The 144,179-nt window shown below is 38.7% G+C and overlaps 1 protein-coding gene across 1 annotated transcript; it reads right to left on the bottom strand.

Moving 5' to 3' along the window:
* Positions 1–24,988: 24,988 nt before the first annotated feature.
* LOC149221620 (prohibitin-1, mitochondrial-like) lies at positions 24,989–142,590 on the bottom strand. Its single transcript, XM_089385158.1, has 6 exons — positions 142,374–142,590; positions 142,087–142,272; positions 80,267–80,383; positions 25,978–26,148; positions 25,646–25,858; positions 24,989–25,536 (listed from the first exon to the last, which is right to left on the bottom strand). The coding sequence occupies exons 2-6, from the start codon at positions 142,255–142,257 to the stop codon at positions 25,324–25,326; spliced, it is 885 nt and encodes a 294-aa protein (XP_089241284.1). The 5' UTR covers positions 142,258–142,272; positions 142,374–142,590; the 3' UTR covers positions 24,989–25,323.
* Positions 142,591–144,179: the final 1,589 nt, after the last annotated feature.

Below are 144,179 nucleotides of genomic sequence, written 5' to 3'. Positions count from 1 at the left end.
TGAAAAATCAATAGATGCTAGGCTTGAATTAGATAAAGCAGATGAGAAATTAACCAATTTTCTATCATGGAAAGATTCAAAAGAAGGAATAGTTGCAAATATGCCAAAGATACAAGAATCACACAAGGAAACCTTGTTTTCTAAATGGGAGTCACAATTAATGAAAGCTGAAAGAGCCACGTCCATATGCAGAGCCGCAACAAATAATCTGATCGAATTAATAAACAATAGTTTGCATATGACTAATCTGATCACAGATTGCTCTCCAGGTAAACTCCTATAGGCAAAGTTGTTGGAACAACATTGGAAACAAGAGCTGACACATAGGGAAAAATTGATCGGAGGAATACAAAGCTTGACATGGGAAACATTCTGGTTTTTCCTTGTCAAGCCTCATAGTCAGCAGATGGCCATGAAGTGTCTCTCGGATGAAATCAACTGCATGGTCTCCACACTCTCTAATGCCACCTATACATCCCAGCTACACTCTAGGATGAGTCAGCCACCATAAATCTAGCCCATGCTTGCAATCTGTCAACTGCAATTACAAGAAATAAAACTGATACAATGAATCCATTTGACTGCCACAGCACTGCTATTTTCAAGATAAATCCCAGATTTATATGTCTTTTGGTTATACCAGTGCATAGCGATTTTCATTCATAGTTTGTTGTCAGTATTAGTATTTAAAGACCCTTTCATGTATTTGGAAAGGGTCCTCAATTTGTATTAAAACTTGACTTGGAAGTTGCACTATTGTACTTCTGATATATTTTTTTATAAAAGACTGGACCAGAGTTCTATATTTTGACAAAGAAGCTCTTATGAGATTTGCACTATTGCGTCTTTTGAAGACATTCCCAAATTAGAAAGCAAAATTTGAATGTTGTTTACATTGGGGGGATCCAAATGCATACAGTACTATTATCTTTGTTTTTGTTTCGTTTCTCTATGTGAATGAACGTTTTTCAACATTGTTGTTATTGATATATGTATATGTTTTTCAAGCAATTCTCTAACTTTTCATTTATGAATGTTTTTGAATTGTCATCATTTGAATATGTATGTTAGTGATATATATTATTATCAATGCAATAATGTTTTTATTATTACTTTGTTTAACTACTGAAACAAAGTAATTATTATATGAATGCACATTTATATTTTATGAATAATTCATCTTTATGGTTATTTGTTAATAGAAACAATTAAAAGTCGTGTTTTTTAAAGAATACCAAGGAATAAATTAGTTATCTTTGTATATTTTGGCATTGTAAAATAGAACATTTATCACTCTCGTTATACATTACAAACCAATCACCTATCAACTCATATATCATTGGGAAACTAGTCCCATTACATCCAGTTGGAGACGACATCAATCCGAAAAACCCCCTAGTATAAGATGGTGCATTCTGATCCATTGATTGAGCCGGAACCAGGTGACAGGACAGGAGAGAGGGCTAAGTGACTGCGCAGTTGGGTATTTCAAGTAGAGAGGGGTGAGGCTTGAGCCTTGAGACTGCGTAGTGTGTAGTTTAGGCTGGACTAAGGAAGAAAACTGCGCAGTTTTGGGAGCCAGTGAGACAGGCTAACGGGGTAGACACTGAGAGGACATACTACGCAGTTTTGGGAGACAAGGGAGGATGGGAAATTGTGCAACTATGAATTTTAAAGGCTCAAGGTACGAGCTTGAGGCTTGTGATTACACAATGCACAGTTAGGGCTAGGCTGAGAGAAAGGATTGCGCAATTATGGAGGCCAAGGTCGAAGCTTGAGCCTAGAAACTGTGCAATGCAGCAGTCCTGGGAGGTAGGAACTATGCATTGCGTACTTCCAAGGGTCAAGGTCATAGCTAGAGGACTGAAACTGCGTAATGCGTAGTTCAGGGAGGTTGGGTGAAGCCAGGTTGCTTGTCAGGAATCCTTCTCAGAAATAGCTAAGTGTGAGACTGGTGAGATTGATGTAAACAATGATAAGACTTCGACTGTGATCTCACACTTAGAATACTTGACGATACAACAACATAGATAACCCATGACACATCAATAATGCATTTCCATCTATGTGACAACTTTATGACTAGTTACGACAAGTGCGACACTTAAGATAGACTTTGGGACGATTGTGACAACACTTGTGCAACAGTGCTTAAAACTTTGTGAATGAGTGCGAATGATGTTTACATAGTTAGAACAAATCATGTACACAAAGATAGACCCTTGAAACCATCAAAACATGCTTCTACACATTTTTTGACAGCCAACTATGTGAAAATACGACAATTTACCCAACTTGCAAAAGGGAAGCCAAATACTTCAAGAAAGTACATGAAATGAGTTTCGGTGTTTGCGACAACAATGTGCAAGACCAAGGCTCTAAAATTGGGTGTAAGCAAAGATTTTGGAGTGTTGTAGCAGCTACAACACCCTGGTTGTGTGTCTATATCTTTTGTTCCCTTTTTGTTTTTGATCTTCATGGATTGGCATTTGTCTTAATGATAAGAACATAACAAATTAAAAGAATATATAATAAGTAAAACATCATAAGATAATGTCATAATGGAAGAGAAATCAAGTTAAATACATGATGCCCTAGATTTCTCAATAGAGGATTGCTCAATTGAGTTTCTTATCTTATTCTGGATTATTAAATCTACTTCATTCACACGCAATCACCTAAAATACTAAAATCTCAAATGAAAGAATCGCAAAATCCTTCAATAACCAAATTTACTAGATGTTAAGCAATAATAATAAAATTTAATTCCAATATTTTTTGTTTCATTTTGGAACTTCTAAAATAATCTTAAAATTTCAATTTGTAACTAGGCACTTCTATTTAGATCTCCTACAAACTTCCAATGAACTTGTTGTGCCCTTGTGAATACCTTTGTAGATGTATAAGATACCAACACACATCTACCTAACATTTCCATTCTCTAACATGGTTGACAAATTTGAATTTTTTTTGCCTTAAATAAGGTTTTTGTAGATTTTACACAATTGCGTTTATGTATATCCAATTAAAAATAGTGAAGATAATGTGAAGGAATTATGGATTTCCCGTTACTTCTATTTATAGCTATATACTTGATTGAAATTACTAGGGGAAGCCCTAAAAATTGAAAAACATATTTTCTTTCAATCAATAAGATCATGTCATAAACATAGCCATTCCTGGAAACCCACCATCCATCAGCTTTATCATTAATCCATTTTTTTATTATTTCAGTCATTCCTTCAGTGTTCTAATCATTTTAAACTTGTTTCTTCCTCCATTAGCTTATTTGACACAATATATTTAGTTTAATCCATTAATTTCATCCCAAAATGTTTTTTAATATTTTTTATTAAGTAGTCAATATCTTTTGCATGTTCTCTTCTTTTTGAATAATAAATTTTTAGCTAATATGGATTTTTGGAGTGTTTCTTTTTAATTTACTATATATTCATTTTTTACTTTATCTGGGTCTCTCCCTTTCAAGCTAACCATTCCATTAGCCTTATCAAATATCTTGCAAAATTTTCACCTCTTGTATATCCATCAATATTCATAACCATTTTACCTTATCTAATTCTTCTTATGTTAAAATGTTATGCAATAATTAACTTTTTTTTTCTATGTAAAACTAATCTATTAATAAAAAACATAATGTATAGTGAGGCACTAGCCTCTGCGGGTCTAGGTCATCCATATGACCATTTTAAACATCAAGTCTTGACATCGAGACTGCCCCTGTTGGGGAAACCAGTCTGAGAACGAGATAAAGAAAGGTTCATTCTACCCACGCAGGGGCTGCAGTTCCAGAACTCAAAATTTTCTACCAAATTTAACATTGTGAAAAGACTGTAAAATTCAGAAAAGACTGCCAATATTGCCCACTGTAAAGTTCAAAATTAACCACTATAAAACGAAAAAAAAAAACCAAAACTCAGAACCCGAGCTGGACACGTGACCCAAAATTGACCATTGTAAAACGAAAAAACAAAAAAAAAAACTGAACTCAAAACCCGAGCTGGACACGTGACCTGTGGCATGCAGCTGCAAGGTGTCTTAGGATGGTGGCTTCTCTTCCACGATCGAAAACTAGCCATATTCTTTTGAACCAGTTTCCGCTGACTGCCTACCACCTGCCATGTCCTGTGGCTCACGGTCTTCCACCTGTATGCCTTTGTCTTTGCAGGTGGCATTGCCTCTCGGAGTCTTCTATCTGTTGTTGGACAGAAGGTCCATGTCCCTCGGCGGATGGCTAGAGCTCGGCTCCCCCTGAATGTTGACGAGCGACATAGGGACCTGGTTCATCTCAGGGCTGAGCTCTGGATCTATGCACGAGCCAGTTACCTCTCTGAAGTCCACCGAGACGGTAGCAATGATTACTGGTCTGTCCATGGAGCAGAGAAACCGGAATTGAGCCTGCTGGGAAGAAGCTGTGGAATTGTTGTGCTGGGCGGCTCCACTAGAACGCCAAACCTCACGGGTGCCAGCTCGACCTCGGCCGCTGCGAGTATTCGGATATCTGCCAAGGAAGCGTGAAGAGGAAGGGCTGGGGGGCGGGGAGGCAGAAGGGGAAGTCGAGACAGATGGAGGCAAAGACGGGGGGTGAGTGGCACCACCACGACTACCACCACGCTTGCATCGCATTCGATGGCATCGACACATGTTTCTCTGAGTAGGAAGCTACAGCGAGCTTTGAGTCTTAGGGGTAGAAAGCGAGGCAAGAGCTACGGAGGGGAAATTGAGAGGAACAGGGGAAGTCAAATCCAGGCCAGAGAGAGGGGCCGAGACCTCAATTTGCAAGGTGCAATGAATGGACTGAGAGAAGTGATGACCATTGCCCAGGTCGACGTAGCAGAGGAGTCTACAACGTCTACCCGTAGCGGTGCGAAGGCTTGGCTCTGCTGCAGTGGGGTGGCAAGAGCAACTCAGAGGCCGAATGGAGAATTGCAGGGGGTTATGCTCCATATTTCTGTATTTGCAGGGAATGTCTCGATCCTCACAACGAGTTGATGGCGCCGGCCGAGGAGCAGTGACCTGCCTTAAATTCCCACAAGGGAGAGCGCAGGTTACCATGTGGTTTAGCCACCTGCTTGTCCGGCGGCAAATTTGCATTAATTGCTCATCTAACACCCGCATCCGGGGATGCAATATTTAATGTTAAAAACATACATGTAGTTAAAATATATTTTTTCTCCACTCTCCTGAACTAGTTATAAAAAAAATATTCGATGTATGAGATTATTTTAAAACTTTTTATGGTAATTTTCTTCCATTAATTATCTTAGTGAATTAGGGGTGATAAGTGAAAGTGTCGGGGAGGTTATTCTTTGCACAAATGAAAAGGTACAAATATCATATGCATGGGGTTTGGAAACTGGCTCATAAAAAAAAGCAAAGACTTATGCACTTCTCCAAGGCTTATCTCTAGCCTTTGCCCACAATTTAACTAATCTAATGATTATTAGATACTCTAGGATCATAATTTGTCATCTTGTTGTAGGCACTTTCCGAGGAGATATCAAACTTAAGGATATTCTTAAGAGAATTAAAGATCTCCTATCTAAATTTCAATCCCATACTTTGTATCATGTATTATGTTAGAACAACCAAGAAGCTGACAAAATGGCCAATAATGGAACTATCTTGGCTTCGAGAACCTTATGGATCATGGGCAAGAGGATCTATGTCCTATGCCATAATGAAGTGGATTTCGTATTTGAGTTTTAAAGGGCCTCATAAGGGAAAGCTCTAAGTGGTGCCACCATATGATAGAAACCATAGGAGTATAGTATTATATCCTTAGGATAGTTCAACAAGAGGGTCGAAGATCCTCTATAGTCACTATTTCAAAACTTTGCATGAGAATGTGGTACAGGTCTATGATGTTTATAGTCTGTAATTTATAGGAAAATGTCAATGCTTGGCTTTCTCTGTTATCCAACTCAGTTCACTGATATTATTATAATGCTACGAGGTCCTCTGAAAATATGGCCATGATAGAACTCATGGCCCCACTGATGTTTCAATCTATTAAGAGTTAGGAATCTAGAAAAATATGGAAAAAAATTGTGCGGAATGACAGTTATCCCCTATATCACACCAACCCAGGAAGAATGGTGGAGGTTTAGATATGATTATGGCATAATAATTAGTTGTGGCAAGTGTCAGGCCAGGGTAACTCCACATTGAACAAGAGAGAAAACTGATTGATTTTATTCATTAGGTAACTCATGTTTATATACAAAAATAAAAACGGATCAGTTCATCTTCTAGATGACTGTCCAGTTCACCCATCCGTTTCGGATTAGGTGTCAACATTCCCCCCCTTAATCTGAAGGGATGTTGGTGAGTCCAAGCATCGTTCTGAATCTTTCAAGCTTTTCTCTTCCAAGCGCTTTGGTGAAGATGTCTGCAATTTGCTCGTTTGTGGAACAATGACGAAGATGGATTGTTTTGGCCTCAACATGATGTCGGATCAGATGATATTTAGTATTGATGTGCTTAGTACGATCATGGAACTTTGGATTCTTGGCCAAATTTATTGCAGATGTGTTATCAATCATGAGTGGAGTTGATTGTATTTGTTTTACCTGCAAATCTTCAAGAATTTTCCTGAGCCACACAATTTCTTTCGTTGCTTTAGCTGCTGCCACATATTCTACTTCTGTTGTGGAATCTGCTGGTACTGATTGTTTGCATGATCTCCAGGAGACAGCTCCTGATCCAAGACTCATAGCATATCCTGAAGTAGATACCCCAGTTTCTTTGTCTCCATTGAAGTCTGAATCAGAGTATCCAATCAAGTTGAAGTCGTCCACCTGTGTATACTTGATTCCAAGGTCTTGAGTTCCCTTCAAGTACCTTAGAACTCTTTTTGCAGCAGACCAATGTCCCTCACAAGGCTTTTGCATAAACCTGGAGAGGATTCCAACAGCAAATGAAATGTCTGGTCTGGTAGTAGTGAGGTAGATGAGACTTCCTACAAGCTGTCTATACTTTGTTGCATCCTCAAATTCCTTTCCTTCAATAGATGTGAGCTTCAAGTTTTGTTCCATTGGAGTAGAAAGGGGATTGCACTCTGTCATGCCAAATCTGTTTAACAAATCTCCAATGTATTTCTTTTGAGAAAGAAATATGGACTTTGGATGTTGGGTTACTTCAATGCCAAGATAGTAATGAACATAGCCCAAATCAATCATTTCAAAAAAATTTCCTAATTCTTTCTTTAGGGATGCAATATAGCTTTCATTGTTCTCTGTCATTAAAAGATCATCTACATATACCACAAGATATACAACTGTTTTGCCAACTTTCTTGACAAATAAAGTTACATCATCAAGATCAAAATGTTTGAAGTTGAGTTTCAGAATATGCTCAGTTAGTTTTTCATACCAGGCTCGTGGTGCTTGTTTGAGGCCATACAAGGACTTCACAAGTTTGCATACTTTGTGTTCATGTCCTTTCACAGCAAATCCTTCAGGCTGGGACATAAAAACATTCTCTTTTAGATCTCCATTCAAGAATGCAGTTTTTACATCCATTTGATGGACTTTCCAACCGTTCTGAGCAGCTAGTGCAAAGAGTGTCCGGATGGTGGCCCATTTTGCTGTGGGAGAAAAAGTTTCCTCATAATCGACCCCTTCCTTCTGTGCAAAACCTTTTGCCACAAGTCTAGCTTTGTGCTTGTCAAGTGAGCCATCAGCTTTGTACTTGTTCTTGTAGACCCACCTGCAGCCAATTGGTTTGGTTCCAAATGGAGGATCAACCAGCTTCCAAGTGCCATTCTTTATGAGGGCATCCTACTCCTTTTTCATCGCTTCTTTCCATTCATCATGAGAAGCAGCTTCTTTGAAGGAAGTTGGTTCAAAATCTGTAGACAAATTCAATTCACAATCATAAGTAACATCCATATCAACAGGTGAATTAGAGTTATCTACATCACCTCCATCTTGTCGGTTTGTATTTCTGGTTCCTGTTTTTCCAATTTCATCAGGATGAACACTTTCAAGTGTCTTTGTCAGCCACTTTGGGGGACCTTTCTGAGATGGTCCAGGCTGCTCTGTTGATTGAGTTGGGTCTGAATCAAGATTGAGTCTCCCAATTCTATCAATTACATCACTTAAAGCATCATCCGTTGTTGGAGTGTCATGCAGGGGAGATTGTTCTTCAGAAGAAGATTCCACATGTTGATCTAGTATAGGAATCTCCCCTTCAAGATGTGGAATCTGATTATCAAACTCTTGAAATGATTTCGGTTTTGTGAATTTATCCAAGCAATCAAGTTGCCGCTCAACAACACTGTCAGATTTGGATGATTCAAGAAAAATGACATCTCTAGATAAAACAAACTTTTTATTTACTTCATCATAGAGGCGGTATGCTTTAGATGTGTTTGAATACCCCAGGAAGATACACTTACGACTTCTAGCACCAAGTTTGTTTCTATGTACCTTTGGTATTAAAGCATAACAGGTGGAACCAAAAATCCTGAGATGTTTTACCGAAGGAACATGTCCATACCACAATTCATAAGGAGTCTTGTTTCTTATAGCATTAGATGGACATCTATTCTTTATATATGCAGCACATAGAACAGCATCAGCCCAAAACATTGTCTTTACATTTTTGAAGAAAAGCATGGATCGTACCATATTCAAAATTGTTCTGTTCATTCTTTCAGCTACACCATTCTGTTGAGGATTATAAGGCACAGTTGTTTGATGTTTAATCCCATGTTGGCGAAGATAGTGTTCAAATTCATTTGATGTATATTCTTTTCCATTATCAGTGCGAATAGACCCAATATGAGATTGTGCATCATTTTCAATCCACTTATGAAAATTCTTGAATGTTTGAAAAGCATCAGATTTGTTCTTCAATAAGTAAACCCAACACATTCTGGTGTAATCATCAATAAATGTCATGATATATTTATTTCCATTTGCAGAAGGAACAGGCATTGGACCACATAAATCTGAATGAATAAGTTCAAGCTTCCTATGTGCTCTTGAATGTGAATCATGAAAAGACTGTTTGCTATGCTTTCCTAGAATGCAAGCATCACATTGTTTATGTTTTCTAGGAATTGTAGGCAAACCAGCAACACCATTTTTCTTCAACAAGCGGAGACTATCATAGTTTAAATGTCCAAATCTAGCATGCCATAATAAACTTGATGGAAGTGTACCTTCTTCATGATGAGAAATATATGAAAAATGTTGTGCATGAGCAGAGGTTCCTTGCAGTTTAAGAAGTCTTTCTTCTTCTATACCCCTCATGACAAGTGAATGGTCAGATGCCTTTCTTACCTCAAGCTTTCCATCAAACATATGAATGGAGTGACCTTGCTGGCGGATGTGGACCAGGGACAGCAAGTTTCTCTTGAGCTGTGGGAGATATAGAACATGATCCAGAAGAAAGTCTGGAAGACCAGGCAGTTTAAGCCTGATTGTGCCAAGCCCTGATGGCTTGATTTTTGACTGATCTGCAAAGTACACTGCTCCATCAACATTATCAGTGAAATCTTCAAAAAAATCTTTCCTATGAGTCATATGACAGGTTGCTCCTGAATCAAGCAACCAGTCATTTTTCGAAGAAGCAAGTGAAGCATTAAACAAGTCTTCATTTACTCCAATGTTACATTGTGCCTCAATATAGTGAGCGGATTCAGGTGCTTTACCTTTGTCTGTGTCATCAGTTTTACCTTTCTGTTGGTTTCTTCTCTGCTCAACCTTGTCCCATGGTAGCTTGCATGTAGAAGCATCATGTGATCCATTTCGTTTGTAGCGAATGCAATGCAGATCTGCCTTTTCTGCTTGAGAATGTCTGCCCCCCCTGCCTCTGAAGTATCTTCCTCTTCCTCTTCGTCCACCTCTTCCTCTTGTAGAGTCTTGAGCAGGATGCTTTTCTTTATGAGCAAGGCAAACAGTCTCTTCAGAAGATTCAGGGACTGTTTTCTTTCCAAAGGCTTTCTCTCTTTCAACAAACTTTTTCACAAGAGACTCAAAGGTTATGTCTTTAAGATTTCCATTTGCTTGTAAAGACTCAAGATAATTGGAGTAGGTAGGATAGAGTGCTTTGAGAAAGGCAATAAGAGAGATATCCAGCTCAACCTTAGTGGATTTAATATCATGCATTATAGACTTTATTTCAGATGCAAGAGCAAGGGGGTCATTATTTTTCAGTTCAAGAGTGAAGAGTTTAATCATGAGCTGAACAACTTCAAGTGCAGAATGTGAATCATAAAGTTCTTTCAGCTTTTGTAAAGCTTCAAAGGCAGTGGAATAGGATGAAATATGACGACTTACTTCTTCATTTACAGATGTTGCGATCAATGCATAGGCTTTGATGTTCTTTTTTTCCCAAATGGCGAGTTCTTTGTCTGATGTGGGCTGCACAGGGTCTTTGTCTTCTTCTCCGACACACACTCCTTTCCACAGCTCATTGTAGATGAGGGTGTGTTTTACCATCCGAGACCATTCAGAATAGTTCTCCTTGCCAGTGAGAACTATTCCGACCATAGAGATGATTGAATGCATTCTGTAAAAACTTCTGCTTGATAAAAAAAATTCTACAAATCCCTCTAATGTGTGACAGAAGGCATCAGAATTTCATTGAAATATTATAACACTTTGTGCTTCAATACAGCATAAAACAAACGGTACAAATGTTCTGACTGATATGACTTTGAATGCTTTCGAAAACTGCTTATATAACCCCTTTGAAAACACAATTAATGTAGCATTGACAATAACTAACATGATCTCATTTTTTAATGCAGAAATACTCCACGCTCATCGAACCACCATACACAGTCTTTGATGTCAGTAATGGAAAATGGCTCGAATAGGAGCAGTTCCAAAAAAAACGCAGTCATTAATAGAACGCAGTCTTCAATACCATAAAAACGCAGTCTTCATTAATAGAACGCAGTCTTCATTAATAGAACACAGTCTTCAATACCATAAAACGCAGTCTTCATTACAAGAACGCAGTCTTCAATACCATAAAAACGCAGTCTTCATTACAATAAAAACGCAGTCGCATTTTTACAATAAAACGCAGTCTTCAGTCTTCAATACCAAAAACGCAGTCACCATTACAAAAAACGCAGTCGCATTTTCACCAAAAACGCAGTCACCATTACAATAAAACGCAGTCTTCAACAGTATAGACTACTTGATATCAGTTTTGTTAACAGAAAATGTCAGACGACGAAGCCAAAGAGGAGAAGGAGTATACGAGTTGGATCTCACATCGCATGATGTTGTTACCAAGTATAAGCTTTCTGCTGAAATTGCGAATAAAGCTTTACAAATAGTTTTGTCTGAGTGCAAGCCAAAGGCAAAGGCGGTTGATCTGTGTGAAAAAGGGAACAAGCGCGGCCGCACGCAGCGGAGGCACTTCAAGCAAGGGCGAGAGAACGTATGGAAGAAGCCGAGAGCACCCCCGTCAGCCTCAGAAGCAGCCCAGACTCAATGGGAACCCTTGGTCACACAAAATCTGGTTTTCGAGCAGTATTACAAGGAACAAGAGATTATACCAGAAGAGGAATGGGATAGGCTTTTACCATGGTTACGACAGCAGAAACGCATCAACGCATCAAGGTAATGGAGCTTCAACGCAGCGTTCCAGGGTAACTGAGTTTCAACGCATTGATAATTCAAACATTCATGCGCAGGGAGGGACAGTAGAAACGTAGTAGGTATTCCTGGGCGGAGGCACCAGAAACGCACATCAATTACTTATGATCTGAGGGCGCAGTCTCCAGAGGCGCTCAGGACAGAGGGCGCAGTCTACAGCAGTGGCAGCGCTATATGCTCAGAGAATCGCTCAGGGAATCGCTCAGGATGATGCAGCGCTCAGCAGGAGTTACACTATTTTGGGACCTGTGCTCTGATACCATGTCAGGCCAGGGTAACTCCACATTGAACAAGAGAGAAAACTGATTGATTTTATTCATTAGGTAACTCATGTTTATATACAAAAATAAAAACGGATCAGTTCATCTTCTAGATGACTGTCCAGTTCACCCATCCGTTTCGGATTAGGTGTCAACAGCAAGTATTTTCCTTAGTGTGTGTGTGTTATCATTCTCATCAGGATGAACAAGAGAATGTGGTTCAAGATTACCATGTTTGTGTCTTCCATGAAGTCACACAAGGTATGCCTTTCATGGGAAGAAGTTAGTTATGTGCAGTTGCAACAAATCAACTCCTTGTGTTTTGGTTTCTCCCGTGCAATGAAATATGTTTCATCTATTGATTGTGTACGATTCATGACATGTTTATTGCATCAATTCATTATGTGGATGGAAACTATTCATAATTGGAAAGTTTGACCAGGGTTGGTAGTTATCCCATGTGGCATTAATATAAATAGTGAAGATTAGTCGAGCTTCAGTATAGCAGTTGGCATTATTTGGTTTAGTGAACAATTACGTCTCACCTATATCGTGCAAGATCTGGTGCTACGAAAGGCCATGTTCCATAAAAAAATTGGTGTAGATAGTAGGTCCCTCCTTTATCAATCATTGGTTTTCTTTGTAATTAGTTAGAGGTTGGGTGATGTGTTGATAGAGTTGAATTTTACTCCATGCCCTTTTTCTCTCCCTCATGTATTTTGAATTGGGATAGGTTGTAAGAATCGAGACTTGGGAACAAAAATTTAGTTTCATTTTCATATTCCATCGGATTAGACACTCAAGTAGCTTCTAAAATGTGGGTTCAAAGCTTTAAAATGCCTAGTAATGTTGGGGAAATTTAGAGGCAATTGATGGAGTAATTGCATCAACTACAGGAAGATATTATTGAACTTTACTTAAAATATGATCAATTGGTTCCTGTGTAACTTCCACAATAGAGGTGCTCATTGAACACAAGACTCTCATCCAAAGGATTGAGGATGAGTTAGCAAGCTTGCAACAACAATTGGAGGAAATCAAATTGATCGTTTTTCATAAGAAATTAGGTTCTTCCTCCTCTAATAATTATGTCATCATTTCCATGACAAAACTGGATCTTAATTTTCCAACCCCTACCTTGGAGAAGTATAGAGCTCAACATGGTTCTAACCCCCCTGCATCTATGAGTTAGTTTGCTCACAAAATCTTGTAAACTTTTTAGTGTTTTTTGGAAAAAAATTATTGCTAGACAATATATGTACATCGTCGTGTGGAATGGCTTTTTGAGAATTATGGAAACTCGAAAGAATTGTTTGTAACAGTCAACCCTTTGGATTTTTTTCCCAATTTTGATGTAAGGTTGCAACCCAAATGCAAAATTTATAAGAATACAAATTATAATTGTGGTTTGTGTGTGTGTGTGTATGTGTGTGTGTGTGTGTGAGAGAGAGAGAGAGAGAATTAACCTCCACCATGAACCTAAAATTAATTTTTATTTTATTTTATTTTATTTATTTAAATTTTTTAACCTAGTCTTCCCTATTTCTTGCCCCATATTTTAATATTAATTATCTAACAACTAAATGCTTTAACAGCCAATACATTTCATCCATAGGTCCACTCTTCTCTATCTTATAAAGTTTATATTGGTTCCCCTAATGATGGACGGAGTGTCCACTCGAAAATGTTCAGATGGTTAGAAGACAATTAAATTCTAGAAAATTCACATAAATTTAATGTCTATCGCAAAATGACATTATAGTAAATTCTCAAAACCCGTAATATAAAACATTATTTATAAATATATTAATCAATAATATTAATCTTAAACCCTATCTCATGAAAAATATTCTCCACTCTTTTAAATATTTTTCATTTTTTTTAGTTTCATTTTTTTTATTTAATGGAATTTTTGGTAGTGTTAGAAAATCTATGCATATAATTGCACACATTTTACAAATTAATATTAATAATAATAAGTATTAAAAAATAAATACCATAATCAATAATAACTATTAAAAATGAATATCATATCAAATTATTTGCATGTTCATTTTAATGTGATTAATGTAATCTACATGTTGACAAATGCAAAATCACTCTCATAGATGCACATCTATGCCCATCATATGTGTGTTTGCACATGCTCAAGTGGAAGTGATTATGCGACACAAATATAGAAGGTATGTATGTCTTCACACATATCCAAATGTCATTCTATATATATATATATATATGCACATATATGAAAACAATTTCAAATGTATGCTACACACATAAGTGCTTCTATATATACACTCCACTTTTATATATGCACATATGTAAATGTAATTCAAGTGCACATACAAGAGTGATAACCTATATGTCCTATGCACAGGTAGGGAAGCACAGCGCTTTCATATAATTGCATTTACGAAAGCAACACCAATACAAAGTGCTTCTATATATGCATGTATCATACATATGCATAATCACTTCCATATATGCACATCCATATATCCATATACATGAAAAGTATCCATGAACACATTCATGAATCACATTAGAATGGATAATCCTTGTTTTGGCTCCTTCAAATGAGTCATCTTATTTATTGCATTGGATAGCATCTAATAAGAGGTTATGCCCTCGAAGAGGCTTTTTAATCATTTTTTCATTTGATCTTTGAGTGGTTTATTGAATTTGATCATTTTTATGTTTATTTGGATATTTTATTCATAACAATATTCCTAGTCTATGCTTATTGAGAGGACATATAATATTGTTTAAATATTAATTACTAAAAATGTAATAGTCTTGGATAAGAATTTCACATAAATCTTAACCACTAAAAATGTAATATTCATATAAGAATTTCACTTTGTTTCATCTAACTACTTGAATTTGGAAGTTTGAAAGGGCACCTTGGGCATTGTGCAAGGGATAGGGTAGAGAGTTTACGGGACCTCCAAAAAGATTTCAAGATGTGATAAGGTTAGAATATAAAGTTTTTTTTTCACATAAAAAGGTTCGAATTAGAATTATGTAGCTTTAAATGCAAGGTTTACTTCCGCATTTAGGAGGACAATTTGGAATGTTTGGAGTTCTTAGAGACATTATTCAAAGATCACCTCAAATCATCAATGTTCATATTTCAACGTTTGGTATTCCATCATTGTCTATGAGTTTGAATTTATTTCTTGGTTGATTAATCTATCCATGTTTCTTTATTATTTGTAACTGTGTATGTAGTTTATTAAAATGACTTGTGGGTTTTCTAACTCTTAGGTGGATAATCTGTTATGAAACCAGCTCAAGAAAAGATAGAAAAGATAGATCAACGCCTTAGAATTCAGCCTATTCGAAGGGGCAACCTCCTTTACATTACATAAATGAACAATTCTTCGATGATTCAAATGACAAAACCTCCTTTCTATATATAAGAGTCTAAGGAGTCACAATATAATCCAGCCGACCTAACAATAATAATATAAAGCCACAAAAATAACAATAGAGGGATTCTATGGGGCACAGAAATAACAATATGGGGGTAATAGGGGCACAACAATATAAATAAGGGGTATAACTACAATAGTAATGGGATAATCACTAGTATTATAGGGACCCAACATGCCCCTCTCCTTCAAAAAAGTGTTGTCCTCAACGCTTGAGTAGTTCTGGATACTTCTGCATAAAATTCTCATCCTCCCATGTGGAATCTTCAGCGGATAAGTTCTTCCACTTGATAAGATACTCTGAAATTGATCGATTTCGTAGCTGTCGAGTTCTTGTTTCTGTGACTGCTTCCGGTTCCAATATATTTTTTCCTTCCTCTTCAAGTTCTGGCAATATTGTTTGAATTGGGAGCTTGTCACCTATAACCTTCTTTAAACATGAAACATGGAAAACTGGGTGCAATCGAGAAGCTGCAGGAAGCTCCAATTTGTATGCCATAGTACCAATCTTTTGCAACACCTTGTACGGACCATAATACTTTGGTGATAATTTATTATCCTTCTTAGCTTGCTTTAGGGACATTTGCTTATATGGTTGTAGCCGTAGGAATACCCAATCACCTACATCAAAACTTCTTTCACTGCGATGTTGATCTGCCTGTTGTTTCATTCTATTTTGTGCCAACACGAGGTTATCCTTTAAGAGTTGGAGGACTTGTTGTTGATGTTCGATGTGATGTTCCACTGCCTGAACCTTAGAATTTTCTCTTAAATATGATGTGATGGATGGTGGTTGATACCCATAAAGTGCCATAAATGGGGTCATTTTTGTTGTTGTATGGAAGGAAGTGTTATACCACCATTCAGCCAGAGGCAACCATTTGACCCATTGTGTCTGTTTATCAGATACAAAGCAACGAAGATATCCTTCCAAACATTTGTTTACTATCTCAGTTTGCCCATCAGATTGAGGATGATAAGATGAGCTATGAGCTAACTGAGTACCAAGACAAGAAAATAATTCTGTCCAAAAATTTCCAGTGAAAATGGGATCTCTGTCACTTACAATAATCTTTGGGTTTCCATGTAGCTTTTGAACTGTTTCCATAAATGCAGTAGAAACTGTACTGGCTTTAAATGGATGTGATAATGCACAAAAGTGTGCATACTTGGTAAGTCTGTCAACTACCACCATGATGACACTCTTTCCCTCAGACTTGGGTAAACCTGTGATAAAATCCATTGAAACCTCCTCCCAACGTTGGCTTGGAATGGATAAAGGTTGTAATAGACCCGGTGTCTTAATTGTTTCAACTTTATTTTGTTGGCAAACCAAACATTCCGCCACAAACTTTTGAATATCTGATTTAAGGCCATCCCAAAAAAATTCCTTCTTAACCCTGTGGTAAGTTTTTAAAAATCCTGAGTGCCCTCCTAAGGAGAAGTGTGCAATTCCATAAGAATCTTTTGTTTTAGCTGGGAATTCTTACAGAGGTATAAGCGATCTTTGTACCATAACGAATCATTTTGCCAGCTAAATGTATCAGAAGTACTGGAATCTTGTTGTAGCTTTCGAATAAGTGCCCACACTTCTTCGTCTTTCTTCCATTCCTCCCTTGCTTCGTTTATCCAATCTGGTTGGATAATAGAAATGGCACACAACAATGCTTCCACATCCTCATCCTTTCTTGAGAGTGCATCTGCCACCACATTTTGCTTCCCTTTTTTGTAGATGATTTCAAAGTCATAACCCAACATCTTTGTGACCCACTTTTGTTGCTCTTCAGAGGATAATCTTTGTTCTAAAAAGTATTTAAGGCTATCATGATCCGTTTTTACCTTGAAGTGTCTTCCCATTAGGTAGGGTCGCCATTTCTTAAGTGCATGGAGTATTGCCAACATTTCCTTCTCATAAATAGCTTTGCTTAAAAACTTTCCCTTGATTGGACGACTTTCAAAAGCAATGGGTCTTTCATCTTGCATTAGAACAGCACCAATTCCATTTCCTGAAGCATCACATTCCACAATAAAGGTTTTTGTGAAGTCCGGTGTAGCTAAGACCGGTGCTTGGCACATTGCCTCTTTAAGATGTTCAAAGGCCTTTGTTGCTTCCGGAGTCCATGAAAATGAATCTTTCTTCAATAATGTTGTTAGAGGTGCTGCTATTCTCCCATAATTCTTAACAAACTTGCGATAATACCCTGTCAACCCAAGAAATCCTCGCAGATGCTTTATGGATGTGGGGATTTTCCATTCCTTAATGGCTTTAATTTTGCTAGGGTCTACCTTAACTCCTTCATGAGATACAATATGACCCAAATATTCCACCTCTTGGACTCCAAAGAAACATTTGGATCTTTTTGCATATAATTGTTTCTCCTCCAATAGTTGTAGCACCCTGTCAACATGTTCAACATGATCCTTCCAAGACTTGTTGTAGATTAGTATATCATCAAAAAATACTAACACAAATTTTCTAAGGAATGGTTTGAAAATTGAATTCATCAAACCTTGAAATGTTGAAGGTGCATTGGTAAGGCCAAAAGGCATGACCAAAAATTCATAATGACCCTCATGAGTTCTAAATGTTGTTTTCGGAATGTCTTCAATTTTCATTCTGATTTGATGATATCCCGAACGAAGATCCAACTTGGTGAAGTAAATTGATCCATGCAATTCATCCAGTAATTCATCAATGACAGGAATGGGGAACTTATCTTTAATAGTGAGCTTGTTGAGCTCCCTATAATCCGGACACATGCGCCATGATCCATCCTTCTTGTGCACCAATACTACTGGAGCTGAGAAAGAACTTTGACTCGGTTGAATTATACCAGCCTCTAGCATTTCTGCAACCATACGTTCAATTTCACTTTTTTGGACATAGGGATATCTGTACGGCCTGATGTTTGGAGGAACACTTCCTGGAATCAGATGAATAGCATGATCATGATCACGCATTTGTGGGAGACCTTTGGGAGTCTCAAATACCTTGGAATGATTGTCCAGGACTTTTTGGAGATCTGGAGAAATAGATGATTCCAATGTGGAAACATCTAGCGAACATAATTGTGCAATTACACCTCTTTGCTCCTTTTTTAGAAGCTTAGTCATGCCATTAGAGCTGATTATCTTTCCTGATTTTCCTGCAATACCCCTTAATTCAACTTCCTTTCCTTCCGTAGAAAATTTGATGAAAAGTTCTTGAAAATTAAAAGCTATTGTACCCAAGGATTGTAGCCATTGGACTCCTAATACAACATCAGCACCTCCCATTGGAATGGAAAGCATTGGGCTAGTCAATACATATTCTCCCATGGATAGCTTGATATTATGGCACTTTCTAGAGCAATTTATTGTTCCTCCATTTGCAATCATCACTTGACAGTCTGGTGCTGGATATAGGAAGCAATTCAATTATTTTGCTACCCTACAATGAATAAAATTGTGGGTGCTTCCTGAATCAATCAACACTATTACCTTTTTCTTCTTGATTTGTCCTTCTATCTTGATGGTTTGAGGAGTGGTAATTCCCGCCAATGCATTACAAGATATGGTCGGATTTATTTGTTCTTCATCTAGGCTTTGTTCCTGGAGTATATCCTCTTTTGACTTTTCTTGCTCCTTTTCTTCTTCCTCTTCACAATCTATGTAGAATAATTTCTTCTCATGACACTTGTGACCTTTTGTGTATTTGCTATCACAACTGTAACAAAGCCCTTTTGCTATTTTTTCTTCCAATTGTTGTGGTGTCAACCTTGTAGGTTGTGGAAGACTAGGGGCAACAACACTTCCTTCTTTATAGTTGTGAGTGGTATGCTTCCTAGTTGCCATAATTTTGCTTTCCATTTTTCTTGCTAACCTGAATGTCTTCTCTAATGAATCAGGTTCCCAAAGGCGAACATCATGTTGGATATTATCCTTTAAAGACCCTATGAACACATCAATCATATGTTCCTCTGGAATTTCTTTTACCCTTATGTTCAATTTTTGGAACTTCTCAATGTGCTCCATTATTGAACCCTTTTGTTTGAGACTTATCAATTGGCTAAAAAAAAGTGTTGCTTTTTTTATCCTCATAATGTGCTATCAATTCTTTCGTAAAAATTGCCCAAGTGATAAATTGTTTACGAGAACAAAGCGATTGATACCATACAAACTGATTTGGTTCCAAATATATAGTTGCCATACGTACCTTTTGTGCGTTTTGCACATTATTGAGATCGAATAATTGCTCCATCTGTAATATCCATGTGGCGGGATCCTTGTCATCAAACTTCCTCATATCGATTTTTGGAATATGGTGATTCTTCGATCCAACATTAGCGTCTATGGAATCATGATTAACATTTCTTTTGTTCTCATCATGAGTTTCCTTTACTACCTTTTCACCATTAGTAAGTATTTCTTGTAGAAAATTTGTCAAATCTGTCTTCAAATCTGCCATGCCTGTCTTCAAATTTGTGTTCAAATCTATCTTCAAATTGTCCATCTTAGCTTCCATGCCATTCATCTTAGCTTCCACGCCATTTATCTTAGCTTCTGTTAACTTTTGTGAGCGTGACATTTGTTGCACATGTTCTTGTAATTTTGATATATCATGTAGCATTTCTTCCTCTTCTTCATGAGTCATGCTAGAGCTTTCAGGTTCCTTACTAGGTGTTTGCATTTTCTTTCATCGGGGCATCAGTTACCGATAATAATGTTCTACTATGCCCTTTGAATTCCTTCAAAATAAATTTTCAAACCAAGTTTAAGCAAAAATTTAAAAAAATCTACACACCTTTTTTCACTTTGTAGGAGCTCGATATTTCCTCTGATGTATCTCTGTACTTTCCAATCATCTAGTTCTGAATTTGTAACCTGTAGTAGCTCTCTGTGTCCTCTTTCCAATGCCACCAATCTGATCCAAATTGGATTTTCCAAGGAAGAGTTATGCACAATCGCTCAAGATGACCTGATTATAGACCTTTCCAGAAGAGCGAAGTTGTATGAAGTGCCACGTGTACAATTTTCGATATTTTGTTCTGAAAAAGATATACAAGAAACTACAGTCCGTCCTCTTTCTGTACCTTCTTACGAAATTTCAATCTGATTCGCAGAGAGAAAGTTATGACGATTTTCCCAGGTCACCTGTTTTGAATGTAATTCAGGAGTCTGCAAAAAGACCAACTTCCTCAGATCATATCTCCGCAAATATCGCGCGAAAAGCTCTGAAATTCGGACCCAAGGTTCAGCGCGATTTCTTCTCAAATGGGTTTTTTTGCGACTTCTGAAACGTCACAGAAAAAAGTTATAGCAAAAATGTCACGATGACCTGTTTGGAGCAGCAAAACTCTATAATCCAAAGCTCTGATACCAAATGTTATGAAACCAGCTCAAGAAAAGATAGATCAATGCCTTAGAATTCAACCTCTTCAAGGGGGAAACCTCATTTACATTACATAAATGAACAATTCTTCGATGATTCAAATGACAAAACCTCCTTTCTATATATAAGAGTCTAAGGAGTCACAATATAATCCAGCCGACCTAACAATAATAATATAAAGCCACAAAAATAACAATAAAGGGATTCTATGGAGCACAGAAATAACAATATTGGGGTAATAGGGGCACAACAATATAAATAAAGGGTATAACTACAATTGTAATGGGGTAATCACTAGTATTATAGGGACCCAACATAATCCAATTAATGAAATTTTATTTAAATTTTACCTATATGCTTATTTTAGTTTCTAATCCAATATTTATTTCAGTTTTCGCTGATTTCTATTTTCGTTTTGTTTTAAACTTAAGATACAAAAATCACTCAATGACAACATGTGAATCACCGTAACTGAATTATCACTTTTGTGATTTTGCTAATACTAAGTGGCTAAAATCAATTTTCATTTTCTTTCATTTTTCTTGTTAGGTTCAAATTCATTTCATTTCAATGAAAGTCTAAAGTCTTTCAAAGCAACATGATGGCCATACTTGAGGATTGTTCCACTAGGCTTCTTATCATATTTTGGATTGCCAAATCTACTTCATTCGCCAACAATCACATTAAATGCTAAAATTTCAAAACAATGAACCACAATATCTGAATGATTACCTTTAGCAATTTCAATCCCAAAATCACTAGAAGTTAGACAACAATAAAGAATTTTAATTTCAATGCTCTTCATTTCATTTTGAAACTTGAAAAATAATCTAAAAATCGCATTGTCTAGCTCCACACTTTTACTTACATATCTTACAAGCTTCAGTTAATTTGTCCTGCCCTTACAAAAGTATGTTTAGACATATAAGCTACCAACACATCTACCTAAACATTTACAAACTCTCAACATTGTCCACAATTTTGAATTTTTTGTTTTAAATAAGGTGGTTGTAAATTTATTGCTTTTTGCAACATCAAAGTAAAATAACAAAAAATCATAGAACCCCCTTCTCACACCCAAAGTTTCTTTAATTAATCACTATGCGCACATTCTCACTAAGAGTTTGATTTTAGTTTGCAACTGTTGCGTCACTTTGAAAGTTCACTGCCACTTTCATTACCAAACCTTTTCCTATTAATATTCAAGCATTCAATGTGTTTTCAAATTGAATCTTTTTCCTTTTAACATTCAAAAACATACTTCAATGAGTTTTCAAATGGAAGTCCTTACATTTAAGTTTGTTCCTCATCTTTTTCTCAAGGAAAATCATCCTCTCAACCCGAGGACAAAAGTGAGGGTCATTATTCATAGGCACAACAATATTCATAGGCACGTAGTTATTACAACAAAATTTCTCATCATCATGTCACTCACAGGGAATTGAACCTGGGTGGAAGAGATGATAGTCATTCTACCAAACCACCCAAGATAACCCCAATTGACATCCCTTGTCTCATCTTTATATACAAAGCTTACAACATTTATCTTTATATACAAAGCTTACGACATCCCTTGTCTCGTCTTTATATACAAAGCTTACAATATTTTGATGGTCCCTTGAGTCAAATCTATACAATCAATTTTTACAATCAAATTTTTTTTTCAGAATAAAGAAGTTTCGAATTAATGTCATTGTGTATCACTATATATGAAGTCCTAACAGTCAACAGCTCCATGTAGTATTCAAGTGAGACATGTTTTTGGAAAAACATCGAGAAGGTCACGGTGGACATGATAACCTACACAAGTGGCCGAGTACCAAGTAAAGAAGCTAAACTTTATGAGGGGAGCGTGCTCTCTTCTCTAAACTTCATGTGATTCCATGCTCAATCACAGCAGTTACAGTAACTTTATGACTTCGATAAGTTCATGGTATTTTGCTAACATAAATGTGATTTAACTTTAAGTGATAACTTATTGTCATTAGAATAAACACGTACCTCCTGCAGAAGTAGACCATTACAATGTGTAGTCATCCATGCTAAAAATGATAAAATCTGCATTAAGACAAATATCCTGAAAATCCAAAATGAAACCCCTATTTTTTATAATATATATTCAACTTCGCTCTTCGCCCCATTCTCTGAAAATCCAAAATGAAACCCCTATTTTTTATATTATATATTCAACTTCGCTCTTCGCCCCTTTCTCTCAGGCCCACTTCTTTTTTTGTTTTTCCTTGCTTGTTTTTATTTATGCTTTTACTTCTTTCTTTTTACCCTTACCCACATGTCAGCTGAAACCTACTTTGAGCTAACTGTTGCCCTCCTCCAACCCAGTGTGATGTCCTTTAAACAATTTTGTTGATGATCAATTGGAAGTCACATAGAAGAATACATAGATCACAGAATCCAAAAAAAAAATTGTCCAAACTTGATACGCTACTACAGATGACCAAATATAGGACGTTAACCTGCTGAATATTCATCAGCGCAATCCAACTACTGATATCGAAATTATTCTTGTAACTCTTCAAAATCAACATTTGGATAACTAATTTGAATATTTTTCTCACGAAATCATTCTAAACTACTTATTATTCTAAACAACAATAAGTACTTTGGCTTTTACAAAGCTATATCAGCAAAGATCTATATATATCCAATTATGATATCAAACGAAAATTTAAACCACGATTCCTTAACAAAACATCTCGATGATCAATGTCATGCTAATGACCTTATCATAAAGTTTAACAACAGTAATCTTGAACAATTAACATTACTTTAATTTAATATGGATTTAACAGGATCAACCCTAATTATGAACCAAGGACCAAGAACCAATCTCCTTAGACAATTATGAACCATTCTTGTTCAACTTTTAAATTACCAAAATGTGCATGACCATAACATCGTTACTATTAACAACAGTCCTCAACCAAATTACACTCAACCACCCACTCTTCAACTCTAGAGCTTAGATCTTTCCGTACCACTTACTATAGTATAAGTACCAAAGGATGCCTTGTTAGTTCACTAGATATATGACCCAAAGGAAATATCAAGACCCATATTGACAGGTTCAAGGGTAGTAGTATTTTGTTTATGTGCGTGTGACAACAGGATTAAGATGATCTTTCAATTTACATATACTTAGAACAATATTGGAAATACTTCTTATGCTAAGTCTACTAAAGATAAATAGTCTAAGAGAAGCTATTTTGCACGCTTTCTCTGTGATCACCAACAGCCGTAATCGATTTCCCAATTGTAAAATATATTTGGCCGCATATGTAGATATATGCATGTATTTTACATGCACGTGCATAAGTGCGAGGGGCATGTCAACGATAAAAGAATGATCACAAGCATTACTTAGCTTATGTACTCTATTTTAAAGAATCTGGTGACCAATAGCTTCTCTCTTTACGTAGGCCACATCCCCTGTTAACCACAACCAACCCTGCTATAAGCTGAAAACAACAACCAATCAGCCACCGATTTGAAAGATAGTATGACAGGAGTGTAAGCATCATAACAAGTTACTTACTAGCTTGCTATTTGAGAAATCATTCCACTTTTCTAGATTGTACTAGGCACCACCTACAATACTGCTTTCCTGCCAAGTTTTCTCTTGGCGTTAATCATTTGGCACCAATGGATGCAGTTACAACAGACCAAGTAAAAAACTAAGTTATGTAAATATGGATCTAAACATGAAACTCCAACTGTAATCTCTCTATTTTCAAATACTGCCCCCAACATGTTTGGAGGGTGTGGGAATGGAAATTGCAAAATATATACACCACTTTAACCACTTTGTTGCTTGATTACATACTCATGCCGCATGAGCACTACTATGTTCTTTTGGACTGCAATATGAAAATTGAGACAAATATTAAAAGTAATAATAACTTAAAGGTAATTAAAAATAAAAATAAATAAATAACACTACGCTCAAATAAAAATATAATGCATCATGCGGTTGCTTTTGCAACCCTGTCATGGAGCTATAGAAGCATTAGTTGAATCTCAAAAGAAGAAGAGCCTCTTTAAAAATAAAGGAAGAAAGAAGAAACCATCTATTTGAAGACCAAAGGCCTTAAGGCTTATCAAGTTCCTCAGCTATCATTTGAGAACCACCGAAATTACTAATTGAGAAGTTTTTACTCTCCCATCATGGCATCTATTGAGACTTTCCAAAGGCTAAATTCAAATATTGTGCCTATCTATCCTGCAAAGGACATGGTACTGCATCAATTAGCCACCCTCATTAAGTTGGTCAAAAATTAAATACATTCGAATTGAAAAACTTTGAAGCTGATCTGTCAAAAATTCAGTGTCCACATTAGCATTGAGAAAATGTAACGCTGATCCTCAACATCTCTTTAACAGAAAATTCAGAGATATATTTAACTTTGTAAGGGTAAAAATAGCTCAATCAGACAATCGCAAAATAAGAAGAGTATTTATCAGTGGCAGTTCAGCCTTACATCAGTTGGATGCAAAAAGGTCACCAAATCCGTGGATGCAGATAAGATGCACTCCAGGAGACGGACATAGCAACTGAACCTAAAAAATTGCCAAGAGTTACTTTATTCATATTGTATTCATCATTTTTTGGGACTAGGTGATGGCATGTTTACATCCTCCAGACTCATATCCTGAAGATTTAGCAGCAATGAATCAGAATTCAAAAACACCCTATTAGTTGAGTTAGAGATAGTATGCGCTATTTCCCGGCTGGCCTCAATCTTTCTCAATGTGATAAAAGCTGGATTATTTGAAATAGCTTCACCAATAAGCTGAGCACTTGTGGCTTCTCCCTGTGATCAAACCAGGATATCAAGATATCAACAAAGATAAGAAAACATTTTGACAGCTGACTGGAACCAATATGTACTGTTTTATCATATAGACATTTATATGATATACCTGAGCTCTAATGATAGCACTCCTCTTATCTTGTTCTGCCTTCTCCACAACAAACTTGGCACGTTCTGCTTCTTGAGCAGCAACTTGCTTTGCTTCAATGGCTGCTGTGAACTCTCTTCCAAAAGTAAGGCTTGTTATTGAGACATCATCCAATGCAATGTTGAAATTAGCAGCTCTCTCAGTCAAAATTCTCCTTATTTCTCTGCTTACTGCCTGGAACATAATTGTATCACATTCACAGTCGCAAAGGGAAAGCTACATAGAATCCCAAAAAAAAGAAAAACAGCAGCACAGTGCTAACCACAGACTCAAAAGGTATACCTAACACATACCTCTCTCTGAGTGATAAGTTGACTTGCATTGTACTGTGCTACCACAGCTTTCAATGTCTCGTGGATGATTGAAGGCAACACTCTTTCATTGTAATTTTCTCCAAGGGTCCTGTAAATTGTTGGTAACTGATCTGGCATTGGCCTTGTAAGAACTCGGAGACCAATCTTAACCTGTAATCAAATAAACAGATTATCAGCTGCATGATATTAATATGCTTTACAGTCCAACCAAACCAATTTCATTATGTAACAAGCAATTTGTTTATAGATCCGTAAATCATGTGCATTTGATCCCAGCAATTGTAACATGTCCAAGAAGGCCACCAGTAATATATTATACAGAATACAAACTCCAGATCCAAAATATGCTCCATATGACTTGTCTCAAACAGTCACCCCACGCATACAACATTGTTTGGACATGCTTTTGACATGTTCGAAGGCTATAATAGTCCCAAGCTATAATCAAGAAATGTCTATTTGAGAATAATGATAATAAAAATAATAAAGTGGAAAGATTAACACTGCAACCTCTTATGGCTATAAAATCACGTCAAAAACCAAACATAGACGGTCTGCTCAAAATATTCATGATCTACAACAGGGATAGATTGCAAAAGAACCAGGCACTTCCAACAGGCTTGTATTGATATACATAAAGCACATGCTTGCAAGGAACAGGGAACAGGATAAACTAATGGATTTGTATCTTTGTATCTGGATGGAGCACCAACAAGTTCCGAGCTAATTCACAAAGATGTTCCAAGAGCAATTTTTTTTCCAAGAAACAACAGTTTTTGAGTGGGGCAGCTTAATATTCAAGCCTATGGCCCTAGTATTGATATGCAATTCATGGCAATATTAAATTCTTAAAGCAAATTTGAGAGTGATTCCGACATCATTGCATTTCACATGGAAAAAGTAGAATTTTAGATTTCACTCTGTTAAATTTGGCAACTAGGGCCAAACTCCACCTTGGACAGTTCATATGATGGAGATGATATTTTTGTTGGATTCCTCTTTCTGAGAGGTGTAGGATTGATCTAAAAATCATCTCATTCTTGTTGAAGAAAAGTGTAACTAGGTTCGGTATTTGTCAATGTAATTTTGATCTTTGTACTTGTCAAGAAAAAAAAAATATTATTTTTTGTAAATTATATGAATGAGTTTCTTGCTCATTCCATAGGTCTAGGAAAGTCAAAGAGTCAAAATCATGTTAAAGAGCTCTTCTTGAGCATTTATGTAATGTACATGGATCAACCTAGTGTCAAGTAGCCCTCCAAGACAAGCACCATCCTCCAAAGAAGAATTCTGCCTGCAAAAACGATGAGAAAGACAAGTTGGCTTCAAAGTATATAAAGATGGCACATCGGCTCAACAAAAGGACGCAATGGTTTACTGGCTCATGTCGGCTTGCATATATGGTCAAGTAACTATATATATGCAGCTAGAATAATCAACGAATAGACACAACTTCGGATCACTCTGAAACTTCATAAGATACAGGAAGGATAGTATCTCAGTAATACAAACAGTAACATACTCAATACATAATCTCGGTGATACGAAACAGTGACACTGACAGAACCTCGATATATGATCTCGGTGAAAAGTTCTGTTTCAGTGCTTGGTGGATGCTCTCATCATACAAATCGAAGTAACTGACTCGGCGTTACCGTCTCCATGCCAACACTGTCTTGGCATTCCTGTCTTAACGCATATATATTCTCGGATACAAACGCAGTCATATATTCTCAGCATACAAACGCAGTCATACAAACGCAGATATATTCTAGAATACAAAGGCAGTCATATATTATCGGCATACAAATGCAGATATATTCTCGGGATACGAACACAGTCATTGTGAGATGTATTCTCAACATACTTGCAGATACAGTCAGTGACAATGATGATAATCATGATTCTGAAGAAGACAAGGTGAATATCTCAGTAATGAAGCAGCAGCCATGATCTAGATGAAGATTTCATTGAAGGAACAGCAGTGTGACAGCAGTTATGAAGATCTCAGTGCCATAGTAAAGATAGCTTCAGTATTACAGCAATGATGATGACCTCAGCAGTGTCAAAGAAGAGGATTGGTGTCTTGGCCTTGGAGTAGCTGAATAGGTCAAGGGTCATGGTCTTGGTGTTCGTCAATAGGAATCTCTATAAGAAGAATTTTGTGCAGGTTTTCCTCTCCAAGAGGGAGAGGTTTTGGCCCTGGCAGAATGCCATATCTTGTGCTCTTGTCTCTTTGCTTTGATAGCTATTAGTTGAAGTAAGAAATATACACACTAATGATAATAAGCAAAAGATTGTGCTAATAATCTAAAGACAAAATGCCTCACAAATAGTTATCATGTAAGAAGAATCTCATTAACTACATATGCCCTAGATTCTTCAACATGGTATCAGAGCTATGGTTACAGTCAAAGAAAGGGCAGAAAAGAGACATTTCAAGGATCAAGTTTCTAGCAGGGCATCAAAGCAAGCTGAAGGACATCAAGATCTGCATTAAAGAAACACAATGCTAGTCCAGTCTCAAGGCAGTCATGAGGATGTGGTGTCAATAAAAGGAATGCCACTGCAAAATTCAGAAATGAGAAAGATGCCACTTCAAAGACATCACCTTGACTTAAGTCATAACACAACAACAATCTTAGAACTCTCCTTCTCTAATATACCACAGTTTTGATAAAGTCTCAGCCCATGATGATGCTCCAGTCTCAGCCTATGGTGATGCTACAGTCTCTGCCTAACCTACCATAGTAAGAAAGGTCTCACTGATTCAATGTCATCACAGTTAGATGAAATGATCCTCTAAAGATCTGAAGTAACCAAGTAAGTATTAAAGTAAACAAGTCAAAGGTACGTATGAATCTCTAAGATTAGCTAGTTTAATTTATAACCTTCAGATAGTCCATGTGATTCTTAAAAAGTTTAGATATGAAATAAATTAAATTGATCCTATATATTCGAAATCTAACTTGAAAAATGAAGGCATATTCTTGGTACCACAGTTTTGCTTGAAAGCATATATTGCAGGCCACTATTAAGGACTTGCTAAAAGATCAAGGAATATGAAGGAAGGCATCACAAAGGTTTGTCAAAAGTCACAGGTATGTCTATTATAAAGTTTTTGTTATTCTCTTTGTCAAATCCTATCTACACTACTAATGTTCATCTTGTTTAGATCTCTTGAATCATAAAAGATTCTTGTTTGAGGTAATTCATCATCTGATGAATCTACCACCCTCTTCATCTCTAAATTGTTTGAATGAAAAGAACCTTGAAAGGTTCTCTGGAAACCCTAACCTAAGGGCATATTGATAGGATGTCAATCCCTAAACCTTCTTAAGAATATTAATGATAAAAATTGCTACATTGATTGACATAAATTGATGATGTGTGAAACCCTAAACCTAATTAGGGCTATCAATGAAGAAATTCCTATATTGGTTGATTTATTGATAATGTCATGATCATGGAAGCTCTAACCTATTAAGGTTGAAATCTTGAACCATTGAAGTTCTGATGGAATAAGGATTTGCTTTGACAATGAATCAAAACCCTAAGTTTTGGTTAGGTATACAAGCAAGATCTGTGCCATGAAAAGTCCTAGGAATGAAACCCTAGGTACATGTTTCTTTTCCTAGCTTAGTCTTGGTCAATGTATTGTCTAACTATATAATGTGTCTATACATGACAGCTATCTCCTAGAAATATGTGCTGATCAAATTTTCTAAAGATTATGGGATCTAGGGTTTGATAGTCAAGCCCTAGTCAAAGTTTGAAAGTTCTAGGATGATGAGTGAAATCTAGGGTTTGTAACTAAATCCTAGTAATGATTAAATTCTCAAGTATGTGTATTCATCTGAACCTATAAATTGTGTGCTATAGATAGAAAATCTAGGGTTTACCTCAAACCCTAGTAAGAAACACCGTTGTGTGCTATAGATAGAAATCTAGGGTTTACCTCAAACCCTAGTAAGAAACACCTTATATGTTGATAATTGATTGAAAATCTATGGTTTACATCAAACCCTAGTAGAAGCAATTCATGCTGATAAAATTTAGGGTTTACCGAAAAACTCTAGTAGATAGTCTATCATATGGTTTCTCAAGTTATCTAATCATGATTGAATTGTTGATATGACTTAGGGTTTGTATCAAACCTAGTCTAGATGAGTGAAGTAATTAAGAGTGTAATCTCTTATTGATTATGAAAAATATAAATGCTTCCACTACTATAAAGTTTTTGTTATGACCAATTCGTGCTTCTACAGAATTGGTTTGTACTTGCTATCTAAGTGGTGCACGTACATCATATTGGTAAAGAAGCTAGTAAAAGAAGTTGACATGAGATCAAGGAAGATGATGGAAGAAGACAATATGACCTAAAATGAGGTATGTATGCTTGTATTTAATTTTATAATGTCATGTCGTATGGTTGCAGGTAACTTGGATCACTACTTCTATCTTAAGAAGCATGATCAAGAGAAAAAGGATCTCCTCCTCTGAAAAGATGCAGAAAAGCATAAGTCACACTAGATGAAATCAACATAATATGTCCTCATATAAAGTATGAGGTGGTTGACTACGATTACAATAACTCTGACTAAAAATCCCTGAGAATGGAATGAGTGACAAAGGAAGAGATCGTGAGCTATGCAACCAAGACGAAGGCAATCAACATCCAAAATACCAAGAAGATTTGAATAAGAAATCTCTCGGAAAGATATGAAGACTCTGATGTAACTCTGGAAAAGATGAAGACCCTTGACAATGGATATATTTGGGAGATATGTCAATATGTGTGCAAGATGTTGATACCTACAGAAAGATGTCGTGATGAAGAGCCACCTAGTAAGGTACGATTTGATTTAATGATATACTTGATTTCTTGAATAATATCTGGATAAGTTCATGCAGGGCTACTTACAAGTACAACTAGCATTCATGTGATGAATGGAAGAAGCATGATGAGAAGAAGTAGTCATATGATGACGGTTCTAGATATGAAGAAGGCCACTTTCCATGATGAAATCAATAACGTGACGAACTAAGGAGGAAAGTGATCAATGATTGTTGCCCTACAAGAAAGAAGCTCAACTAACTTTCATGACATCAAGAAGAGAAGTTGATCAAGCAGCTAAAGGACCCACGAAGAAGAAGTTGCTGATGTATTGAAGAGTCCCTAGCTAAAAGGAAGCTCTGACAGGTCCCTGATCAAGAGGGAGCTTGAATTAGATCACCCCTGATTACAAAGGAGTGACAATTGTGTTTTTCTATTTCATGTGTCATGCACTAGACCAAGACTAACAATCGTAAGTCTAGATGAAGGCCATGAATGGAAATGAAGACACATGATAGACACAACATTCTTGTCTTCACCTGGGAAGAAAGAATGGAGGGTTGGGTAATCATCTGGCATCCGATACTCTTTGAGGATGTGTAGGGCATCCAAGATAAGAGTAGGCAAGAGGATCAATATTCTTTGAGGGTTGGGAACCCAACATAAGAATTGTCCTAGAAGGTCATACTCAATGAACACCCAGATGGGTATGTACCTTGAGAGACAATGATGAAGGTGTGTTAAGTTTAGGTATTTTCTATGCTTAGAGCAATTTATTTCAATTTTCACAGTTAGCTCAATATCTTTTCCAGATTAGCAATCACATCAGCATTAAAGTAAACTACAGATAGAACATAAACATAAATCACAGAAGACAAGCCAAGACAAGAGGACACAAGATGTGGTGCTAGCCAGGGACAAACCCCAATGTGGGGAAACCCTTGATCAATTTTTCTTCTATGTTCTTCAATAGTTCAGCAAAGAGAGAGAGAGAGAGAGAGAGAGAGAGTACATTTACAACAAAAGTCAACACTTTAACTTTCTAGATAAGAGAATAGATCATCTCTACATGAGATCAGTTGAAGACATGATGCATCCACTGATTCTCCAAGGTGACTCCTTCACCTATCATTGTGTTACATGTCGTCCATGTGCTGCACCTCACCGTGCTGCACCATGCTACACTCATCATCACAGTGCTAGACCTAATGACCATGCTATGCACTTCATGTTGCTGCTCCTGTCACTGTGCTTCTCCAATCACTAGGTTGCTCTCATCACGGATCTGCACTCTATGTTGCACTCATCATCACTGCATTCAATCATGTAGCTGCATCATACATAGTGTTGTGTTATGCATCACGTCATGCTGCACCCTTTTTACATTATGTTGCATTGCTACCCATCACTATATGCTGATAGCACTATGCTATACTAGTTGTTGTCCCATAATATGTCCAGCTACACCAACATGCCCAAATAGTCCAATTAGGTCATGTTGTCATTTGTTTGCACAGCGATTTGTTGCACACCTCGTTAGGGCACTTGCAGCAACCCTAGTTGCATCACACAGTCAACAAACTAACCCTTTAAGGGCTACGGCATACCCTCATAGGTCTCCTCCTCACCCACGCAGCGTGCTTAGGGTGTTGTCCACTCTTGAAGCCCTCACACAGCCTCTAATTGTGTGCTATGGCCTGCGACCTAGCACAACAGATTGTTGTAGCAACAGACCTCCGAAAATGTGCCAAAATAACTTCCAAACAGCAACGTGTTTGACCCTTAGGAACTTGACCTAACAGTCAGCCTTCTTGGCCCTCTTCACAGCAAACTCGGATCTTGATTATATCACTATTCCTCAAGCACTCAACCTCCTGTAGCAGAATTCGGATCCCTGATTTCCGACGCTATCCAGACTCTAGGTTGTTGCAGCTAGGGTATATCCACATCACCCTTAGATAGGGCAGCATAGGGCCTCCTCTAGTTGTTGGTTAGGGCCTTTCCCTTTGCTGCGGATTAGGGCTCCCTTTAGCTGCGGATTAGGGCCTCTTAGATCTGCGGCCAAATCTCCTACAAGTTTGCGGCTAGGGCTCTCCTAGATGACCTTTCTTTAGGGCTGCATAGAAGGCATCTCCTCTAGACCTCCTCTTCCACTAAAAACCCAAACAAGTGGATAGTGAGATCACAAGAGATGATATCAAATGACTTGAAGTCCTCTTTTATTTATACTAAAACATTGAGCACAAGTGGGGTATATTTGGTTGTTGGCCGACCTTGACGAATTGCCGATAACACAAATAAATTCATATCTCCATGAATACTTATCGGAATCGGATGATCCTTAGATCAATCCTACACCTCTCAATGAGGGATCCAAGAAAAATATCAACTGCCATTAATAAGATGACCCACATGGAGTTTGGCCCTAGTTGCCAATTTTAACACTCCCTTTCAACTAGGGAGAACTCCATCTGTTGATCCATATGTCCGACTATACTATCTCTGCCATCAGTGCCCTACACTGCTCTGCTTTGCTCTACTTTGTTGTGTTGAGCTCTGCTTAGTTCTACTCTGCTGAGCTCTGCTCATTTCTGCTTTGTTGAACCATGAAGAAGAAGAATTGATCGAGAATGTCTCATACTATTCTCTACTGACCCGAAGTCAATTTCATTGATCCCAGATCAATATCACAAGAGAGTGTCTCAAACCACTCATATTGATCCCAGATCAGTTTCATTGATCCCAGATCAATGGAGGTCATCCTTGCATAGGGAGTACAATAGATACAACGATGCGTCCATCGATAGTACTACTATGGTCCCTAACCCCATTTCCTTGCTCATTGATCAGATGAGAGGTATTTCCCATGAGCCCCAGACTGCATCGGTAGGATGCCTCGACAAGAGAACTAATCATCCTGCCCACAGGAGAACGAATCATCCTGTCCCACAGTCGTCACAGGAGAACTAATCATTCCAGCCCACAGGAGAACTAATCATCTTGTTCCATAGTTGCCACGAGGTATCACAGGGAAAGGTTGAACCTGTCACCCTGTATATAGCACACCATGAGGGGAAGGTGAGTCGCCCTGTGATCGTATCTCGCTCCAGTAAGTACCCCAAGCCCCCCAGAGCTCAATGCATGCAACATGCAAGACCCTTATACGAAGGTCTCTCAACAACTCCAAGTCGTTCAAGAAAATCACAGATTTGACCTTTCCCCGAGGCTTTGACAAAGTGTCTGCAACCTGTACATCAGTCTCAATGCGATGGAGCCTCCTCGTTCATTGACTTACCATATCCCAGATAAGGTAGTATCTGATGTCTGTCTGCTAGAGCAATCATCGAACACGGAATTCCTCAATAATCGAATCCCCCCTGATTGTCACAAAGAATCATAGTGGTATTCATCATGTGTACAAACAAATCACTGAAGAGCTTCCACTACCAGGCAGCTTCACACGAGATCATACTCGTAGCTATGTATTCAGTCTCGGCAGTGCTTATTGCAACAGACTTCTGCTTCTTGCTCATCCATGATATCGAAGCAGAATCCAGAGAGAACCAACACTGCCTGCCAAGTCAGCATTCGAATAATCATGCAGCTTCATACTTCCGGCAGTGTATCTCAATCCATGAGAGATTGTGCCCTGAAGATATCTAAGCAGATTCTCGGCACCAATCTAGTGAGGCTCAACCAAATATGAGCTCACTATGCTAACTGCAAAGCATATATAAAAACTTCACCAAGAACATCAATGCAGATGAGTTTATGAAACCAATGTTGTTAAAAGCGCGAGCAGGATTAAATCGGCGCCGGGAATGAAGCGGAAAAAATCAGAAAAAGCGGGAAAAAAGCGGAAAAAAGCGGGAAAAAGCGTTTGGTACAAAAATATTCATTTTTTTTTCATTTTTTTTCAATTTTTTTAATATCTAAACCATCTACAACATAAAATAAATACATTGACACATAAATATGATAAGAAAACTAATATATAAGATGTTTAATATCATTTCTAGCGCTAAAATCACACATAACATTGAATCATGTCCTGAATAGTAAGTCCTGACTCCTGAGTCCCAGCTCAGCCTCAAAATATCAACAAAAAATATGATAATGTATATCATCATGTCATAATGTCATAGACTCATATACAATAAAATGAAAGTCTAATCCTATTGATTTCCTATGCCCCTCTTGCGAGAAAATGTCACAGCTTTCTCTTTCCCTCTAGATGTAGATGTTGGTGCCTGTGCTGGTGGAAATGGCAATGGAGTTTGATGTGCTCTAGAAGCTGAAGAACTAGAAGTATGAGCTACAGGAGGTAGACCACGTCCTCTAATGGTCCTAGTGGTAGCCCGGGTAGGCGGTGTCACCTCCTCCTCCTCCTCCTCCTCCTGCACTAACCAATCATCAGTAGAATCCATGAGAGGCCTCTCGGCCTCAACCCTCCATGCAGCAGTGGTGTCAATCCCATCCAATGAGATGGCATCCACATCAGGTGTCCTCTCAAGTTGCCTCACCCACAATCGAAGATTGTAGTAGACGTAGACCATGTCATTAAGTCGTTGGGACTCCAACCTGTACAAAGATCATGAAATAATAATTAAACAAGGAAATTGGTGGTCTCCTCTTGAATTTGTCCTACAAGCACTTAGATTTGCTCACAAACCCTCCAGCTCCTTTCTCCAACACCTTCTCCTCCTTCCGCGCGCGCCCACTGTCCAAATGACCAAAAAAAAATCCAAATTTTCATTATAAATCGCGCTGCCAGGGACCCCCGAGCTTTTTTACGAAAAAAGCGCGCTTTTTTCGAAAAAAGCGGAAAAAAAAATTAGGCACTTTTTTCCCATAAAAAGCGCGCTTTTTTGATTTAATCGCGCTGTTAACAACACTGTATGAAACTCAAAGGCATTTCCCAAATCTAGTCCAGCATCACCACCATATAATTTTTGAAAGTTAAAATCCTCGAGGTAGTCACAAGCTTGTAATTTACCATTCCATGTCTGGAATCCAACTCCCTCTTACTTTTGCAAGTGAGAGGGTCTGCACCTATCAGAAATAGGTCGTTTCTCAAAAGGTGTTGGTATGAGAGTTCTATCATCCACAACCTTTAAATAATGGTTTGGATCGGCTTCATTTTTAGCGAATCTCAGCTTCATCAGACAGCTATCAATCCTCTCATATTAGGCCCGGGGTGTCTTACTTCAAGCCATAGAGGGCTTTCTTCCACTTGTATACATGAGATTCCCAACCATGAATCTTAAACCCCTCAGGTTGTTCCAAACCTGTGGACCTGCTACATGAGGGAAATGGTCCCCTTGTAAGATTTTCCTCAGTACATCTCAGGCATGTACCTTTATGCTTTTCTTGAATTCAAGTATCCGAGTCACCATCTGACTCACATCGGTTAGGGCCTCATAAAATAGATCTCAGGTGTTATAGATGAGATATGTCATGATACCCAATGGACCATCCTACAACTTGACACAAATTGCCAACCCTGAACCCATGAGTAAAAGCATCTTTGAAAATTTCATTTTCAAACATGTACCTTTCCATCGATGAATGCCACCCTGTAACCTTTGACTTCCATTGCCGAAATGGACACCGGGTTCTTCTTGTGATCAGGTACATAAGAGATTCTGTAAATGAATCAAGTTACCCTCATTCAATTACGGGGTAACATTCCCTACACCCTTTCCAGGATAGGTGGCATTGGCTCCAAGTATAATCCCACGATTGTTTCCATCTCTAACAAATTAGAGAGCGCACCCTTCTATCTGATGAAGTGCCTTGAAGCACTATAATCGATAAGCCAGATTTCCAAAGAATTTGAAGGAGAGGGCCAATACAAGATAACACTTCTTTATCTTATCAAAAACAACATTTGATTCTTCATACCTGGGGTTCCTTGCTTTCTCTGAAGAGTCAGTTGTTTCCTTGATGACATGCATTACTTGTCATTCCTTTGAACATTGAAGATGTCCCTGGAATGATTGTTATCAACATCAAGTGATGTGTCCCTGCCATTCGGACACTTCTTCGCATAATGGCCAAACTAGTTATCTGCCTTTCCTTCCACCCTGAGATCTGGTCTTCCCAATGAAGTGATCTTTAGGTGGGCCATATTTCGCTGCGCTATTCTAATAATATTCTCTACTTCGATTTCACCCTTGATGAATTTGAAGAGGGATGAGGAACCCATTGATCCTTTTGTCCTTTCCTAACTGTCTTCGATGATTGCTCTTTCACTCTTGCTTGGGCATTGTCTTCACCTCACCTCTGATACCATGTTAAGTTTAGGTATGTTCTATGCTTAGAGCAATTTATTTCAATTTTCACAGTTAGCTCAATATCTTTTCCAAATTAGCAATCACATCAGCATTAAAGTAAACTACAGATAGAACATAAACATAAATTGCAGAAGACAAGCCAAGACAAGAGGACACAAGATGTGGCGCTAGCCAGGGACAAACCCCAATGTGGGGAAACCCTTGATCAATTTTTCTTCTATGTTCTTCAATAGTTCAGCAGAGAGAGAGAGAGAGAGAGAGAGTACATTTACAACAGAAGTCAACACTTTGACTTTCTAGATAAGAGAATAGATCATCTCTACATGAGATCAGTTGAAGACATGCTGCTTCAACTGATTCTCCAAGGTGACTCCTTCACCTATCATAGTGCTGCATCTCGTCCATGTGCTACACCTCACCGTGCTGCACCATGCTACACTCATCATCACAGTGCTAGACCTAATGACCATGCTATGCACTTCATGTTGCTGCTCTTGTCACTGTGCTTCTCCAATCACTGGGTTGCTCTCATCACGAATCTGCACCCTATGTTGCACTCATCATCACTGCATCCAATCATGTAGCTGCATCATACATAGTGTTCTGCTATGCATCACGTCATGCTGCACCCTTTTTACAGTATGTTGCATTGCTACCCATCACTGTATGCTGATAGCACTATGTTGTACTAGCTGTTGTCCCATAATATGTCTAGCTACACCAACATGCCCAAATAGTCCAATTAGGTCATGATGTCATTTGTTTGCACAGCTATTTGCTGCACACCTAGTTAGGGCACTTGCAGCAGCCCTAGTTTCATCCCACAGTCAACAAACTAACCCTTTAAGGGTTGCGGCATACCCTCATAGGTCTCCTCCTCACCCACGCTGCTTGCTTAGGGTGTTGTCCACCCTTGACAGCCCTCACACAGCCTCTAGTTGTGTGCTATGGCCTGCGGCCTAGCACAACAGATTGTTGTAGCAACAGACCTCCGAAAATGTGCCAAAATAACTTCCAAACAACAACGTGTTTGACCCTTAGGAACTCGGCCTAACAGTCAGCCTTCTCGGCCCTCTTCACAGCAAACTCGGATCCTGATTATATCACTGTTCCAGCCCTAAGACTATCTGCACTTACCTCAGCCACTCGGCCTCCTGTAGCAGACTTCGAATCCCTGTTTTCCCACGTTGTCCAGACTCTAGGTTGTTGCGGCTAGGGTATATCCATATCACCCTTAGGTAGGGCAGCGTAGGGCCTCCTCTAGTTGTTGGTTAGGGCCTTCCCTTTGCTGCAGATTAGGGCTCCCTTTAGCTGCGGATTAGGACTCCCTTTTGGCTGCGGATTAGGGCTCTTCTAGCTGCGGATTAGGGCCTCTTAGATCTGCGGCTAGATCTCCTACAAGTCTATGGCTAGGGCTCTCCTGGATGACCCTTCTTTAGGGCTGTGTAGAAGGCATCTCCTCTAGACCTCTTCTTCCACTAAAAACCCAAACAAGTGGAGAGTGAGATCACAAGAGATGATATCAAATGACTTGAAGTCCTCCTTTATTTATACTAAAACGTTGAACACAAGTGAGGTATATTTGGTTGTTGGCCGACCTTGACGAATTGCCCATAACACAAATAAATTCATATCTCCATGAATACTTATCGGAATCAAATGATCTTTAGATCAATCCTACACCTCTAAATGAAAGGGATCCAAGAAAAATGCCAATTGCCATTAATAAGATGACCCACATGGAGTTTGGCCCTAGTTTCCAATTTTAACAAGGTGTCTATAAATCATTGACCTCGACAGCATTGTAGCTCATGGTCTCATGGAGAGATGGAGCTATTAGTCAAGGCCTTACACTGTGACAATGTTGGTTGATATGATGTTATGCAGATGGGATTACCAATCTGATTCTTCTTATGAGAAATTCTGCAGATTGAGAATAACAAAGTATCATTGTAAATACCTCCCTAGTTAAGAGGGAGTGTTGAAGAAAAGTGTAACTAGGTTCGGTATTTGTCAATGTAATTTTAATCTTTGTACTTGTCAAAAAAAAGAAATATTACCTTTTGTAAATTATATGAATGAGCTTCTTGCTCATTCCATAGGTCTAGGAAAGTCAAAGAGTCAAAATCATGTTAAAGATCTCTTCTTAAGCATTTATGTAATGTACATGGATCAACCTAGTGTCAAGTAGCCCTCCAAGACAAGCACCATCCTCCAAAGAAGAAGTTTGCCTGCAAAAACGATGAGAAAGACAAGTCGGCTTCAAAGTATATAAAGATGGCACGTTGGCTCAACAAAAGGACGTAACAGTTTACTGGCTCATGTCGGCTTGCATATATGGTCAAGTAACTATATATATTTATATATATATATATATATATATATATATATATATATATATATATATGCAGCTAGAATAATCAACGAATAGATACAACTTTGGATCACTCTGAAACTTCATAAGATACAGGAAGGATAGTATCTCGGTAATACAAACAGTAACATACTCAATACATGATCTTCATGATACGAAACAGTGACAAAGTGACAGAACCACGATATATGATCTCGGTGAAAAGCTTTGTTTCGGTGCTCGGTAGATGCTCTCATCATACAAATCGAAATAACTGACTCGGCATTACCGTCTCCATGCCAACAATGTCTTGGCATTCCTGTCTTAACGCAGATATATTCTCAACATACAAACGCAGTCATGTATTCTCGGCATACAAACGCAGTCATACAAACGTAGATATATTCTCAACATACAAACACAGATATATTCTTGGGATACGAACGCAATCGTTGTAAGATGTATTCTCAACATATTTGCAGATACAATCAGTGACAATGATGATAATCATGACTCTGAAGAAGATAAGGTGAATATCTCAGTGATGAAGCAGAAGCCATGATCTAGATGAAGATTTCATTGAAGTAATAGCAGTGTGACAGCAGTTATGAAGATCTCAATGGCATAGTAAAGATAGCTTCAGTATTACAGCAATGATGATGACCTCAGCAATGTCAAAGAAGAGGATTGGTGTCTTGGTCTTGGAGTAGTTGAATAGGTCAAGAGCCATGGTCTTGGTGTTTGTCAATAGGAATCTCTATAAGAAGAATTTCGTACGGGTTTTCCTCTCCAAGAGGGACAGGGTTTGCCCCTGGCAGAATGCCATATCTTGTGCTTTTGTCTCTTTGCTTTGATAGCTATTTGTTGAAGTAAGAAATACACACACTAATGATAATAAGCAAAAGATTGTGCTAATAATCTAAAAACAAAATGCCTCACAAATAGTTATCATGTAAGAAGAATCTCATTAACTACATATGCCCTAGATTCTTCAACAATACTGACATGTATAAATGGAATTATGAATTTATTTCTTCTATGGACAAATTGTCAAGGTCGGCATTTCCTTACATATTTCTTCTATTGACAATTTTGGCATTTCCTTACATATTCATGAGCATCTCTAAATAGAGTGGGCCAATAATAGCCAGCATGAATGATCTTATGGGCTGTTGTATCAGCTCCAAAATGTCCTCCTGCTGGTCCATCATGTAATTCCTGCAAAACCTTTTGTGCTTCAGGTTTTTCTAGGCATCTTAATAAGATTGAATCATAATTTTGCCTAAAAAGCACATCATCAATAATTGTAAAATTTTTTGCTTTCAATCTAATGGCCCTTTTGTTTTTGTAAGACAGGTTAGGAGGTGCATATCCGTTTTTCAAATAAAAGATTAAGTCAGCATATTGTGACTCAGAATCAGTAATACTTATCTGGTTAATTTCTTCGGTTTGATCTGTATCACTTGATTCTGGAATGTTGGATGCTCCTGCCAATAACCTGCAAAAACCTTGACCTCTAACAATCTTTGCTGGTTTAATTTCTAAGTCATATTCTTGAAGTGTTGTAACCCAATTTGCCCTTTTTTCACCTAGCTCCTTTTGGATCAATAGTTGCCTTACCGCAGGAAAGGGAACTATTACTTTTGTGTGGGTTTTTAAAAGGAAGGGTCTGTAATGTTTGACAGCTTTATATACAGCAAAGGCTTGTTTTTCTACTTCGGAGTAATTCAATTCAGCACCCTGAAGATTTGAACTATAGAATGAAATGGGTGCTTCCAAATTGTGATCATTGAGCTGCGTGAGTACTGCTGCATAAGACAAGGTGGATGCGATAGTATACAATGTAAAATGATTAGAAAAATTAGGAGTATTTAAGGCTGGGGCATTGATTATTGATTGCTTGATTAAATCAAATGCTTCCTTTTCTGCTGATCCCCACTTAAAGACTGAATTTTTCTTAATCATAGTTTGAAGTGGCAAAATAATTTGAGAAAAATCTGGAACAAATCTTTTGACAAAATTGATTTGGCCTAAAAATGACTGCATGGATTTTTTATTATGAGGGAAAGGGATTTCAGAGATTTCTTTGATCCGGTCAGGATCAATATAAATGCCATCTTTAGACACAATGAAGCCTAAGAGCTTTCCTTGGTCAAGAGCAAAGAAAGATTTTTTAGGGTTAAGAGAAATACCATATCTTTTGCAGCGTTGAAAGATTTGATTTAGATCATGCAAATGATTTGACCTCTCTTTGGAAAATACAGTAATATCATCTAGATAGACGACTATTGTTCTATTAATCAACCCTTTAAAAGCTATATCCATCGCTCTTTGGAACGTCGCTCCTGCATTAATAAGTCCGAAAGGCATTTTCTGATATGCATATGTTCCCCATTTTGTTCTGAATGTGGTTTTAAGCTGGTCATCAGGATGGACCAGAACTTGGTTATATCCTGAGAAACCGTCTAGAAAGGACATTAACTCAGAGCCTGCTACTGATTGGAGTATTTGCTCCATGGTAGGTAATGAGAAATTGTCTTTTAAGCTCGCCTTGTTCAAATTTCTGAAATCAATACAAATCCTAATGTTGCCATTTTTCTTTCTGACTGGCACCATATTGGAGACCCAGTTTGAGTGCCGAACGGGAAAAATAATCTTAGCTTTCAAGAGTTTGTTAAGTTCAGATTTTATTTGACTCTCTAAGTTCGGATGTGTTTTTCTCAACTTCTGCTGAATTGGTTTATGATCGGGAAGCATTGGAATGGTATGTTGGATGATGGATGTATCATATGTCTTTAAATCATCATATTTCCAAGCAAAAACCTGTTTATTTTTCCTTAACAGTCTAATGAATGCCTCCTTCTCTTCCAAGGAAAGTCCTAATCCTAAATTAATGTTTTGAGGAGTTTGCTCAGTGCCAAGGTTTATCAACTCAAACCTTAGGGTAGAACTATGGAGCTTTGCATTAGTCACAGGTTTAAACCTGTCTTTAATATCATAAAGATCCTCTAGCTTTACCACAGGCTTAGGGATTGAATTTTCCTCAGTTTTACCTCTCATTTGAAGGTCATGCTCATTTTCCTCGATGATTTGATCATCATAGGACTTTTCGGAAGTTAAGAACTGCAAAATGTCTTCATCATGGTTGAATACTCTCCAATTTGTGACATTGTCAGGAATTGATGGCCTAAAAAGCAATTCTACTGAAAATCTATCTGGGCTGTAGTCTTCGGAAGGTAGGAGCTTGGAGGCAACATTGGCTAGCAAGTCAGCTGCCGAATTTTGAGATCTGGGAATAGGAGAAATATTGAATGCCAAAAAGTGGGAGGTAAGTTCTTGTGTCAGCGATTGATAATGCTTGAGATGGGTGGAAAGACAATGAATTGTATTCCTTACCTGTTTGATAATAATTTCAGAATCTCCGAACACTTTCAAATATTGGACCTTGAGGCCGATGGCTTTATATAGCCCTTGGACTAAGGCTTCATACTCTGCTGTGTTATTTGTGCATTCAAATTCTAACCTACAGGACAACATTGTTTTTTCCCCTTGTGGGCTAATCAAAATACATCCTGCTCCTGAGCCCTCACTAGATTTGGACCCATCGAAATATAACGACCAAAATAAAGAAGTATTAACAATTTTATTTACAGTTTTCTCAGTATCATTGAAACATCTAGACCTATCTGTTTGTGAAAAATTCTCAATCTGAGATGCAAAATGGTTTACTGAGAAAGGGGATGGCTGGGCAGCGAAGTTGCCAAAGAATGACTCTGATGAATAATTCCCCAAAATGTTGTTATTAAATGCTATTGGTTGGTTTTCTTGCTCAAACTCAGTAACTGTATGGGTCATATGTTTTTCCCGGTCGATCCTTATTTGATTTGGCTTACCCTTATAGGGAAGCCACATATGTGACCAATCAGTAGAAATATACCCATGCAGTTTTTCAGACCAATCCCTGCTCAAGATCAAACCGTAAAATTCAGGTATATCGGCTATTAGGATATCAATCCTTTGTACTATTCTGGGATAAGCAGATAACCTGATAGTTACGGAATTAATCTCTCCCAAAACCTGTACTTTAGTCCTGTCCAACTGTACAATATGAATAGCAGACTTCTGGGGTTCAATGTTCAGTTTGGAACAAACTGAAGCTGGCATTATGTTAGAAGATGCCCCCGAGTCAATCAAACAGTTGTGCAGGTTTCTATTGTAGATCTCATAGGTTAGAAGGAAAGGTGGAGTATGAGAGTTTGATCTATCTCCAATTAGGACTGCATCAGTAGCTTCAACCATACCAGAAGGTGGTTGACCTGTATCGTTAGCAGCTTTAGCACTGGGAAGAGGTGAAGTGGGAACAGCATTTAATTCTTTGAGAAGCAATTTCTGTTGATGTTTTAATTTGCTAAGTTCAAACATGGTAATGTTTGCCTTAGTTTTCTTCATATCATCAACAATATTGTAATCCATTGAATCGGATACTAACAAAGTTTTAGATGTTGAAGGAGTGTTTGAGGTTGAAGGTTGGTTTTGGGGAATTGCCGCAGGTGGCTTCTTTGTAGATACTTTTTCCTTTGTTGTAGCAGCACCTGCACTCCTTTTCTTTGAAGTTGCCTGAATAGGTTCGGAGGTACTTTTACTCCTAGTAGTGACAGGGAACGCTTCTTCTTCATTATCGGTATCGGAGTTAGGCAGTATGAAATCCCACATTCCGTGACATTCAACAATCTCCTCTTCTTCATCAGTAGGTGTAGCTGTTTCTTCTTCTCCTTCTTCAAGATCTGAATCTGCATTCGATATAACATTTGGTGGTTTTGATTCAGTTTTCTTATAATTTCTAAAGGGTCTTTTGGTTGAGGTTTCGGCTACCTGTTTCTTTATTTCAACCATTTCGTTTGACAAAGTCTTGAGGACCTTTTGCAAACCCTCCATGTCATATGGATCTTTTGGGGTTTTCTTCCTTGAATCATCTTTAAAAGAAACTTTTTTGGCTTTTCTGTCTTCCAGAGCAGCTTTCTTTTCTAGAGCATTAATGCGTTTCTCCACAGCAAGTGCTTCTTTCATGTTTTCAGCTAAAGTAGGTTTGCCAGCCCTGTCTACAAAAATAGCTATATTGGCAGGTAGGGCGGTTATGTACCATTCGCTTCGGATTTGCTCACTTGGTTTGGAGGCCGTTGGGATTTTATTCAAGAGTTTATTGAATCGGGCATTAAATTCCTTAATTGGTTCCCTATGCTCTATCCTAAGATTGGAGAGATCGTTTATTAGTGTAGCCAAAGACCTATCATCTCCATACTTGGTAAGAAACTGTTCTTGGCAAGTGTTCCAACTGGTAATGGAACCAGAGGGTAAAGAAAAATACCAGGATCCTGCTGATCCTTGCAAAGTATAAGGGAAAAGTCTAACAACAACATCTTGTTCTGTCACTCCTTTCAAGTTGACTGCCAACATAAAGTTATTAATATGTTCCTCAGCTTGGGTCCCATCATCTGGGTTAAACTTGGGTAGCCATTTTTCAGGAGCATCAGGTAATGCATGCAATGGTGCAGGCATGTTGACTGCACCAGGCCTGGTCCATGGATCTGCCATTATAACAGCAGTAGCAGATGATGCTACTGTTGAAATTCCAAATGTCTGGGAAGGAAATAATGTTGCGGAGTGAGCAGATGGGGATGTTAAAGCTCCTAATCCCTGATGGACAACAATATGTAATGGGGGAGTGGATGGTTGACTTCGCACAGGGGAAGGTGAGATGGAGGATGTGGATGAAAGCTCTTCACTGTCAGATCCTTCAGTATATTTCTTCGCCTTTTTCCTTTTGGGTAAAGGGAACTCAGTAGGTTCAATACCGAGCTTTTCGCTCTGAAGTCTGGTGAGAGGATGAGGTAGATTAAACTGCGAAGTCACACTGCTTTGTGATACCTCAGATTTCTGTGGTGAAATCGAGAAGCTCTGAAGTTTGTGGATAAGAGACTGAACTTCAGGGGATTCAAGACTTAATTGTTTCGGAGTATGATGGATTTGAGCAGTGGTAATTGATTCCTCTTCTTCTTGTTTGGATACTGGAGAACCAGCATGCAATTGGGAAGTACGAGGAGATACGGAGGGAGAATTACTCTTAGAATGGCCTACAGATTTAGGTTTGCTTGCCATTCACAGTTGAGCCCCTCCTTCTAGCGCCAAAAATGTTGATGCCCCGAAAATCGTTGTATCAACATTGGGGGATAACCACCCGGTCCGAACTTTAGTACAGCTCCTTTTCCGTTTGGAATGGTGGCTCCGACTGGGGATAATGGGACCAGTTTCCCAGAAATGGATAAACGGAATGAATGAATGATTGGTTGACTAATCTAATGATAGGCGAATAACTTGATCTATTGGCGAAATAAAAGAACTACTACTAATCCCGGGAACTATTGTACTTTTAAAGTGTAGCGCTTGATGATCTATATTTATAAACAGGCATGTAGATGACTCTATTCAATAAACATGGACTTTTATTCATTCAAGAATTACTTTGCTTAAATCGTTAAACAAAGGGATCAGCGCAATATTGCTACACTTTATATATCATCGATACATATATGATCAAAGGAAAGGCATCCCATAAACATCCAATAGTGGAAAGAATAAAGAAATGCTGTTAAAACACATACATATATGCGATAATAGCAAAGGTAATCAAATAACAATTCATATGAAAAGAATGAATTCAGACATAGATAATAGTACCATATGAGCTGCTAGACACTCCCAATATCAATCGCTATCTGAGATTCTTCCTTCAACGCAGAAATACTTTCAAACAAAGACAGTAGTGCACATTTGCATAAAAGCTTCCTTGTCAAAATTAGAATAACTGGTCCAGTTTCATAAAAGAATATGGCTGAAGCACAATAGTGCAACTTCAGTCTTTAAGTCAAGTACAAAACTTTACGACCCTTTCCAAAACAATGAAAGGGTCTATAAATACTTAATTAATCTAACTATCTACGAAACTGAAATCCTACTTAATTGGTATCAATTGATTTTGATCATATTTTTCTCAGCAATCTGGCAGTCGGCAGCATGAATCATCAAGTAGGCTGTTTGCCTTTAAATCTGAGCTGACTTATCACAAGCATTGGCTCCACTTCGGGTGGTCTGTTGAGGCGAGAGCTGAGCTGGGCGGCATAGGTGGCATCCTGAATATCGGGGATAATATACCCGATTGCATCTGTAAGGCACTTGAGGGCGGCTCTCTGAGTGTGTGGTTTTACCAAGAAGAACCAATAGGTGTCCCACGTTAAACTGTTAATTCCAGCAATTAATCTCCCCTTTTCCTCTAGATCTGGATAACATGACTGCTCCAATGTTTTCATCGCTGTCAATTTTCCTGGTGTGCATTGGGAAATCATGTTTGATAAGTAGAGAGTGTTATTAACTAATTCAACCAAATTGCTTGAAGTTGATTTGCATCTTGAAACTGCCCTCTCTGCTTTCATTAACTGGGACTGCCATTCTGTAAAGAGTATATCTTTATGTGACTCTAAAATTCTTGGTAAATTCGCCGCTTGTCCTTGATCAGTATCTTGCCAGTCAAGAAATGCAGCTATCATTTCTTCAGCTTGATCCAATTCCGTCCTAGCCTTTTCTACTTTATCACTTATGGATGCCGTTAATTCACATAGTGGCTCTGCCTGGGCGATTTGTTGACATAGAAGCTTAATTTGGGCTATCAATGCAGTATTTATCTGTAGTGCTTCTACTCTGAATTCAGTTACTTGTGGAACGCCCTTTGTCTTCTCAAGCTGTGCTGATAGTTGAGCAATTTGCTCATCTTTTGTTTTCAGCATTTTCTCATTTGCTGCCTTCAATTGCGCCAAGGCCTCTGACAATTCTTTCTGCTTTTGGATTGCACTGTGGTCAATCCTTTGTTTTTCCGCCTGCAATTGTTGAGTTAGTTGATTGTTTACTTGTTGTTGTGTCAACAATTGCTGTTCTGCCTGCTCCGCTTTCTGCTTTGCTTCAGTTAGCTGTGCCTGTAATAAGAAGATTTCCTGGTCTTTTGTTTTCAGTAAAAGACTCACCTCTGATGCCTTATCTATTGTTGCTGCCGAATAGGCTCCAGCATATTGCGACAGTTTTGTCAGGTCATCAGAGGGGTCAAATTCCTCCTTCCAAACCACATTGCCCGTGACCGTCTGTTCTGGGAAAAGGGAAGGTTGATCAGTCCTTCTTCTCTTCCTCTGTCGTTTTACTACAGCTTTATGCCTTGGGCTGTAGAAGACATCCAAGGGAGGAATCTCTTCTACCTGCAAAATGATTTTATCGGAGGGGTCCTTTGGTATTATTTCTACTTCTTTTGAAATGGGTGGGCCGCTAGTTCCACTTTGAACCTGTTGTGAAGTGGTTTCCTGTGTGTCTGCTGCTTTTGAAGTTTCGGTGTCCTTTGAACATTCCAGACCACTGATAATAGAATCAAATTGTTGCCATTCCTGGAGCAATTTTGGGTCAATATGAGTATCCACATTTACTTCAATGTTGGTATGTTTCTGCTCTTTAATCTAGGTCTCCTCCCGCACTTTCTCCTGCTCTTTAGTCTGAGTTTCCTCCTGTGGCTTTTTTGGTTCTATTGTTGTAACCGGAGGTTCCTTTGACTGTTGTCGTTCAGGCTCGCTTGACGATGTTGTTGGGGTTGTTGCTAATAGATCTAGAGGCAGAGTTTGCAACCTATGTTCTCTAAGTTTGTTAAATTCAACCAACCCTTCATCTTGATATTTCATTCTGGCAAATGCCTTAACCTGCATTATTGACTCAGCTGAGGAGAACAGGTCATCAAACATATCTTCTTTATGATCAAATTTTGACAATTTGGCCTGTTCGAGTGCATTATAGGCGACTTTGTTGGGATCAAATTGCCTATTAGGGAGAGTTGCTAGAGTTAATGATTTCATCTTAGTAGCTTCTTTCTCTGCATGTTTGAGATCATGCAAGGTATAGACACCGCATCTCAAAGGAAAAGAGGGCTAGCCCTACTTCTTATTTTTCTTGAGAGTTTGTGTAACACTCTCAGCAATGATCTGGTAATCTATTTCCCTCACCAGCAGTTTATCAGGTATGTACAAAGGAAGGACGTGAGGTTCGGCTTGGCTACCGAAAACTCTTATATAAGTGAACTTTTCCTCCCCGAACCATCTTCCTACTGATGTTAAATCAATCCCAGCTTGGTAGGAAATCTTGGGAGCAGGTTTATCAAAAATAGAATAATGAATAGGTAACATAAAGCCATTGCAGACTTGGTATAAATGGTGCTTATAAGAGGATTTCCATAATTTCTGATGGTATATGTGAATAGGCATGGGGTCTTGTGGCGTCCACCTCCAGCCGAGCACAGGAAATTCAGAATTAAAACACAAGGTATCTAAAATATAGGCACTGTAATAGAATGGGGGAATTAGCCTTTCAGTAACGCGGGTCTTATTTCTAAACTCAAGAACAGTTGTTGCTAGTTTATCTGTTTGACTGTTGCCGTTCAGGCTCGCTTGACGATGTTGTTGGGGTTATTGCTAATAGATCTAGAGGCAGAGTTTGCAACCTCTGTTCTCTAAGTCTGTTAAATTCAACCAACCCTTCATCTTGATATTTCATTCTGGCAAATGCCTTAACCTGCATTAATGACTCAGCTGAGGAGAACATGTCATCAAACATATCTTCTTTATGATCAAATTTTGACAATTTGGCCTGTTCGAGTGCATTATAGGCAACTTTGTTGGGATCAAATTGCCTATTAGGGAGAGTTGCTAGAGTTAATGATTTCATCTTAGTAGCTTCTTTCTCTGCATGTTTGAGATCATGCAAGGTATAGACACCGCATCTCAAAGGAAAAGAGGGCCAGCCCTGCTTCTTATTTTTCTTGAGAGTCTGTGTAACACTCTCAGCAATGATCTGGTAAGCTATTTCCCTCGCCAGCAGTTTATCAGGTATGTACAAAGGAAGGACGTGAGGTTTAGCTTGGCTACCGAAAACTCTTATATAAGTGAACTTTTCCTCCCCGAACCATCTTCCTACTGATGTTAAATCAATCCCAGCTTGGTAGGAAATCTTGGGAGCAGGTTTATCAAAAATAGAATAATGAATAGGTAACATAAAGCCATTGCAGACTTGGTATAAATGGTGCTTATAAGAGGATTTCCATAATTTCTGATGGTATATGTGAATAGGCATGGGGTCTTGTGGCGTCCACCTCCAGCCGAGCACAGGAAATTCAGAATTAAAACACAAGGTATCTAAAATATAGGCACTATAATAGAATGGGGGAATTAGCCTTTCAGTAACGCGGGTCTTATTTCTAAACTCAAGAACAGCTGTTGCTAGTTTATCTGAGAGAATAGTGGCCCAATCCATTATTTCACTGTTACACGCCGCTTCCATCAAGGGAACCATTTCTATAGTGAAATTAGAAGAGTCGTGCAACCCCCACAATCTACACATCATTATTCCAGCATAACAATAAGGAGAACATAGGGAATCAACCGAGTACTTACCGGAAGATTCATGTTTGTGTTTTGCTGGATTTTGTCTCCAATCCCGGATGGGTTCGGATTCCACTTCATTCTCTTTTCAGAATTTCTCCAAAAATGCCTTGTACTTCTTCTCTGGCTCAGGCAAATGATACATTTGCCTTAAATCATCAGCCTTGAATGACCCGAAAATTCTCCCGTCTCTGGTGCAGAAGGTTCTGTCCATGATCGGGATTTCCTCAATTGCCCATCGCACTACATCTGTATATGGGAGAATTTGCTCCCGAGCTGCTATCCGATGAAGGAAGGAGTCAGCCAGGTCTTTTAAAGTACCATCAGATTTCCGAGTTGAATCTGCAGAAGCTTGTACTGTTGTCACTTTAGGTTCTTCGACTTCAATCAGATTGTAGGTACTTTGCCAAGTAGTTCTGCCGAGACCAGAACATGTAGTATCAGATATCAATCCTTTCTTTTTGTTTGTTGGATCAGCGACGGCTTGTCCTGTGGCTGGCGCAGCGGAAGCGACTGTGGTTTTCTTAGATTTCTTCCCCATTCTGCTTGAGTTTTCTTCTTTGGATGAATTCTGCACAGAAGTGAAAATGAACGTAACACAGAGAATTGGCAATGAAAACCCAATATGAGAAAGATAAATTGATCAATGCGTGATGAGGGATTAGCTTTTAAAATGGTCGTGAATACAATCTATGGGAAAATTTCAGGACTTATTATTACATTAAATGGCCGTTTAAACCTGCCAATCCTTTAAATGCCCATCATATCATTAATCGGCCGAATGATTCGTTTAAGCGTGCCTTGGATGTTTTGGCGGTTGAACGCAGGTAAATCATTGTTCGATAGATCAAGCTTTTAATATGAATTGATCGTAATATCCCTCTGTCTTAACAGCTTTTTTTGAAATCTGCGCTTTTGGCTTTATCGCAATCGGGCGTCGGGGAAAACTTAACTCCTTATGTTGACACTTTTTGAAATCCCTGATCGCTGATAGCGATATCGCATCGCATCGGGAGTATGGGCGCTCTATGAAAATATGGATAGCATACCGCCGATCGTCGATAGCGAAATCGCATCGCATCAGGGTGAATGGCCTGGGGCGCTTTAAGAACATGCATAGAATATTGCCGATAGCGATATCGCATCGACGAAAACCAATGGGCTATTAACTTATGCTCCCTATGTCATTGCGATATGCGATCTTGTGATCGCTTTATCGCAATGATAAAAGATTGATTATTTGTATTATTATGATCAAAATGGGTTTATCGAAAAGGTTTTCATAATGTTTTTCATTTTGTTTTCGGACCTTTTTGAACAATACAATATTGATACCAATCAAAACTAAAAGGGACCCATTTCATATGATAGTTTTTCTAAAGAAATAATGATAAGAAATGGGGGGTTGTTGTAAAGCACAACAGAGTGATATGTATGACTCACTCTCTTAGAACTGATCTGGGATCAATAAGAGTGGTATGACACAATCTCTTAATATGGAACTGACTTCGGGTCAGTAAAGAATGGTATGAGACATTCTCAATCAATTCTTCTTCTTCATGGTTCAACAGAGTAGAGCAAAGCAAAGTAGAGCAGAGCAATGAAGGGCATTGATGGCAGAGATAGTACAGTATAGCAGATGGATCAGCGGATGGAGTTCTCCCTAGTTGAGTTAAAATGGGCAACTAGGGCCAAACTCCATTGTGGGTCGTATTATTTATGGCAACTGATATTTTTCCTGGACTCCTCTCATTGAGAGGTGTAGGATTGATCTAAAGATCATCCGATTTTGATAAGTATTCATGGAGTTATGAATTTATTTGTGTTATAAGACGATTTGTCAAGGTCGGCCAGCAACCAAACAACCCACACATGTGCTCAATGTTTTAGCATAAAAAGAGGTGACTTGATAGTCATTTATACACACACTTCCCTCTTGATTTCTCCCCACTTGTTCTGGGTTTTAGTAGAAGAGAAATCTAAGAGAGGAAGCCCTAAACGTAGAAGGTAAGGAGCCCTAGTATGAGACCTAGACGCAGTCAAGAAGGAAGGCTACACGCTGCCCCATACGCTGGTCTCTACAAGCCCTAACGCAGTCCTAAGGAGGATGATCTAGCAACAATTCAAGGGAGGAGACCCCTACTTCTATATGCTGCCTAAAGGAGCCTAGTTGCAGTCCAAGGATGGAGAAATAACACGATGGAGGAGGCCCTACTCACCGCCCTTATACGCAGGTCTAATCTACCCTAACTGCAAGTCTGCCCAGCCCTAACCGCAGGTCTGTCCAAGCCCTCTCCGTGGGTCACTTCAAGTGACCGAATTGATGGATGAAGGGCCAAGGATCTAGGGCCAAGAGGGAAGGCTACTAGGCCGAGTAGAGGGAAGCTAAACGCTGGAATTTGAGTTGATGTTTGGGCATGTTGAGGAGGCTGAAAGCTACAGCAAGCTAGGCCACAGGCCATAGCAAGTTGTTGGAGTTATTCCATGGCTGTGTTGAAAGGATAATGTGGCATGGGAGGAGCCTCTTCAAGGCTGGCTGCTAGAGGGCTAGTATTGTTGTGTGTTGGGTGCAGTCACAGCAGCAACAATGGGACAGCAGCACGATGGGACAGCAGCAACAATGGGACAGCAGCATGATGGGATAACAACAATCATAGGACAGCAGCAATGTGCACTAACAAACAGGGTTGGAGCAGCATGCCAAAGTGTGAAGACTATTGATGATAAAGGTTGCCCAGAATACATGGAATAGTATGACAGCAGTATGGCAAACATGGAATAGCAATGTCACTAACATTGGGACAGCAGTGCTAGTAGTATAATGGCATAGTGCAATGATGGCACAACGGGACAGCAGCAACAGCAAGGACAGCAAGCAATCATGGTGCAGCAGTATGAGCAGTATGATGTGAAGTGCTACAGCACAATGATGGGCATCATGACAATGTGAAGTGTAGCATGTTGTGTGCAGCACTTGCTAGCATGGTACAGTGATATTAAATGCTACAATGAGATGCAGCATGATGGGCACAGTAAGGTACAGGATGAGGCAGCACTGGTATGTGCAGCAAGACGATAAGGTACAGCAAGATGTTGCAGTACTGGAAGGTGCAGCATAAGGTGCAGCAGTATGATGTGTGCAGCGTGGTAATGAGGTCCAGCATAGTGATGATGGGTGCAGCACGATGCAGCACAGTGGGGTGCAGCACGATGCAGCACAGTGAGGTGCAGCATGATGACAAGGTGCAACACAATGCATGGTGATGGAGTCACCTGGGAGAATCAGTTGAAGCAGCATGTCTTCAACTGAGTTCAGCTACCTCATGTATCATCTACTTAGAGATGATCTATGCTCTTATTTAAGATAAGTCAAAGTGATGACTTCTATTGTAAATGTACCATCTCTCTCTCTCTCTCTGTTGAACTATTGAAGAAATATAAGAAGAATTGATCAAGGGTTTCCGCACATTGGGGTTTGTCCCTTGCTAGAGCCACATCTTGTGTCCTCTTGTCTTGGCTTGTCTTCTGCGATCTATGTTTATGTTCTATCTACAATTTACTTTAATGCTGAAGTGATTGCTAATCTGGAAAAGATATTGAGCTAACTGTGAAAATTGAAATAAATTGCTCTAAGCATAGAACATACCTAAAATTAACAAGTATCTAACTCCCTTATGGAAGCCAACATCTATTTCCAAGTGTGTAGAGATCTTTAGATTTGGTTGAAGGATTTACTTGGGCGTGGGGTAAGTCTCCAATAGACGAACTCACTCTCAAGATCAAGCATTGAAGGACCCAATCAATTGCTTTAAGGATCTCATCAAACGAAGTTGAAAGGGGGAGTTTTCTTTCCTCTAGCCTACTAAGATCACATAAGATCAAATTCAATACATTTCTTGATCAATATCTTCTACTTTCAAGAATTTTATTTTCTATCTAGAGCATTGTTTTAACTAGACAATGTGGAGTTTTACTTGCATGTCTTGATCTAGTTCTTGTACACTAATTGTAGATTATTATTTCCCTACTTGCATGCCCTTTTCCACTCATTTTGGATCTGTTTTGCAGGCCCCTTTTGAGAAGATTTATAAACTCATTTTGGTGGCAGGTTTTGAAGGGGGAGCCCTTTGGAAACTACTAAAATATTTCTTGCAGGACCTTTGGATCGTTTTGGGGCTGAAAATCAAGGAGGTTGTGCGCTTTTGGAGCAGCAGTCCATCAAGGCCTTGAGCCTTTTCAAAGGCTGCCTATTTCTCCAAGGAGGCCATGAGCCTATAGAGGCTTAGCCTCTAGTTTTTTGCACCACTTTGTAACTTTTGTGAAGGCTGATTTTTGCATGCAAAAATCAGTCCCAATTTTTCAAATTTCAAAAGGTTCTCATTTGCTCTTAATTTGCCTATATTTCCAAGGGAAAGGCTCAACATTGTAACAAAGTCTCTAATAAAATCATTTCTTTGCTTGAAGGAGCTTGGGATTTTTCCCATGGTATCTCTTCTCCCCATTTGGAGGGAGGATCTTTGCTTGTGGGTGGACTAATCTCTTATTTTAAGTTTTTTGCTAATCTCATTTGCTAGCTCACTCATTCATGATTCATTCTAACATAACACTTATATCCATTTTCATTTTAGCACAAGATTGACATTGGTTTATGTTTGCTATTTCAATTTCTTGAGTACTTGCATTGGACAATCTATTACAATACATGCAAATTTTCTTTGGATGCAAGCAAGTATTTTACACTTAATTGGCAAAGCTTAAACTATTTTAAGCTATCCATCCATTTTGGTTTCACAATTCCCTTTAGCACATTGCTTTATCATTGTCAATTCAATTTATCTGACAATTTGGTTATTATTGGGCATTCTTGTGTCATTTCATTGAAGCAATTTGGCATTGGTTTTATTTCTTGCAAAGCAATTTGGAACTTGTGAAGCTACATTGGGTTAATTGTTTTACTTACATATCCATTTAAAGATATTGGTATTGTTTACTTAAGCAGTGTTCATTACACTCAAGCACCAAACCTTTTTGGAAGCAAAAACATCCACTCAGGCATCTCAGTTAGCTAATTGGCATTTCTAAAGTTAACCTCCAACTTAAGTTGGTTGTATAGACATTAGGGACCCTCCACCCCTATTGACTCCTCACTGTGAGATCTGGATTTTGGGAGAGGGCGAGGTCTAGGGACTGGAGTTCAATTGAAACTTGCTTTAGAAGGCTATTAATAAAATAAACCATGAGCACCTTCACATCACAACTTTACTTTAATTGCAATACATTCTCGTGCATAAGCTATCTTGAGTTTATTGAATCTTATTTGCAAGCATCATCCTTCTTTCAAGTAGAATTGTCTCTATTTTGCAAGTATTGTAGATCTCTACTTTTGCAATCTTTATTTTACTTGCAATTTTGTTATCTCATGTACTTGTTATTTAGCTCATGATTATTTAATGTCATTATCTTTTGTTACTTGAAAACTCTCTTTACAAGTAATTTTTCCTTTGTAATTGCAAGTGATGTTTATATTCTTATCTTGGTCTAAGGATTATTCATCATTGTATATTGAATTTCATTTTGAGCAAGAACTTGTCATTTACTTTGAATATATCATTGAACATTGTGCATATACTTATGTGCTTGTTTGCATCTTGGAAAAGTGCGAAGTAGGAAAGGAGGCTAAAAGGAGTGCGAAGTTGGAGAAGAAGAGAGAAAAACGCAAGATCGAATTTTGGGCTGTCTATCTCTCTCTTGTGTGGATTCCTCTAGGAGATCGAAGTCTTTCTTGTCAAGTCGAAATTGTTGTTGTTGTTGCTGTTGTTGTTGATGTTGTTGCCATTTGTTGGGTCGAAGTGTTGTTGCTACAAGGTCGAAGTTGCTGGAAGAGGAGGCTGACTTGGTGGTTGGAGGAGGTCTGTGTCTAGGTTGAAGAGTCTCAGGAAAACTATTGAAGGAAGAGATTTTGATCGAGTTTTCCCCTAGATAGGGGTTTTGCCCTAGCAGAGTGCCTACATCTTGTGTCTTGTGTTTTTGTGATCTTCATACACACATAATTTGGTAATTGCTTGATGAAAGATAATATAACAAAGAAGTAAAAGAAGCCAACATAATTCACAAGTACTTATCAAGAAAGAGAAATATAACCCTAACTCTACTAACTCTCAACATATTGTAAGCCATGTGATAAGTTTCATGAAGGGGCCACATGCCCATATGTGAAGAGAATCATGGAAAGTGGCATGTTAGGAGGTGAACATGTGGGAACAAGTGGTCAAATCAATATGTTCTCCATGGAAGATCAAGTTAACACCATTGAAATAAATGAGGAGATTGACCATAGGCCTAATAATCTTGGGGTTGATAATATGATTGCAAATTTTGATAATGTCACTAAGATTTTTGGGGAAAAGCCTACATCTGGACAAATTCTTGCTATGGAAAAACACAAAGGGATGACTTATCAGAGAAGGGATATTCAAAATCAGAATAATTACAAAAAAAATATCCTTCTACTTCAGAAATAAATTTTGTCTTGGGCGATTGAGCGAATAACGCAAAGGTTTCTATCATGGTGACAGAGCTTTTGAAGGTACCATCTGAGAGAGCAAAGTTACTAAGTGCCATTGAAGTTACTCAAAAGGAAGAAAAGCCTAATGATGAACCAGAACATGAAGAAATTATATTGAAAAGTATGAATTGTTATGTGGGGAACGAAGATCATCAACCGTTTTTTGCTTCATTGATAATGAATGATCGTCTTTTACACAACTACATGCTAGATTCAAGGGCTTCATCAAATGTCATGACCAAGAAAGTCATGGAGTAACTGAACATAAGGGTATCTAGGCCCTATCACAACATATGTTCATTGGATTCAAAAAGAATTTAAGTGTGTGGGATAATCAAAGATTTACAAGTTTCCCTAACAGCATAGCTAGACAGAATAATAACTATGGATATTGTTGTGATAGATGTGTCTGATGCATGGGGATGCTCCTATCAAGGAAATGGGCATCAGATTTAGGTGGTAGCCTTCAGATGGACCTATCATATGCCACCATCCCCATGCCAGATAATACCTTTGTCAGGCTTGATCGAGAGTTAGAGAGAAGATATCATGTTGAGGATCCAAAGAAACCCAACAATGAAATTATCTATGGGTCATACAAGCCAGGAAGTGATGTAGTGTTGATGAATTTTCTACCACCCTTGAAAAAACAGATTCAGAATGAAGAATTTAGGCATAGCTCAAAAAGTTGGGGTATTTTAAATCTTCCATCAAAGCATTCTCAAGACAAGGTAGAAGAATTGACAGTGGTTGCATCATTATCACCATCACAGTTAACCAAGAAGAAAAGAAAAAAAGCGAACAAAAAAAAAGGAAAAAAGATACTAAAAAAAGGATTGCCAATTTTGAGCAAGATCAAACCTCAACAAATCAATAGTCGAAAAAGGAAAAGGAAGAGGCTTGGTATATCTGATGGCCACAAACAGGTTAATATTGGGGCAAGTCAAAGTCCCAAGATAGTCAAAATTGGACAGGGCACATCAGAGAAAGAACCTATGGATCTACCTGTGAGTAGGCAGGTTCTCAAGATGAATTTCACTGAAGACATTTGATGCCATGGGGCATCTCTGTATTGTATTTCTAACCCTACTCCTTGTCATTTTTGTTATTAGAGTAGTTTCATTTTATGTTAGAATAAATTTCCATTTCATGCTATTAGAGTAGTTCTTTATTTCAGCATGTTAGTATTTCATTTGAGTACTTGATTTTATATGATGATTTCTTGAGCAAACACTACTAATATATGCCTTTTGTTTGTGGGTAAAGATTCCAAGTTCTTGCATGCTCACATGTTCCTATCTAGCACGCATCCCCCTGTGGAGCCAAAAGTTGACCATTGAAGTATACTTGAAGAATTAAAGACTCCATGCCCAAGGACATGTCAAAGGATTCATGTACCATCAGAGTTCAAAGATCACCAGAGTTTCTAAGCTCTATCTTCTTCTTCTCATCTTCTATATTGTACTCAGAATTCGCAAGCCCTACAGGGATGTTGTAAAGTGATGCTAGTGTAATGAATAGAGTCATGTACCAAACCTACATAACGTGGGACATTGTCATCAAGTGAGTTTACTCAAGGAAGTTTTTTTTTACTTGGTTAATTATTGTACTTTTTAGCACTTACTAATTAACTGAGTTTTTTCTTCCAAGCTACAACCCCAAAGTCGAAGTGCATTTTGATGGCAAAGCCTTGGGTGAGTCCTAGTGTCTAGAGCCATTGTATATTACCATACTACATCACTCGTAGAGTTTCAAGGAATTTGATTAAGTCTAGGAGTCATTTTTTAATTTTTAAAATTCCCCGCAGGGCGGAAATTTTAATAAATTCTGAATGTAAGTTGTAATAAGTGATGTTTAGAGAAGTTGTATGGAATATGCGTGCTCAAAATTACACCTCTACTCCTCGACTTTCTACTAAGACACACTTTGAGGGGTGAAAAATAAGTTATGGACCCTCAAAACCCACTTTTCCTAAGCCTATGGAAAAATGTGGCAATAATAAATTGGAGAAAATAAATATCCACACATGTCAACTGATGTGGAAATAAGATGGAAATTCACCAAGAATCAAAGTAAAGTTAGAAGATGATGTGGACTCCACCATGGACCAAGAATCAAGGAGAAACATGTGACAATAAAGGGAAATTGAATTTCTTGAGGAGGGACCACGAGTTCCAAAGAAAAACTCGCACTTTTTGTGGAGATAGCTTGAGTTTCAAGGGTGAGTCACTAGTTCGTTGGACTCTGACTTGAGTTCACATGAGATTGAGGTCGAGAGTGGTCTCCTACCACTCCACCTCACTCACCCACTTGTCCCTCTTCCATGGCCACGAGTTCCCTTCAAGGATTGTGTGGAGCACTCAAAGGAAGTTCGAGCTACACTTGGAGATTCACCAAGAATCAAAGTCAAGTTAGAAGATGATGTGGACTCCACCATGGACCAAGAATCAAGGAGAAACATGTGACAATAAAGGGAAATTGAATTTCTTGAGGAGGGACCACGAGTTCCAAAGAAAAACTCGCACTTTTTGTGGAGATAGCTTGAGTTTCAAGGGTGAGTCACTAGTTCGTTGGACTCTGACTTGAGTTCAAATGAGATTGAGGTCGAGAGTGGTCTCATACCACTCCATCTCACTCACCCACTTGTCCCTCTTCCATGGCCACGAGTTCCCTTCAAGGATTGTGTGGAGCACTCAAAGGAAGTTCGAGCTACACTTGGAGAATTCGATTTGCATGGTCTTGCTTTGGGATTTCCACCTCTCTCGTTGGGATCATCTCCCATTCTCCTATTTGGATGAGTTTTGGGCTCTCACTTTGTATCTTTGGAAAGAGCTATTCGGATTCAGGAGACTCTACAGGATTGTGTATTCACTTTGATATAATAAAAAAGACTTTGGGGTACTATTGATGGTGTTCTCCTTCTCTTCTTGAGGTGATATTGTTTTGATTTATGTGTTTTACTTTCTATATGCAATTTGGATTATGTTAGCTATCATCTTGCCATTTGTTTTGGATTAATATATGCAAGTTATCTTGTGTTTATTTTTTATTAGAAAAATACTCTAGGAGTGAAGAGCACTAGATGATTCTAGGAGGAATCTCTAGCCTTATCACTGAGTGTACTATCTAACTCCTTTATGGAAGCTAACATATATTTCCAAGTGTGTAGAGATCATTAGATTTGGTTGAAGGATTTACTTGGGCGTGGGGTAAATCTCTAATAGATGAACTCACTCTCAAGATCAAGCATTGAATGACCCAATCGATTTGCCTCAAGGATCTCATCAAACAAAGTTGAAAGGGGGGTTTCCCTTCCTCTAGCCTACTAAGATCACATAAGATTAAATTCAACACATTTCTTGATCAATATCTTATGCTTTCAAAGATTTTATTTGCTATCTAGAGCATGGTTTTAACTAGACAAGTATGGAGTTTTACTTGTGTATGTTCATTTAGTTCTTGTACATTAATTGTAGATTATTATTTCCCTTCTTACATGCCCTTTTCCATTCATTTTGGATCTGTTTGGCAGGCCCCTTTTGTGCAGATTTATAAACTTGTTTTGGTGGCAGGTTTGAGGGAAGAGCCCTTTGGAAACTACTAACATATTTCTTGCAGGATCTTTGGAGCGTTTTGGGGCTGAAAATCAAGGAGGTCATGGGCTTTTGGAGCAGCATTCCATGAAGGCCTTGAGCCTTTTCAAAGGCTTCCTATTTCTCCAACGAGGTCGTGAACCTATAGAGGCTGAGCCTCTAGTTTTTTGCACCACTTTGAAACTTTTGTAAAGGCTGATTTTTGCATGCAAAAATCAGTCCCAATTTTTCAGATTTCACAAGGTTCTCAATTGCTCCTTATTTGCCTATATTTCCAAGGGGAAAGGCTCATCATTGTAACAAAGTCTCTAATAAAATCATTTTTTTGCTTGAGGGAGCTTGGGATTTTTCCCATAGCATCCCTTCTCCCCATTTGGAAGGAGGATCTTTGTTTGTGGGTGGACTAATCTCTTAGTTTAAATTTCTTGCTAATCTCCTTTGCTAAGCTAACTCATGCATGATTCGTTTGCTGACATAACAGTCATATCCATTTTCATTCACAAGCTTGACATTGGTTTATGTTTGTTATTTCAATTTTTTGAGTACTTGCATTGGGTAATCTATTACAATACATGCAAATTTTCTTTGGATGCAAGCAAGTATTTTACACTTAATTGGCAAGTTTAAACTAGTTTAATTTATCCATCCATTTTGGTTTCACAAGTCTCTTGAACACATTCTTTATCATTGTCAAGTCAATTTATTTGACAACTTGGTTATTATTGGGCATTCTTGTGTCATTTCATTGAACCAATTTAGCATTGGTTTTATTTCTTGCAAAGCAATTTGGAACTTGTGAAGCTACATTAGGTTAATTGTTTTACTTACATTTCCATTTGAAGATATTGGTATTGTTTACTTAAGCATTGTTCATTACACTCAAGCACCAATACCTTTTTGGAAACAACAACATTCACTCAAGCATCTCACTTAGGCACATTTTTATGCTAACTAGCATTTTTAAATTAACCTCCAACTTAAGTTGGTTGTATAGACATTCGGGACCCTCCACCCCTATTGACTCCTCACAGTGAGATTCAGATTCTGGGCAAGGGTGAGGTCTGGGGACCAGAGTTCAATTGAAACTTGCTTTAGAAGGCTATTAATAAAATATACCAAGAGCACCTTCACATCACAACTTTACTTAACTTGCAATACATTCTCATGCATAAGCTATCTTGAGTTTATCGAATCTTATTTGCAAGCATCATCCTTCTTTGAAGTAGCATTGTCTCCATTTTGCAAGTATTGTGGATCTCTACTTTTGCAATCTTTATTTTAATTGCAATTTGCTATCTCATGTACTTCTTATTTAGCTCATGATTATTTAATGTCATTATCTTTTGTTATTTGAGCACTTTCTTTACAAGCACATTTTCCTTTATAATTGCAAGTGATGTTTATATGCTTATCTTGGTCTAACATTTGTTTTGCAGGATTATTCATAATTGTATCTTGAATTTCATTTTGAGCAAACACTTGTCATTTACTTTGAAGCACTGGTCTATACTTTGAATATATCATTGAACATTGCACGTATAATTATGTGCTTGTTAGCATCTTGGAATTGAGTCATCTTTGATAAGTAACTCCTTGTAACCTTAGTCTCCTAAAACCTCACATTTCCTTCATTAACCTTCTTTAGGGACCACCCCCCTTATCTTAACTAGGAGAGAGCTTTAATGAAGAGAGTTGGGATTAGGTGACAACCTCATCTCTCAGTTTTCCACCAAATCACACCTTGTGGGGTTAAGGATTTTTCCCACACTAACCTAGGCAGTGTTCCATGGGGACTCCCCCCCCCCCTAGGGGTCTAGTTTCCTAGCTCCCCCGCGCTCCGGGGACTTGGGGACGAGAAGGGGGCATTTCCCCACGCCCCCAAAAATCAGGATATGCAGGGGGACGTGCCAGGAGGTCGTTTCCAAAAAGGGGGACGAGGGGGGTCGTGAGGGGACGAGGGGGGACGAGGGGGGGATGAGAGGGTGCGAGGGGGGTCGAGGGGTGGACGAGAGGGGACGAGATATGGTTTAAACTTTAAATTAACACTAAACTTTAATTATTTTAATTAATTGTTAAAAGTTAACACTTAAACAGCGTACACCGTAGGGTTTTGGGCCTTGGAATTTGCGTTTCAATGTTTCATTATTTTAACACTTAACCCTCACACCGTTCACTCCATGCTCCGAACTCCTCTCGTCCTCCTTCGAGCAGCATCCTACCGTCTACGAGCACATCGAGCAGCAGCAGTCCACGACTCCACGACTCCTCCGTCGAGCAGCAGTCATCAGTGAGGATTGGTTCTGACTCGTCGCTCTGGAGGTTCGTCACTGCTCAGCATTGTTCCTTCAGTAAGCAGCAACAATAGTGAGTCCAGCGTTCCATCGCAGGCAGCACCCCTCGAGCACTGTAACTTGTAAGTACCAGAATTGCGTTTCTTTTTTTTCATTTTTTTAAATTTAGTAAAATATTAATCATATAATGCAACAATACTTCCAATACATGATGCCATGATATATTTTACTTTTACAAATTGATGCATGATGGATTGAAGTACCTGATGCTTCATAATATTCACATCAATAACCATAATACAATTGGTTGTCCTCGCTATTATTCATAGCGTAATCCTCAAATCAATAAACAGAATGCCATGTGTGGTCCTTTGCTATTATTCATATCGAAATTAATGTTCCTGCTATTTTAGTGATCAGGTGACGTTTTAATTTTTTTATCTGATTTCCTGTTGAAAACATTCACTGTGACTCAATTAGGTGAGGTTTTTCTTTTCTGACATGATGGTCTTTTAATCTTAAAAGTTTGCAGAAATAACAAAAATCCTTTTTTGTTTGATTTGTAGCATTACATTAGTCAACAACTCAACTCTTTAGGTACAGTTTGAAATTCTTTAACTTTTTTATTAAACTATGACACATTAAGGCACATATAAGGCAGGGTAATGGCTAATAAAGAAACAAGATTTCTTCTTATTGATTCCCATATTTTTGAACAGAAAACCATATATATATCAGTCCAAAAACTAAAGTCTAAAATGGGACTTTCTCAAGATATTGCAATTAATATTTATCATCAACTAGCCCACAGGTTCAACAGATTACCAATTATGCCCATTTGACCAAAATGGTCCCCTGACTAATGTTGAGATTCATATGAACAATGTTGATTTGAAGTGTACCTTTGAACAGTCAACACAACCCAAAAACTCAACTCAAGAACACAATAGCAAACAAAAGATCTCATGATTGCAGTGACAACACGTGTTCCACATCCAAACACAACACACATAAACCAGGAAATGCCCCCACATGTACATCAGTCCAATCGTCCAACAAGGTAGTGAGGCTTGTGGCTCCTTACAGCAGATATAACTCGTCCTCTTAGGCTATAAGACAGCAGACTATTATCAAACACTTAGGCTGTAGGTTATCAGCTCTCTGCCTTCCAAAATAGACATGAGAAATTCCACAATTAACTCAACTTCTTAAAGTACAGATCTTAGCCCCCAACAAGTATTAAGTAATAAGTTATTTACTGTATAATGTATTTGATTTCTAAAAAAATTTAAAAAAATAAATTAGAAACTTCAGTTTCACTGTTTTTTAATTTTTCAATTTTTTTTTTTGTAATGTCTCTAAATTTTTTTTTTTTTCATTACAGGTTGCAACCCACAGGCTGCAACTTACATTTTGAGTTGTCATTCAACTTACAAAGTTACAACTTACAACTATGAGTCAGAGTCAAACTTCTTCTGAGAACAGTGACAATAGCTACAGTGGTAGTGAACCACGTGATGCACAAGAAGAAGTTGAAAGTGGTCACAAGGGGGCAAGATACCTGAATAGGCATGGTGTAGATTCTAGAGGCCCATCAAGAGAGCTGGAAAAATTTGCAAAAGGGACATTTAATCCTCTAAAACCACTTCTAATCTATGAAACTAGACTGCCGAAAAAAATCCAAAAGTTGGTGGTGGCTCACTTGATTGGGTCTGCAATATTTGTGGGCATCACTTTGTTGGCAGCTATACCAGGGTGAAGCAACACATTTTGGCTATTACAGGTAAAGGAGTCAATATGTGTCCCTTAAAAAACCTGAATTCAGCTCAAAGAGAGCAACTTTGGAGGCTAGAAAGGGCAGCCACTGGAAAAGGATTGTTTTCTAGTAGACATGTTGATCCATCCACAAATATTCCTCCATCCAGTGCTTCATCAAAAAGACAAAGGTTTCTACTGGGGCATCTCGTTCTTGTGCAATGGGTGGTACTGATACAGTGTCTAGGATGTACAACATTCTAGATCGAGATGACACAGATGATGCAATTGCCAAATTTTTTTTTGCCAATGGAATTCCCTTCCATGTTGTTCGTTCTCCTTATTACAAGGAAATGGTCCAAGCAATTGCAAAAATAGGGCCTTCATATGTAACACCCGGAGAACATAAACTACAAACAACAACTTTAGATAGACAAGTGTCCAAAATTAATGTGCAGAAAGAGAGAATGAGACAAACATGGTTGAGGTTTGGTTGCTCTATTGTTATGGATGGATGGACTGACATCCGAAAATGCCCACTAATCAACATCATAGTGACATCTTCAGAAGGTCCATTCTTTCTTAAAGCTATTGACTGTTCTGGAAAGCGCAATGATGCATCTTTCCAATTTGAGCTTCTTCGAGAAGCTATAGAGGATGTTGGGCCTAATAGTGTGGTGCAGGTTGTGACAGATGCAGCAGCAGTTTGTAGATCAGCTGGGTTATTCATTCAAAACAGGTATCAACACATTTTTTGGGCTCCTTGTTGTGTGGATGTACTCAATAATGCACTGAAGGACATTGGCAAGATTCAGTGGATATCAGACTTGGTGTCAGCGATAAGAGATGTGTAGATGTTTATCTGCAACCACCACACCTCCTTGGCTATGTACAGGGCTCACACGAGGAAGGAATTCCTCCAGCACACTGATACTAGATATGCTAGCTATTTTCTCTTATTGGAGACGATGATAGAGGTACAAGCACCTCTACAAACCTTGGTTGTGAGTTCAAATTGGGGAAGGTGGTTAGAATCAAAGACAGACGCTAGGAAGAAAGTCAGGCTTCAAGTGTTGGACAATGATTGGTGAGCAGATTGTTCTTATTTGGTGTCATTCTTGGGCCCTATTGTGGAGGTCATTCGTTACACTGATTCAGATGCTCCTAGTTTTGGAGAAATCTATGATACCTTTGATAGCATGTCGGGTCGTGTGAAGGTAGCCATTCAACAGAGGGAGCCCTCATTAGAGTTCTATACTTCCCAGATTCGACCCATCATTCAGCGTAGGTGGGATCGCATGAACACACCTTTGCACATGGCAGCATATCCATTAAACCCAAAATGTTATGTTGAGAGACCTAGGAGGGTGCCTCCTATTGATGATCCAGAGGTAAAGAATGGATTCCTAGATGCACTTGCAAAGATGTACAGTGAGGAGGGGGCAAGATTTCGAAGACAGTTTGTTCAGTTTGCATCTCTTAGTGGCCCCTTCAACACACGTGGTGCTCGAGCAAATCACATAGATCTAGCCCAAGATAACCCAATTGGTTGGTGGAGGATGCATGGGGATGGTGCTCCAGAGCTCAAAGATCTAGCCATGTGTTTGTTGTCTCAGATTGCTAGTTCCTCTTCAACAGAGAAGAATTGGTCCACATATAGCTTCATCCACTCTATCAAGAGGAACAAGCTTACCTCTAAAAGAGCGGAGAAGTTAGTTGTTGTGCACAGTGCCCTACGACTTGAGCATAGGAAGACACCTGAGTAGTTGAAGGGACCAACAACACGATGGGATGTCGATCCAGAGGATGATGCACAGGTAGATATGGACGAGAGACTTGATGAGAGACAGATGGGGTTGGTTGGTGTGCCACTTAGCATGTTTGAGAATGCTAGTGATTCAAATTCAGATGGTGATATGGTTGATCCTGATTTATTCATGCAGCAGCTGGATGCAGAGACTATCGAGGCATTACCTTGAGGCTTGAGCATTACCTTGGGGCATTACCTCCAGGCATATTTTGCATTATGCTCGTTTATCTTTTGATATGTTGATGTTCTTATGTTATTCTGACTCTATAAAAATTTCACTCTTGATGTATCAGACTTGACTTTAAAGTTTAATATTTTATAATTCTATAAAATTTGGACTCTTGATGTATGATGTATCAGACTTGACTTTTATAATTTTATGTCAATATTCACTGTTCAGTATTCAATGTTCATAGTAGGAAGTGGAACATCAATATGGTTTAAAGTTTAAACTTTAATCATAATGTATGAATCATGATGTATGATTATAATTTATAAATTAGAATTTTAAATTTATATGATATTAGATAATGATATTCATATCAACGATCATGCTTTGCAGCTTTTCAATACAAACCCAATTGTCACAGCGGACTCAATTAATAAATTATATTATATATATTTATAAGTTTTTAAGACCTCGACACCCCCCCCCCACATTTCCTAAAAATTGGTGGGGAGCTTTTGCATAGGCCGCTCCCGCATATCCTCGCTCCCTCACCCCCTCATCCCGGAACCTTGGTGGAACATTGAACCTAGGTGTGCAAGCGAGGCGGCAACAGGTAGCTCATCCCCAACAGTTTTTGCCATGGTCTTTCAGCTTTGTGGCAGGGATTTACCTACGTTCTTTACAAGGAACACCCACGGTAGATCCATTTCTCCCTCAATTAGGCTTTAACAATGTCTCCAAGGCAAAGCCCTAGTGCCCTACAAAAAATTTGCAGGCATTCTCTTTGTATGTGGACAAATTAGCTAAATTGTCCTTCAAAGATAGACAAGATGTCATCTAAGGTTGACTTGGCTTTTGCCTGAACATGCATTAACATATAAGTATACCATTCCCAAGAGTTTTCACAAAACCTTTATGTGTAGATAAATCAACGGAGACTGCATTAAAGGTATCCTTAATGTCAGCTCAAGAAGAGCTTAGATTTGTAGTTGAACATGCCTATCAAGATTTACCAGTTTCTATGAGGCTTTAACAAAGTCTCCAAGTCAAAGCCTTTGTGCCCTAAAAAGAGACTCTCATACACTCTCTTTTATGTGGAAAAATTAGCTAAAGAGTACTTAAAAGGCTAAGTTACCAGATCCGCAATCGAGGGTCCAAGATCCAAGGATTTATGTATCCGATCCGGATCCGGCTAGAACTAGTTGAGATATAGTAATGTGGCGGATCCATTGTTTTCGAAAATGGATCTCGACATCCAGAAACGGATCCCGATGATAGAGACGGATCCCATGAGCGCACAGCCAAATTTCAAATCAGTAAAAACCGAGTTTTCAAATTTAGGTTTTATTTTTTTTAGGTATTTAACATGTTCATTTGACCGAACTGAGCCATTGTTATGCTTTGTCAGTCGCAACAGCGCACAGCAATGAGCACTGAAGCTTGAGCAACTGGGTTCTAAATTTTCAGCCACAACAGCGCACAAGTGACAATAGTAAGCATTGAAGCTTGAGCCCACAGTGAAGGGTTCTAACTTCTAACTTCTCCGAAGGCGAATATCCCAGGCCCACAACAACCAACGCACAACAAACCGGCAACTCCAGGCCCACAGCAACTGACGACTCCACACTGCCACAAACCTCGACTCCACAACAACGATTGTCGACCCCACATTGCACAGGTGGCAACAACCTCCAACGTTCTCTAGCGTTCTCGCAGAGACCCCACACTTCACGTCAACCTCGACTGAGTCCGCAGCAACAACTGTCGACCCTTTAAAAAAAAAATACAGGGACAAACAAAGCTTACAGGGACAGAGCAAGGGTGAAAGCACTAAAAGGTTAGTTTTGCATTATATATTAAAAAATTCACTGCAGTCGAAATGCACAATGCAAATTTTGGTGTACATTAAACATCTTTTAACTTTTTTAAATCCCTGCAATGCACAATGGACTCTTAGGTGTACAATTAAACATTTTTTAAACATTAAACATTGTACATTAAACATTTAAAAAAAAATAAGTTTTAATTTTATGTATTTTAAATTTTAAATTATTGATAATAAATTATAATTTGAATTTTATATGCAGTCAATCACACACTATACCCTACAAGGCTACAACTTATAGAAATGGAACCATCACGACAGAGTGAAGGAGAAAACATCAAAACAGACTCAAAATCTCCTTTATGGTAGTATGTGTAGATTATGGGAAAAAATCTTAGAGGTGGTTCTTATAAAGGGAAGTGCAATGAATGCCAAGATATCAAAAATGGCTTATATACTAGAGTGAAGGCCTGTTTGACTAGACAAACTAACACAGGGATGCAAGTATGCATTGGGCCAAAAGATGCAAAATGGCAAACCTGGCCAAGTTTGAGTGTTGGAAAAATAAAATTCTATGCATCTTTGCAAGACGCTGCTGATAGGAAGCTTGCTTGGGAAAACACCTTGTGAAAAGCTCTACAACTAGGCCTCCATTGCCATCTAGGTCTGCTGCCACAACTAATAAAAGGCCCACTCTAGGCCCTCTTGAAGCAAGCTTTCAATAACTAGGGTAGAGACATGAAAATGTAGCTTGTTCCATCTATGAAAATGGGCTCGCATTCAATTTGGTGTGTTCTCTTTATTGGCAACAAGTGATTAAGGCAATTAATGAAGCACCAAAAGGGTACAAGAGCCCTGGATATGAAAAGGTTCACACTACTTTGTTGGCATCAGAGAGACAATCTGTTGATAGACAGCTACAGTCATCCGAGATACATGGGCAGAAACTGGGTTGTCCATCATTTTTTATGGATGAAGAGACCAAAGAAACCACCTGTTAATTAATGTTATTGCAATATGCCCCCAAGGGGCAATGTTTTTGAAGGTTGTTGATGCAATGGTATAGAGAAAGATGCGTCTTTCATATCCACAATCCTTATTGATGCAAAAAAAAGTATGGGGCCACATAATGTTGTCCAAGTCATTACGAACAATGCACAGGTTTGTAAAGCTACATGTATGATTGTGAAGAGTTAATATGATCACATCTTTTGGACTCCATGCGCAGTACATTCATTGAATCTTATGTTTGCCAAGATTGGTGAGATTGAATGGATTAATGAAATATATGTAGTAGAAAAAGAAATCCAAATGTTCATAACCAATCACTAAATGTCCCAGGCCATATATCGAGGTTTTGCTAAGTTTTAGCTATTTAAGGTACTCTTTAAACTTTTTTAATCAATATTATCTGTATTGGAAGTTGGAAATTCTTAATTTTAAATTTTAATTACAAAATTATATATGATTTATCATTTGAGATGTGACTTTTTGAAACTTGTTGGTTGTTGAAATCTGTTTTTCCTCCCACACTCTTGTCATAAAGAGGCTTGTGGAAGTGAGACAAGCATTACAAGCAATGGTCATTAACCCTCTTTGGGAATCATGGAGGACTTCCACTTCTGATAGAGGGAAAAAAAATCAAATCCATGATTCTTGATGATGCAAGGTGGGACAAGGTCCAATACCTTTTGCAATGTACTGAACCAATCTTGACCTTGATCGGGACATTTGACACAGATACACCTTGCTTAGGGGAAGTTTATGAAAACATTGATAGTATGTTGAAGAGGATAGGGGAAATTATTAATGCAAGTGAAAATGACATTTTGAAACATCTTATTATGAAGTGAAGAACATAGTTATGGAAAGGTGGAAAAAATGACCACACCATTACACCTTTTGGCCTATGAATTGCACCCCAAGTATTATCATGCCAAAATTGTCTTTACCTAGTAGAATAGCACCAAACAAGGATTTTGAAATGGTATAAGGATACAAGACAGCGTTGAGGAAAATTTATAAAGATGTGGGAGTTGCAATGGAAGTACGTCAAAAAATTTGAAAATTTATACAATCTACTCATAGCTTTTCAGATCCAATAGTTATGGATGATCAAGGGCATCTTGATCCTATTACTTGGTGGGGCTTCCATGATGGGGATCACATTCATCTCTCGACTCTAACCACCTGGTTTTTATCATAGGTTGGTAGTTCCTCATCAGCGGAGAAGAATTGTACATATGGCTTCATCCATTCAATGAAGCGAAACAAGTTGGGAGCGACAAAGGCTAAGGATCTTGTGTATGTTCATTCCAACCTCCATCTTCTATCACGTGTTAAACCAGAGCATAAAAAAGGTCCGAGGAGGAAGAGGGATGTGGAGCCTGAGATCTCTGACTTGAACCTGACACTAAATGTCATGACTCACCTCAACCTACTTGAGGATATTGTTCCACCACCAGTCTACCCTACTGATGCAACTTCCTACGTTCCAGCACCCCCATCATCTATTCATGAAGTAGAGTTGCAATATGCAGAAGATAATGTAGATCCATTTGAGGATATGTAGTTAACCCTACTGCACATTATCATATTAGTAGAGTGATCATGGATAAGACACTCATTTTTGTACTTACTATTATCATTTATGATATTATCTTTTTTTGTACGAGGAAGGATGCATCATTTCAGTGTATCAGTCTTCATATTTATAATATATCTAATGGTTTCAATTCTAAATGTTGTGATTTATAAATGGATTTGCTTTTTGAACTCTAAAGGTGTTTTTTCAAATTTTCAAAATATTATTATATTTTTTGTACTTGTCGTATCCGGATCCTAGATTTTCAAAAACTAGCGAATCTGGATCCAGATCCATATCCGTATCTGTATCCTGGTAACTTAGTTAAAAGGTAGTTTGAGTGTCATCTCAGGATGAACTTTGTTTTTGCTTGAACATGCGTTGACATATAAGTCTATCATTCCCAAGAGATTTTCACAAACCCTTCCACCACCAATCTAGCCTACTGATGCAACTTCCTACATTCCAGCACCCCCATCATCTATTCATGATGTAGAGTTGCAATATGCAGAAGATAATGTAGATCGATTTGAGGATATGTAGTTAACCCTACTGCACATTATGATATTAGTAGAGTGATCATGGATTAGACACTCATTTTTGTACTTACTATTATCATTTATGATATTATCTTTTTTTGTATGAGGAAGGATGCATCATTTCAGTGTTTCAGTCTTCATATTTATAATATATCTAATGGTTTCAGTTTTAAATGTTGTGATTTATAAATAGATTTGATTTTTGAACTCTAAAAGTGTTTTTTCAAATTTTAAAAATATTATTATATTTTTTGTGCTTGACGTATTCTTGTCGTATCCGGATCCTGGATTTTTAAAAACTAGCAAATCTGGATCAAGATCCATATCCGTATTTGTATCCTAGTAACTTAGTTAAAAGGTAGTTTGAGTGTCATCTCAAGATGAACTTTGTTTTTGCTTGAACATGCGTTGACATATAAGTCTATCATTCCCAAGAGATTTTCACAAACCCTTTATGTTTATATAAATCAGAGGGAACACCTTTAAAGGTAGCCTTAATGTCAAGTCACAACTTAGATTTCTAGCTGAAAATGCCTGTCAAGGTTTAGAAGTTAATGGCCCAAACATTAGGGGCAAAGCCTTAATGCCCTAGAAAGATATTTGCAGACACTCTCTATTATGTGGAAAAATTAGCTAAATAGTCCTTAAAAGGTAGCCTAAGTGGCATCTCAGGATGAGCTTTGGTTTTGCTTGAACATGCATTGACATATAAGTTTACCATTCCCAAGAAATTTTCACAAACCTTTCATCTATAGATAAATCAGAGGGAACTCCTTTAAAGGTAGCCTTAATGTCAGCTCACGGCTTAAATTTCTAGCTGAAAGCCTAAACATGCCTGTCAAGATTAAGTATATGGCACAAACATTAGGGGTTGTTAAATTGTATGTGGAAAACTTGGATCAGTTTTTGTGAAGGGTTTTTCCTTTTATCGGATATCTTCATTCCAAAGGATTTTTCTCAGAGATCTGAGAGACTCCGAAGAAAGCATGACGATAAAAGATAGTCCCTGTTTCTGGGTGAGTGTTAGCCTGCTCATGAAATGGTCTCTAGAATTCAACCAGGTAGAAATATCTTTGTCCTTGACCCTTTGTGGGTAACGTTGACAATCCTTCCCTTACATTTTTGGGAAGAAGATGTACTCAAAAATATGGTTAATACAATCAGGAAGTCTGTTTCAGTTCCTTATTCTTCAAAATCTAGGACAACACCTTCCTGTAGATGAATATCTATCGACTTAGATCTGAAGTCTTATCAGAAAAGATGAGCTTGAAATTTGATGAGATGCCCGTGAGCCAAACACTAGAATATCGAAATGTTGCTTTCAAAGTAGATCAGACCATTGAAAATGAGCATTTGGCTTCCGGTTGTAAGGAGTTGAAGAAAGATTGAACAAAAGATGTAGAAATTTATGTTTTCCCACCCCGGTTTTCAGTTTCACCTTATTTCTCCCATATAGTTAAATGTCCATTCCCATATCCATACATTTAACACTGAAAAAAATAAATTTTTACTGAAAACACAAATTCTGGAAATTTTACAGAATGCTGGAAAATGCAGAAATAAAATTCAGTAGTTACAAACAGCCATTAAAACACATTCAAACACAGAGATTTTTGGTTAAGGTGACCCTGGAAAAACACCCTACAACTCTTGAGGAAAACCAGTTCGAGAGCTCTTCTTTATTTCTGAAAATTGCATTTTTTACAGTGAGAAATATTCAGCAAAAAAATCAACAAGCAAATTTACAACTTATCTCTTTTCCCGTGCCTCACAGCAATCTAGAAATTACAGCAAACAGGACAGCAATAAATTCTGTACGAACTCCTCGACTTTCGTGCCCACTTTCAGCATTAAATGTTGTTGTACGGCCAGCATTAAATGCTTTGTACGGAATGCAATAAATGCGTCGTATGGTCCTCGTTTTTGACATGCAGAAAAACCAGCAAACTGCTCCTCGATTTTTGTGCAAACCACTCCTCGAAAATCGTGCCAAAATCTACCTTTCACTGTGTGCTAAATCAACTGTACAAATCTACTCAACTGTTGCCTTGGAATGTGTGCCAAGTTGCTGTCTCCTTCTCCTCCCTGCTCAGAAACCTCTCTTGCTCTCTTGCTCTCCTTCTCCCAATCTGCTCATAAAAGAATGAATGACCTTTTCCTCATTTTCCTCCTTTAATCTAACCCTAAGTGACTTTTGGGTGATCCCTAAATCCAATGGCTGAAATAGATTGAGATCTATGGCTGAGATTAAATGCTCATTTAAATCTCACTTTCTATTTTTTAATTCACCCCACTTTAATAAAGACCCACTTAGTCATTCATTTCCAAAATCACTTTTCCTTTCTAATTTTTCATTGACTTTATAAAAGTCACTTTAAAATTAGACTTTAGTAACTTTATCACTTAAAGTCACTTTTAAATTAGATTTAACTTTATAAAAATTACAAAGTCACTTTAGGAGAAAAATTAAATTCTTTTGGACACTTTTCCCTAGGCCAAAGATCAAAGCCTTAGGGAACCACCTGTCCTCCAGTACCAAATTTCAACACTCCCTCTTACCGAGGAAGGTGTTCCTCACCACACCCATCTTGTTCCTGAAGTAGTCATGCTTGCCTCGTGGTAAGGGTTTAGTAAGAATATCTGCAACCTGCTCATCAGTGGGAATATACTCAAGCTTCACAGCACCCTTCTGAACACAGTGTCTGATGAAATGATATTTGATCCCAACATGCTTTGACCTGTCATGAATACTGGATTCTCCGTGAGTTTAATGCAACTCTGATTATCACAGTAAATCACTAAAGGTCTCAACGGCTGACCAAATAAGACAAACAACATCTTGCGAAGCCAGATGGCCTCACAACTAGCTAGACTGGCTACCATATACTCTGCTTCCGCTGAACTCAATGCTACTGACTGCTGCTTCCGGCTGAACCATGACACTACTGCCGAACCAAACCCAAAACAGCACCCTGAAGTGCTCTTCCTATCAGAAGCACAACCTGCCCAATCAGAATCAGTGTAACCTACCAATCTCACTCCATCCCCCTGCCTGTAGTCCAGACCATAATCCACTGTCGCCTGCAAGTACCACAAAATGTGTTTTGCAGCCACCCAGTGAACCTTCCTAGGCTCACACATAAACTGACTCATCGTGTTGACTGCAAAACAAATATTTGGTCTAGTGTTGACCAAATACATCAAGGAACCAATCAGCTGCCTGTACAATGTGGGATACACCAACTCAGAATCCGAAGCATGAAGCTTCTTCCAATTGGTGATCATCGGTGTCGACATGGGTCTACAATCCTCCATGTGGAATCTGCCAAGGATGTCCACAATATACTTCCCCTGCCCCAGGAAGAAATGCCCCTCCTCCTGCCACACCTCCAAACCCAAAAAGTAATGCATCAAGCTGATGTCCTTCATCTCAAACTCCGCCGCAAGATCTCTCTTGCAGTGCTCTATGAGTCTCTTTGCACCTGTAATGACTAAGTCATCCACATACAGCACCAGAATGAGAGGCTCCTCACCTATCACAATAAAGTAAAGGTTCGGATCTACCTCACTCTTTGTGAAACCCAACCCCTGCAAGTATGTATCTATCCTGGAGTACCAAGCTCTGGGAGCTTGCTTCAGGCCATAGAGGGCCTTCTTCAGTCTGCACACATGGGACTCCCTCCCATGCACCTCAAAGCCCTATGGTTGCTCAATGTACACCTCCTCCTGTATGAAGCCATTGAGAAATGCAGTCTCCACATCCATCTGGTGGATCTTCCAACCCATCTCTGCTACTATCGATATAATGGAGCGGATCGAAGTATATCGAGCCACGGGAGCGAAGGTCTCCTCATAATCAACTCCCTTTACCTGTGAGAACCCTCTAGCCACAAACCTCGCTTTGAATTTCTCAATGCTGCCATCTGCAGCATGCTTTACCTTGTAAAGCCATCTGGAAGTAACCACGAATTTGCCCTCAGGCCTCAGCACCACCTCCCAAACATCATTCTTCATAATAGAAAAATACTCCTCCTGCATGGCCTCTCTCCAGACCTGCTGGCTAGTTGCCTCCTCATAGCTAGAAGGCTCAGAGTCAAGGATGCTGGTAACCATTGCCATATAGCTACAAAACCTCTCAGGTGGTCTACTCTCTCTGACTGGCCTCTTCGGCTCAGCAACAGATGTGGCATCTCTCAAGGTGTCCTGAAGCCACTTGGGCTTCCTCTTCCCTGAGTGCACTTCTCCCGTAGGAGAATGAAACTCCTCCTCCCCATCATCATCAGGAGCCTAAACTCCTGACTATCTGTCTGTTGTCCTCCTGCCTGCACCTGAACCTGTAGAAGCTGAGGTACCGTGTGAACTGTCCATCAGTGGACTCCCTAGTGAACTGCTCTGTGAACTACTCTGTATGCTGCCCGGAGCACCACCCCTCTGGCTCAGCGAGCCACTGCTCACTGACGAACCTGACATCCTCATAGATGTACCTCCAGATCCTCTTGATCCCTGCGACTGACTCAACTGCTGCTGAGGGTCTGGCTGATCCAGATACTCTGACTCTTGTGATCTCCTAAAGGCCCTGTCCTCCTCGAACTTCACATCCCGCCTAACAACAACTCTCCTCTGTGCAGGAATGTAAATCCGAAAGGCCTTTGAGGTCTCACTGTAGCCCACAAAGATACCCTTCTTTGCGGTGGGCTCTAGTTTGGTCCTCTTCTCCTTGGGTATGTAGGAGTTCGTAATGCATTCAAAGATACGAAGATGACCAATATCAGGCTTCTTCCCAGAGAAAGCCTCCTCTGGAGTCATGTGCCCCAAGGCACGATGCGGACTCCTGTTCTGCAAGTAAACAGTTGTGTTGCAGGCCTCTGCCCACAAGAACAATGGCAACCCCTAATCATGTAACATGGCTTTGGCAGCCCCTACGATGGATCTGTTCTTCCTCTCCGCAGCCCGTTCTGTTGGGGGTTGTAAGGAACAGTGAACTCCCTCCTAATGCCTGCCTCCGCACAATAGTCAACAAACTCTCCAAGGGTGTACTCTCCCCCATTGTCCGACCTCGGGGACTTGATCTTTCGACCTGTCTGTGTCCCCACAAGAGCTCTAAACTCCTGAAACCGCTTGAAGACCTCACTCTTGGTCTTCAAGAAATAAATCCAGGTCCTCCTGGAGTGATCATCAATGAATAAAACATAGTACTCATATCCACTCAAGGAAACATGAGACATCCGACCGCTCACATCAGAATGAATCAAATCAAGTATCCCAGTTGCTCTGCTGTCACTGCTGGGAAAAGGGGATTTGGCAAACTTGCCCATCGCACATCCTCTGCAAGTATCAAAGTGATCAATGCTGAAATCTAGCACACCTGTAGTGATCTCCCGCAAGGTCCTCAAGGCTCCATGATACATATGTCCCATCCTGTGGTGCCAAATCTCACACAGCTCAGAACTGCTAGCTCTGTTGTCGGTACTACTGCTCAATGCCACAAGGGACTGGAATGCAAACTTGTACACCTTTGCATGGCGTACGCCTATCACTCTAACTGAATCAGCTGGAGTGCCCCTGGGATACATCAACACCTGTCCTCCCCTGAACAGTACCTCATATCCTTTGTCCTCCAAAGCTGAAACGGATATGAGGTTCTTCCTCATCCCTGGCACATAAAGAACGTCTGACACCTTCAAGGTAGGTTTGGACTCCCTCTGAAATGTCAGTGTCCCCACCCCGACTGCTCTAACAACTCTGTCATCACCGAGTACTACCTCAATATCAGTGCCAATCTCTAAAAGCTCTAAGAAGTACTCTCAGACTCCTGTCATGTGACGTGAAGCCCCACTGTCCACATACCAGATACCTGAAGATGCTCCGCTAATCGAGGAAAAAGCATGCTCCCTCTAAACCTGTGTGGCAAGTGATCCTGCACTAGGGGACTCATACGCAGTGAACCCAAACTCTCGGTCAAAACGAACTGCAAAGTCCTCAACCTCTGCTGAAGCTGCCACGTTCTGGTTCTTCCCCTTCTTCTTCTTCTTCTCCGGACACACAACTGCATAGTGTCCCATCTTTTGACAATTCCAACACTTCACCTTGGAATATTCCTTTTGTGTGTATTTACCTTTACCTTTGCCTTTGCCCCCACCATTGCTTGTGGAAGCCTGCTTCTTTCCTTTGCCTTTCTTGCCTCCTGCCGACAATGCTACATCCTCATCTTGCTCAACTGGCTTGGCTGCCCCAAGCTGACCTTTCCTGATCTTTGTCTGAATGCAATCATCCCAAAACCTCTCCCATGTGGGAAGGGTCTCACGTGCACAAACCCCATCAGCAAAGTTCATCCATGAACGGGGGAGGCCATTCACTGCAATCCGCACCAACTCAGTGGGTTGAATGGCCTCTCCAATTGCTGCCAACTCATCTCTCACATTAGTAATCTTTGTGAGATATCCAGCTGCACTATCATTACCCATCTTAATGTTCTTCAGCTTCTCCTTCAGGACCATTTTCCGGTTCTCATTGGTACTCTGGTAGAGATTGGACAATGTTGTCCACATCTCATGGGCATTTCTCTTTCCTCTCACATGAGGAATGCAATGGTCTTTGATTCCGTCTAGAATCAGTCTCTTACCCTTGTTGTTCTTTTTATTATACTCAGCCAACTGAGTAGCATCAATAGACACAACAATAGGGTTTTGTGTGGTATGCACCATAATATCCTAGACTTCTGCCTCCCAAAGATACTCTGCATTCTCTCCTTCCAAACGCTGTAATTTGTATGCCCATCCAACCTATCCTCCACCCTCAATCCCAATGACATCCTGCTGTCCTAAAACTGAAAAATAACACTGTTGTAGTAAAGATAAGACTGTTGTTTGTGAAAAATCAGTTTGCTGGAATTTTCCGAGTGAAAAATCAGCAGCTATAATTTTTTTTTCTCCTTGCTGTCCCAAACTGCACTTTAGCACTCAAGCTTTGATACCATGTAGAAATTTCTGTTTTCCCACCCCGGTTTTCAGTTTCACCTTATTTCTCCCATATAGTTAAATGCCCATTCCCATATCCATACATTTAACACTGAAAAAATAATTTTTTGTTGAAAACACAAATTCTGGAAATTTTACAGAATGCTAGAAAATGCAGAAATAAAATTCAGCAGTTACAAACTGCCATTAAAACACATTTAAACACAGAGATTTTTGGTCAAGGTGACCCTGGAAAAACCCCCTACAACTCTTGGGGAAAGCCAGTTCGAGAGCTCTTCTTTATTTCTGAAAATTGTTTTTTTTACAGTGAGAAATATTCAGCGAAAAAATCAGCAAGCAATACAACTTATCTCTTTTCTCGTGCCTCACAGCAATTTGGAAATTACAGCAAACAGGACAGCGATAAATGTTGTACGGCCTCCTCGACTTTCGTGCCCACTTTCAGCATTAAATGTTGTTGTACGGCTAGCATTAAATGCGTTGTACGGACTGCAATAAATGCATTGTACAGTCCTCGTTTTGCGTGCAGAAAAAACCAGCAAACTGCTCCTTGATTTTTGTGCAAACCACTCCTCGAAAATCGTGCCAAAATCTCCCTTTTGTTGTGTGTTGAATCAGCTGTACAAATCTGCTCAACTGTTGCCTTGGAATGTGTGCCAAGCTGATGTCCCCTTCTCCTCCCTGCTCAGAAATCTCTCTTGCTCTCTTGCTCTCCTTCTCCCAATCTGCTCATGAAAGAATGAATGATCTTTTCCTCATTTTCCTCCTTTAATCTAACCCTAAGTGATTTTTGGGTGATCCCTGAATTCAATGGCTGAAATAGATTGAGATCTATGGCTGAGATTAAATGCTCATTTAAATCTCACTTTCTATTTTTTAATTCACCCCACTTTAATAAAGACCCACTTAGTCATTTATTTCCAAAGTCACTTTTCCTTTCTAATTTTTCATTGACTTTATAAAAGTCACTTTAAAATTAGAATTTGGTAACTTTATCACTTAAAGTCACTTTTAAATTAGATTTAACTTTATAAAATTTATAAAGTCACTTTAGGAGAAAACTTAAATTCTTTTGGACACTTTTCCCTAGGCCAAAGATCAAAGCCTTAGGGAACCACCTGTCCTCCGGTACCAAATTTTAACAAAAGAAAACACCAAAGATTTTCAGCATGTCAAGAAAAAGAGCAAGGAGGTTCTACCTGGAAGAGGAAAACTAGAGAGGATCAATCTAGCATTGAATTTGTAAAGAAGAGTACAAACACAAGCAGGAATAGCAATGATATGGAATAGGTCAGTGAAAAGGAAGTTATAGTCATTTCAGGGTCTGGTCTTAGGGTCGTGACAATAAAAATTGTCTTTGCAATAAAGCAAAAATATAGGAATGAGGTTTAGCCTTTGCCAAATAAGCACAGCATATCCCCTTACCCTCATCTTACAACAAATTGAAAAAAGCAAAGGAGAAGAAAGGAAAGGCTGATAACTGAATAACAGGAAGAAGTGACATGTTTTCAGCATCAACAAAACAAATACAGTTGGATTTCCTGAGTGCATGTTGCAAGAGATTACCTATCATGTCCTCTGGAATATTCAAGGTCTAGAGAATCAGTCATTTGATTACAAGTGTTTGTGCCATATGAGGCTGAATACTGAATAACAGGAACAAATGAGATGTTTCTAACATCAAGGAAATAAATACAGTTGGACTCCCGAGTGCATGTTTCAAGATGTTACCTATCATGTCCTCTGGAAGGTTTGAGGCCTAGAGAATCTATCATCTGTTTCCAGTTGGTTGTATCATATGAGGCTAACGACTAAATAATAGGAAGAAATGAGATGTTTCTAACATCAAGGATACAAACACAGTTGGATTCCCCAAGTCACATGTCTCAAGAATTTCCCTATCATGTGCCCAGGAAGGTCTGAGTTATAGTGTGTTTGTCATTTGTTTACAGGTACTTGTATAATATGTTCTTTTTATTTTTTTATTTTAAGGGAAAATATTTCTCCTGTCAAAAAAATAACAAGCAAACACCATTTACTTCTTCCTAAGAAATCGAGGAAAACCCATAACTCAAAACACCAAATATGTTTTAAACAAGTTAACACAATAGGAAGCATTTCGAAATAAAACTGAACATAAAGATTTAACATGATTACCATCTGAAGGTCACGGCTGCCTGAAGTGCTTTCTACAAGGTGAGGACGTGCTCTGACATCATAGATGACAGGCCTATCAAACCAGGGAATCATAAGATGTGTGCCTTCAGGATATACCTGCAAGATATTACAAATACTTTAGAAATAGCCAAAAAAAAAATAAGATTACCTAATTTAATTAAATTGTCCTTCACAAGTCACAATATGCACCCTATGCTGCTCAGTCACATGTTGATGTTTTGAGTTCTAATAACAACGCCACACATTGACAAGGACAAACAGTTCAGTACCATAAATCGTGTCAAAGTTCACTTAAGACTGCACACTAATATTTTTTTACACAAAAGAGACAGGTCACAATTTGCCAAATACTAACCCCAAAACATGCTAACCATGCTCTAATTTTAGTTAATAACTAGAAATTTTTGGTTTTTCCTTTACATTCACTACCCTTCCTATTGTTCAAAGTGTAAAATCACAAAAACAACCTTGTTGGCAGATTGGAGACCACCGGAGATCATTGGAGGCATATTATATAAATTTTGAAGTCATGGGTAGCATGTGTTTCAATTGGGTTGGAGCTTCAAGTGGTTAGCAGAAGCAAAAAAATTTAGGTGGGCAGCTTAAAATGCAAGAAACTTCAAATATTCATTTGTAGCCAAGTTCTTCTCAATTTGTTCTTGACATTTTTCAGTTCTTCTTGTTCTTGACATTTTTCAGTTCTTATTGTTACTGTTATTTTGGGCAGCAAGCATTTATTTTCCTTGTGTATTCTTCCCTACGGTCACACCCGCTTAACACTTTGAAATGGAGAGAGAAAGTCAAACTACCCAATATGAAGTTCAAGCCCCTAAGCTATTAATCATAAAAAGCCTTTCAATTTGAGAAGAAAGTCAATAAAAATACGAAAAATAGTGATGGTTCTCTGGAATGGATATGCAATCCTTGTAAATATTCTTTTAAGAGTAGCATGTGTGACATGAATGGAAAGAGATGATAACCAACAAGAAGCAACCAAAAATTCAATTTCTTGATGATTTGTAAGATAAAAAATAATGGGTTTGGTTTTTCCCAAATCCCCTTGGAAATGCCCCAAGCAAGGTTCAATGTCCATGTTGAGAATAGTGTATGATTCATTTTAAGCAATATTTGACCCTATATTACTATATTTAGGTTTGATCAAACATAACCTATTAAAAAATAATGGGTTTGGTTTTTTCCAAGTCCCCTTGGAAATGCCCCAATCAAGGTTTTGTGTCCAAGTCTAACCCTATATTATTATATTTAGGTTTGCTTAAAGCTGACCTAGTCAAAGAAGGCCCCTAACCCCTTTTGGGAAAATCACGTTGTGTCGTGTATATATACACTAACTCTTAATTGTAATATTCACTCAAGTGGATTCTTTTCCATCTTTAGTATTGTGTTATGCTAACGACATCATCAAAGTAGTGCACTCTCTTGTACATTATTTCTCTCTCTATTGCACTTATGCATGGGCTTATTTTATCTCTCTAACGTAATTTTTCCCTACTAATGGTTTCTTCTTTTTATTTTAGAGTTAGGGTTTCATCAATTGCTTCCATTCAATACTCTCTCTCTCTCTCTCTCTCTCTCTCTCTCTCTTATACGAATCTCAACATAGTATCAAAACAAGCTTGAACCGCCCTTACGTAGTCCATTAATTGATAGAAAGATTTCTGGCTAGTGGCATTACTTATGAGTTTCTTTGCAACTACAAAACTTAGGTATTAAAATCCTCTCTTTATTCTAAGATTTCCAATGGTTTTGTACCCTCCTTCAAGGTTAGTGTCTCTTTTCTAGGGTTTCCTAGGGTTTTAACTAGGCTTACACCCATCCTTCAATAAGAAAACCACTTTTTGTAGGGTTTCCTAAGGCATAAACCCCTCTTGAAGGCCAACATACTGTAGTTTTTCAAAGGATGTCAGTAACTCTCTCTCTCTCTCTCTCTCTCTCTCTCTCTTTTATAAAGGAAAAACTTCTAAAGCAAAGTTTACAAAGGTTTCCTTATCATTGTTGAACCCATGCATTCTTAGGGATATTTATCTATGTTGCACGGGGACCCATCCCCCCATGCAAAAAACCCACATATACTATGTCCTTGAATTCCAAGGACTTTTGGACCCTTAGGAAACGTCTCCAAACTGTTGGGGACTCGAGGACTTGTTGGTCATCCCCAAGACGTTCCAAACAGATTTCAGGGATGTTCAGGACAGATTTCAAAGATGTTTTTGGCAGATTTCAAGGATGTTTTGGGAAATTTTCAAGGATAATCCAAGCAAATAGCTTCAGTTTTGACAATCTTGGACATTGATGATTGAACAATATGCACCATTTTTCCCATCCATTATTTTTGTAGTGCATTGAATCTAAATTTTTTGTAAAACTTGCAGCTTAAAACATAGGTTGGATTTCAATTTGGATTTATGATGATTTAGATACTGTATTTTTAATGGTAAAATTACAAGCAGCAGCCTCCATGTTAAGAAAACAGAAAATGAAACATTTTAAAAGGCTAATCCTAGTGGTTGTTGCTCTTGTTCTTTCTCATTTTTTGGATCATCTCAGCGTTTACATATTTTACGTGGGTTTTGAAGAGTCATTTAAGTTCAGAGCTTCCACCATCCCAACCTCAAGCATTGTGAAAACAATATATTAGTGACTTGGATTGGGTACTAAATGTTTAAATAAATTCCTATTCAATCACCTTCTTAATCAGAAATCTGAATTTAATCTCTTTCCAAAACCAAAGTATTTTATAGTGGTTTTCAACACAGTTGTAAAAAGTTTGCAAAACCTATTGACAAGGGAATGCCTTTTATGTTTAACATGGTCATCATTAACAAGATCTATGAGGACAAAAAAACTGCTAAAAAGACAATTTTCTTTCTGATAGAGCCTTCATGGACCTTGTTACAAATTGGAAGTAGTTACAATTAAGTTTCCTAAAGCTAAAGCTCATGTCTAGTGGCCAATAATGGAATGTCATTCAACCTTTTATTAATTGCTCGAGATTTTTCATAATTGGTGAGTGTAAGGGTTGTGCATAGTACTATAAGGTATAGCTTGTTATGCTTACAAGCTTAAAACAACTATAAATGTTAATAGTGAATTCTGAATATATATATATATATATAATTGTTGTCCTCAACCCACCGTCCCCTAAGTGATTTGGGGTGCGCTCTTGACGTTTTGGGGACGTGTGCTCTTGTCCCCATCCCCAAAACCAATGTAACATAGATATTTATCCAATTAAATGGGGCTTGTTATGATATTTGGGCAGATAAAATAATTTGTTCTTTGGAACAAGAGTTTGTGGATATACATGGAGAAACCCCTTCCTCTTGTTCAAATTATGACTTCATCAGTTTCACATTCCAGCGGTTTTGGATGAAGTACATGGGCCTGTTACCGCTCAAACTCGCAAGGGACCTAAAGGGGATTCCTAAAGGGTCAAATGCTAGACCAAGGGCAACAAATGGAGATTTAGCCCACTATCAGCTCAGCTAAGGCTTCTGGAACGAACAAAGTTCGTTCTTCAAGTTGAATGCTCCAAAAGACTTGGAATATAAATATCACCATCAAGGATACAATAATTATATTAAAATGTATGAATAAGATTGATGATACAAATGAGAGTGAGAGGCTTGCTTATATACTAGGCAAGTGCCTCTTCATGGAGATTCATGTCTCATTCAGACATGCCTCTTCAACCTAATTACTAATTAACTAATCATTATTTATAATTATTATCATTTACATTATTTCCTATATATTTTATTCATAACATTGCCTTCCTCCTCAAAAAGCTTTGTCCTCAAAGCTTACTGATGAAAGGCCTGATCTCTTTTTCCTGTTTCAGATGTCTTCTTGTCTCGAAATTGTCATCTTCGTCGAAGCAAGATGATATGATCCTCTAAGTGATAAACAAAACTGTCGCACTGAGAATGGATCTGACCATCCTAAATTAATCTTTTGTGGAATCTTGCGGTGACTGGAAACTTGTGATGAATTGTTATCACATGAATGGATTGCACTGACATTAGTATTCTTCAGGACATCAATTTGTTGTTTCTGTTCTAAATACGTGGCTTGATTGAGTTGTCTACTCTCGTGATTTGGATGTCGATAAGGAATTCTAGTGATTTGATTTTCCCTTATCTTGTTTGTGTCGTTTTCCTGATTTATTTGAAGCACCTGATTTCCTTTAGTTATGGAAGTTGAATGGTTAATTCCTGGATCTTCACTTGAATCTTTTGTTGCTGGTACTGCAACTTCTAAGTACATTTTTACTTCATCTAGTTTGTCCTCTTCTTGAGTTTTGATATTGATTAGATTGGTATTAGTTCCCTTATCTTCAACCTGGACTGTTACGTCTAAAGACTTCAATACTTCTTGAGTAAGTCGCTCTAACTTATCTTTTAATGACTTCTTGTCATTCTTAAGCTTTTTAATTTGTGTTAATAATTTTTTGTTATGATCCTTAAGTCGCAATACTTCTTCATTTCTATCAGCAATGATTTTGTCAATTTCATTTTGCATATTTTGTAATACTTTTTTACCTTCTTGAGAAATTACTTTTGAAATATCTGCTATATCCTTTGGTGTTACTGAATTTGGCTTCAGTGTAACATCTTGGAGTGTTATTTCTTCTTCCTGTAAAAAAATGTTAAAAACTTCTTCTTCAAATTTAGGATGAAGGACCCTAGAGCTTGCATCCAGGGTGAGCCCAAAAAAAATGTCACTATCGTCAAAAAATAAGGTTTTCACGGTGAATTGCAAGATAAAAGTATAATCCCCAATACTTAGTTGTAGATTACTTATATCGTATTGTTTGTTACTTGTGTCAACGAAATTCGTTTCAATTATATTTGACTCAAGAATCACTAATTGGTTAGCACATTTAGGACTAACATAATTACTATATTCAGTAGGACTGATAGAGATTATAATATCTCTTCCTGCGAGTGATCCTTTGGCTTTAAATAGTGTACTAACACATTTACTAAATAGTGATCCATTTTTTTATCCTTCATCATTTCAAGATTAGAATCCATTCTTTTTTTTAATCGATATACTTTTTATAGCCTTTTTAAACTTATATATATATATATATATATATATACCTTTTAATAAAAATCTTAAATGTCCTTTTATAATTACTTTAATAATTCACTTTACCACAATAATTCTTCTTATAAATACCCTTCCACTTATAATTACCTTCAATTAATAAGTAACTATTTAATATTTTTCTTATTCACTTTATCTTGTATACAAATTACTTCCTCATATAAAAATACCTCTCACTTTTTCAATTACGAACCTTCTCCTTTTATATTTAAATAGTCCAAGTACTTTTCACTTTATGCTACCAAATAATACTTTTCACTTTGTTACTTTATAATACTTTAAATCATAATGTGTATTAATTTTTAAATATTTTTTTAACTCATTTTTTTATGACAAAGATCTGCCAAAATTAAAAGGTCACTTATGCACTATCACATCCTTATGAAGTGTCGTATGGTATGGATTGCACGAATGATGTATGAACTGTGTGAGCAACATATGAACTATGGAATTGTAACCTTGATAGCGACGACGAGAACGGTTGATAGAGGCGACAATTCAATGGAATGTGGGAAATCAAACAACAATGCAGTCTGGGAGTGATGATAGACAAGGGTTGGAGAGTAGGGTTAGTAGCACGACGAATAGTGGAGACGGCCGCAACTACGGATAGGCAGTGGTGGCGGCTATGGTGGCCAACGATGGCACAATGGTGTGCTAGTAGGCGGCAAAGGTGGCGATTCCAAGGTACGACTTGCGGAGGATACAGTAGGATGGTGGCTGTGAGGTGGACACAGCAGATGGCGGCTGTGAGGTGGACGCGGCAGGGCCGATAGCTGTCAAGATTGTCAGGTCAGTCGGGCATGTTCTCCGCACAGACAAAGTAATGTTTTTTTAATATAATGATTTGTTTTAATTTTTTTAATAGTATTTTTTTGCTTTTTGAATATATATTTTCTCTTTTTTATTTATTTATTTTTTTAGTAAATTTTTTTATCAATAATTTTTGTATTGGCCAACGGTCTAAATGGAAATATGGAGAAACTCCACATTTTGGAAGCAAAACACTTCAATGACAATGAAGTTGATGAATTTCAACGTCAAAGACATGGATCGGAGAACATGCTCTATGCAGCGGTTGAGAAGCTAGAGGATCGAACGACTCTAATACCAAATGAAGCGAACAAAGTTCATTCATCAATTTAAATACTCCAGAAAACTTGAAATATGAAGATATCCATTAAGGATACAAATATTATCTATTAAATGTGTAAATAAGAATGGTGTTACGATTGAGAATGAGGGTCCTCTATATATAGCCAAGTAAGCACCCTTTCACAAGCGGTCATGTCTCCTTATACATGCCTCTTTGTTTAACTAATTATTAATTAACTAATCATTATTACAATTATTTATATTTATATTATTTATATATATTTTATTCGTAACATTGTCTTCTTCCTCAAAAAGCTTTGTCCTCAAAGATTGTTGATGCAAAAGCCTTGATCTCTTTTTTTAATTTAGAATGTCTTCTCATCTCGACATTGTCATGTTCGTTGATACAAGTTGATATGATCTTCTAAGTGACAAATGTCACACAGAGAAGAGATCAGACCATCCTAGATTAATCTTCTGTGGAATATTCTGATCACTTGAATTTTGAAACGAATTGTCATCATAGGACTAGATTGAGGTTATTTCAATATTCTTCGAAACATCAGCTTGGTTAACTAGTTAATTAGTAATTAAGTTGAAGAGGCATGTCTGAATGAGATATGACTCTCCATGAAGAAGCACCTGCCTAGTATATAAGCAGGTGCCTCTCCATGGAGAGTCATGTCTCATTCAAACATGCCTCTTCAAACTAATTACTAATTAACTAATCATTATTTATAATTATTATCATTTACATTATTTCCTATATATTTTATTCATAACAGCCCCCTACTATTTACAGACTTTCACCGATGGGAGAAGACCCGGTATATATGCAGTCACAAATGAAGGATAAATCAACAAATGGATATAAAGTGACCCAAACAATCCCTTTCCAGAAGAGAGTCAAGAATGGAGCTTGCTTGGTTACTAAGCAAGGTACAATGTCTTCTAGGAGAAGGATGTGAGAATTTAAGAGTTAGGTTTAAGGAATATGACTTGTGAAAGAGTTCTCCAATCCCTAAAATCCTTATTGAACATGGTATCCCAAACAATTCTTGAAGGATTGTCTTTTGAAAGGAGTGGGACGACACAGTACCAAGTGGACCCAGCCTATGTTAAGAAACAAGAATCTAGGAACCAATGATGTTGTTAACCCAGACAAGAAGAGGGAAAGAATCAAAGAAAGAATTTTTACTTGAAGGTGTCAAATTGATCCTATGAGGCACTAGCATTGGGGATACTAGGGCAAAGTTTGATCTCGAAGCTAGGGCTTGGGTTATCTCACAACTCCACCATCTGAATGGCTTCAATATTAGTGGATGCCTTGAGGACACACCAGCGCAGGAGAGGCCAGGTGATCCAAATTTTTGGAAGGCTACCTTGTCAGGAAAATGATGCCCCGGGTGACCCAACTTGGCTAGACCTAGAAAAAGGTGAAAAAGAGTTAAGTTTTGAGTGACCACCTCTTGGTAGATCAATGCCTTAATCTTGGGAGAATGGAGTCTATGATAAATATGAATGAGGACCTTGTTTCTTAGTCAAGGAGGCCTTAAGACTACCTCGCTTGCCTTCTAGGGCAAAGAGAAGCAACCTTACAGCTTTTATACTTCGACTTGCAAAAGGTTATGGCTTATCAAGATGAATTCGTTGATAGAATTATCCCTAGGAAAATTCATTCAAAATTACATGGCCCATACATTGAAAGATTTTTGTGGTAGTTATGCGAAGTCCTCATCCTGGTATATATAGTAGTTTCCAACTTGAAATGAGCCGACATGAATATATGAAGAGGTGTGCCTTTGTATTTAGGCGACATGATTTATTTGAGGTAGGCCGACTTGATGAGAATTCTTTCAACAGTAAGGAGACTTTGACTTGATGGAGGAGTCTTCACAAATTGACTTTGACAATAACCTAAAGCCTACAATGGAGGCTTGACCTATACATTTGACCCAAGCATGAAACCCATGCTTTAATAAGTCAATTCAAAAATAATAAAAATTGTTTTTGCTTTTCTTTTGACAAATATATTACATTTGACTCAAATACAATAATGAAGACCGAACCTAGTTACATTCTTCAACAAAGGGCCTAGATCTAGCTCTTCATTTACTTGATGCCTTGATCCAACCTCCAAAAAATAGAAATACAACACCCAAACCCGAAATATATACAAAACAAGTTAGAAAATTAATTTACAAATAAAATTACAAAATTATTTTCAAATTATGCATGGGTTTTAAAATAGATTTTGAGAAAATAATTTTTATGATATTTTTTGCTTGAAAGAATGGCAAAAAACACTTCAGAAAATTTATGCTCACTATAGCCCTAACAAAGTTTCAAGTCAACATGAAGAGGAGAACCGTGCTTTTCTTTGGAGGGCTATTTTACAATCCTATAGACTAGAATACACTTGAGATATCCCCAAGTAGGGCTTCTCCATACATGACATTGACTGTATGACTCTAATGATAAATCATAAGACTCTCAATGGGAGCCATCTAGAAAAAAACTCTTGCTCATGAACCCATGAAGCAAGGCATTACAAACATAATTTTATTCTCTTCTTTTCATCATTTACAGAGATCATAATTACATGTCATTATGAAGACCGAACCTAGTTACACTTTACAACAGTCCCTCTTAACTAGGGAGGTATTCATAATGGTACTTGCTCATTCTCAATATGAATAATTTCTCATAAGAAGAATCGGATTGGTAACCCATTTATCTAGCATCATATCAACCAGCATTGTCACATAGCAAGGCCTTGACTAACAGCTCTATCCATATGATCAGAGCACAATGTTGACGAGACTAATGATTCATAGACACCATAATCATTGTCTCTCAAGGTATATATTCCACCCGAGTGTTCACAGAGTATGACCTACTTTGGACTATTCTTATATTGGATAGCTAGTCCTCAAAGAATATCGGTCCATGACTACTCTTATCTTGGATGCCCTATCTCATCCTCAAAGATTATCAGATGCCAGATGATTACCCAATCCTCTATTTTGTCTTTCTAGGTGAAGACCAAAATGATGTGTCTATCTCTCCCTCTTAATTAGGGAGGACATATCAATTCCAATAATGCAATGTACTCATTCCTACAGAAGGAATGTACCTAAGCTCCCTCTTGGCTTAGGAATTTCCAAGTTTCTTCCAAGTAAGAAACTTGTTTTCAGGCTCCCTCTTAATTAGGGACCTATAGCAGCTCCTGAACCAGCTTCTTGAAGAGCTCCTTCCTTTGATGTCATGAATTTCTTTATCAAGGAGTCTTCATCTTTTCTGGCTTCTCCGTAGGGCACAAACCATCCATCACTTTCATTCATGAGTCAATCATGTCATCATTCTTTTCATCCAAAAGTGATCCATCAATCTACATCTAGTCTTGCTTCATGTCATGTTGCCTTCTTCATGCCATATTTTTGGAAGGATCTTACATCCTTCTATATGGTCCTCTTGGAAGACATTCACAGTTCTTCTCATGGTAGTCTTGCATAAGCCCATCCAGATATTTGTTCAAAATTAAGAAATGAACACTTAAATCATCTAGTTTGCATCAGCATCCTCCATACATGTTTGACATATCTCCAAAGATATCCATTGTCAAGGGTCTCCATATTTTTCAGAGTTCCATCAGAGTCTTCATATCTTTCTGGGAGATCTCCTATTCAAATCATATTAATCTCGGATGTTGAATGCCTTTTCCATGGTTGCATATCTCACGATCTCTTCCATCATTTCTTCACACATTTCATTCCCAGGAGCTTCCAATCAGAGTTCCTTAATTGTAGTCAACCACCTCATACTTCATATGAGGACATATTATGTTGATTTAATCTAGTATGACCTATGCCTTCCTACATCTTTTTAGAGGAGATCCTTTGCCTTTGATCATGCTTCTCAAGATAGAGTAGTGATCCATGTTACATGCAACCATATGACATGACATTATAGTATTGAATACAAGCATACAGAGCTCATTTACCTTTAGGCCATCTAGGCTTCCTTGATTGAAAAGAGCTACAATCCCTTGATTAACTTCATCTCTTATGTCATAATACCATCATCACATGAATTCCACAAGTTGGAGTTCCTGATGAAACACTTGCTTCCACTCTAGATTTGGTGAACCTTTCGATGAAGATTCCATCAATGAGTCTTAAGGATCTTGCATATCCTTATCAAGCAAATGTTACCTTTTGATGTACGAAGAGCCTTGTCCTAGATGACTTCTTCCTTTCCTTTAGTTTCCAATGAGGTTCTCAAGAGCTATATCCTTCATAGTTGACTATCAAACATCTTTCATGTTACTTATGATGATGTCACGAACTCTTACTTCTAATGTTTTTCCTCTTTCTTGGTCTCCCTTCTTTCAGCTTTCTCCACTTTTCGGTGAAGTGGGATTCTTCTCTATCTTTCTTGTTATTGCCCTTCTTGAATTTAGGACAATCTTTCTTGTAATGCTCATAGCATTGAATCTTAGCTATGTTCTTCTTTCCTTTCAACAAAATGTCTAAATCCTTTCATTTGATCCTTCAACACTTTTGCCCTCAACCTATCATCTCCTATCTTGCATAGAAACCACAAGTTGTTGAATGGGATAGCTTCCTTATCCTCATAGACATTTGTTACCTTGTTCATCAGTTAGTGCATTTAGAACAATGAGGATTATCTCTCCCAGATCTTGCAATTGAGATCTTATGAAGATAACCCTTTATCCTTTGATACCTTCAATTTTTGTAGATCAGATCTAAGTGATGTGACCTTCTTCATCACATCCTTAGAGAATAGTTCTACCAGTTTACCATATATATCTCTTTGATGTCTCCAATACTGCTATATGAGGGGAGCTTTCATAAGAATCCCTTTCCATGTATCCAAAGTAGACATTTTCATTGATAGGTTCAATGACTTCACTTTCTTCGAGGACTATGTCTATCCTCCCTTTTCATGCAAGGAATTTCGATGACCCAACTAGCTTATAGATCTCCTTGCAAAACAAAGTCATTTTACCAAATTTGATTATAGAATGAAAGATACTTACTTGACAAGTGAAGATGAAATCTTCAACTTGATCACTTTGATGCTAAGTTGCACGAAACGGGGAAATGGGTATGAGTTTCCGAAACAGGCACAGGTACGAAATGCGACCTCCCCAAATTTTGGAAACGAGGAAACAGGAATATATATGTGTGTGTGTGTGTGCAATCATAAAGCATACATGATACATTATAATTTATTACATTTAAACATTATGATTAAATTTACATCACATTTACTCATGAATGATCACATAATGAAAATAAAAATATCGGAATATCCAAAAGCAACCTTTATTATATATCCAAATCTCAAAATCAGCCTTTATTATATATTAATATATGAGGCTGCAAGTACAATAAAGACTATAAAGTTGCAAGAACTATAGAGACAAAAGACTAATCCTCATCAAAAATAGAAGCAGAACCATGCTCAACAGTGGATGGTGGTGCTGAAGAAGATGATGGGCCAATTCCACTTCCAGGCTGGACCTCAATATTCAGGGCAGCAAGAGACAGATCCAAATCAGGACTTTCTGCATCCACATCCCATTCTTTAGAAAGACCACTGTTGTATTCTAGACCCCTACGAGATGGAAGGCGAAGGTTGGAGTGCACATAAACAAGATCCTCTGCCTTCTGTGAGCCCAACCTATTGCGCTTCAAAGAATGAATAAAACCATAAGTGCTCCAATTCCTTTCTGTTGATGAAGAGCTTGCCACTTGTGAAAGAATACGAATGGAAAGGTTTTGCAAATGTACACCATTTGCTCCATGACATCCACCACCTAACTGGATTCATGGTGCTTCTCTCCTCCAAAGCTGATATATCTGCATAATCATCTATTCCTGCAGCAAAATTGGCAAATTCTTCCTTTACCTCCTTGTGTAGATAAGAAGGAAACATACTCATAAGGCTTTTTTCACCCCATTAGCCACCTCCCTATCCTTATATGGTGCCTTCCTCTTCCCATTGCTTTGAGCAATAAGCTCCTCATCATAAAATTTGGGGTTGAAGGCATGTGCTAAAGTGTGCAATGGAGTGTTGAAATTGTTCCACCTATCAACAATGATTTTCTTGACTAAACCAGCAAAATGATCATCAACAAACAAAAGTTGTGGAGACTCTTGCGAAATGATTTCCACAGTTTTCTCAACCATGGAATCCATGCCATCATATACCTCTCCTAAGGAAGTTTGGTCAGTGTCAGCACTCCGAAGAAGCTCAAATGCAGGGGTTGTGAACTTTAGCAAGAAATCTACCTTCTCCACCAATCCTCACCAAGGCATAATCTACGCACCATATATCCCCGCTCTGAATCTGCTTGTCTCCACTCAATCCAAAGTTGACTCACCACCATAGAAACTAATGCATGCTTAACCTCAAGAAGGCGGTGCAACATCAGGAAGTTTGAGGCATATCTTGTCTCATAAACTTTTAACAACTCCAATTTGGAGTACTCTCGAAATATGGCCTGAGATTGGTGGTGGTTGGTGATGAATTTGACAATCTCCCTTGCTTCCCCTGTGATTTCCTTTATCCAGGAAACTTTGTAGGCGATCTCCTCTAAGATCAGATTCAGATTATGGACAATGCATGGTGTCCAAAAGATGTGGTCATACCTCCCCTCAATAATTAAACATGTAGCTTTGCAAACTAATGCATTATCTGTGATAACTTGCACCACCTTGTTAGGGCCTATTTGTTCAATATCTTTTATAATAAAATCAGCAATGAACTGTGCATCTTTTACCTCTCCTGTGCAGTCTTCTGCCTTGATAAACATTGCTCCTTTGGGGGAAGTGGCAATGATATTTATCAATGGTCTGCACCTTGTATCTGCCGATCCATCTGAGACTATGGTAACCCCAGAGCTACTCCAGGAAGAACGAATTGGTGATAAAATATCCTCCACAAGCTCCTTCTCATTTTTGAGAAGATGAGTTCTGACTTTCTCATAGTTGGGCCTCGTGTACCCTTGAGGAGCTTTGTTAATTGCCCTTAGCATATCTTGCCAGTAAGGAGAGCAAACAACATTGAATGGGATACCACATGCAAAATGCACCTAGCCACCCTGGAATCAGTTTGTTCTCTCGCTTGCACATTCACCAATTTAGCAATTCTGCTATCCTGAACTGAAGGGGGTGCCCCTCTGGTATTTTTGGGTGCTGGCTATTCATGTTGTTGAGTGGCACCAACTCTCCTCTTTCTTGCTTCAACTACAATCCTTGGCTCAATGTTAGATGGAGCTTGATGAGTAGCTTGAGTAAGCTCATCATGCCTTCTCTTAATAACATCCGCCTCATCTTGCTCTTTTTGATATGCCCTCCTTGCCAATGGATCTGTTGTTTTTGTGCAAGCCACAACCCCCTGTCCTCCTCCATGCAAAAGATGTGCCTTCACTCTTGGGTAGGAGCCCTTGTATGAATTATTGCAAAGATTACATCGCCATTGCCATGATACACCACCTCCACATTTTTTAAGCTTCCGAACATGCCTCCAAAGAGGATAATATTCAGCCCTTGGGTTGGCCCTAGGGCTTGAACTTGCAGCTGCACTTTGGTTGGAAGCCATCGCTGCAAAAATAAATAAATAAAACAAATCTGTAAATGAAAAACGTTTTTCATATTTTTGGCAACATAAACCCTCGAAAAATTGAATAAATAGTAGGAAAAAACTAAGAAAATAAATGTTGCTTACCCAAATTAATTTTTTGTAGTTGAAGCTACCCCAAAATGCCAGAAAAGACTAGAAATATGGTTGTAGCTGAGCCAAAAAGCCAAGAATGTCGTAGCCAGAAACTCTACGCTCCAAATATGCTGCTGAAATCTCTTTCTCTTGCTGTTGAAATCTCTTTCTCTTGCTGCTGAAATCTCCTTTGCTCACTGTTGAAAACACCCTAGCTGAAACCACTGCTCTCTTCCTCTCTTCTCCTTTGCTAAAATCGTCAGTCTCCAAGAGAAACAACTTGCTCAATTGTGTGATGAGAGAATGAGGCGAAGGTCACTTTTATAACTTGAGAGAGGCATCTAGAAGCAACTAGAAGCCACTTTAGTCACCTAATTAAAAAATAGAAAACAAAATAATAATAATAAAAATTAAGAAAAAGTCAATCTACGTGGGGAAACTTCGGCGTACGGCAGAAACTCGTTTTCGGCCGTATTGGCCATGTTTCCTCGAGAAACGGGCCAATACGGCCAGAAACGAGTTTCCATACCGTACCGTACGGGTTTCCCCGTTTCTGTATGGAAACGGACCCTGGACCCACATTTCCTGCAACTTAGCTTTGATGGTGGTTGAAGATGTATTACTGCTCCTTTTGGATGATCTTCTTCCAAATGAAAAGCCTTTCTTCAATAAAGGAGATTGCTCCTTTTATGATGTCAATGCCTTTAGATCTAGCTTCCTTTGTTGATGGTGATTGATGAGGATGTTTTGATGCTTCCTCGGATGATCTTCTTCAAGGATAAGAAGGGGATCCTTGCTGCAATGCAGTGTTGCGGGGGAGCGCCCTCCCCCCTCGAACCCGCTCCCGAAGCGCGCTCCGGGCGGGAGCGGCTCGGGAGCACACTCCCAAAATCGCTCCCGGACGGGAGCGATTTTCGGGACCGCGCTCCCGTAAAAAAATTTGCGCTCCCTGGTCTGTGAGGGAGCGCTTCAGGGAGAGATCGCTCCCGCGCTCCCGGAGCGTCTTTTAATGCCCGGGAGCGATCGGGGAGCGATCGCTCCCTGATCGCTCCCGGGCATTAAAAGACGCTCCGGGAGCGGTCCGGCGGAAAAAAAATCCGCCGGACCCGAAAATTAAAAAAAAAATTAGAAATTTTTTTTTTGTTTATAAGCCCAATGGGCCAAACAAAAATCATTTCAACTTCATTGAGCTTGAGAGTGAGAGCTGAGCAAGAGCAAAGGAGCAAGGAGCAAGAGCTGAGGAGCAAGGAGCCAGAGCTGAGGAGCGAGGAGCAAGTGCCAAGGAGCGAGGAGCAAGCCTGCAGAGGTAAGTAACTTAATCATTTAGTTAGTTTAGCTGGTTAGGTAGTTAATTTGGTTAGTTTAATTTACCTGTTTGAGTTTAAAGCTCATTAATTTAAATTAAATTAATAAATTAAATGAATTAATCCCAATAAACTAAATTAATTTGCAGATTCAAGACTCAAACCCTACAAACATCAAACACCATGGACCTGGGGATATTTATTGGCATTTTCCTCTTCCGGGTCCCTTTTATGGTTATTATGGTGGTGGAGAGTAGGAAACGGAGGGGGCCTCAAACTGAAGAGGTGGATGAAGAAGCCGGAGGAAGTCAAATGGGTGAAAACCCCAGTGAGGAGGAGGTTGAGGAGGGTGAACATGAGGGTCAAAAAACTAAACAAGAACAAACTCCATTGTGGAAATATGTTCACAGGGCTGAAACAGGGAGAGGGGGTGGAACCACTAAATTTCATTGCCCCCATTGCAACACTGACTACACAGGCTCATACACCCGTGCTAGAAGACACCTCTGCGGGAAAAGGCCATGGGATGGAGAGAAACAAATAGGAATCAAAACTTGTGACAAGGTGTCAACAGCAGATAGAGCCAAATACATAAAGGAAGAGGAGGACGCCCAATACAGAACAAAAAGATCAAGGGGTTTCTTTGAACCAATCTCACCATCACAAAGAACTCCTTCAGCATCCTCCCAAGGCAGTGGATATGGACATGGAGGCACAGGGTCATCATCTTTAAGGCGTAGAACCATATCAGATTTCCTTGATGAGGGGTGTAGGAATGATGTGGATTCAAAAGTTTACAGGTTCCTCTATGCATGTGGGATACCATTCAATGTTCTACGCTCACCTTATTGGCACGAAATGGTTTCTGCCATAAATGATGCCCCTAAAGGATACAAGAGCCCTGGGTATGACAAGGCAAGAACTGTTGGCCTTGATCATGAAAAAGCAAAAATATCACAGTCTTTGAATAAAATGACAAGTTCTTGGACTGACAATGGGGTGTCCATTGTATCTGATGGATGGACAAATGTAAAAGGCAAGCCATTGATAAGTGTTCTTGCTGTGTCCCGAAGTGGTCCCATCTTTCTAGCTGCACATGATTACTCAGACAAGTTCAAGACCGCTATCAACATTGCAGAAGCATTGCTTGAAACAATTGAGCGTATTGGCCCATACAATGTCATCCAAGTCATCACTGATAATGCTCCTAATTGTAAGGCAGCGGGAGCAATTATTGAGGATAAATACCCGAACATATTTTGGTTTGGATGTTTGGTTCACACATTGAACCTTCTGTTGCATGATATTGTCAAAAACAAAAATGAACAATACCAATGGATTGGTGATTTGTACAAGAAAGGAAAAAAATGATAAAATTTATTACAAATCATAGCAATACCCATGGCCTTTTCCGCAGTCACTCGAGATTGGAGTTGCTGAAGATTGCGAGGACTAGATTTGGTAGCTATTACCTCACCTTCAGGCGCCTTTTGAAGGTAAGAGAGGCATTAGCTAGCATGGTATCAAGTCCACATTGGCAGGTGTTAAAGGAAAGGGCTACAAATGTAGCTGACATGGCAGGTTTTGAAACGGTGGAGGAGGCCGCTCTTGATGGGCAGTTTTGGACAACTGTGAGACAGGTATTGGATTTCACCAAGCCAATTTATAACATGATTCGGTTTGCAGATACAGACAAACCAGTGATTGGCGAGGTGTATGAGCAAATGGATACCATGTTGGGGGAAATAAAAGACATTGTTCATAATAAAGATCCCAACTTGTACAAACTGATTCATGATTGTGTGTGTGAATGGTGGAATAGGCTTAACCTTCCACTACATTGCTTGGCGTATATCCTTACGCCAAAATACTACTCAGAATCTTGGTTGGGCAAACCTGCAGCAGGGGGTGGTGTTAGGACCAAACCCCATTTAGATCAAGAGGTAACTAGAGGACATCTGGAAGCATTAGAAAAGTTGGTGCCTGACAGGGAGGAATGTGCAGCTGTGCGCCTTGAAATAGGCAGATACTTCAGTGGCAGTGGTTTGTATGGTAACTTCCATGCAATGGACGACAAAGATAAATTTGATTCTCTCACATGGTGGGAAACATATGGCGGCCACGGACTTTTGCCAAAATTGGCAAAAAAAGTTCTTTCACAGGTTGTAAATTCTTCTTCTGCAGAGAGGTGTTGGAGCACCTACAGTTATATACATAATGTGAAAAGAAACAGGCTCAACGAAAACCGAGCAGAAAGCTTGGTTTATGTGCACTACAATTTGAGGTTGTTGAGCCATTACTGTGATCGGGCTAATGAAGATCCCACATATAAAATTTGGGACAATCACCCTGAGGACGACAATTTGGAGGATGGCATTGTACATATGGAAGAACTAGAAGAGGAGCTTGTACGGGATGAACATGAAGCAGCTGCAGCAGCCATGCCACCTCCACCTCCACCATCCAGTAGCAGTTCTCGGGGCCCGAGTCTTGTTCCATTGCTGTCGCCACCTCCATCGACACCCTCGCGTGGAGGCTCTAGTTCTGGTCGTCGGTCTGTGCGGGAGACTCCTAGAAGACCACCACGACCTACTTATACTCCTGGGGACTCTCGCGGCAAGGGCCACTTGTAGATTTACAGTTTACTTGTCTTTTTTAGTTTCTATTAGACTTTAGTTTTCATAACTGTTGAGTTTTGAGTCCTTGACTCTTGACTCTTGACTCTTTCATATCATTATGACATTATGATATTTTTTGTAAACATTATATCACTGTGACAATGAAAATTTGAAGTTTGAAGTTGGGCCTTGGCAATTATAACTCATTGGTAATGATTGTGAATTATGAATATGATGCTTTGTGAAAGACTAAAGTTGTTTCATTTCATCTCATTATTCATGTTTCATTTTATAAATTTTTAACATTTCATATCATGTTAACAGTTAGAAATTAGGACTTAGAAATATCTTCGATATTACTTCCTGTAATGGTTAAACTTGGCTTACAAGTACAACTTGTTACTTTGATGATCAATGATGATAAATGTTATTGAATTTTCAATTCTGAAAGCTTTCAACTTCAATGTATCGACTTCATGTTATGTTGCAGTTGTAATATGTATTTTACTAACTTGTGGACATGGTTGATGACGATTATAATTTCTAGATGATTGATGTGATATATGGTTCAATGATCAATTTATGTTTTTTTATGTTTTTTATGTCTATTTCATCATTCTACATGTTTTTGTTGACATATATGTATCAAAAATTAAAAAATATAAAAAATATATATATTTTTAAAAAATCGCTCCCCGATTCGCTCCCAAACCGGGAGCTTCTGAAAATGGTCGCTCCCGCTCCCGCTTCCGCTCCCAAGTAACATTGCTGCAATGATAGGGAGCTTGCCTTCAAGCTTTTGAAGATGATGATAATGCCTTCTCACCTTCAAGATACTTCGACTTCTTTGGTAGTGAATGAGTGCAGATCAGAAATGCTTCTAGGGTTTTGACTTTCTCCAAGATGATGTGATCTTCATTTTTAAAGTACTTCGAGCTACCTTGCTTTGTAGATAACTTGATGAGGGTCTTTGTGGTCTTTTTAATGATGACTATAGGATCCAACACTTTTGCTAGTGTAGACTTCTAGCTGCTTTGATTTGTAGATCTATTTGCCTTGAGTAGAAATAAGGCTTTGGCCTTGATCATTTTGATTGATGATCCCAAGACTTCTTCCGAAGTAGACCTTCTTCTTTGATATAGGGTATGATTCTTCAATGTAGATCCTTCAATTTGCTTTGATGCCTTCCATGAAACTCAATCTTTGCTTGTCTCTTTGATTAGATGCCCTTCCTTGACTTTGACACCTTAGCTCTGATTCCCTGTTGAGAAATATAGGGCATTAATATTAGGTGATTTCTCTTATATTAGAAACTGCTTATGAAAGCTCTTTACTTCTTTAAATTAGGATCTAAGTCACCTGACACGGGGATTCAGGATTCGACGGATACATGGATTTGAGTGTCGGATACGGACATGTTTACCCCCCGGAACATGACACGTTCGGATACGTTATATATTATTTTATTATATATATATATATATATATATATATATATATTAAAAATTAGATATTTCTTACACAAATTCTAATTCATGATTCAAATTCATTGATTCAAACATAGATCTTCATGTAGATGTAAGTTTTACAAAGTAACATTATGCATACAAAATTACAAATACAATTGTGACATAAATGATAAATTATAAATTAATAATACATATTCAATTCATCAATGATCCAATAGGAGAAAGACAAGATAGTAAGATAAAAATATTGTACTTTTCTCATTAAGTCATCAAAATAAAAATGTGTTACTGTTTACATAGGTAGTGCAATGCCAATGGCAAATACAAAACAACTACAACTACAATTCTACAAGTATACAAGCCTCAAGGAAATAGGTAGCTCATCACTCATGAGTCATCAATCCTCATAGTCATCATCAAAATCAACATCATTGTCCTCATCATCATGGTCACCATTGCTCTCCTCTATTGCATCCTCCTCCATTGTATCCAAAGTCATCTCACTGGTGTGGAGGATGAACCCACTATAGTATCACCATCATCAAATCTAACAAGCTCTGGCACTAAAATGTTGCTTGAATCTCCTTGAAAATGCTCCCACACCCTTTGCTCCTTGCTCCCAAACACCCACAGCAAACCCACAACAAACTAAACAAGTGAATGTGCAAATAGAATAGGGAAATATGCCTTTATAACGTTGCGCGAGTTCTTGATTTCCGGATTCGTGTCCGAAAATCAGGACACGTTCTGGATTCGAAGTGTCTCGATCGGGACACATTCCAGATTCAAAGTGTCTCGATCGGGGCACAGTCCGGATTTGAAGTGTCCCAATCAGACACGACGTGCCCCGATTTTCAGACACGAATCTGCTCAAATCGTGTCTGATTCGCTGGATTCAGGGCACATAGGGCCTGAGGGACGAATCTGGTTTCATAGATTAGGATCTTCTTCTTCTTAGATTATTAGTGTTCTTCTTCATCAAGCAGTAACCAATACATGAACATAAATAGACAAGAAACAGAAAATGTAGGCTATGAGCCAGGGCCAAAACCTCTCTCTTTTAGAGGAAAACACGCACAAATTCTTCTTATAGAGATTGCAATTGACAAATACCAAAACCAAGACCCTTGACCTATTAACCACTCCAAGACCAAGACACATGTTCTTTAATCAATCCTCTTCTTGACTCCGCTTCCACCTAGATCTCCATCATTGCCTTGATACCGAGATCTACATCACTGCCTTGACAACATTGTTTCCTTCATCGAGCCCTTATCACTGAGATGATACTTCATCACAATAGTATCACCAACAAACTGTGGTTGCCTTTCTGCACTTGAAGTGACACCGAGACAAAGAGACTCTTTACAGTAAGGTAGCACCTTGTTGTCCCTTCATTGATCCGAATTTCTTAACTGTAATTTGCCTTGTTGCCACTGTGATCCGAGCTTTAGAGGGATCCGATTTCCCTTCAATACTATGTCATCCCAAACTGCCTTCTTATATGTTATTGTCCATCCGAAATACAAAGAGACATTTGAACTGTCTTCTTTGTGGAGATCTGAACTGAACATTATAGCTTCCATCCGAATTCAGAGTGAGATCCGAATTCCTATTGACTGAGATCAGCCCTTACTATCACTTCATTTCTTCGTTGTCCCTTCCATCGAACTTGTCTTTGTAATACCCATCCAAAAAACTCAGAGATATCCGAAATCTGAACTGTGGAAAATGCGGATACCTTACACACCTATATATAGTAGTTTTCCCATATATATAAGCCGACATGTATTCAACAAAGGGATGTGTCTCTTAATTGTGAGTCGACATGAGTTTGTTATTCCTTCTTGAAGTCGATATGAAGAGGAGAACCATGCTGGTCTTTGGAGGGCTATTTTACAGTTCTATAGGCTAGAATACATTTGACATATCCCCAAGTAGGGCTTCTCCATACATGACATTGACTCTAATGATAAATCCTAAGACTCTCAATGGGAACCATCTAGATAAAAACTCTTGCTCATGAAACCCATGAAGCAAGGCATTACAAACATAATTTTATTCTCTTCTTTTCATCATTTACAAAAGATCATAATTACATGTCATTATTAAGAGCGAACCTAGTTACACTTTACAACAGACCCAAGGTGTGGGCAAGGGGAAGGGGTGAGCCAGCCCTATGTGGGCCCAATGGAGGAATGTGGACCCATGTGGGAGAAATGATGAATGGGGAAGTAATGAATGGAAAGGGGATAATATATGTGGATAAGGGAGCAGGACCACGCAACCAAAATCAGGGTTTCCCATGAAATGCCATCCCTAAAGCCAAATGGTCAGTAAAAGAGAACCCACGGCACTAGAATGCAAGGTTAACATCCAAAAGGGGTCTAGGGGACAAGAGCACAGACCTAGCCCATTCCTTCTGTCGAATCCCCCCATTAATCCATGCCCAGAAGTGTCCGTGATAAGAAAACTACAATAGTCAATTACCAAATGATAACGCATACCTTTAGGTTCGAGAGGCCCGCCTTCAAACATACAATCATGGCAGATGGGTCAAGGACCATATGGTTGGCTCAAGTGGCAGAGAAGTGGCACAATGAGCTAGTTGGGCTACAAGGGGTTGTTGGCTACCGGTTGGGGAACATCTTGGAGAAAGAAAAAAAAAATCTCGTAGGGATATCACCCACAAAATGGTTGGTAACATCTGGCTCCAACTCGAAAATGGTCTCTCGAAGAAGTGCAGGAAGCTACTCGAACGAGAGGTCACGAGAACTCCAGCAATCTCTTGGTTACCATAAACCTGTTACCTACACATATAATAGATGAAGAACACGAGGCAACACACTATCGCAACGTCTCATGATCGCACATGCTAAATGTTAGGCCATAAAATCGACATAAAAATAAAATATGCAAAGATGCATCTATCTACCATGAGAAATATCATAAAACATTAATTCTAATGCAAAAATCATCATGCAATGCATCCTACTCTACCATGCATATGATACAATGTCAAGTCTCAAAGAAAGAGGTGGTACGACTTAATTTGACCGACTCGGGCCAAAGTTCGTCATTAAGTTTGGCAATGTAGTAGTAATCCTCCCCAACCTTTCCATGAATCCTACAAGTATTGGATCTCTATCAACCAGGAATAAATCCCCAGCCTTGTATTCTTTTTAGGCTTTCAGTTTTTTCTTGTTTTAGAGATTGGTTGTTTGTGGATACAGATTTCTTGAGCCGGGAGAATAGGAGAAGGCTTCTCGATTTCACATGTTTCGTAGTAAGGTCCAGGCTTGACCACATGAGGTAAGTAGGTAGGTTCCCTATAAAGGATAAAAGGGGTGCCATCAGATTGCAGAATGGTGGCATATGGTAAGTTCATTTGAACATGGCCTCCAACGATAGCCCCTCATTTCCTAGATAATACCATCCCCCACACATCAGGAATATCAATGACAATAACATCCATGAGGAGGGATATATTGAGATTCCTAGCTAAATAAACCTTAAGGTCCTTGATGAGACCTTTCACTTCCACGAGTTTGGAATTAAAACCATACACCTTATTGTATAGTTGGGCAATATGAGACCCAATTGCTTCATAATTGTTAAAGGCATGATATTTGTGTAAGCCCCTCAGTCTAACATACAATTGTGTAAGAAGAGGTCATTGATAGCCAAAGTAAGCAAGAAAGGATCATGCCCAGGGTTTCGGTCGAGAATATGAATGTTTCAATTCTTCAAGTAGTTATTCTTCCTGAATTCCCAGGGACTTCATAAATTGTTGGTGTTTCTCGAGAAGCTTAGCAATCTCTTTCAAAGGAATGGGTATAGTCATTCTTCCTACAGAAGCTCCTATGGCAATGTCAAGTTTAACTTCTTTCCCCTTTTCCTTCTTAATGTTTTCTTTCCTCCAAGGATCCTTTTTCGAATTGGCATTTGTTGGGGGATCCTTCTTGGGAGGAATTTTAGGGAGAGATTCTTTGGAAGGGGCTTGCTTAGGCGATGGATCTCCTTTAGATGGTTCCTTGGGAATTGCAAAATCTTTGTTATTTTCTTTTTGTGAGTATTGGACCCCTTTGAACCATCCCTTGCTATCAAAGTTAAGAATGGATTCTTCCTTTTCCTCAATTTGTTCATCCTCACTCTCTTCCTCTTCACTTTCCTCATCCTCAGATGAAGAGCCTGGCTCAACAGCACTAGTTGGAGCCAAAGTGTTTGGGATTTGAGAAGAGCTTGGCCTATCTTCTTCACTTTGCTTTTCGGGAAAGGCTTTCCTTTCGGGATATAACTGGGCTTTTGGGCCCTTTCCAAGGCAATGATTTTGTTCATGATAACCTTGTCACATGCATTGGCTTCTTCGGTGAACTTCTCCATCTTTTTGAGGATGGCAAGGAGAGTTTCCTCGTGTTGATCTTTGGATTTCTCCTTCTTGACCTCAGCTCTAGCTCTAGGGTGGTCATTGATATCAACCTTTGAGATTCGTATGTTCTCTTCAACTTCCGTTGCTATCTCTTTAACTTCAGCCAAAGTGGAAGGTTTCTTATCCCTTGGGCATTGCATGACCACCTCTTCATAAATAGGTCTTCAAATTCATCGAAGTCTTGCATGCATGCAAGTGGGAGGCGAAGGTACCAATCTCTTGCTTGTCCCTAGAGTGATAAGGCAAAAAGCATCATGAGCCTATCTTCATCAAAGATCATTCTGGGGGACATTTGCCAATAGAATTCTTCAATAAAGCCATGGGCAGCCTAAGTAGCATCCCCTTTGAATTTGGGTAACCATCGATTATATTTTTCAAGTAGTGGTTTAGGATCATCACTCAATTTCAAAGGGGCAAAGACACTAACCAAGTTTCATTCACTCTTGGTCATCTTGGGTTGATCTTATTTTGGGTCAGTGTTAGAACTAGATGGCATATTTGGAGATGGATCACTGACCTTCTCAAATTCAGGGAAAGAGCAGTTCCAACATGTCATGGAGTTCGCTCTCCCTTTTTTGCAGCAGCCTAGTTAAAGGAGGAATGTTGTCGCCTTCAAGTAAACTAGTGGTTTGGACAATGAGTGGAGTCGCCCGAGGAATGCTTTATAGATGTCATCAATGAATCAATTCCTCAATGATTCACTAGAAAGGTAGACCTTCTTCCTCCCCGACAATGGCACCAAAATGTTACTACTCAAACTAGCAGGGATCCTAAAGGGGATTCCTAAAGGATCAAATGTTAGACCAAGGGTAAAAAATGGAGACTTAACCCACTGTCACCTCAGCTAAGGCTCCCTACTATTTACGGACTTTCACTGATGGGAGGAGACCTGGTATATATAGAGTCACAAATGAAGGATAAATCAACAAATGGATATAAAGTGACCCAAACAATCCCTTTCCAGAAGAGAGTCAAGAATGGAGCTTGCTTGCTTTCTAAGCAAGGTACAATATCTTCTAGGAGAAGGATGTGGGGATTTAAGGGTTAGGTTTAGGGAATATGACTTGTGAAAGAGTTTCTCAATCCCTAAAATCCTTATTGAAATTGGTATCCCAGATGGTTCTTGAAGAATTGTCTTTCCAAAGGAATGGGACCACACGGGACCAAGTGGACCCAGCCTAGGTTAAGAGACAAGAATCTAGCAACCAATGATGTTGTTAACCCAGACAAGTTGGAGGAAAGGATCAAAGAAAGAATTTTTACTTGAAGGTGTCAAATTGATCCTATGAGGCACTAGCCTTGGGGATACCAAGGCAAAGTTTGATCTCGGAGCTAGGGCTTGGGTTATCTCACAACTCCACCGTCAGAATGGCTTCAAAATTGGAGGATGCCTTGAGGACACACCAACGCAAGAGAGGCTAGAGGATCGAACTTTTTGGAGGGCTACCTTATCGAGAAAATGATGACCTAGGTGACCCAACTTGTCTAGACCTAGAAAAAGGTGAAAAAGAGTTAAGTTTTGAGTGACCACCTCTTGGTAGATCAGTGCCTTAATCTTGAGAGAATTGAGTATATGATAAATATGAATGAGGACCTTGTTTCTTAGTCAAGGAGGCCTTAAGACTACCTACCTTCTAAGGCAAAGGGAAGCAAACTTACAGCTTTTATACTTTGACTTGCAAAAGGTGATGGCTTATCAAGATGAATTCGTTGATAAAATAATCCTAGGAAATTTCATTCAAAATTACATGGCCCATACATTAAGAGAAGCTATATAGAGACAAAATTCCACAATTTAAGCAGTAAATGCATGCAGCGATTAGCCCTAAAAATAGCGAAATTCCCAATCCATTGTATATGACAAAGTAAAACAAGAATAGCATTAAAAGCATGTACTTACATGCAATAGAACATATCCAACCATCCACAATTTGACAATAAAGAAGCTCTAAGATAAGATAAACCAAATCCAAACATCAAAAGTCATCCCAAAAGCTCCAATTCATCTTCTAAGAAAAAGTGTGAAATTCTCAAGAGAGAGAAGAGATCCAATCCAAAGTGATGATGAACAAATGAACTCATCTCACTTGTATTTATACATTAATGAGGAGTTCGAATTAGTCTCCTAGGCCTACATAAGCCCCAAAAATAATATAATGTGCTAATAATCTAACTTTTGGTGACAAACCCACCAAACTAGCTCATGAATAAAATAATAAACCCCTTAAGAGGTCAGATGACACATAGTACATGTCGTAGGGCCCTCCAAGAGGCCTAATGAGGTCCATAAGTTCCATAATGAAGAATAGGACCCTCAAAAATGATGGACAAGGGGTTGGACCCTTGTTCTCCAAACAATAAAGTTGTGGTGCTCCCAGTGAGTGTGGGGGCACAATAATAACTCATGGGTCTCCAAATGAGTCGAAGATGCTTGTAGATTTTGCAAGGGCTCTGATGATGGTGTAGGTGATGCCACATCATCCTACAAGTCTTGGGTCAACTGCCAAGTGCATGGTACATCTATGGGGCTGGTTGGGCAAAGGTGAAGCAGGTGCATCTTCATCATCCAATAGGTGAATCTTGAGCAATCTTTAAACATCCTAAGGGATCCATGGAATGTTGCCTACTATTGTGGAGGCATGTGGGTCTCAACACACACCCTACATGTGCCAATGTAGCCCTCTGGAGGATTAGGACCCCATATAGGTAGACAATGTTCGAAAATTAGAAAGGCAAAAAGATTTTCTTATATAGATAATTACTTGTGATTCTTTTATCTTTATGTTCTTTTACCTTTTAGTTCATCAAGTAATTACCAAAACAATAACACAAGGACAACAGATGTAGGCGGACAGCCAGGGAAAAACCCCTATCTAGGGGAAAACCCAGTCAATAATTCTTCCTTCAATAGTTTCTCGAGATAATCCAAGACTCTAGACCCAGACAGAGATTCCCTCCACACCAAGTCAGCCCTCAATCCTTCTTGCAGATGACAACCCTTCCAAACCAAATTTGACTTAGCAGCAGCTTCAACCCAGCAACAGTAGCAGCAGAAGTTTCGTCCAAACTTGGAGAACTTCGATCTCCCTTGATACTCCTCATAACAGGGTGAGAGTTGTCCCAAAATTTCGATCTTGAGGTTTACTATCTCCTTCCAGAAACTCGCACTCCTTTCTAGCCCTTCTTCTAACCCTTTCTCAACTTCGCACTTTTCCAGCTTCCAACTTCAAAGATCGAACTATGTGAGAGAGAATGAGATGCTCCAAATGAATTCGAACTCCTTGTATTTATAGCCCTTCTGTGAGGTCGAATTAATTGTCTTGAGGCCACCTTGATCTTCTTGAGGCTGACTTGGTGTGGAGGAGACTAAATTCATTTTCTACTCAAAAAAAATTCTTTTTACATGATCTAAAAGCCCAAGAAGGCTCTCTTTAAATGTACAATGACTCTAATGACAGAGTAAATCCTAGAAGTCCTCAATAGGGACTTTGACCTAAAACATGATGACTCAAGCATGAAACCCATGCTTTAATAAGTCATAATAATAATAATAATATTTTCTTCATTCTTTTGATAAGTACATTCAAATACATTTATGAAGACCAAACCTAGTTACAAATTTCAACAGACCGAACCCAAGATGGAGACCATCTGCAATCCTACATAAGATCCAATGCGTCATCTAGCCTTCTAGTACAAGAAGTCATTAGAGAAGTTGAGTAAATGAGCTTACCAACCATGGACCACAAGTGGGGACTTCATAATGGCTTGCCCTTCCACAATGGGCTTCGCGATATGCCAATGTCTCCCAAACTCCAAATGGGGTTTTTTTCATTCTTTTGATAAGTACACTCAAATACATTTATGAAGACCAAACCTAGTTACAAATTTCAATAGACCAAACCCAAGATGGAGACCATCTGCTATGCTACATAAGATCCAATGTGTCCCCTAACCTTCCAGTACAACAAGTCATCAAAGAAGTTAAGTAAATGAGCTTACCAACCATGGACCACAGGTGGGGACTTTGGGATATGCCAATGTCTCTCAAACTCCAAATGGGGTTAGGCAAGTATCCTATTAGGTGGTTTCTACTTCTAAAGGGGATAATATGTTCAAGGTACATCCTTTAAAAGGTGGTGCTATGTGATAGATAGGTGAATGAAGTACGGGATGAGAAGGGGCAGCGCTGGGCCACATGATGGGGTGCAAGTGTAGCTAATGAAAGAGAAGCCCACACTTGGGTTTATAATGTATAGGATGGGAGCAATCATGGTACATGAGGTGCCCCGGCCTTAAATTTTCCACCCTTCTTTATATGTTTTTTTCCTTTTTATGATTTTTCTTTGATTAACTACTCAGGGCTCAAGGGGTAAGGGCATGATGTATGAGATATAGCAGTGAATACCCCTTTTTAGGGTAGGGCGGTTCATTTCCCACCAGGGGTTGGGACAATCATGGGTTCCTATATGATGAAGGAGGCTCATAGAACCTGTAGGAACCAGGGTGATGGCCATGATGATGGGTAGAGCTCAAGTATTGGCTTTTGCCCACGTGCTAAATGTGTTTGTCCCGACCATCTTTTGCATTTTGCGATACATGTTCTTGTTGAATGTGGCCAAATATGTTTTTACTTTTCTTTTAGTTGCATCGACCTTTGGGGCATCATTCCAGCCCTGACCCAAGGTGTGGGCAAGGGGAAGGGGCGAGCTAGCCTTATGTGGACCCAAAGGAGGAATGTGGACCCAGGTGGGAGAAATGATGAATGGGGAAGTAATGAGTGGAAAGAGGGTAATATATGCAGATAAGGAAGTGGGACCACGCAACCAAAATCATGGTTTCCCGTGAAATGCCATCCCTAAAGCCAAATGGTCAGTAAAAGAGATCCCATGGGACTAGAATCCAAGGTTAACATCCAAAAGAGGTATGGGGGACAAGGGCACAAACCTAGCCCATTCTTTCCATCGAATCCCACCATTAATCCATGCCCAGAAGTGTCCATGATAAGCAAACTACAATACTCAATTACCAAATGACAAGGCATACCTTTAGGTTCGGGAGGCCCACCTTCAAACATACGATCATGGCAAATGTGTGAGGGACCACATGGCTAGCTCAGGTGGCGTTGAAATGGCACAATAAGCTAGTTGGTGCCTGCAAGGGGTTGTTGGCTGCCAGCTGGGGACCATCTTGGAGAAAAAAAATCTCTAGGGATATCACCCACAAAATGGTGGGTAACAGGGCCCATATTTCAACATATTTTCTACATGATTGGAAGTACATATCCTATATTTGATGGAGTTGATGTTCACAATTTGTCAGACCTTTTTCAATGCTTCTTACAAATGAGTCGTCTATAGATGATTCTTAGCATATCTAATGGAACTTTCTCTTTATGGTGTTGGGCCATTTTAGATTCACTACATTTTGGCAGCTCAGTCCTCTCAAGGACAACTTATGTCAAACTTTGAAGTTTGTACCTTCAACAAGCCAGCATGTTTCAATAGTTGTTTCTCTTCCACATTAGGATGTTACTCTTATACAGCAACTCAACAAGCAAATTTTGATGATGAGAACCTTAATTATGATTGATCCAGATTCCATCTTGTAATAGTCTATTTGGGCCTGATCCAATATATTCGAAAGCTTCATTCTCAAACACAGCTTGTGGCACACTTTGTACCCTCAACAAACCAGTTTGCCAACATATTTCACAAAACCTATACCAAGACCATATTTACGACCTTGTGGAATCATTATTGGTATGGAAAATATAGCATTTAGCATTAATTTCTAAATTCCAAATCTGATTTTAATTCCTAGTAATTTTTATAACCCAGAAATATTTATACAATTACTGAATATAAAATACACTGAAATTTTTAATTCAGAAAATTTCCTCCAACTGATCTCTTTTAATTATCTAAACGGTGAGATTCCCTTTCTAGGAAATTAACCCACAGAGAAAATTACAGAAATTATTACAGCAGATAAACCTGGAAATCTTCCACTAAGAAATCCAATCTGCGCCACAGAAGCGTTGTATGGCCCAACTGAAGCCCTTCCTCCACATGTATGACCTGCTAAAGCAACCCTCGGATGACACATGCAGCCTAGCTACTCTACCTGCGTGGCATGTGTGAGCTACGGTCCTCTCTGCACAGCCACTGCAACTTGTGCTTAGAAATTACTATGGCCTCTTTACTAAAAAAGCATCCACTCCATCTCCTCGGAATTTTTCCTCACTGTTGTACGCTTCTTTTCGCTTCAGCCCTTAAGAAAATCACTCTCAAATCTTTGTCAAATGTTGTGTCTTTCTCCTTACCTTAGGCTTGCTTTTATAATTTCTCATTGAATTAAATCCCTAACCCTCATCTCCAATGTGACAGATGGATGGGATTAAATCCTAACCCACTCGGGATCAATGGTTGAGATTAAAACAAATTCACTAATATAAATAAAATTACATTTCCTTAGTTTTCCTAACTCAATAACCAACGTCAATTAATATGCTTTTTCTAAGTTAGACTTATAAAAACAACTTACATCTAGCCAATGCAAAAATATCTATCTGCTGCTACAAACATCAACACTCCCTCTTAGCAAGGAAGGTATTCTACAATAGGTTCCAACTCTTGACCAAATAACCTTGTGAGCAACTTGTGAAGCCAAATAGCCTCACTACTATCCAAACTTGCAACCATATCCTCTCCCTCTGCTAAACTAAGTACCACGAAGGTCTGCACCTTGTTGAACCATATAATCGCCATTGATCCCAAGCTAAAGCAACACCTTGAGATGTTTTTCCTATCCATTGCACTCCCTACCCAACCTGAGTCTGTATATCCCTACAGTTTTACTCCATTACTGCTGACATATCTCAATCCACACTCCACTATACCATGCAAGTAACTAAGGACATGCTTCACTGCAATCCACTGCACGTGCCTGAGTTCCATCATGATATTTACAACAAAACAGATATTTGGCCTAGTGTTGACCAAATATGTTAAGGAACCAATCAACTTCCTATACAACATGGGATCCACCAACTCTAAATCAAAAGCATTCAGCTTCTTCAAGTTGGTGATCATAGGTGTACTCATGGCCTACAGTCCACCATCCCAAACCTCCTTAGAATATCAACTGCATACTTCCCTTATCCAAGGAAGATCACACCTAGCTATTGCCACACCTCCAACCCCAAAAAGTAATGTATCAAGCCAATGTCCTTCATCTCGAGCTCCAAAGCCAATTCTTGTCTGCACATCGAAATAAGCTTCTCCACACCCATAAGAAACATGTTATCAACATACAACACAAAAATGAGTGGATCATCTCTAACAAGTATAAAGTACAAGTTGAGATCCACCTCACTCTTGGTGAAGCCCATGCTCAGCAAGTACGTGTTGAAAAATGTAACTAGTGTCGATCTTCATTATTGTATTTGAGTCATGATGTAATGTACTTGTCAAAAGAAAAAAGAAGAAATTTTACTATAAAAGAAATTGACTTATTAAAGCACGGGTTTCATGCTTGGGTCAATGATTTTTAGGTCAAATCCTCCATTGTAGGCTTCTAGGGTTTGTCTCAAGAGTCCTTGTCATTATGTAAAAGACCCTTCTTGGGCTTCATCTATCAAAGAAGAAAAAATTTTTGATGTAAATTAGGTCTTTTAGGCCTCCTCCACCAAGTCGACCTCAACCTGGACAAGTCAACCTAATTAAGAGGCAAAATCCATTATATAAAGGCAACAATTCGACCTCATTTGGACCAAAATCGCAACAAGTCCGATCTGCAGTCGTTGGAGAAGAAAAGAGGGTGTGAAATTCAAGGAAGAAGGAGAAAAGCCCTAGTGAAGAAGAGGAAACCCTAGCGAAGAAGTTTGGAGAGCTTTTTCTCTCTCTTTGACTCACACATGTGAAATTCTGAAGCTACTAGGGAGGTCGAAATTTCAGATCTGCAATATGGCCAAAATTCTGAAAGTTGGGCCCGAAATTCTGGATTGTTGATGGGCTGAAGCTGCTAGACAAGAGGAGACTCCTGAAGTTTGCAAAATCATCTTGGAAGGCTGACTTGGTGGAGGAGGAAGGTCTTTTGTTCAGGTCTAAGGTCTTGGTCTATCTCAATTTGATTTACTAGTGGAAGAGTTTGACTGGGTTTTCCCCTATAGAGGGGTTTTAGCCCTGGTTGAGTGCCTACATTTGGTGTCGTTGATCTTCATGTTTTGATTTGATGATTACTTGATGAAAAGAAGAACATAAAGAAAGTTAATAAGACTACAAGAATATCACAAGTAATTATCAACACAAGAAAATATTTCTGCCTTTCTGGTTTTCTAACATGGTATCAAAGCCAAGGTGAAAGAGGAAAGAAAAAGGCAGCTTGAAGATCTATTGAAATGATCAAAGAGAAGGATCATATAAGAAGTGGAAGACGTATTATCTAGTAAGGGAAAACATTATAAAGTCTATGGCAACCTCAATGAAGTCAGACAACAATCTAAAAGGAGCCTCCAACTATAGAGCATGGAAGAAGAGGATCGATCTCATCCTTGCTAAGCACAAAGTACTAGATTTTGTTCCAGGGAAAGTTCAGAAACCAACAGATGATGCAGGAAAAGAAAAGTACAGGGAAACTGACATCTTGGCCATGAATCTATTATTAGATGGAGTGAAGGACAATTTATTGATAAACTCCAAGCTATTGATGAAGTTGTACCAAAGAAAGAACTCGTGATTGATGCACTACTAGGTCTACCAAAATCTTGGAGCTCCTTTGCATCAGGAATTAGTAGTTGGAAGAATACTCCAACCTCTGAACAAATGTGGAATGCATGCAGTCAATAAGAAGCTTGTATCTCATTAATAAGTAACAAAAAGGAGGAATGAGAGAACAATACTTCAAATGCTTACTTTGCCCATCACAAGAAGAAGGGGGTGTACAAGAAGTTCAAAGGTCAATGTCTTGAGAATCCAAGAAATAAGAAAAGAGAAAGAGAACATGCAAATTTGTCGATGAAGCTCCACCCAAGAAAAACAAGACTAAAGAATTTGAAGTCAAAGACTTACTAGCTAAAGCCTCTTAGGGATACTATCCCTTACATATCCTTCTTTTTAAAGTTTTTTAATGTTTTCTTTTATGTTTTGATTTCTAGTGTTCATAGAACTAATATATTTTGTTAGAACTTTTGGGTTGTTTAAATTGTAGTTATCCCTCAAAGGACTAGATTAAGAGGGAACCTTCACCATTTTATCAAAAGATAAGTATATTCTTCTTTGTTTCATCTTTCATGTTTGGTTTCCTCCTCACATCGAGATTTATTTGTATTGTACACTCATAACCTTTTTCTTCATATTTTCCTAAGTAGGAAAACTTGCAGAATACAAAAAGATTATGGAGGAAGCTTCAAGAAAAGACTTGTGTCATGAAAGTAGGAAACTTGCAAGATATGTTTGATTTAATTTAACTTGTTGCAGAAGGTGGTAGGAATATTCTTCATTTTGAAATTTGCTTCATATTACTAACTCTCTCATGTCTAGGGTTTTGAATCATAAAGATTTTTTTTAGCATGATTAATCATTAGATTGAATCTACCCTTATTATATCTCGTCATTTGATCATTTTTGCAACCCTAACCTTTAGGGTTCACTATAAGACCCTAGCCTCTTAATGCTAAGGGTATGTCAATGTTTATTATGAAACCCTAGTTTTCTTAGGGTTTGTTGATAATTTTTTTAGCATGATTAATCATTAGATTGAATCTACCCTTATTATATCTCATCATTTGATCATTTTTGCAACCCTAACCTTTAGGGTTCACTATAAGACCCCAGCCTCTTAATGCTAAGGGTATGTCAATGTTTATTATGGAACCCTAGTCTTCTTAGGGTTTGTTGATAAAGTCTAGAACATATGATGAAATCCTATTCTTTTAAAGTTTATGGTTTTGATAATGTAATGGTTAAAACCCTAGTCTTTTAGGATTTGTTGTTAATGTCTAGGTTATATAATGAAACCCTATATTTTTAGGGTTTGGTGAATTAGGGTTTATGAACAAAACCCTTGTAATATCTAAAGTAAATTACTAGGAATGAAAATCTAGTATATATTTTTCTGTATGATCGAAACCATAGTCTTGTCAAAATTGTTATCTAATTTTGGAGTTTGATGTTTGCATCTAGGGTTTACATAATAGAAAGAAATTGATATAAGGAATGAAACCCTAGAGATGAAATGTTGGTATGCTACTTTATTTGTTGATATTCATGTTTTAGAAATCTAGGGTTTATTATAACAAAATCTTAGTAAAGTTTGATATTCTAGGGCATGACAATGAAACCCTAGAAGTATATTGTTTTCGATTATGGATATGATTTAGAAATCTAGGGTTTGCAACAAACCCTAGTAGAGTGTGACATGTAATTCTAAAAGCACATTGTTGAAACTTTGATTGAGTTGCTAATCTAAAGCTTTATGTCTTAAAGATGGAGTCTAGGTTTTATTGTGAAACCCTAGCAAGATGTTGAAGTCTAGTATATAAAAGATGTGACCCTTGCTAATGATGAACATAACTAGGTTTAGGTATTTTATCTCTAAACCTTGAATGTTTTGATGCTTCCCTTGTAATAACATGATTTTGATATAGTTGACTTCATGCTTTTGTATATTTGTATTTGGTTGTACTTGTTATTAAAGTTTTGCAGGTACATAATCTTCAAGATGTTGAAGATGTTCATAATGAAGATAACAATAATGATGAGCGTGATGAAGGAAGTTATAAGAATGACAATGATCAAGATGACCTTGATGCCATGATGCCTTGAAAGGTTGAAGTCTCTCCAATATTATAAAAGAAGGAAGTTGTTAAGTTAAGACGGAGCTTGGATAGAAGAAAGGCTATATCTCCCCAGTTAAGAGGGATAGCATATTATGACAGCGATAGTGAATACCTTGAAGAAAGAATGAAACCGAAGTATGAATGAAAGTACTACAAATAGATTTGCAAACAAAAGTCTTGAGAAGTACTGACGTTGTATTTGGTGTTACTGAAGGAGTGAAAGAAGAAAGCTTCCAACAAGTTGTATTTGGATAACTTGGTGATGATATAAGTACCATCAGAATGACCCCAAAGGTTTGTGTTTACTTGTATATATATTTGAAGGTTTATCATTGATTGGGGTTGTGATTGTGTAAGATCTCTCCATAAAAGGTTGAATGTTTGAAGCATGTTGGGATTGGTGGATATATTTGGTTTAGCTGATAAGGAGAGATAAAACATCTTGTGGTGACAAAATGCTTGGAAGGACATCTAGCTGGCCTATGTGTTGATGTTTAGATCCCCAAGTAAGGAGGGTGGTGTTGGTCTTGGATCTTCGACCTTGGATACGCACCTAGATCCTTGGGTTGGTATTAGAGCTTAAAAGCCTAATGGTACCTAGAGTGGCTAAAGCTTGAGTACACCTTAGTCCCACCCGATTAGAGTACCCCTTGATCAAGTATCTAATCTATAACACTGTGTGTGTTGTGACTCTTCATAGAGCATATCATTTTCAAATCTTCCATGTACCTTTGTATATATGCAATTATGAATACCTCCTTAGTTAAGAGGGAGTGTTGTAAAATGTAATTAGTGGCGATCTTCATAATTGTATTTGAGTCATGATGTAATGTACTTGTCAAAAGAAAGAAAGAAAGAAAAAAATATCATAAAAGATATTGACTTATTAAAGCATGGGTTTCATGCTTGGGTCAATGATTTTTAGGTCAAAGCCTCCATTGTAGGCTTCTAGGGTTTGTGTCAAGAGTCATTGTCCTTCTTGGGCTTTATCTATCAAAGAAGAAATTTATTTTGATGTAAATTAGGTCTTTTAGGCATCCTCCACCAAATCAGCCTCAACCTAGACAAGTGAGCCTAATTAAGAGGCAAGATCCAACATATAGAGGCATCAACTCGACCTCATTTGGAGCACATTCACAACAAGTTGAATTTGCAATTGTTGGAGAAGAAAAGAGGGTGTGAATTTCAAGGAAGAAGGAGAAAAACCATAGCGAAGAAGTTTGGAGACCTTTTTTTCTCTCTTTGACTCACACGTGCAAAATTTTGAAGCTGTTGGGGAGGCCGAAATTTCAGATCTGCAGTAGGGCCGAAATTCTGAAAGTTAGGGCTTAAATTCTGGACTGTTGCTGGGATGAAGCTGCTAGACAAGAGGAGACTATTGAAGTTTGCAAGATCATCTTGGAAGGCTAACTTGGTAGAGGAGGAAGGTCTTTCGGTCAAGTCTAAGGTCTTGGTCTATCTCAATTTGATTTACTAGTGGAAGAGTTTCACTGGGTTTTCCCCTATAGAGGGGTTTTAGCCCTGGCTGAGTACCTACATCTAGTACTGTTGATCTTCATGTTTTGATTTGATGATTGCTTGATGAAAAAAAGATAAAAGAAGAACATAAAGAAAGTGAATAAGACTACAAGAATATCACAAGTAATTATCAACATAAGAAAATCTTTTTGCCTTTCTGGTTTTCTAACACCTTGATGCCAATTTGAATCCGTAAAGCTTTCCTAAGCATGCTTACATGAGAATCACTCCCATGAATCTCAAAGCTCTAAGTTGCTCAATGTACACCTCCTCCTCAATAACTCCATTGAAGAATGTTGTCTTCACATTCGTCTGATTTATCTTCCACCCCATGATTAAGGCAATAAATATGACAACTAGAATGGAAGCATACCTAACAAATAGAGCAAAAGTATCCTCTAGTCCACTCTCTCCTTATGGGAACACCCTCTTGCCACAAACCTCGCTTTGTACTTCTCTATGCAACCATGCACAACATGCTTGATCTTGAAGATCCACTAGGAGCTCACCACTAATTTTCCTTTCGGTCTCGAAATTGTCCCACACATCATTCTTCATAATAAAGGGATACTTCATCATGGCATCCCTTTAGACCTACTGGTCTACTACCTCCTCAAAACTGGTAGGCTCAGAGTGAATGATGTTACCCATGAGAGCCATATAACTGGGAAATTGCCTTAGTGGACTACCCTCCCTAAATGTGTTCCTAGGAGTCTCCACATGCTCTTGAGCATCCCTTATGTCTACTCTCACCATCAAGGCCTCCTACAGACAAAACTAGAAGGAGCCTCCAACTCCTCCTCTTGACCTAGAGACTAAGTCATGGCAATGGGTGGCAATGAACTCTCAACCTTTGGAGCCTATTATGCCTCGTGCTTTGTCTTTGCTAGAAGGGGCTCACATGAGTTCCTGAATACTTGGCCCTCCTCAAACCTGAGATATTGACTCACTATGATCTTCCTCTGCCTTAGAATGAAAACCATGTATACCTTTGAAGTCTCGCTATATCCCACAAAAATGTCCTTCACTATTGAGGGCTCCAACTTTGTCCTCTTCTCCACTGATCCATATATTGGACAACCGAAAATGCGAAAGTGGCCAATCTTCGATTTCACTCCAAATAATAATTCTTCTGAATTCTTGGACCCCCAGAAATTATGCGGACTCATGTTTTGTACATACACCATCATATTGCATGCCTCCACCAAAACAAACATGGAAAATCCTGGCCATGAATCATTTCCATTGCATCTCCAACTCTAGCCCAATATGAATCATTGCCTCCACAACTCCAACCATGGCTTGATTCTTCCTTTCAACAACCCCATTTTGTTCTGGGTTGTATGACATAGTTAGCTCCTTCTTGATCCCTATTTCCTTGGAAAAATCTTTGAAGTCATTCGAGGTATACTCACCCCCATTATTTGACCTCAAGACTCTGATCTTCCTTCCTGTCTAATTCTCCACAAGAGTCTTAAACTCTTGAAATCGATTGAAGACCTCATCCTTGGTCCTCATCAAAAAAATCCATGCTTTCCAAGAGAAATCATAGATTAAGGTTGCATAATAACTGGAACCCCACAATAATGCTATTGACATTGGACCACACACATTTGTATGTACTAGATCCAAGATCCCCTTAGACTTGTTCCCGCTGCTTGGAAAATCAGCGTTGGCATACTTGCCAAGAGCACACTCCTTATTGCTCTACGTTGAACTCTGTAAGAACAATGACAATCTCCCTTAGCATATGCAACACACTATGATACAAGTGACCCATCCTCCTATACCAAAGCTCGCACAGGTTGTCATTGTCATGAACTAGGTCTCGTATAGGATGAGCCTTCAACATGTACAGATTACCCTCTCTGCCTCCAATCACTCATCTCGAGTCAAACCTAGAACTCTCAGTTGAACAAGAACCTGCTCATCCTATTAAAAGATGGAATAACCCATGTCCTCCATGGTTGAGACTGAGAGTAAATTCTTTGTTAACCCTGGAAAAAACAACACATCCTTCACCTCCAAAGTACCTCTTTACTCCAACTGAAACAAAACAATCCCAACTCCCTCTACATCATACTTGGCATTGTTGCCAAGCTCCACATGCATCTTAAGTCCTCTAACAAACTAGTAAATACCTCCTATGATCCCATCATGTTACGAGAAGCACCATTTTCCATGAACCCTTGGAAACTATGCCAAAAAAGCAAGATAATAGCAAAAAACACTCCTTAAACTTTGTAGCAACTCATTGACATGAGTATTTGCAAATGTTGTTACCTACTCCGACTTACCCTTTACCCATCTTATTCGGACACTGTGAAGCATAATGCCCACTCTTGTGGCATGCAAAGCATTTCACTTTGCTCAAATCCTTCTTCTTTCTAGCCTGTGAAGTAGTCTCCCCACCTATATCTTTCCTTGCCTTCCCATTGCCCTTTCTTGTATAACTAGCAATGGCAAGGTTCTCATTGTCACCCTTATGTTGGCCCCCTAGAGATTCTTGTCAGATATCATCCCATAGTTTATCCTCAAATTTAACCCGGTTGTGGCCATCTCCCAAATCAGAAATTTTACTCAAAAACTATTGCTAGAAATTTAGATATGTTATAAACATGCATGAATTCTAATTTCCCCTTTTCAAAGTTGAATCTTCGATACCATGTTAATTTCTAAATTCCAAATCTCATTTTCGTTCCTAATAATTTTATAACACAAAAAATATTTCTGTAATTACTAAATACAAAATACACTGGAATTTTAACTCGAAAAATTTAGATAGTAGAAGCAAAATATAGGAAATCAATCAGACACAAAAAAATTTCATCCAACTGATCTTTACTTTTAATTATCTCAACAATGAGGCTCTGTTACTGGGAAATTGGCCCATAAAGAAAATTACAAAAATTATTATAGCAAATCAACCTGGCAAATCTACCCTTGAGAACGTTGACCTACACCACAGGAGCGTTGTATGGCCCAACTAAAGTCTTTCCTCCACACATGCATCTTGCTAATGCAACCCTCACACGACACGTGCAGCCCAGCTACTCTACATGCATGCCACATGTGAGTTGTGACCCTCTCTCCCTGGCCCTTACAACTTGTGCTCAAAAATTGGTATAGCCTCACCCCTTGCACGACACGTGCAGCCCAGCTACTCTACATGCATGGCATACGTGAGTTGCGACCTTCTCTACCTAGCCCCTACAACTTGTGCTCAAAAATTGGTATAGCCTCCTTGCCAACAAAGCCTCTACTCGATATCCTCGGAATTTTTCCTCTCGCTGCTGCACAAAAATCACTCTCTCAAATCTCTATCAATTGTTGTTGTTTTTCCTGTTGACCACTGGAGTGGCACCTGATGATTATATGAAGACTCCATGCCCAAGGATGATCCAAAGGACACTTGTACCATCAAATATCATCAGTCAACAAAGTTTTTAAACTCTACTTCTATTTCTCATCATCTTTCTTGTACCCAGATTCCACACCCTGCGGGGAATTGTAATAAGTGATACTAGTAATGATGAGTTTTGAGTCTGTAATAGGCCTAGGATGTTGCGACTCAATCAGCAAACGAGTACACTTTAAGAGTGTTTTTTATCTAATTAATTATACCTTCTTTTTTAGAGATTGATAATTTTACAGGTTTTTTCACTCACTTTTTACCCCAAAGTCGAGGTGACAGTTTGAAGTTTGAGCCCCTAACATATCTTAATGTCTAGACTCGATGTATATTACCAGACTAGATCACACAAAACAATCGTGGAATTTGGCTAGGTCTAAGCAAGAATTTTTAATAATTAAAAATTTCCCGCAAAACGGGATTTTTTAATTAATTTCTATGTAATGGTGTATACAAGTGGTCTTCGGAAATGTCTAGGGCGTGTGACTACTTGAAATTCATCCTAAGAGGCCCAGCATTATCTTAGAACTCACTTCGGGGGTCAAAAAACGACTTCTAGTCTCTCAAAAGTTGATTTTTCTAATGTCAGTGTCAAAAATGAGGAAAAAATTCAAAAAATATCAATAATTGGAAAAAAGCATAAATTTTTCCAAGGTCAAAATAAGTCAAACAAGTGACATGGCAATTCCAGTGAAATTCAAGGGTGATGTGGCAATCATGTGGGACCCACCAAGCAAGCCACAACTCTCAACGTTCCAAATGCAAGTCGAGGGGACCAAAGTTGGTTGCATGAGACACCCGTATGGTTAAAAAGTTCAAACTATGGTTTAATTTAAATCAAATATATTATGAAAAATTAAAGTATGAGATTAAAGTTAGTAAAGGGGAATGGACCCCACCTCATTTCCCCATATTCTATGCACAGCCAGAAGTCAACATGCACATGCCAATTAAAATATCCACGTTGGCCCAGTCAAAGTGTCAACGCAGGAGATTTGAAGCAGTCCTTAGCACACGCAACAGCTGGTTTAAGGACTATTTGATGATAGGAGATAATCGTGGGATGTGTTCCCACCCACTCTACCACTTGTACGCAATAGCTCCACTCCATCTCCATGCAGATCTGATTTGCTTGTATGTTGATTACTCCTTGCAGCTTCCACATAGTCTACAGAGTAGTCCATGAAGAGCGTGTACAACAGTTCGATGGCAGCAATTGGCACTTGTAATAGGTGTCATCTTTTGGTTTGATTGGTTGAGAAATGAGTGGGATTTTGTTGCTTCTTTCACTCACTCGTACCACACATGGAAGCCTACCATAGATGTGCACATGGTGAGAAGGTAATACGCTGGCCAGCAAAGAGATCATCTCAGAAATTCGTTGGACACATCTACAGCAGCTGGGTGACACCCAATTCAATCATCTCTACACTTCGAGTGTTTGATTTGCTTCTTGGGCACTTGGCATTTCTCTTCTACATTGGGATTTTCCCCCATGTTCTTATAAATGTAACCCAGCTCTCATTGTTGAGCATGGTTTTTGAAACTTGTGCTTATTATTACTATGCCGAAATTGTATTGAGCTAAATAAAGTGAAAGTCCTTGGGGTTACTAGCTTCTCTTGTGGTGCATTCTTTGGTTGATGAAGTATACATGTTTCATTTGATGTTGTTATTCATTTGATTTTAAATTGTCATCTAGTTGCTTTTTTTGTGCATTTGCCTAAGGGCACTATTGTCTAAGGAGGGGAGATTTGCAACTATCTCAAATCTCCTTTAGGCTTGGTATATTTTATGCTCTTGTTGTAGCTTGTTATTTTCAGTTGATTAACAAGCTCAACTTGACCTATATATGCCAAGTCTCTTTTGCACTAACAATCGGTTTGCATGCATTTGTGTGTTCAAAAGATAGATTGCCAAGTTTATTGGAGTGTGAGGACTTCTTCGGTTGGAATAGTCACCTCTAAGGATATCAAAGATCCCACAAGTTGTTCAAGCTAACAATCTCATAAGACATCAAGATATTTATTTAAAAGGGGGTTTCACGAGCCCTTTCCTTCTTTTCCATCTCTAAAGTCATATATTTCCTTCTTTCATTTGTGCACATATTGATTTTATCTAGCATTTGAGGCTAAGTTGTTGGATTTAAATCCTAACTCTCACTCACTAAATCAACTCTTTCAAGTCGATCTTAGTGAGGGAATTTGTAATATAAAGTGTATTTTATACTTGCATTAGCTTTTTAGCTCTTCCCTTCTCATGCATGTGATTTCCTCTCCTATATCTCAACACTATTTCTTTTGCATGCTAACTTTTTTGTTTTTGCCTACAGGTGTTCTTGGAGGGGCACTATCATTTAGGGAGGGGAGATTTGCAACTATCTCAAATCTCCTTTGGGCTTGGTTATTATGTGCTCTTGTTGTAGCTTGTTATTTTCAGTTGAATGACAAGGTCAACTTGGCCTCTATATGCCAAGTCTCTTTTGCACTAACAATTGGTTTGCAAGCATTTGTGTGTTCAAAGGATAGGTTGCCAAGTATATTGGAGTGTGAGGACTTTTTAGATTGGAATAGTCACCTCTAAGGATATCAAAGATCCCACAAGTTGTTCAAGCTAACAATCTCATAAAACATCAAGAGATTTATTTAAAAGTGGGTTTCACAAGCCCTTTCCTTCTTTTCCATCTCTAAAAAATCATATATTTTATTCTCTCATTTGTGCACATATTGATTTTATCTAGCATTTGAGGTTAAGTTGTTGGATTTAAATCCTAACTCTCAATCACTAAATCAACTCTTTCAAGTCTATCTTAGTGAGGGAATTTGTAATATAAAGTGTATTTTATACTTGCATTGGGTTTTTAGCTCTTTCCTTCTCATGCATGTGATTTCCCTCACATATTTCAACACTATTTATTTTGCATGCTAACTTTTTTGTTTGTTTGCCTATAGGTGTTTTTGGAGGCAATTCAAATTTGAAAAAGGGGAGTTGAAGCATAAGCTAAGGAACCCTTGTCCATTTGGAACCTCAAGTCCAAGTAGCTCCTTTTTATCACTTCACCTCTTCTTCTAAAACCTCATTCTTTGTACAACAACCTTATATTGAGTTGGCTCTTTATAAACCCTCTTTCTTTTTTAGTTATGGTTGACCTTATATTGACTTAGGTCTTTATAAACCCAGTCCCTTTTTCTGCTACAATCAACCTTATATTGTGTTAGGTATTTATATACCCACTTTCTTTTGCAATTATGGCCAGACCTCTATTGAGTTGGGCATTCAATAACCCACTCTCATTTGTATTTGGACCACAACAAATCCTGTACTAAATTTGGATAATCAATCCACTCTCATGTGCTTGGTGTATCTCTCTCTAATGCACTTATGCTTGGGTTTCTTCTCTCTAGCACCCTTGCTTTGGTTTATTTTCTCTCTCAAAGGTTACTTTACCCAATGTTGATCTATTCTTTTTATTGCATATTAGGGTTCCATCGGTAGGTTGCATTCAATCCTCTCTCTCTCTCTCATGAATCTCAAAAGAGTAAGCAATTTCATCTTTCAAGTGTAGGAAAACCATTCATAAGTTGCAAGAAATTGTTTCTAACTTGCACAAAAGCAAGTCTAATCAATAAATAGAAGCATAAATTACTACTAATGTGTTAATTTTTTGGAACATGGAAATACATAGATCAATCTAAAAAATTGAGTTCATGACAAGACAAGGATTTAAAAACTCAGAATGACTCATATAGTTCTATAAGGCATAATTCAATAGATGCTTGCTATGTAAATATATGTTAAAGAACATAAAAAGGTGTTGGAAGACAAACAAATATGGATATTCCCCATGAGGAATGGGTCAAAGTAAACTTTGATGGTGCCTCATAAGGCAACCCAAGAATGGTGGGGTCAAGTGGTGTAACTAGAGATCATGGTATCACATTGTGAGAGTATACTACAAATTCATGGGCAACAGTACTGATAACAAAGCAAAATGTGGTAGTAATTATTGGTAGAAAAGAGGCCACTGGATTTAAAGCTAATAATCAATCCTAAATGAGAGAAATGTACCTCATACCTCATGGGAGTTGGAAAGTAATATGCCATGATTTAGGGAAAAGTAAACATTTTTCCATGTTGGAGACTGATCACTCTAATGGTTGTCAAATTTGACAACATCCTCAAAAGGTAATGTCCCTAGCTTTGTTTTAGAACACCCACCACCCCTCACAATGGAAAAAGGTGGGAGTTTGGGCTTCCTATGTGCATGTCTTCCCTCCCCCATCCCCACTCACTCCTTCATAACAATGATATATTCACCAACACAATGTTTGCAACATTGTTTTCAGTGCCCCCGTTCCACACATTGATGGAGAAAGAAGGATGGAAGGTCATCCTCCTAAGTGCATAGGTATATATGTCTTCCCTTCCCCCTCGCCCTCACTCTTTCATGACAATCATGGGACACCTTCTTAGCAATAAAAGAGCATGTGCCTTAATATATTGGGCTGGCAGCAAAATCACCTAGACATATAAGCAAGGGGCATGTGTTTAGAGTTTGGTTGTCACTGAGAAGTTGATCCCCTTAAGAAAAGAGCAGACCCAATAGATCCTTTCAGCCTCAACAACTATGCAAACAGCAATAATGACAGTGGATTTATGATTGCACAAAAGTTATTGGTGCTAATTTTCCAACCCCAAATCTGTATTAATATTCCAAGCAATATTTATACCCAGAATTATTTAACCTGCTAAATTAATTTTCTGAAATGCTGAATAAAAAATACACTAGTATTTTAATAATTAAAATGCAGTGGAAGCACGAGTTTAAGAAATTTTAAGCCCTCCAATTTACTCTTCGCTTCTATTACTCAAAATAAATAAGGGTTCCCTTACAAGGAAAATGGCCCACACAGAAATACTGAATTTATGCAGCAAAATGGAACCTGGAAATCTCGACAGCCTGGAAGTTTCGAACCTCTGAAAACTAGGCCTCCTGGAAGTTTCAGCCCCTGAAAATCGGCTTCTCCAACCTACAATTCAAAGTCCTCTCTCCTAGCCCTGTATGGCCTACACACCAAAAGATCTCGCCCTTCACTTATGCTATACAGCCCCTATTCAAGCCTCGAAGCTGAGTTTCAGCTTCCCCGCAAATTCAACCTCCTTTCTCCAATATCTCGGCCTCTTCATTGAAGAAATACTACTTGTGTAAACTGAAAATTAAATTTGCAATTTCACCACAAGATCTTTAAGACATTAATTGAAAAATTAAATGCAGATGCACATCAAAAGACTATTATTTTTTATCAAAGACCAGGGAGAAACCCACAAGGGGAATACCCAGAAAAGATGATTTTATTTCTTCTTCAAGGAGTGATTTACAGCAGAATTTATGGAGAAAATTATAGCATTTAATTTTCTTGCAGACCTGACTGTACAGCCTTGACACACCTGCTTTAAATGTTCTTGACATCACCCTGTACTGCTGCTGACATCACCTGTACAGTTGCCTCGATTTTCATGCCTTATCTCCAGCAGAGAATCCACCCTCTCCAACTCAGAAATTCATCCCTCCAAGAAATCAAAACCCTCTTCCCTCTCTCCTCATAAATGACTCCCTCATGAATGAGTGATTTGATATCTTCTCTCTATTTGCTTTTATAGGCTCTTAAAAGGAATGAATGGCTCAGATCATTTCTTCATTGATGGTTGAAACTTCAGATCATGATTCATGTCATGCTCACATGGATCCCAAAGATTCACTTTATGAGAAAACACACTTGTGTTTTCTTAAAAGCACACTTGTCACCTTATAAAAACTATTTGACTTTATTTCTAATAAAATCACTTTGTGGGTCCTCTTTGCCCCTTTCACTTTAATGCAAGGCCAACATTAAAGTGGGTATACACACTTTCCAAGGTACCAAATTTCAACACTCCCTCTTACTGAGGAAAGTGTTCTTCACTACTCCCGTCTTATCTCTAAAGTAGACATGCTTGCCCCTTGGCAAAGACATTGAACTCTGAAGCCAACACCTTCTTACTCATGTTCTCATACACTCAATGCTCACATGAATGTCTCTCTCTCCCCCCATGCGCTTCTCACACACTTAATTAATGCCCTGCCACTTTTAATGTCCCTTCATGCTAGGCATTATAACATGGTGAAGAGGACCTTTTGAGACACTCCCTCTTAGAGAGGGAGGTCCTTCTAGCACTACCATCACCAAGATCATCCTCCAAACACATCAAATTGTCCGTTGTAGAAGCTCCCTCTGAGTCTGAAGCTTGTCTCTCAACTAATCCTAGGCTTCCAATGGAAGACCCGTGCCAATCTTTGATGCTCTGTCCCTGAGCACCATCCATCAGTGCCATCTCATGAGTCATACCAACTGGTCCTCCTACCAATACTGAAATGAGCCTTTCACCCACCTCTCAGAATTGACAACTGAATACTAGATACCACCTCAACCTCCGAATCCTCACGCTTTCACTCTGTCTCAAACATTGTCAAAGAATCTGATGTCCACCCAGATCCTCCAAGCATAGGTTGTCCTCGCACTATGTACATCTTGTCTTGTCGATCACCAGGCAACACACCTTGGATTGGATCCACTCCCATTGAATAGATGAATACATGTCCCACCTTGAACAATGTGGCATATCCATCATCCTCCAAAGTTTATACTAGGAGCAAGTTTAGCTTTCATCCCTGGAACAAAAAGCACCCTGCCCACCTCTAGAGTCTCCCCAAACTTTGTTGGAAAATCAAGGTAAAGGTTGATTTTCCTTACTTGATAATTACTTGTGAACTTTGTTGGCTTCTTTTTAAATTCTTTGTGTTCTTTTTCTTCATCAAGCAATTACCAAAATATAAACATGAAGATCACAAGAGACAATAAACACAAGATATAGGCTCCACGCCAGGGCAAAACCCCACAATTGGGGAAAACCCGAACAATCCTCTTCTTATAGAATCAGATCAAAGTGAGACATCAAGACCCAAGACCAAGACAAATACTCCATAAGTTCCCCAAGTCAGCCCTCCATCCTCTGTCATGATTCGTCTTTAATAAGATAGTTAATCTGCCACAAGATGCGTTGTCCCATAGTGATCCTTTTTCCTTCTTGTAGCTTGTATCTTACAAACTTTGTAGTCTTCATTTAATTTACAAATCACAGTCATTAAGGTCCTTCAGCAGCTCGCATATCAATCCTTCATTGGCTTGTATATCACAGTAATTACAGTCCACATCAACTCGTATGTCACCATAGAAACAGTCTTAGTAGTTTGCATATCTCCTCAGAAATTTGCATCTTCTTCAAATCAAAATTCGTATCCTTTTCATGGTTATTACCACAAAAGAAACTTGTAGTTATGCCTTCGATCTTATCCACTGAAATTCGCACTACTCTTCACAAGAGACTCTCATGTTCTTTCCATATGATACATTACATATCCTCCCTCAGAAAGCACGTGAATCTAGCCTCAAAAAGTCTACAAACAAGCTCGCAAATTTTCCTTAGAAATCCTACAAATATTGCCTCAGAGTCTCGCATGTTTCACCTTAGAAGTAACCACGAACATGCTTTTGTTTTTGGTGGAGGATTCACAGCTATAAATAGTTGTTCTTGCATGTGAACGAACACATCCTTTTGAGTGAGACGACTTGACCATCTGGAAGGCCGACTTGGCCTTGTGGAGGACTATTTGACTCCCTTTGACATTAAAAAAAAAAAATCTTCCTTTTTCTTTACAAAGAGTCCAAATGGACTTTAACTCAATTTCAAATATTTGACTCAACAAATTCCTAAAAGCATGAAGAACATGCTTAACCTAGACTTGAGCATGAAACCAATGCTTGAACAAATAAAATTCTTTTTCTTCTTTATAAAATACAAATTGATACAAGTACGAAGATAAATATGAAGGTCGAACCTAGTTACTTTTCCAACACTCCCTCTTAACTAGGGAGGTATTCATGACTCAATAGGTCTATCTCAAGTTGAAATATTCTCATAAGAAAGGATCTGGATTGATAAGCATCAATGATGATAGTATCATCACAGCCAACATTGTCACATTACCAAGGCCTTGACAAGTACACTCTATCTCTCCACAAGATCAGAGCACAATGCTGGGAGGCATTCCATGAGACACCATACCGCCTCTTTGAGGTACATACTCCACCTAGGATACCAAAAGTATATCTTCCACCGAACCATTTCCTTCAAGGAAATGTCTGCCCATCAGACCATTCTTTATCCTAGACCATGTACTTGACTTAGGATCTCCATCCTAGTCCATCACAATACATGACTCAAGAATGTTTGTCGAAGACGATTATCCAATCCACCATTCTCCTTATCCATGTCCATGTACTTGACTTAGGATATAAAACCTAATCCGTCATAGTACCTGACACAAGGGAACCAGTGTCCAACCTTACTTCCTCTCAACGTAAGAGGAGAAATCCATGCTCACTCCCTCTCAAAACAGGGAGAGTGCATCAACAAGCCTCAGTTTGTGTCGGAAGTACTCATATTTCCCTTCCTCAACCAACCCTCTCATGACTGAGTTTTCTCATCTTGCAACTTCTTGAACAAGGGCTCCAAATCTGCCTCCTAATAGTCTATGATCCTGCACTTGAGGTCTTGTTGACGGTGCTGGACTCGCCAACATGTCAGGGGATCTCCCTGGTAAGAAGTCCCAACTAGACCTCAGACCGTTTGGTGTAGGAGTCCCAGCAGTGGGTAGTACGGTATCGCCTTGACTGCGGTTGCGCGCAGAGGTAAGTAAGATGTCCTTGTTGGTAGCAAGGGTGTGACCTTGCAGCAAGTCAAGGAAGGTGCATGAAAGGCTCTAACACACGGAAGGGGGAGTGAGTGCGCCCCTTAGAAACCTGTGATAGCACGTAGCTTGAAAGGGAACACATGAGCAATAAGACATCACGAGATGGAAAGCAGGATAGCTGACGATCCAAAGTGATGGATTATATCAATAACACATTTCGATAAGATTCATACAAACACATACGGAATAGTCCATACATACATGCATAAATAACAGCTACATATATCATTAGAGTAACCAGGATAGTTGAACTACAATAACAACATATGCATGAAACGTGTTGGCTCTATTATATTAAAAGAGTGAAAGATCTAATCATACATACAACCAAGACTTCCACTAGCCCTGATAGCAAAACATTACAGTCACTGCTGCCTGCTCCTCCAAAGAGATGTACTAGCTCTACACTGTGGAGAAGCCAAGGCTCGTTACAATACACTCCAAGCTTTCTCTAAGTTACACCTATAGGAAGCTTGGCTCCCAAAACCCTGTACAATGAGTTATGAGGTTCTATAAATAGCAAAAGGTGGGGTGACCCTTGACATTCCCTTTTGTGACTCTTCACCTACCCTCATGACTCTTCAACTACTACATGACTGTTACATTCTACTATTGACATTTGGTCTTTCACTTTTACAATATGTTTACATTACAATCTGCACATGTACCCATGTGAGGCAAAATAGGCTTGAGTAAGCCATGCAAGACATCACTAAGGCTTGAACATCCTCAACATATGTGTCTAGGTCCATTAACAACCTCCATGAAGTATGCTACTCAATCCAAATGTCCTCAAGTCAATTGTCCAACTTTGGTGTAGATAGCCAAGAAGAACTCCACAAGGAGGGCACACCCACAACAACACCCACATCTTAGGGAGTGCTCCCCTTATATCTAGCATTTTTTATTGTGCATATTCTTGATGTGTGAGCATACAATTAGGCAGATGCATCTTTCCATCCCTCGAGTTATGTGTATTAGATACTTTATTATTTTCTCTCGACCATTGAGTTATGTGCATCATTGTGTAGACCCATTGTAAAACTATATAAGACCATTAGCTAGAAGAATAGAAGACAGCAAACAATTCTAAGTTTTTCTCTTACTTCTATTCTCTTTCCATATTCTAGTTCAAATTTTTGGGTTTGTTTATTATACTTTTTCTTTTTCAAATGTGAGGCTCCTGGAGCCTCACATTATTTGGTATTAAAGCATCAACCTAGGCCTATCCTCCCACCCACAAATCGTACACTTCCAACTTATTTCATAAATATTATACCCTAGGAACTATTGCTCATTGTCAACCTCGCCAATTAGATACTAGAGTTATGCAGAGTACCTATTTGGTGCAACCATTGTTTGGTGTGGTGCTACAAACCCTCATTCCTATGGGCAGTTATATGACAAATCACCTACCCATGGAAGATGGCAGTCATTTTGTTTAGTTTTTTAATTGTTGAAAGCGAGAAAGCTCATAGAAGATCAACAAACTTTCAAGATTGCACTCTATGTCTCTCCATTAACCGAACTACTTCAAATTTGTTATTTTCATGTTAACCAAATCGCACCTCTCGATAAGGAAGTACATGACTTTCATGATTCCAAGTTTAGATCAATCCAAGCACTCAACTTGCCAATATTTCAATGCAACACATGCCCATAACAAGACAAGGATAACACCCACCAATCAGTTACTTTCAAGTTTTAGCCATTGGAAGCAATCTTAACCCTTCTTGTCCACTCTACCTTCTCCAACTATTCATTATGAAGTGAAGTGGTGTTCGAGGTCTTGGGATAAGCGATCAATTTTGGTAATTTTAGTCAAAGATGGACTTCTATGTATGGCAATGTTAAATGCAAATGTGCCCTTTCTTAAGGAACAATACACAAGAAGTTAAGGCTTTTCAAGGTTTCTTACACCTACTCCAACATGTTGTTATGAATACATTTTTTCCTCCCTATCACTAAGCACATCTCCTCCAGCAATCTGTTGAAGCAATCTTGCTAATTGTCGGGCCATGATCTAGTTTTTATTTCATCTATTCCACTTCTACAGCACACAAATCAAAGAAGATGCATCCAATTTAATATATGTCCACACTAATTCCATCTCCATGTACCTCATATGCATCTCTTGATCATGACTTTTTCACGACTACAGTGACACAATCTTGCTTGATTATAGACCATCCACAAAGACAAAGACTTGACATCTCCTTATGAGCAAGACATGAAAACCAAAAATAGCCAGTTTTTGTTGTGAATTCGTCCATCTTGTGCCCTCAAGATGGTCCTCGCTTTATGCATTTAGCGAAATATTTGTAGGCAACAAATGATACATGCCCCATCTTCATCCTTCATCAGTAGAACTAAACACACAATAATCATTAGGGTTGATCTCATTACTTTCAAGCCTCAAATTCAAATTAATAGCCACCTTGGGTTCATCCTCAATGTACATTCACAAAGTGCATAACCTCTTCTAGATAATATGTACACATAAAAATTCATTTGGATATCTACCAACTCCTTTATTTTCCTATTGCTCATCTCAAATTAAATCTACAAATTCCCCTTATATGAGCTTGTTCTAAGTCATGAACGATTCTTGAAACTATTCTCAATTTGTCATTTTGATCATTAGCTCTTTTTGCTCATTTGTACTAACCCTAGCACCACCACCCCATTTTTTGTGGCTAGATACATTTTTTCTCAATTCCCCCTTACCACACATTGGCTTATCAACCACATATTGCCTTTTTCAATTACTCTCGACACATCTTGCATACAACCATTTACCACATTAGTGATTAGAGGTTTCTCCAAACCCTAATTGTTGGAACTTTCACACACATGCATCACTACTTGGATCTCTTCTCACAAATTTCTACAGAGTCTCAAAACCCTCCACGTCCCTCTCTTAGCATACATGCACAACACTCTCGTTAGGTTTCTTTTTCTCGACAACATTAGGTAATTGGCTCTCATATTTCCCATAGCACATTAGCAGTACTCCTCCAACTTTGCAGAGGTCCGTAACATTAATTATTTAAGACAAAGTCAACTCCAACCATTACATACAACATATTTTTCTTCAACAATTTCATTCTTAAATTAGGACGAAAGCATGGACACTTTTGAACTAAAATGGGAGGAATTGATGTAGATAGCCATGGTGCACTCCCCAAGGAGGAAGCACCATGCAAGGCTAAAGAGAAGTTGGGTTTTTCATTACCTTCAAAGTCAACCTTGCACCTATGAGTAGTTTAGAAGTTGAACTAGTGCAATTTGACTCCTAACAACTTTAGAATAGGCCTCTGCCTATTGAAAGACCTCCTATAAGGTATTACGTTTCAAAGCCTTGACATAACCCCCATTGTACCCCTTTAATCCATGAATATACATAGAAAGCACTTGCTAAGTGAAGATCCTTTCAACCAACAAACTTGCTTGACAAATCCCACTATAGTAAAGTGACATTGCACCCTACAGCTTTATCCTTTTTAGGACCAAAAAGAAATTTTAGTTATAGGCCTCAAAATTATAAAAGAAACATTCCCAAGTGTTTATTTCTTAGTGACCCCCATCATCATCATTAACCTCTATCTTGCAGCACTCAACCCTCCACCACAATCAAATGCTTATCCCTCCAGGTATAGCATGATAATCTCAATTTCTAAAAATCTCCAATATGATTCAATCAAAAGAAACCATCTAGCTTCCCAATCCAAACCCTAAGCTTAATATCGCCATGCCCCCCATTGACCTAGGGAATCTCTCCATGAACCTTTGATTTATGTGACTCCCCTCTTGATCTTCCTGTTGATACCTACTAGATTTCCCTCTCCTATTTCCGGCAAACAAGTCACACCCTTCGTCGTGTCACCCAATGTCTCTTCTCCATGTTTGAGGTTGTGAGACGATCCTCTTCTCTATCACCATCATGATCTCTATGTTCTTTGTGTTTCGTGAATGGAATGAGTGAATTTAAATGTCCCAGCCATGTCTATGTCATCGTTGTTTATTTGGTTCATGGTTTCCCTTTATAGCTTTCTCCACTAAGGCTGCTACTTTTGATTTGCAATTCTCTACCTATTGGGTTGCTAAGAATGAAGTCGTCGTTAGTGCCCACTGCTAAGAATGAAGTTGTCATTGGTGCCCACACAATGCCAAGAAAGTGATTTAATACCACTATTATGTTCCAATAGAAACATGTTAAATTCTACACCTAGAACCTAACTCTAGGATGAGAATCTGAACTTGAATACTGAAATATGCTACTAAAATAAATTATAACACTATAGTTGTTAATACAAAGGCTGAAATCTGTTGAAAAGTAGCGAAGGAATGGATTCCTTGATCTGTGCCTTGATTCAAGGAATCGATTTGGAGATCTTCTTAATCATGCATGAGTTCCAGTGATGAGGACGAGTTCAAGAAGCAGTTTGACTAGTGCGAGTTTGTGGAAGACTAAGTTAATTGTCTTCTAGTGTGAGTTAAATTGGGAACTGAGTGAACAAGTGGAGTTAGCCTCCTAAATTTTAGGAGGATCCAGTTAACTAAGTGTGTTGACTTTTGTTAACTAGAAAAGCTCCAGTTCAACTCCTAATTTAGAAAACTCACTAAACATAGCCTAATCGAAAAGCTTATAAGGAGATCGAAGGCACACAATTGATCATCAATTCTTGAGCACGAGTTTGTGAGCAAGAGACCTTGTGAGAGGAACGAACCAAGAGATTTTTTCTTGAACGAATTATTGGAGGAGAATTATTCTTGAGAAGTGCGCTGAAAAAAAGGAGTAAATTCATATTTTTTAGGAGTTGGGAATGCACTAGGAAATAGGGGCATATCTTCTAAGTAATGCGCATAGATTTAGGAGCTCAGGTTTGCACAGATTTCGAGAAGCAAATCAGCATTCTAGCAAGTGTTTCAAGCCTAGTTTGAGGCAGACAAAATATTGTTTTTCTGATCGAGACAAGCTGATTGTAAGAGATTTGTAGCTTATTCTTCTTCAATAAAATTTTGAAGCAAGCAGGGTTTTCCCTGTTGGGTTCCCTAGAAAAATTGTGTGTTTTATTGTGTGAATTTGTGCAAATTATTTATGTTCTATTTCATTGCTATTTGGTAGAAAAAATTTGTGTCTGTGTGAAAAGAAAAAATATTTTTCAAATTGTTCACACTAGCAGATCAGAATTTCGTGGAAATTCTACATGGTATCAAAGTTGTGAACATAGATCAATCAGCACATGGTCTTCAAAGATGACAACTCACACAGGATTGGGATTGTAGAGCAACATAGATTGGATGGCTCTTCAAATTTTGGTGTTTGGAAGATCCGCATATTGTTTTTGTTGGATGAATTTGGGCTGAAAGAATTTGCTGAGAAAGGTGTTGCAGAACCTTCAGATCCAAACAAGTTGAGGCTCTTCCAAAGGCAGATGGCCAAGGCCAAGAGAATGATCATGGATGGACTTCAAGATCATATAGTTCCTCATGTTGCAGGTAAAGATACAGCTAAGGACATTTGGGATGCCTTGGTCAAGCTCTACCAAAACTCTTCAGAGAATCGAAAGATGGTCCTCCAAGAAAAGCTGAGGACAATCAAGATGCACAAGGGTGAGAGTGTCACTGCCTATCTCACCAGAGTTCAAGAAGTTCGTGATGAGCTAGCAACTGTTAGAGAGAATTCCATAGATATAGAGCTAGTGCGTGTGGCTATGAATGGGTTTACCAAAGGTTGGCATACTTTTGTTCAGAGTATCATTGGATGAGATAAGTTGTCAGATTGGGAACACCTATGGAGTGACTTCATCCAGGAGGAGCTAAGGCTTAGGCTAGTTGAGACTTCTAGCAGTAGTGGCAAGGGTTCCAAGGTTGAGAAGGAGGAGGAGAATCTTGCTCTTGTAGGTAAAGTCAAAGGCAAGAAAGGCAAGGGGAAGAGCAAAAACAGTTGTGACAAGAAGAATACAAATCTGAGTAAGATCAAATGCTTCCATTGCCATACTTTTGGACACTATGCTTCCAAGTGTCCTAACCAGAAGAAGGGGTCGAATAAGGAGCATGTAGCTGCATCAACTGAGGTAGATGAGTTTGCCTCTCAGTTTGAGAAGGACTTCTCATTGATAGCTTGCATGGCAAGCTCAGTAAGCAGCAATACTCAGGAGCCTCTTTCCATATTACTGGAAATCGAGAGTATTTCAGCCAGCTGGATGAGAAGGATATGTAGGTGAATATCGAGCTTGGAGATAATGGCAAGTATGCTACCAAGGGAGTTAGTACTGCCAACTTTGAGAGCGATTCAAGGAATACTCTTCATCTAACAGATGTTCTCTACGTTCCAAGGCTGAAGAAGAACTTGGTTTCAATAGCTATCCTTGAGGATAAAGGATATGATGTCATCTTCATCAGAGGTAAAGGCTTACCTCCAACACTTAGCTACTGGATGTAAGAAGCAGATAGGTGTAAGGGTGAAAAACCTCTACAAGTTGCATGTAGAGACAAATGCAGCCTTGAGCAGCAAGGAAAGATGTGCAGATGTAGGTGATCTTTGGCATAAGCACATGGGAAACTTGCATCATGGAGCGTTGATGATTCTTCAGCAGATTGCCACAGGAATACCAGCAGAAGGCCTTAACAAGAGTGGAGTGTGCAAGGGGTGCACACTTGGCAAGTATGCCAAGTCTTCCTTCGATGATCAAGATAATGGAGCCAAAGGTATTTTGGAGTTGGTGCATTCAGATGTGTGTGGGCCCTTCTCTTCTCCATCACTAATGAGGCACATGTATTATGTTACTTTCATTGATGATTTTTCTCGGAAAACTTGGATTTATTTTATGAAAAAGAAAGATGAGGTCTTAGACAGGTTCATGGAGTTTAAGGCCTTGGTAGAGAAGCAACTAGGAAGAAAATCAAGGCAATGAGAAGTGACAATGGTGGAGAATACATCTCCAATGCCTTCAAGGAGTTTTGTGCAAAGGAAGGTATTAGGAGAGAGTTGATAGCACCTCATAACCCTCAACAGAATGGGGTGGCTGAGAGGAAGAATAGGAGTATTGTTGGAGCAGCTAGAGCTATGTTGCATGATCAGGATCTGCCTAGGTTCTTGTGGGCAGAAGCATGCAACACTGCAGTATTTTTGTAGAATAGGAGTCCACATAGGGTGCTTGGACGAGTCACACCAGAGGAGGCTTTCACAGGCAAGAAGCCTGATGTTTCACACTTCTGAATCTTTGGCACAAAGGTCTACTATCATGTGTCCAAAGATAGCAGGAAGAAGTTGGATGCCACAACAGAGAAGGGTATCTTTGTGGGGTATAGTGAGACATCTCAAGCATACAGGGTGTATCTTCCAAGACTCAAGAAGACAGTTCTCAGACGAGATGTGAGATTACGAAGGATCAAGCTCTGAGAGTTTCCTTGGAGCGTGAGCAGATTGCAGTACCTGAAGAGGAGCTACTTGCTCCCAAACAGGAGTCACAGCCAGCACCTCAGATTCAACCACAACCACAGTCTAGTGGCAAGAGGGCAGCGCAGCAGGATTTGTAGCACGATGAGGAGAACAAGCCAGGCCGAGAGCATATAGATCAGCCAGAGCCACCCACCATAGGGAGGAAGAAGGTCAAGTGGATCAAGAGGTTGATCCAAGAGGCTCAGGAGCAAGTCGAGGCTCCTAGCACCATGTTTAGGCAGAGTAAACAGCCACATAGGTACACAGGTTATATGGCACTAACGATAGAGTTGGTGGACAATGAGCCTTCTTCTTATGAGGAGGCAACTTCTCAACAAGTTTGGCAGGATGCCATGGTGGAGGAGTATTCCTCTATCTTGAAGATTGATGTCTAGGAGGTTGTTCCACGACCTGAGCGGAAATTAGTAGTTGGATCCAAGTGGGTGTACAAGTTGAAGGATGGAGTAGATGGGAGTGTGGAGAAGTTCAAGGCTAGGTTTGTGGCCAAGGGCTTCTCACAGATTGAGGGCATAGACTATGATGAGACTTTTGCCCCAGTAGCACGGTATTCATCCATCAAGATTATTCTAGCACTTGTAGCACAAATGGGGAGGAGGATCCACCAAATGGATGTGAAGACAACCTTTCTCAATAGAGTTGTTGAGGAGGAGATCTATATAGAGCAGCCAGAGGGGTTCGAGTAGTTCAACAAAGACACACATGTGTGCAGACTGAAGAGAACTCTTTACGAGCTCAAGTAGGCTCCGAGAGCATGGTACACTCAGATTGACAGCGACCTTTGAGGATTGCGCTTCACTAAGAGTAAGGCAGATGCCAACCTATACTACATCATGGTTGGAGGGCTTCCACTCATTCTAGTTCTCTATGTCAATGACCTTATACTGACTAGAGATGAGAGCTTGATCCAGGATTGCAAGGGAGTTTCAAATGAAGGATATGGGGCTTATGCACTATTTCCTTGGCTTGAAGGTTCAGCAAGATGATGGTGAGATCTTTGTGGGACAAGGCAAGTACACAGTAGAGATTCTCCAGAGATTTCATATGCAGGATTGCAGACCCATAGCCACACCTCTAGTCACAAACAAGAGGAAGGTGGATGCTACTACAACGGAGCAAGTGGATCCTACAGTATACAGGCAACGCATTCGGTCACTGATGTATCTAGTCAATGCACGACCTTATATTTGTTTTGCAGTCAACCAACTGAGTCAGTTCATGGTTGAACTGACCAGAGTGCATTGGGTTATTGCAATGCATGTGAATTGAGATATCTTAGAGGCACAACAGACTATGGATTGCAGTACAAACAAGTTGATGGAGTGAGGCTTGAGGGCTTGAGGGCTCCACAGACAGTAAGAGTACTTCAAGTGGCATCTCAGCATTTGGTCAGTTGCAATTTCTTGGTACAATAGGAAGCAAAGATCAGTTGCATTCAATTCAACAGAGGCCAAGTACATGGTTGCTAGTCAGGTAGCTTGCGAGGCTATTTGGATGGGGAAGTTACTTGTAGGACTTTTCAGATAGGGGATGAAGCCTACCATGATACATTGTGATAATCAAAGTTGCATTAAGCTCCCTAAGAATCTAGTGTTTCATGATATCTCAAAGCATATCGAGATCTGATATCACCATCTTCGAGATTGTGTGCAGAAGGGGATAGTCAAGCCACTATACATTCCAATAGGGGAGCAAACAGCAGACATCTTGAACAAGGCATTGGCAAGAGGCAATTTTGTTCATCACAGAGATGTTGATTTTTTGGGTAGCATCGGATGTGCTCTAGCTCTGAAATTTTGTGCAGGGGATAGAACACATGAGATCTCCAAGACCAAGAAATCGTTTGGTGAAATTCTACCCGGATTGTATTTCATTAAAATAATTAATATTTTTAAAGGGGTTCCTAAGTCTAAACTTAGGAAAATTAAAATATTAATGGGCATTAATGAAAATATGGGTGAGAAGCTTCTAAGAGACGAGGATCAAGTCTAATTTAATCTTAGCCGTTGATTAGAGACTTAATCTCGGCCATTGATTTCTCAACGGGGAAATTATAAATGGAGGCTTGGGGTCAATTGGAGAATATACACACACAGAGCAGCACTTGAGCTAGTTCGAAATTATGGGGCGTGGTTTGCTGAGAATTTCAGAGTGAATTTCTAGTGTAGAGAGAGGCAGTTCGGCAAAGCGACTTCAGTCCAAGGCCGAGAATACATAGCAGAGAAGCAGAGCAGCACCAGGGAGAGACAGCGCAACTCCAAAAAGGGTGATACAGAGGCTAAAGGAGCTAAAGCAACGTTGGGGTTTCTGTGAGCCATAGATTGAAGCAATTCAGCAAACCGATTTCTGAGTCGGGAAGGCTCATTGGGAGGGTGACGCAGCTCCTAGAGGAGGTGACGCAGTTCCAGCGCAGAGTTGGAGCAATCATCGTTGCACAGCATTAGGGACTGTGCAGTCACCTGTGGGGTTTGTTCATCCAATTGTCGGATTAGCCAAAATATCTGTCTCCGAATAGAGGTACTTCTGCCAGGTTTATTCTTTGTTGGGTGAGCCGGATTTGGCACCCTAGTTGTATTCAGCAATCTGCTTAATAACAAAACCCTCATATCTGTTGCACCGGTTTTCCCGGCATTGGGTTTTTTTTGGGACGATTAGTCCAAAAATAAGTGTCCTTTGTGTGGTTGTCTCATTTATTTTTTCAGTACTTGATCTGTATAGTGGTGTAGGCTGCAGTGTATTTGCATTAATATCTTCTGAATTTTCTTAAAATAACTTGTTAAAATGAAGAACACAAATAGGTAATGCAAATCAGTTTACTACAATAGGATTTCTATTTTGTTAGATTCAGAAATTTTCGCAAGAGATAAGTTGGGAGTTGTAAAAAATCCCTTACTCGCTAAAAGGGAGTGTTGAAAAGTAGCGAAGGAATGGATCGTTGATATGTGCCTTGATACAAGGAATCTATTTGAGGATCTTCTTAATCATACACAAGTTCCAGTGATGAGGACGAGTTCAAGAAGCAGTTTGACTAGTATGAATTTGTGGAAGACTAAGTTAATTGTCTTCTAGTGTGAGTTAAATTGGGAACTGAGTGAACAAGTGGAGTTAGCCTCCAAAATTTTAGGTGGATCTAGTTAACTAAGTGTGTTGACTTTTGTTAACTAGAAAAGCTCCAGTTCAACTCCTAATTTAGAAAACTCACTAAACATAGCCTAATCAAAAAGCTTATAAGGAGATCGAAGGCACACAATTGATCACCAATTCTTGAGCACGAGTTTGTGAGCAAGAGAGCTTGTGAGAGGAATGAGCCAAGAGATTTTTTCTTGAGCGAATTATTGGAGGAGAATTATTCTTGAGAAGTGCGCTGAAAAAAAGGAGTAACTTCATATTTTTTAGGAGTTGGGAATGCACTAGGAAATAGGGGCATATCTTCTAAATAATGCACATAGATTTAGGAGCTCAGGTTTGCACAGATTTCGAGAAGCAAATCAGCATTCTAGCAGGTGTTTCAAGCCTAGTTTGAGGCAGACAGAATATTGTTTTTCTGATTGAGACAAGCTGATTGTAAGAGATTTGTAGCTTATTCTTCTTCAATAAAATTTTGAAGCGAGCAAGGGTTTTCCCTGTTGGGTTCCCTAGAAAAATTGTGAGTTTTATTGTGTGAATTTGTGCAAATTATTTCTGTTCTATTTCATTGCTATTTGGTAGAAAAAAATTGTCTGTGTGAAAAGAAAAAATATTTTTCAAATTGTTCATACTAGCAGATCAGAATTTCCTGGAAATTCTACAAAATCTGACTACACAAAACTAACTTTGAAAGCATATAGAATCTTGGAGGTGAAAGGTGAACTTAGATGCTGACATTTGTTTTTCATTCTTTTTCTCAAATGCATTTCAAATCTATTAAAACAGATCTAATTCTTGAAAACCAAGATGAAGCAACACTAAAATATCTATGATCTCGAATTAACTCACTATTATCAAAATTAGCAAATTTAAGATCGTATAAATGATGACAAAAAACTTTACTGAGAATGTACGAGAGCCAACTCAAAAAAATTCAAAGACAATAAGACCTAGTTTTCCACTGACTATCTACTATTATTCCAGACATGTGTCATTCTGAGGCTTAAAGGCCTTTTTATAGGGAAAACTCCCACTCTTTGACTTAATTACACTGACTGACTGAAATTTGGCAACAGTTAGACATTCACTGTTTAACTCCCACTTTTTTTGTTTAATTAGACTGGCTGATTGATTAGTTATGTTTAAGTTGATTATCCTCGAGTATTGTGAACACCATAGACCAAAGACAATCTTCCACCACACCATCTCATATGTGCGCAGAGGGAAAAATCCAGAAATATCCAAAAATGGGGGAAAAACAGTACTTATGGCCTTTATAAAAAATAACATGTCTTGATCCCCAGTCATATCCTGAAGCATCCCAGGAGAAAACCATATCATCACGTTGCAATTCTAGCATGCGATAGAAATTCACGATGATCAAAAGGCATGTGAATGGCATCATTTTTTAGGGCAGGGTTGAGACCATCCCAGAGGGGGATTGTTCCTAATAACAGCTCAAAGGTTCCAAATTACACCTGTTGGTCTTCTTTAATATTTATGGGCTGCAACAACCTATGCACGGGCCTTCTTAAGTTCCTAAATTCCTCAGTGTGCATGAGGGTGAGGTCTTCATCCAAGCAAATCTTGGTGGGGAAAGAAAAAAGTCTCTGCTTTGTTGGAATTATACGCAGCAATCGGTGCCCTCAAGACCAAGGTATTATGAAATAATCAGGTTCAAATCCAAGGTAGTCCAAGCTTTACTTGGGCTGATGCTGGCCAGGCCTAAGGTGTCATAGAGAAAGGTGTGTCATGATAATTAATCGAATAGTTTAGGGAGGTCACAATCCCAAATAGTGAGTTCCTTACCCTTGCTGGCCAACTGCTCTTCAGACTTCTTCAGCACCACCAACTCTATCAAAGGAGGAGCTCTCTTCCCTTTGATAATCTGCAACCATGAATTCTTCTCTTCAACCTGTTTCTGTAGGGCTGTTGGAACTGTTGGTGGGCAACTCTCATATTCTTCAAATTTCTTGCCATTAAATCATATCAGCGTACTTGTTCTTAAAATCAAATATCTAGTTATGAAGATTCTCCAACCTGGATCTGTTCTCTGAGGTCTACAATAAGGTCTGCAGAAACAGTAGCCCTGCTCGAGATATGGTTTACACTGGTTAAAGTGGCAGATAAGGACCCGCAGAAGGACAATCGGAAATGCCTGCAGTATCTAGTTGATTATGCGGCGAAGCAGGAAACCCCAGTCAGCATAAAAGAAGAAACTTCCTCAGGCCCAGAAAAGAAGAAACGTTCCTCAGGTAGTTGACGCTCTGCATTACCTTCTGTCCAGGTAGTTTCAGTTTTATTATGTTGTCTATGTCCCGATTGAATCCATAGGGATATGTATTTATGTACTCTGTTTTGAGACTAATGTCTTTACTTCTAACCTTTCAGATAAACGGGTTTCTGTTTTAAGTCAGAAGGGGAGAATGCCTTTAATTATCCTCGTTTTGGACGAGTCTGTATGTAATGGTATCTCTAGATATGCAGTGCTTCTGACTCAGTTTAGGGAGTAAATTATGCATAAATTTATTTGAAAAAAATACTGCCCAAAGAAGGACTCATACGCTCTTTTCATTGCTCATTCCCTTCCTTTCATAGTTTTCTGTCTTAAATTTAGACAATACTATTTCACAGATCCCAGCTTCACTCAATGCATCCCTATATCCATTCTGCGCTCTCCCCGCCTCCCAACAAAAAATACATCTCTACCTAACTTTGACCTATAAATAGGATTTTTTTCTTAAAAAAAATTAAAAGGATAAACAGAGACGGAGATGAAATCAAGTGCTGTCGGTACCTTATCCTTGACACCAACGATCCTATTGAAGACAATGGCCCTGTGACCTCCCTCGACATTGTAGAGACTGTTGAGGGCACCGTAGAGCCCAGCCCCACCAAGTACTACGGCTTTAGTTAGCGCCCATGCAGCTCCTCCCCCTCCAGGCACCCTCACATTGTTAAAATTCATCTTCCTTCTCTTGCTCTGTTAGACACAGCACGCCTACATCAATATTAATACTGTATCCCAAAACTCAAAATAATATACATGAAAGGCATGAGACCGGATGATACTTATTCCATTACCTGACTACCCAACCCGTTTCTTCTCGGCTTCTTGTATAGAATCTCTGATCTGTTGAGCTCTGTCTGCTCGATTTGATGGAAGGCTGCAGCTTGCGCTTCTTACAAAACCCTTCTAAAACCTCCTTTGTATCCCCTCTCTGCGTTGCTTTATATAAGTGATTTTATATATCGACTGTGTATCCAACCCTTCACTTTCTTAACCAAATGTTAAAAACAATGCCATTACCAGTGGAAGAAAAACAACGCCCTTGCGATATTTCAACCGTCAATTTTCACACACACTTTAATAAATATGAAATTTTAACAAATGCGTTCAACAAACCTAATCACAAATATATTGGGTCTTTATATATATTCCAAAACAATAAGGATGCCAATATGTAGTCTAACTAGCTGGAGGAATTGCTCGGAAAGTTATGGAAATTCCAGGCAAGGTTTTTTGTAAATCTAAGTTATAGTTGTTAAACTTCAAAATTTTAGGTGTCCTAGATGTTTTTGATGCTGTTGAATCCATTTCTACCATAAAAACACGATTCAAACACTACTGCTACAAGATTTTTAGAAATTTTTTTGCCCGGATTCTAGCCACTTTTAGCCGTACGGGCAATTCCTCCGCCTCCACTCGTGCCAATATTCATTGCAAAGTGAAAAATGGATTAAAATATATTGCAACGCCACCAAATGTAACCTAAGTAAATCTCAATTAAAGATGATAAGAGCAAATTTATAGAAAATATGTTTCATTTTTTAAAATAATTATAAATATGAGTTATCTTTAAATTATTTATACTTAAAAATATATAGAATTATTTAAAGAAAGGGGAGGAAAAATATTAGGGTTATTTTTAGTGAAATTAATTTGGATAAAAATGTATTGACCCTATATATGCAGGAGGCTCTTAGGTTCCAAATGCATATTCTTCAGCCTCCTATTATACCAGACCCCACACAGAGGATCACGACATTTTTCAAGGTACTACCTTCAAATAGGGGTACCAAGAGATTGATTGATACCAGTACATATCCAGACTCCAAATCAGTGAGGATCCGTGGGACTCACCCTGCCACACGAGATCTCAGCAGTAGTTTCGTCGCAAATCTGTTCCTGGGAAACGGAATAGGTGCTCCAGCGTTCAGCAGCATGTGAACCCCAGCAGGAAACGATTTAGTTGACAGTCTGCACTTGTCATCGTCTCTTCATCAGGCCAACGGACTTTGTTGAGTTTCTTCAATGTTATTCATTTAGACTCAGATGTTAGGAGAGATGGGTCTGATCCTCAAACCTATTAGCTCTTGGATCTTCTCCGCTAGGGCCAGATGTTGATTTACTTCATGCATTGTATCTTTTATAGGAGATTGTTTGGTTCTCCCGCTTTGTATATACATCAGTGTACTCAACAATCCCTTTGACCTACTTTGTGGTCATTAGTTGGACATAAATATAATTATCTTATCTTATCTTATCTTATTGTAAAATCTATATGATATAATTAAAGGATTTTTAGTGAACAACTTGTTTCCCTAGTTGTGAGTTCAATTTTCTGTGGAGACATATTATAACTAACTCATTTGTGGTATTTAGGAAATAGTTGTACCTAGTGTAATAGCGACAGTGAATGTTTAGAAGTTATTGGTTCTCCATAAATTCTCATTCGAGTTATAAAACATGATAGCATATTTGCTAGTAAAGTTGAGTATCTAAGATGGACTTTACAAATCAAAAAGGTATAAAATTAATGACAAAAAATTGAAATTGACAAAACAAATTGACATAGATGCTCCTACCAATCTTCTTTCTAGTTGTAG

Source organism: Pinus tabuliformis, chromosome Q, assembly GCF_031772625.1.
Source record: "Pinus tabuliformis cultivar Carrire ecotype Pingquan chromosome Q, CPIR1, whole genome shotgun sequence".
Taxonomy (NCBI): Eukaryota; Viridiplantae; Streptophyta; class Pinopsida; order Pinales; family Pinaceae; genus Pinus; species Pinus tabuliformis.
This window is presented reverse-complemented; position numbering and strand designations above follow the sequence as displayed.

Bases quoted from the DNA above. Each gene is read 5' to 3' on its own strand.
- LOC149221620 (XM_089385158.1), bottom strand. From the start codon at position 142,257: ATGAATTTTAACAATGTGAGGGTGCCTGGAGGGGGAGGAGCTGCATGG. The intron at 80,384-142,086 runs GTACCGACAGCA...AATATCTTGCAG, and splicing joins TCGTTGGTGTCAAGGATAAG to GTATATCCTGAAGGCACACA. The intron at 26,149-80,266 runs GTAATCATGTTA...ATTTGATTACAG, and splicing joins GCAGCCGTGACCTTCAGATG to GTTAAGATTGGTCTCCGAGT.